This window comes from Callorhinchus milii, unplaced genomic scaffold (genome assembly GCF_018977255.1).
Source record: "Callorhinchus milii isolate IMCB2004 unplaced genomic scaffold, IMCB_Cmil_1.0 Scaffold5, whole genome shotgun sequence".
In the NCBI taxonomy this organism is placed as follows: domain Eukaryota; kingdom Metazoa; phylum Chordata; class Chondrichthyes; order Chimaeriformes; family Callorhinchidae; genus Callorhinchus; species Callorhinchus milii.
In genome coordinates, this window is record NW_024704746.1 from 28952284 (window position 1) to 29096462 (window position 144179).

The 144179-nt window shown below is 38.6% G+C and overlaps 4 protein-coding genes across 4 annotated transcripts; 2 read left to right on the top strand and 2 right to left on the bottom strand.

Annotated features, from left to right (window-relative positions):
- Positions 1-12811: 12811 nt before the first annotated feature.
- On the top strand, positions 12812-54628 carry vwf (von Willebrand factor). Its single transcript, XM_007904158.2, has 52 exons — positions 12812-12843; positions 13098-13155; positions 14022-14195; positions 14368-14470; positions 14911-15119; positions 16764-16888; positions 17320-17533; positions 18303-18425; positions 18507-18618; positions 18970-19016; positions 19521-19657; positions 19752-19890; positions 20710-20810; positions 20939-21134; positions 22894-23109; positions 23399-23639; positions 24289-24380; positions 25449-25609; positions 25698-25801; positions 27816-27954; positions 28611-28745; positions 29071-29217; positions 30031-30171; positions 30278-30376; positions 30948-31104; positions 31678-31836; positions 31975-32107; positions 32476-33821; positions 34354-34473; positions 35027-35170; positions 35688-35837; positions 37040-37204; positions 37326-37372; positions 37746-37923; positions 38485-38705; positions 38875-39067; positions 40893-41240; positions 41931-42136; positions 42454-42556; positions 42861-42935; positions 43540-43644; positions 44006-44208; positions 45023-45172; positions 45818-45937; positions 46592-46772; positions 47659-47699; positions 48132-48251; positions 49285-49383; positions 49851-49979; positions 50102-50141; positions 50451-50554; positions 54087-54628. The coding sequence occupies exons 2-52, from the start codon at positions 13098-13100 to the stop codon at positions 54270-54272; spliced, it is 8436 nt and encodes a 2811-aa protein (XP_007902349.2). The 5' UTR covers positions 12812-12843; the 3' UTR covers positions 54273-54628.
- Positions 54629-58128: 3500 nt separating this feature from the next.
- LOC103185587 (anoctamin-2) lies at positions 58129-94833 on the top strand. The gene is made up of 26 exons (XM_042335031.1): positions 58129-58288; positions 60627-60817; positions 62057-62395; positions 65027-65125; positions 67929-68083; positions 69232-69286; positions 70104-70155; positions 71065-71120; positions 71922-71963; positions 72111-72175; positions 72379-72513; positions 73203-73363; positions 76467-76549; positions 77537-77608; positions 77717-77803; positions 85693-85767; positions 87025-87226; positions 88326-88437; positions 88755-88812; positions 88943-89043; positions 89758-89909; positions 91391-91543; positions 91659-91711; positions 92012-92190; positions 92852-92957; positions 94393-94833. The coding sequence occupies exons 1-26, from the start codon at positions 58129-58131 to the stop codon at positions 94675-94677; spliced, it is 3228 nt and encodes a 1075-aa protein (XP_042190965.1). The 3' UTR covers positions 94678-94833.
- A 4740-nt stretch (positions 94834-99573) lies between these two features.
- On the bottom strand, positions 99574-107955 carry LOC103185565 (trichohyalin). The gene is made up of 6 exons (XM_007904159.1): positions 107870-107955; positions 105556-105617; positions 104437-104565; positions 104275-104343; positions 103108-103203; positions 99574-99714 (listed from the first exon to the last, which is right to left on the bottom strand). The coding sequence occupies exons 2-6, from the start codon at positions 105598-105600 to the stop codon at positions 99658-99660; spliced, it is 396 nt and encodes a 131-aa protein (XP_007902350.1). The 5' UTR covers positions 105601-105617; positions 107870-107955; the 3' UTR covers positions 99574-99657.
- Positions 107956-121480: 13525 nt separating this feature from the next.
- Positions 121481-122347, bottom strand: ntf3 (neurotrophin 3). Its single transcript, XM_007904160.2, has one exon. It carries the CDS (start codon positions 122312-122314, stop codon positions 121538-121540), a length of 777 nt encoding a protein of 258 aa, XP_007902351.1. The 5' UTR covers positions 122315-122347; the 3' UTR covers positions 121481-121537.
- Between the last annotated feature and the right edge of the window lie 21832 nt (positions 122348-144179).

Here is a 144179-nt window from a genome sequence, read left to right on the forward strand (position 1 = left end):
AAGTTGATGGTGCTAAGAGTAGATTTGTGACTATTGCAGAATAAAAATTTTAATTCTTTGCCAATCAGATACCCAAAGCTCCACGGACGACAAGCTGAAGTGAGGGTTAAAGATTGGAATAAACAAAATGAAAAACCCTGCAGATGCTGGAAATCTGAAACAAAAACGAAGTCACTGGGAACACTCGGCGGGTCAGGCAGCATCTATGGAGCGAGAAAAGTGAGTCAACGTTTCGGGTCCACGATCCTTCGTCAGAACTGGGGCACGTTGGGAAGGAGAGGCTTTTAAGGGTTAACAGAGAGTGGGGAAGCAGGACGATGAAGACAAAGGAGATGAAGGGGAAGAAGACAGGAGATGATGGGTTAAAGAGGTGATGCAAAACAAAGTGGGGGTGGGGTTTGCAACAAAACAGGGGAATAGAGGGGTTAATAATGCAAAACAAAGGGGATGGGGAAATTGCAACGCCATTTTCCAATCTTTAACAATTTAAACTTTTGTTGCAATTGCCCTCTCCCACCTTTGTTTTGCATAATTAACACCCCTATCCCCCTGTATTATTGCAATCCCCACCTTTGTTTTGCATCATTAGCACCTGTTTAACCCATCATCCCCTGTCCCCTACCCCATTTTCTCCTTTGCCTTCTATCAGCATTAGTCTCAGTGCTCTCTCATCCTTGTTATCATCTTGGTGAATCTCCTCCACACCCTCTTTATGACCTTGACATCCTTCCTATAGTGGAGTGTCCACAGCTGGACAAAATACTTCAAATGCAGGCTATGCTAATGATTTATACAGGTTCAGCATTATCTCTATCCTTTTATATTCCATGCCCCTTTTTATAAAAATCTAGGATTCCATCAGCTTTGTCAATTCATCCCTCGCGCTTTTAAAGATTTGTTTATTATATTAACCCCTTCAAAAAGGGGGTTGAGATGGATGAGGTTCAGTCCAAAATCTGGTTTGTAATCATCACCAGCAATAATTATCACATCACTAATGGAAATGATCAACAGCTGAAGTTAGTGTTTTTAAAAATTATTTACCCTTCCATTTTTATTTTGCTTTATCCCATTCACAGGTCGTTCTCACCCATGCACCTATGAGACTGAAAGGACAGATCTAGATCTTGCCGCTGAAAAAGCAGTCTGAGATAATTTAGGAAAGGTTTCCCTTCCTGCGAATAACAACTTGATACTTGACTCCTCCATCGATGGCTTGCCTGGATCAGATCAGAACCAATAACAACAACAAGTACTACAACAACAACAACAACAAATCACATTTGTAGAGCGCCTTTCACGTCCCAAGATGCTGGGCAGTCAGGGATTGGGACCCAAGCTAGGGATTGGGATCAGACGGGGTGGAGGGGAGGGGTAGGTTGGGTGAGCTCAGGCAGATTGTACCATGGGTACCTGTTTAAAAGTATTTTTTCGTCAATATTATTCAATCACTGTGATTGTGCCATGTTCCCAAGTGTAAATGAAGCAATGTTTTTATGTCTGCTGTAACAGATGCATCAACCTCTTAGAAGAGACAAATCCCACAAGACTTTTCACCTCTCATTTCTGTGTTTTTAACGATATTATCTACAGCATTTATTTGCAATGTGATAATATTTGACGAATGATGCTACAGAAATGACAAGCTTACGATAACGATTTGAAGTGCGTGCTCATAAAATGATTGTGTGTTCCAGACTCCACGCCAGGAGCTGTGTTGATAAGAGGTTTTTGAGACATGCCTTGGAGGAGGTGAGGGAGGGAGGGAGGCGAAGGGACGGTGGGAAGGAGTTCCAAAAGGCCGGAGCGTGCTGAGTGGAGGGAGCAGACAGGTCGGTAGGGAATTAGCAAGTCGCAGAGATAGGAGGGAGCAAGATCCTTGGAGGGCTTTGAAGGCGAGGAAGAGGATTTTGAGCTCTATACTCTGGGGAGGATGAGCAGTCAGTCAGTGGAGTCAGGCGAGGGTGCAGCGGATAGGGTCACGGAGTCTGGTACGGATGAGGACACCGGCCGCAGAGTTCTGACTGATCTGCATTGTGGAGGACGCTTCAAAGAACACTGTAATCCTGCAAAGAATATCTCTGGAAGCTACAAAAGACTTAACCCCTGCAGCTTTGCCTTACAAAAGCAAGTGGACTTTAAAAAAGCTGTGAAATTTGTACTGATTTATACTGAATTTAATCTCCTTAACAACATTGTCAAAGGATCCTTTACATGCTAGGCGTTGGCTGCAAACTTTATCTGGATATTCTTATCAGCTTCATGCACATTCCACAGAATTCATGTATGGTGTATGCTCACAAACTTTTGCAAACAAAATATTCATTTTGCTTTAGTTGTGGAGTCCTGTAGCTCAGTGGTTAGAGCACTCGTTTTGCTTTCAATTCCTGGCCGGGCGAAACCTTGGGCAAGTTTCCTTACTCCACACAGAGCCTAATAATAATCCCTCCAAAACCAAAAACAATAATACATTAGTCATTTTCAATCTACGACTGTTTGTGGGACATTGCTGTGCGCAATTGGCTATCGCGTTCGCCCACAAATATACAGTCAATTCACTTTACAGTGTATTCTGTAAACTGCTTTGGGACGTCCTCCCGACGTGAAAAGCGCTGTATCAAATTCAAGGATTATTATTATTATTATTTTGTGTTTAATCATTCGCTTCCTGGAATTTCAAGCACTTCTATTCCAGGTTTCAAGAAGGAAATTTCTGCCAGTGTCCAAGCCTTCATGGCTGTTTGTGGACCTTGCTCTGCAAATATTGGCTGGCGTACTCACCTCCAAATAAACAGTATTGTTTCCTAATAAATCTTGTGAAGTGCTTTGAGATGTTCAATGACATGATGAGGCGCTATAACAAATGGAAGAATTATTGTTCTAAGTTGCTATAAGCAATCAGCTCAACTTGAATTTCCTGCATTGACACTTAGGATATCAGTACTTTTGTTAATGTTTCCAGATGAATGCCTTTGCCTCACAAAAAATCTGTGAATGCTCTTTCTTGTAACTGCGCACTGAAGCCTTTTAGGCGTGCAGTTAAGAAAATCTTTAGCTTGCAGCAAAGATTTGGGTTTAATGACTTGAGATGCCCATTTTGAGTGATTTATGAGGTACATTTTGCTGCTTTTCACGAGCTTGAGAACGGAGGAATGAATGAGATTGGTTAATTCAGAATAGAGCAATTGAACTTGAAACCTTCCGAGTGGACATGGACCTTGATCTACAGAGGTACCAGGAGAGAATTTAGTTTAATATTCTCTAAGAAAATTGTCTGTCTTTAAGAGTCTATGGCCAAATCCAACCAGTACGTGGGAATTAAAAGGGGAGAAAATTGATTTGTCGTTCCAAGAACTAAGCTGAAACAAAACAAGGAAGAATTAAATGCTGGAATTTGGCATGTATGTTTACATGCCCAATATATATTTATGTTTCGCCTACAAAATATAAGCCAACTCATTTTACAGTATATTCTGTGAAGCACTTTGAGACATCTCGAAGACATGATAAGGCGCTATATCAAATGCAAGGATTGTTATTATTATGTCCCAAACTGTACCTCAACTGCAAAATTTGGGCAGCATTGCCAAATACGTAAGTTTGACCCTTCTGAATCAATGACGGGAGGTGTTTAACTGATTCTCCATTGTTTAACTGGGACATAAAACAGAGGGCCTAACATAATTTGCACCATTTTGACAACTATGTGTCTGCACTGAAGCAGAAGGATATGTGTATGCTTTCTGTAATACAGCAATTTGTTTGCTTGATAGATAGAAATAGTGATTAGCACAATGTTACTTTTTATAAATCGTGTGATGAAGTGTGAAAAAAATTCCACTCGAGCGAATGAGCAACCATGCAGAAAAGTCCCACTGGTAATTTTAGAAGCTATTTGGAACAGAATCTAGTTTTGAAGGTCTTTACCAGTTGACACGAGAAAACTTTAAGATCATTCATCACAGAATGATCTTACTCACTTATAATTTTGCCCACAAAGTATACAGTGAATTCACTTTACAGTGTATCCTGTGAAACGCTTTGAGACGTCTCGAAGACGTGATAAGGCGCTATATCAAATGCGAGGATTATTATCTTTATTATACATTTTTATTATATTGGTGTGAGGCTTCACCACTGTTAAGCGCTCTGAGACGCTACCCTGTGTGAAGGGGTGCTATATAAAAGCAAGTTGTGGTTGTATTAGCTGATATAGTGGGCTGAAAATAAGTATCGTGCTCTCGGAGACCTCTTGCTTGAGGTTTTGTGCCTTACAGTAAAGCTCTTTAAACTTTTAGGGATGTGAGCTGCGACGGTTTATTTCCAAACTCAAAGCCTCATTTCCGCTGTAGATGTTTCAATGAAACTACCTCATTTACACTGCACAATCGTTTGTAAGTCAGGAATATCAACGTAAAATTGTAGATGTTAGAATTTCTAGGATGTTTGTGAGAGACCTGTTCAGTTTATTATGGTATTGCAAAAAAAAAACCCACAGCTTTGATATTGGCAAGGTATTAATAAACCATTGGTAACTTAACAAAAGCACTTCCTAAGTGGTGTTGGGTAATAAAAGACTAAAAAAAAAATGATTATAATAGAGAATCAGAAGACTGTTGCTGTCTGTGTGCCAGATGTCAAAAGAGAAAAACATCATTTTATTTTTCATGAGCCGGGTGTCTGACACGATGGAAACCCCTCACCATACTCAAGAGCATCCAAACCAGACTGAGCTCCACATATTCATGCCACCTTCACATGGAATTTCCCTGTGCCTGGAATGGAATGCGCATTCTCTCCCTGGAGGGGCGCTTACCAAATTCTGGAGAGTATCAGGCACAGGTTGGTACGAACCAAGGCTTGGGGCACCATAAAGTGTGGAGTTTTTCGAGCTAAAACCACACAGCTTGCTGTTGAGGGCATTGTCCAGGATGCTTCTCGCTAATTATCTAGTTAGGATGACCATTAATAATAATAATAATAATCCTTGCATTTGATATAGCGCTTTTCACGTCGGGAGAACGTCCCAAAGCGCTTCACAGAACACACTGTAAAGTGAATTGACTGTATATCTGTGGGCGAACGTGGCAGCCAATTGCGCACAGCAATGTCCCACAAACAGTTGTAGATTGAAAATGACCAATTTATTGTTTTTTTTTGGAGGGATTATTATTAGGTGTGTGGAGTAAGGAAACTTGCCCAAGGTTTCGCCCTCTGCCTGGAATTGAACTCAGGTCTCTCGCTTGCAAAGTGAGTGCTCTAACCACTGAGCTACAGGACTCCATTAGGGTTTTGTCTGCCTGCCTGCCTGTCTGTCATCAACAGTGCTTAGAGCCACTTGGCTCAGGAACCGGACTATCAAGACTGTCACTGAGGATCGATTTGGTTCCAACATTTTGTTGCCAAGCACGTCACCTTGGGGGCAGCTTAGTCTTACGGAAATCCTGTTTATCAACCGCCCCGCCCGAGGAAATCACTGGTTGGTTAAAGATTATCGTGAAGAAATATTTTTTTGAATCCAGGAATCAATAGGCCAGGTTTCTTTTTTGTCAGGGTATTTACCCCCAGCCGTGTTAGGCGCATTCCTTTGTCATTTACCTCACGGAGGAAAAGAGTTCACAAATCGGAAGACAGTGATCCTTTAAATAGTTTGGCCTACATACTGTAATAAAATGAACAATTTACATCACAGGTTCGCGTAGAGAGCATGACTTTAATTAGCAGCAGTGCCTTTCGTAATGTTTATGGCCCTGCTTGATGTTTACGGGCCTCTTGAATATATTTTTCATTAACTTTAAGTGCTCAATCGACCTGCTGCAATGTTAATGTTAATGAAAAACCCAAGTCCAAACATCAACTAGACTGGGGAAGAAAGATATTGTAAACCAGAGGATACTGAAGTTCATGTGATTTATTAGCTTTCATTTCGGAGTGGTTTAATGGGGTGGGGGAAGTGAGGCCTCTTTCGCACAGTTTCTTTATGATCCCTGACAGTCCAGTGGGAGGAAGAATACTAATGACAATCCTTACATTTGATATAGCGCCTTATTACGTCCTTTTCAGATTTCAAATTCTAAAGCGTTTTGTAATATAATTTTAAAATCTGGATGTATATTAATATGCCTTGCATTTGACATGACGTAGCACCGTATACGTCACTGAAATGTCTCAAGGCTTTTTACAGGATTTACTGCAAGTGAAGAGGGCAGCAAATATGCTGTGTTCCACTAAACAGCCATGATGTTAATGACAAACTGTACCTGGGGGAAGATAGTTCACGGCACAAGGAGAAATTCCCTTCTCTTTTTCAAACTGTATAAGGGAATCCAATAGTGGATCTCAGATTGCTCCTATTTACCAGGAGTTGATCTATAGCACTCCAGGAAATAGACAGGTCAGTCCATCAATGGAATCTGGTTATGCTTGAGATTGGAATGTAATTAGGAAAGTGATTTGACTTCCATAACCAAGAGATTGATTAGCTTTAAAGTGATCAGACAACAATTGTGTGAGTGAAAAAATAGGATGACAGCTTGGATGAACAAAATGAATCTTTTTTTTTAAAAAAAGCGTAGCCTTCCAGTTTTGAGTGCTTTCTGACTGAATTTTACAAGATATTCTTGCCTTGTATCTAGCAGTGTTAGAATTAATAATAATAATCATCTGATATAGCGCCTTATCATGTTTTTGAAACGTCTCAAAGTGCTTCACAGAATATACTGTGAAGTGAATTGACTGTATTTTGTGAGCGGAATTCTATCTTATCTTTGGAAACTACATTTGAATGATACTGAATCCTTGTGTTCTTGCATCCAAGATAACGGGTAACCGTTTGCACTTGCATCATCAATTTATTACAGTAGTCGGCCTTTTTTAAAGGGGTTGTGCTGAATCAAACATTTTTATATTTCTTTGTTTTGAATAAATCCAAATGAAGAAAAATCATCTCACATACAACAACAAACAACAAATTACATTTGTTTAGCGCCTTTCACATCAGGAGGACACACTATGCTTCCACTGAACAATTATGAGAATGATATAATATATTGAATGACTGAATTTTAGTAAATCAAATATTTTCTTCCTTTTCGAAGGTGCCACAATATTAAAGATTTTGCTGTAAAGTTTCTCCATTAGATTTTTTTTCAAAGTGGAATATGCTACTAAGATTAATTTGAGACATTTCCTTCTAGTCACACTGAAGTCACACCTATGTTATTGAAGCATTGAGCCTGATCCATACACCACTGTGGTGTTTTTTGTTTCAACTTAACGGCAGATATTGCAAATTTATGTTAAGCTTCATTAATATTATTAAAGTGCTGCTGTTTGTTCTTTACTCTGATTTGCCTTTCTGTGGATTTTTATTTTGTGCTTTACTCACTGAGAGCTGAAATCTACCAAGCAAGACGATTTGAAAGTGAAAATATTTCAATAGGTTCAAGGGAAAAAGTTTTTATGTAGGTCAGTGCAAGAGTGTTGCAGTCTGAAAAGAATGATTTACAGCTCCGAATGAGAGTTGGAAGGTTCAAAGGAAAGAGGCCTATGATCCAAGCTATCAACAACTAGGCCTTGAATCAAGTCAAGAACTAAGGAAAATGGATAAAAAATATATATTGGAACCTCAAAACAGGTAACAGAAATTGCTGTGCAAATTACATAATGGGACATGTTTGCAAGCTAGCGTTGATTCAAGCTGTTCCTCTGACTTGGGAGTTTCTGGTGATGGTTTGGAGAGAGCAATAAGGTTTGACATAGACTGGACGTAGTGTATTAATCCTTGAAATACATTATGTTACAGTGATGGTGGTCTATTTATCACATTATTCATGTGTAGTTGGTAAAAGGTATTCAATTGCATCTATCTAATGTCTGCCCAAGCTCAATGGTCATATGTACCATCCCAGCCCCATTAATAAACCCTCATTTGCTATAGCATCTTATCAAGTCTTTGAGACATCTCAAAGCGTCTCATTACTATTATAATTATTACTTGATACAGACAAACACCAGTATGAAACCAGATAATGCATCCCTGCTCGCAACTTGACTGAATGAGATCTCTCTCTCAAACACACTCAAGCAAGTGTATCCGTACAGAGAGTATGAAACCGCATATTTTCCTTTCACTAGAATGGTAATCTAATGTAAAGCTGTGTAATTTGTAAATACTTGAACTGGGCCACATTTGGGTAATCTTCAAATTAACTGATACTAATCACTTTTAGTTCAGAATTCTATCCATCACTTAACCTATTACAAGTGCAGTCAGAAACAATCAAACCTGTAGAAAATTAATCTTTTTTTTATTTTTTCATGGGCATATGAGACCCTCTTTTGGAATGGAACCATCTGTCCCAAAGGGATCATGGACTCAGACATCAGGTGAAGCACTGGGAACAACAAAGATACCTGACGGATCAAGTTAAGGATGTCAGAAAGTAAAATGTTCCAACTGGAACAGTGAAGTCTCAACAATGAAAACAGAAAATGCTGGTCCAGGAACATTCAAGGTCCAGTGAATGTTTCTTTATCTGGAGGAATTAAGAATGTAAGGAGGAAGCCTAGCCTCAAAGTCAAATAGGAATTAGGTTAGAGCTGTTAACAACAGCAAATTACATTTGTATAGTGCCTTTCATGTCATGTCGGGAAGACATCCCAAGGTACTGAAGCAATTTGAAACCTGATGTAGAGCCAAAAAAAGCATTAAGGAATATTAATTTAGAAGGAAGTATTGTGGAGGAATGTAATATTTAATAAATGCGGTTTGAAAGCCAATTTCAGAAACCTCTGCTGATAGATTCTCAAACCAATTGTTTACAGTGGGAGGCAGAAAGGACAGTATTGACGGTTGGCTCTGGAGAAACAGCAATTTTCATGAGTTAGGAAGAGATTACATTTTATATGTTGTAGGAACATATTGCATTTTCCTTAATATCTAAACGTAGTTTAAAAGTTAAGAGCGTCTAATAACCAGAGATGTGACCAATGATTTATTCTTAGTCTACATAAGAAGTATAGGTATTAGGAAAAACACTAGTAATGGCAGCTGGACTTATGAGAATAATTGTAGATGACTACTTTAGCTACAGCAAACGGGAAAAGAAGTAAAAAAAAACAAATCATATAATTATATATATATAAAGCAAGATCTTCAATTGGATTTAGAATTCTTCACAGAAATGAAATTATAAATCCTATAACGAAAGTACAAAATACAGAATCTTCTAAATCACAAATAACACCCTTTTTGCTGTACACAGGCCAGAATTTTAACATTCCAGTAGTTAATCATAACTACATTCACATGAGTATTCCATAAAGGGTAAAAGTATTCTGTTGATTTAATTCACGATCCAAATTGTATTAAATAAAGCTATCTGTACACAGTGTTTTTCCATCATGTGTTCTATTGATCTGTGGTCAGAAATATTTTGTGTAGTACTGTCCCTCCAGCTCATTAGTGAACGTCCTCAGTAACATCCTCAGAGTATTGTAGATAGCATTTGTCATCTTGATGTAACGTGAAGGGAAGTGCTGCATGAAATGAGTGCTCCTCACTCTCTTGGACCTACAGTTCTGGAAAACAACAGCTTGCTGTTATTATTATAATAATAATAATCCTTGCATTTGATATAGCACCTTATCATGCCTGCGAGACGTCTCAAAGCTCTTCACAGAATATACTGCAAAATGAATTTCACAAAGAGAGGCTTGGACACGGGAGAGGGGAGATTAAGGGGGGAGCTGAGCGCAAGTAGCTTTTTTGGACGGGATTTAAAGGCAGATAGAGAGGGGACGATGTGGAGGGATAGAGGGAGGGAGTTTCAGAGGTGAGGGGTATAGTTGCTTGCGTGCGAGGTGAGTGCTCTAACCACTAACTTATAGGACTTCACTTGAAGCTAAAGCCCAAACATGCAGCTAGAGTAATTATTGTAATGATGTGCTGTTCAGCACAACAACTCTATGAGAGATGATAATATTTGCATGAGATAAGTCAACCTTTGACCACACTGCTTACATTTCAATTAAAGTACTGCCATCTGTTGGCAACTTACTGCAATTGACCTTTAATAATAATAATAATAATAATCCTTGCATTTGATATAGCGCTTTTCACGTCGGGAGGACGTCCCAAAGCGCTTTAGCACACTAATTCTGTGTTTATAGTGCTGGAAGTGTAAATGCCACATTAAACAATGAGAAAGATGTTCAACTCGTTAGAAACTTACTGCAATCAATGCTTGTTTACATTTATTTCATGACATTTTTATTCCAATGTACGTAATGTAATTGTTGCTCTATAATACAATTACAATTATAACAATCGTTGCATTTGATATATTGCCTGTGATAAATAATAATAAATAATAATCCTTGATAGAGCGCTTTTCACGTCTTCAAGATGTCTCAAAGCGCTTCACAGAGTATGCTGTAAAGTGAATTGACTGTATATTTGTGGGCGAAACGCGGCAGCCAATTGCGCACAGCAATGTCCCACAACAGTCATGGATTGAGAATGACCAATTTATTATTGTTTTGTTTTTTTGGAGGGATTATTATTAGGCGTGTCTCGCTTGCAAGGCGAGTGCTCTAACCACTGAGCTACAGGACTCCTCTTCACAATGTCTCTTCACATTTGTGATGTCTCTTCACAAAGTTTCTATGAAGTGTAGTGACTGTGTATTTGTAGGCAAACATAGCAATCAATTTGCACACAGCAATGCCCCATAAACAGCCATGAAGTGAATGACCTATTTATCTTGAGAAGAAACTGTTCTATTTTTGAATAGTGCCATGGGACCATTAACATCCTCCTGTACAAGCGGACACATCCTCAGTTTAACATCTCATCCAAAGGATGGCACCTCTGACAGTACAAAGCCCCTTCATCACTGCACTGATGTGAAGGCTCAGACTATGACCTCAAAGTCTTGACATGGGGCATGAACCAAGAATTTCGGACTAAGAGGTGAGAGTGATATCGACTGAGCTGGGCTATTGCCTTGTAGCAAATGTATTATTATTAGTAGCACAGAATCCTAAATACATCTCTATGTTAAAGCTCTTCCAACTATGTGCTACTGAAACAGCACGGGATTCTACTTTACAGCTGTAGTACTACAACTGCTACTGCTACTAATAATCCCAGCATTTGATAGAGCGCTTTTTCACATCGTTCAGACGACACACAGCGCTTCACAGAATAGACTGTAAAGTGAATTGACTGGATATTTCTGGGCTAAACCGAGCAGCCAATTGTGCACAGCAGCGTCCCACAAACAGTCATGGATTGAAGTGAACAATTTATTATTTTAGTTTTTTCTTGAGGGATTATTATCAGGCGTGTGAAGTAAGGAAACTTGTCCAAGGTTTCGCCCTGCCAGGAATTGAACCCAGGTCACTCGCTTACCAGGAGAGTGCTGTAACCACTGAGCTACAACACTACCAATCACATTGAAACTGCCAAATTCAACAACCAATTGTTCCAAAACAGAAATAACTGGCACTTATGTAATGCCTCTCACATCCAGGAACATCTCAAAACAGTTGACAAAGTTAATGAGGAGCAAGTAATAGATCAGAGCTGGAACATAGGAACAGGGGTACACCATTCAGCCCCACAAGCCTGTTCCAATATTCTATTAGCTCATGGCTGATTTGTACCTCAACTCCAATTACCTGCCTTTACCCTCTTTCCCTTGACACCCTTACCTAACAAAAATAACAAAAAAACAACACTGGAAGAGTACAGGTTGCAATGTAATTCTGGAGAAGATTGCAATCTCGGGATTTGACGATGAGGATTTAGGAAGATAGAAAACCAGGAACAGGAAGAGACCATTCAGTCCATCGAGGCTGTTCCACCAATTTATTAAATCTTGGTGGGGTCAGTGGTCCAGTAGTTACTGCACACGCCAGGTCTGAGCCAGGCAAGTCTGCAGTAGACCAGAGCTCTGTCCCACAAACAGTCGTGGATTAAGTGACCAAATTATATGCATATTCATACATATTGCTATTTCGAGAAACTTCTTCCCATCACAAACTTTTATATGTAACAAGTGTGCATTTACTTACCTCGAGATGAATCCTGTTCCTTGTCATTCTGAAATGTGGTTCAGAAGTGATTTCGGTGTCTGGAAGCTAGCACAAAATGAAGTCAGAAAGAATAGAAATGGAACAGAAATATCCATAACAAACCTGCCAAACAGGGTGTGATATATCATGTGATATTCCACATAATGGTCACTTTGTCTAAAATTGGGAGTTTCTGAATGTATCCGGCTGTATATCAACCCCATAATATGTGAAGATGGTTTCCTTATATGTTACAAACTCACCAATGTCTGTGAAATGCAAGTGCTGTACTGAGCTCCAATAAACAAGCAATGAAAAAACTCTCACAATCACGTAGGAGGTAATTAATAATAAAAAGCAAACGTTAAGCTCATAGGAATCATTTGAAAGGTGATATGCCTTAAACTATTCCCATTGCGGAGGTTGGAGGCGATATGAGGATCTGTCAGTGGGCACTAACTCGTTTCCTCCCATTGTTTCTGTATGGTCAACAAAACAGTACGGTTTCTACCAGAGCCAAAATAATTGGCACAACTTTTAACAGAACGGATACAACATTCTTTCCTCCTCAGTGTTGATTATTTAAACAGTTCCTGTCCTGTATAAATTGTACCATTTTGCAGCAAAGGCACTTAACACTTCTGCTTTGGGTCACTCCTGTTGATGTTCAAAATATATTGATTTAACGTCGTGTTGAACTTACCATAATTTCTTTCCCAGATCTTGCCTCACTCCACACCACTGTGCCAAGCAGAGGGCAAGGTAACCACTTCTTCTCACTTAGTCCTGCACCAAGTTCAAATAGTCATTCGGTGGAAGCTTTTACCAAGCTTACAAGGTTGCTATTCCGACAATATATAAATTAACACAGTGGATGTTGTTAAAAGGGATTGTGGGCAAACTGAAAAGTGTTTTTGTCTATGCAGAAATATGTGTAGATGTGGAGCAGTTTTAGTTTAAGACTTGTGGACCATGCCATCTTATTGTCTTTTCTTTTGATGTGTGCATGTTTATAGATGGTGAATAATCATCCTCTGCTCCTTCTCATGTGGGTTTTGTTGCCTCTGTCTCAAGGTACGTTTCCCCCTAGGGATGTCTCGGTTTGTATTTAGGATTACGTTACAGTTTGATTTTAAGCACAGTAACCAGCTACCGATTAATGACCTTTAGAAAATGCAAGTTAAATATGATCTACTTAGCTAATATAGTAATTCCAGCCAACTAAATCCTTCAAAGGATGCCTTCTTCTTAAAGATACATTAGTTCATTTCATTTCACTTGCATTGGTGCTTTGTGTAATTATGTTACTTTGATCTTAGAACTGGTTTTATTTAGTAAGTAATCTAGCAACGTAGTTTTAGTATGTTCAAATCCCTTCACTTACCTCCCTATCTCTCCGACTTCCTCACTCCCCAATCCACCACCCGTAGCCTCCGCTTGACTGGTACCGGCCTTCTGCTCGTCCCTCGCACTCTCTGCCCCACCATCGGAGGTTGCGCTTTCAGCCACTGTGCCCCAAAACTCTGGAACACTCTCCCTCAATCCCTTCGCTTTGCCCCCTCTCTCCCTTCTTTTAAGTCCAGCCTGAAAATCTTCCTTTTCAACTGTGCTTACGGCCACCTCCTCCCCCCCAACCCCTGGTTCGGAGTCAGGCTCCGCCACTGTTAAGCTCTCTGAGACCCTGCGTGGAGGGTGCTATATAAGTGCTTGTTGTTGTACAGGTGTTACTGTACTTGTAATGTAAGCAGTAGTTAATGTAACCAAGTCAGTTGTAACTGAAAAATAATAATAATTCTTGCATTTGTTCTAGCGCCTTATGGCATCTTCGAGATGTCTGAAAGCACTTTATAGAATATACTGCGATGTGAATTGACTGTAAATTTTGTGAGCGACCTTCCTGTTATGCCATTAATGCTCTTTCTTTTTTTTTTGCTGAGCAGGACAAAGGAGATCATTGCTTTTGGAGGGGAAAGGAAAACTGACGGAAATGGCTCGGTGCAGCTTTTTTGGGGAACATTGGATCCAGACCTTCGATGGGAAAATTTATGAGTTTCCAGGAGACTGCAGTTATAAGCTGGCCAGCGATTGCAACAAACGCTCATTCTCTCTTTTAGGTACATAGAATACACCGTCACTGCTTCCTTGCAAACATGAGTTTAATATCAGTTAAATTTGCAATAAATTCAACCCGATCCCACAAAATAGGGTATGCCCATTTCAATGAGGAGAGCTAATGCACCTTTTTGCTTCAAAGGATTTGCTAAATCACACTCTTTTGACTTCTAGGTAACTATCAGGGTGGAAAACGAAAAGGCATCTCTTTGTATTTGGGAGAATACTTTGACGCTCATCTGACTTTAAATGGAGAACTATCAGTGGGAAATAAAAGGTAATCTCCACTTTAACTGCATCATATGCAATTTATTGCTACTTTGCAGCTTTAATAGATCCTAAACAACTTGGTCCAAGACTTGTATACCTCTGAGAGACTTCTCTGTATCTCTGGAGCTTCTGATCAGAAGGGAAGAGAAAGCTTGATATCAACTAGTCTTTGACATTCTCCACAGTATTCGGAACTTGCTGTTCTAAATTTCAAATATTCCATTCTCCACGCACTTCATCCTGGAATCTTGTAGTTTAGTGGTTAGAGACTCGCCTCGCAAGCGAGAGGTCTGGGTTTGATTCCCAGCGGGGCAAAACATGGGTGAAACACGGGACCAATTGCACACAGCAGTGTGAAAGTTAGTTGCAGCACAATGAACATTAAAAGTTACTACTTCAACATTTGTGCATCTAAACCTTGTTTTTGCCTTCTTTGACCCCTGCTAGGATTTTGCTGCCTTTTGCATCCCACGGAGTCTTCATAGGAACTGAAGCAGGTCACTACCTCATATCAAGTGATGAATATGGATTCACAGCCAAGATCGACACCACTGGAAACGTGATCATTAACTTGTCCAAAAAGTATTTCGGAAAGACGTGTGGACTCTGTGGCAATTATAACAATTTTCCTCAAGATGACTACATGAGTCAAGAAGGTAAGGCCAGAATTATTAATGTACTTTGTCAGGAATGGAGAAATAATTGAAATAATAGTCAGAAAATAAATTAGATTTTTCATAGGAGAATAACTTCTTTATATCAGCAGTGTGTTTTATTAACTTGTTTATTTGATGGATGTGGGTGCAGGAGATCAAATGATATGTTATCAAAGGTAGGCTACAAAGCTATCAACCAACTGTGGATGGTAGCTGCATTATAAGTTATACAGAAAGAAAACTGGTAATAAACAGATGTTATTGAAAGCTGGGAAAGATTACAAAGTAGTAATCTTATGGATGAACTCAGGCAATCTCACAGACCACAAAACCAATGGCTTAACATCACACCAGGGTATCTGTTGATATTTTGCAATGATTTTTCACTGGATTTTTTAATTAAGGAATCTGGGAATCCATAACCACTTGTTGGATGACTGCTATAACACAATGTGTTCGGGGAGTGGTTTACCTTGGGTCAATGTACATTAACAGCAGCAAGAAAAACAACTTATATTCACATAACAGCCTTCACGTGGGGCAGCATCTCAAAGCATTTGCTACCTATTTGAACCTGAAGGTACCTCACTCCAAAACCAGATCTACATGGCACTTTACGCGTGCAAGTTGGTCACGGACAGTTTAGTTACAGCATCCATTTAGAAATCAATACAGCACAATACAATTTATGTTTGCATAGTGCCTTTGACATCAGAAGGATGCATTAAAGTGCTTTATGTTGCTGATTGGGCATCCGATCGCTGGTGGTGGGAGCTTAAGAGAGTGGGGAGGGGAAAGATGACCGACAGCACGGTCAAAGAAGCTTTGAACGTCTTGAGGCTGGCTTTGAAGTGGGGAGGGAGGGAGGCAGGGAGTCAGTGGGATTTCGGGATGGAACACAAAGTCAACCCTATTGTTTGTCAGATGGTGACTATGACAAAAAAGGACTAAAGCTAAAACGAGAAACCACTCTGGAGGGAATTCAAGACACATTGCACTGGAAAGCACCAAAGATCCCTAAAGCTCTGTTCTCTTAAGTTTCAAGCCTTTTTTTTCGTAAGGCAATGGGCTCAAGGATATGAACTGTCAGCATGCTCCACACTATCAGTATATCAGGGCTAACACTTCTCTTTTATTGCAAAACAGGATGTCTACACCTAAAATAACAATTCTGCCATTGCAACAATTGTTTCAAATATTCAGTTTTCCCTTTTGTGGTCCTGTTTTCCAGACTGACTGGATTCTTAATCGGCTACAGTTTCGGGAACTGCCTCCCTGTATTTTGCCCAAGTCACCATTCCTTTCACGTGTGAGCCCAGACACTGGTTGTCAGTAGATTATTTCACTGTGGAGAACATCGTAGCCAAAGCTATCACTTTCTCTCCCAACATTCAACTTACATTCGCTTTCTAGTTGGGGCCACTTGTTTGTGATGATGCCAAGCCGGGGGGGAGGGAGGGTTATAAAGGGCAGATTGATCCAGTCAGTGCCTGAGGTGAGAAGACTGTGATGAAAAGCAAAGCCGTCGAGCTTCAGTCTTGTCGACAATGAGTTGTAGAAAGCGAGAACTCGACCAGGATGTGAAATATTGTTTTAAGAAATTCTGGCGGTTAAAATGATAACCATTGGCTTTTCTTTTCACAGGTTTCCAGGTTGACAGCAGTTATGACTTTGCCAACTCTTGGGCGATGCACGGAGCAGAGGAACTCTGCACCAGAGTATCTCCTCCCAGTAAGACATGCAATATGTCCTCTGAAGCACTGGAGCAGGTAAGCACACACCAATAGATGGTGGTGCAACCTTTCGGCTGCTGAGGGCCAGATGCCCTATTTGAGAAAGTTCTGCGGGCCGCATAAGCAATATTTTTGTGTTTTCTTTCTAGAAACACAACACAACGTTTATGGGTTATGGAGGGAGCGGGTGAGACAGATGAAATGGAATGGGAGGCTGGGGGAGGTTGGATAAAATTGGCCGGTGCCAAAAGTTGGACCACCCTGAACTAGGAAACAGTATTGAAAAAATACATTTAATTTATGTTACGCTGATCTTATTGAATGCAATGGCTATGCTGTTCTTTTTATGTGAATCAATCACAAGAATTTACATTTGGAGAGAGACAGAGAGAGAGAGAGAGAGAGAGAGAGTAAGAGAGAAGATAAAGCAATGCTGTGTTATGTGATCAAGTTTTATTTGAATGTAGGACTTGCTGGGAAAGTGCAGTATGCTCAGTACAAGCCACGTATTTGGGAAATGTAAGCAGCAAATAAATCCTGAGACCTTCATTGCCACTTGTGAGGATGAAGTGTGCCACTGTGAAGGAGAGAACTGTCACTGCCACGTGTTTCTGGAATATGCGAGATCTTGCGCTCACACTGGTTTAATTCTCCATGACTGGTCTGCAGAAACTGGATGCAGTAAGTAAAACAATACGCAGAAGAATTAAGATAGCTCCCTCCTTTGCCTCCCGCAAAACACTCCTCTTCGACCGAGCCCTCAGCTACTTACCTACCCTCCCTCCCCTCCACCTTCCCCGATCCCGATCACCAGCTTGGGTCCAAATCCCTAACTGTCCAGCGCCTTCGGACGTCCTCCCGATGTGAAAGACGCGATACAGATATAATTTTGTATTGTATGGTTGCGGTAGGTATGGTGGGGTGGGTGTTCTGTGCAGATGAGATTGGATAAGCCAAAAAGCCTTCTTCGTCCAGATTAATTTTGTAATTCTGTGAGCTGTGCTGGAATGCTAAAATAATTTACAAATAAAAACATATGTACTGCCATGTAACATGAAACAGCTTTTCATAATCTCTACAGGTTTGTAAGGAAATCTCGTTGACGTTAGTACATTACGTAACGGTCACTAGTTTGTGCAAGTAGCATCAGAGAACTTAAACGTTTTAACATCTGTTTAAAAAGAACGCATCACTGGTACCTGCAAATGCATCACTGCTCGAAACTGTGGTTGAAGCAAAAAGAATTGTTGTATTTAAGAGAAAACGTGATGCGTACAGGAGGTAGAAAGGAATAAAGGGGCAAGATAAAGGGAACTGGAGGTTACGTGAAGTATAAACACCAACGTAGACTAGTTCGACAGGGTAGCCTGTTTCCATGCCATATCACTCTCTATATCTCTAACTGCGTTACCGAGCTGTCTGAAGCAAATCCATTCTTTATTTTAACAAGGCTACAGATGTCCTGCCGGCATGGAGTATGTTGAGTGCGTGCCAACCTGCGCAAGGACCTGCAGGAGTTTGAATATCAACGAAGTGTGTGAGGCGCCATGCAAGGATGGTTGCATGTGCACAGGTGAGCAGCTTTTATTCGTTTGCAGCTCTGCTTTGAGTGATGGGATACTGCAAGGATTCTGATACAACGTTTGACTTTCAGATGGGAAAGTACTGGACGGGGACGCTTGTGTAGAGTTGTCCGAGTGTTCCTGCATGCACATGGGACGACAATATCCTCCAGGTTCAAGTATCTCCCAGGATTGCCACACGTGGTTAGTATTGTAACCAAAGCAAGGTATCTAGAAATGATCCAGATAGGATATATCCAGTGTTTTGAACTCAGTGCCAGTCTTCACTGAACTTTGACTCTGACCACAATACTCCTCTGACCTGCTCCAAGCAAGAAGGGTGATCAAATGCTCATTTGCCGTTGGGTACTTAGGCTTTAAGAACTTAAACCAATTTTTAAGAGTGTTCAGTGTTAATCTACTGAAGCGTGTAGGTTTAGCGTTTTATGCTCTAAATAAGATATTAAGCAGTAGTTGAACTTTTGATGAATTTTTCAGCAATGTTAATTGATTTGTGGATAAAGACGAGTTGTTTTGTTGCTTTTATTTTAACAGCATTTGCAGCAATGCAAAATGGGAATGTACCAATGAGAACTGCCCAGGTCTGTATTTTATTACATGCTAAAAGCAATACCAATTCCTTAATCAGAGTGATCATCTTACAATACACAGTCATTTTTTTTAAACCATATACATCCAACTCGTGTCAAATGCTTAATGATCAGTAGAACAGAGCAGAGCAATCAAACTTGTAAATAAATTGTATAATTAAATGGGATTGATAAAGTGTACACAGATCAATACTTTGGAATGTATCAAGGCAGTAGAAAAAGAGGACCTTGATTTGGAGCTGTGAAGAGCAATTTCAGTGCAGATGCAAGAAAGTTTTTCTTTACCGAGAGTAATCAATGACTGGAATACGTTGCTAGGAAAGGTGATTGGTGCCAGGACACTAGACTCATTTAAAAAAAAATGCTTGATGCAATTATGGGGGAGACAGTAGGGTATTGGTATTATTCAGTAGAGATGAGATCAGATGAGCTGAAGGGCTTTCTTCATCCAGACCAATCTTGTGATCACGTGATTTCTATTTCTTTCATGTTCAGGTGAATGTTTTGCTATTGGACAATCACATTTTAAGAGTTTCGACGACAAATACTTCACCTTCAGTGGGATGTGTCAGTACTTAATGGCAAAGGACTGTGAGGACAACACTTTCGCTGCATATATAGAAAAAATCCAGGTACAGAAAATAGTATTTTTTAAAATAATTGTTTTTGTATTTTAATCCCATGCCTGTGATTAGAGATAGAATAATGTTTCAAAATCGCTTCCAGTGTGCAGATGATCCCGAAGCAGTTTGCATAAGATCAACCACATTGGTATTCCAAGAGCTGGGCAACTTGACAGTTAAACTTAAACATGGAGGGAGAGTTTCAGTTAATGGCATGGACATACAGACACCTCTAATTCAAGGTATGTAGTTATTATCCCCAGTTCTCATGAATACAACCTCAAATTAAACCTGTTATCATCCCAGTGAATCTCCTCCGCACTCTCTCTCTCTCTCTGGCCTTGACAAAATTGGACATGATACCATAACTATGGTCTAATCTACCCAATCATATGTACAGGTTTAGCTTACACTTTTGCTCTTATATTCTATGTCCCTATTTATTATAACTAGTATTTTCCATTACCTTTTTTATATAGCTTTATCAACTTGCATTTAAAGATTTATTTAAAGATGTTGTTGTTGTTGTTATGTATGTTAACCCCTTGTTGTCTTTGCCATTCCACTCATTTTAAAAGTGTACCATACCCTCTCCTTATTTGTTCTCCTAAAATATATAACCTCACACTTTTCTAAATAATTTTTCATCTGCCAACTATCTGCCCAGTCTGTTTATGTCCCCTAGTGAGGTTCACTTCAGAATTAGCCACAAGTCATATCTTGGTATCATGTGTCAATTTTAATATGGTTCTCCTTATATCCAAATCCAGATTATTTATATAAATGGAGAAAAACAATAATCTTTTCATTGAGTCTTGGTGGGCACCACTGCCTCCGTCCTCATCTAAAAATAAATATATTTACCTCCTACTCCCAGTCCTAACAAGCCTTATTTGCAACACCCTATCCTTGATTTATTGGATGGCAACTGCTGACCATGGAACTGAAGAGTCAGTGCATTTAGGAAAGGAGTGAAGAAAATTAGGGAGAATAAATGCAAACAAAGAAAGTGCCTGATGTTAATCTAAACATTTATTCTAATTGGTAAAACGTTCTTGCAGGTGGCCTTCGTATTCAGCATACTATGCTTTCCACCATCCGGGTGACCTACAACGAAGATTTTCAGTTTGACTGGGATGGACAAGGAAAAGTTTACTTCAAGGTACCCCTCACCCCTGACAGTTATGATTCAATAGATTTACTAGATTTGCTGGTTTGAATTGATCGTACTTTTCTGATGATTGAAGTACTTCACCGGCGCAAAATGTTATCTCTGAATTATTTCTTTAGCTCAGTCCAACATACACTGGCTCAACCTGTGGTTTATGTGGAAATTACAATGGCAATCAAGGAGATGACTTCCTCACACCATCAGGACTTGTTGAATCGGAGGTGGTGAATTTCGGGAACTCGTGGAAGACCAATGGTGACTGTGCTGATCTGAAACATACACAAGGCGACCCCTGCAAATTAAACCCTAAAAGAGGTAATCCGCTTCCAGTAAATCCTTAGAAACCCTGGATTTACTGTATAATAATCCTATAATGGCAAAACCACTCAAAACCTTTGTGGGTAATTGCTGTAAAGTGTATTGCCTGTATATGTGGCAGCCAATTTATGCACAGCCATGAAGTGAACCACCAATTTATTTGGGAGTCACGAGGAGAAGCTCCTGTCTCTTTTTAAATAGTATCATGGTATCTTCATCATCCACATGAATGGGCAGATGGAGCTTGATTTAACATCTCATTTGAAGGACAGCATTTCAGACGTTCAACGTTCCCTCAAGATAGCAATATAGTTTTACCCAAGAGTATGATCTTAAAGTTCTGGCGTGGGGCTTGAACCCACAACCTTCTGACCCAGAGTCGAGAGTGCTACCAACTGAGCCACATGTTTAGATTAAACAAGAAAAAGGATATAATAACAACCAGGTTAAAGCATTTCCACATGGTATAGAAAGTTATTCTTGCTGATCTGCATTACCCCTTATTGCCCCAATAAAATCATTTTAGTTATAACTACAAAAGCAACTCACAATCAGGATAATCTGTTTACTAAACCGTTCACCTTTGCTTCTCACTGGGGAATAAAAACGAAGGTCAATTTGCCTCAGTGTGGGTGAAATTCAAAGAATAAATTCAGTTCCCCTGCTATGTTTTTATATTAAAATCAGTGTTAAAATGGTAAAAATAAACATTTTAGTGAATAACAATCATTCCCCACTGAGGCAAAAACATAATTATGGTAGAATGAAAAAACATGCCTTCTGGGTTTGTGTTCTCCCGAGCAGTAAGATTATACCAATTTCATGTGCGTTCCTTGTACAAGAAACTTATGTATATTGTGATGTTTTATCGCAATGTAGCGCATCTGGGAGATGCTTGTGTGTGAGGCGATGTATAACTTCACTGGATAATGAGAATCAGTAGCAACAGTCAGTCTTAATCTCTGCTACAATATAAAATTATTTAATATTCTAGTTACAAGGCTTGGCATCCTTTCTATCAAATGGAAACTTGACAGAGAAGGAAAATAAAATCAGCAATCAGGAAGCTGGCTTTGGAAATTGACTTTGCTGCCAGTTACGTTTTCAGAAGGAGCCTTCCTCTTTCGTTAAAAAACTTTTAACTCTTCTACTTCCTTGCACCATGTATGATCTCAAATGAGGAGGCAGATTGTATACCTATTTCTCACTCTCAGTTTAAACTATGAATAGCAATCCGAAGGGTCTCTTAGCCTAAGTTTCTCACCTTGAGCGAGTGTTCGATGTCTGCATGTGCACCATCATGGGAACGAATACATTATGTCAACCGACAGAAATACTGGGAATCGGTTTGTTTTAGACTCTATTGTTTCATATAAGATAATAATAATAATAATAATAATAATAATCCTTGCATTTGATATAGCGCTTTTCACGTCGGGAGGACGTCCCAAAGCGCTTCACAGAACACACTGTAAAGTGAATTGACTGTATATTTGTGGGCGAACGCGGCAGCCAATTGCGCACAGCAATGTCCCACAAACATTGAAAATTGAAAATGACCAATTTAATTATTGTTTTTAGTTTTGGAGGGATTATTAGGCGTGTGGAGTAAGGAAACTTGCCCAAGGTTTCGGTATGATCATCAATTCCTTCCCCCTGTCCTTTGTGTGGATATTTAAAGTGTTTGGAATTGTTTTTAGACTATGCTTAAGGGAGTTGAAAAGCATATTTCATCCCACGTTACCTTGTGTTTCAGTGAGATATGCTGAAGACGTGTGCTCAGTTCTGCTGTTAACTGAGTTTGAACCGTGCCATCATGAAGTAAACCCTGCCCCGTTCTTGAAGAACTGCCACTATGATGTTTGTGCTTGCTCCAATGGCAAAGACTGTCTGTGCTCTGCTGTTTCCACATACGCAGCAATATGTGCCAGGAGAGGTGTACTGATTAACTGGAGGACACCAGACTTCTGTGGTTAGTGAATTTGTTTCATTCTACACGTTTATACAGCCGATAACAATAATAAATAATAATAATATTAATCCCTGCATTTGATACAGCGCCTTATCACGTCTTCGACACGTCTCAAAGCGCTTCACAGAAGATACTGTAAAGTGAATTAACTGTATTTTTTGTGGACGAAATAGATATTTGATATCAAATCAGCGCTTTGGGATGTGGTCCCAACGTGAAGAGCGCAATACAACTGTAATTTGTTGTTACCTTAAACAGTCTATTTGATAACTTTATTGTATTCTAACAGAAATGACCTGTCCTGAAGGCCAGATCTATCAGCAATGTGGGAGCCCTTGTAATCAGACCTGTCGGTCACTCTCTTACCCGGAAACCGACTGCACTGAATTTTGCTTGGAAGGTTGTTACTGCCCCCCTAATCAATATCTCAATGAAGACGGGCATTGTGTACAGAAAACAGAATGCTCCTGCTATTTTGACGGTGACATTTACAATCCCCATGAGGAAATTTCTTTGCAGTATAGTATATGGTAAGCTATGAATTGAATGGCTCAGTACAAAGAATGTAAATATACAATTCTGTCGAGCAACTGGCACTTTGTCTAGAATTCTGTAAGTATTAATATGATGGGATGTGATGCTGACATCATTGTTAATTTGTGACCTCGTGTGTAACAATTCAAAAACATTCAGTCAATGGAGTTACCCACAATTACTTGTATTGGAATGCAAATTCAAATGACTTGTGTTGGAAATATCTGCAGAATTTTGTTAATTAAATGAGTGCTTGTGCTGTGCCACACAGTTTAAATAGATAAACGTTACAGAAGATCAGTGATATGGTTAAATATGGTTCAATCACAGCTTTGTCACCTAATGAAAAATCCAAATTACCACATATTTTGTTTAGAGAAAATCTACCACAATGTCACATTAATAATGTGAGAAACATGAGAATTATTATCATAAAAATTATTAAATGCATCAATTCACCAGTCACTAAAATTATTTGGTGAGGTACTGAAGAGTGTGCTTGTGAAACATTGCTGCAAAAGACAGAAAGATAAGTGGCCTTAGGAGAATAGGGAAGAACTAGCTTTACGGAGACAAACAGGATGAGAAAAGAGAGGTAAGAACCTAGCAATAATATGAAATGACTTGGCTTTGAATGTTTTATAGTTACTGTGAGAATGGCAAGATGCATTGCAGTACCAGTGAATTTTCCCATGCCTATCCACCAAGTGTGTTCCTGGATGAGTCGTTCGAGAGAGGTGAGAAGGGGATTTCATAACAGTCAATTTAACAGTGTGCGCTTACACTGGTCGAAGCTTGTATTTTAAAACTGGGTTAAAGACAGTCACATCAGTGGGTGATGACCCCTATCCCCTCTGCGAGACCCTGCCTCATATGGTGAAATATTAATCTATTAATGTTATTGTACAACAACAACAACTTGGATTTATATAGCGCCCTCCACGCCGGACGGCATCTCAGAGCGCTTTACAGTAATGAATCCCGGGACCGAGTTGTTGTTGTTATTGTATAAACATTGGTAATGGTGAATGCATTGCTACTTGATCCAATGTTACAATGTTCCTTCAGCTTAGTCAGTCTTATTTCAAAGCTGGAAATGGGAACAAGAGTGTGTGCAAAGGGACAACTAACATTATGCTAGATGCACAACATCGTAAATTGCCAAATAAAAGTCCCAGTTTCAAGCATGCAGTGAAACTAATCCACTGTTAGCTTTTCACATTATTTAGTATCACAGTAGTAGAAAAGAGGAAAGTAGATATTAGAGACATCATTACATGTTTATAACTGAGTGAATGCATTAATCACACTTGTGATCGAATAGTAATCTGCCAGCGTTCTATCCCTGGTAACTGAGTAGAGTTTTAATTCATTGAAGCTGACAGAGGCTTCAGAACCATTGAAACACAACATAACAGAGACATTTAAAGTAAAACATTGTCAGCATTGTGCTCACGGTCTGATAGACTGGCTAACAATTCTGAATCTACCAAGTGCATACAATTTTAATGCTACGTGGTACCACAGTTTTATCAACTAAATCTTAGACACTTCCGTTGAACTGTATATAGTGGGAGTTTAACTTGAGATCAGGGAAAAGAATAAGCAACAATATATAGGAAAATAAAGCTAGCTGTTGGTAGATAGCAGAAGCAATATACAAAACAAACCACTGTGGGTCTAATGTGTACATTATTAAATAGTCCACTTTGGAACAACCAATATATGTCAAAGCTTTGTGTTTTAAATACGAATATATTAAATTGAAACTTGATTTACTTGAACCCACCATGTGCTTCTTGCAGATAAGCGAGACATACGTTGCACTCCACCACTGAGAACATTCACTTGTCCAAAAGATGACCCTACAGCAAAGGGGAAAGAATGCATAAAAACATGTCAGAATTATGACTTTGAGTGCGTAACCTCAAAATGCATGTCAGGTTGTGTTTGTCCTCCTGGGCAGGTAAAAACACATTGAATATATGTTTCAAGCTGCTGAATACAGAACAGATATGTTTGCACTTGGATCTTATATAGGTTCTGTCTTTTAGGTACTATATGCGGACATTTGTATTGTTCCATATATGTGTCCATGTTTACACAATGGCAAAGAATACCGTCCTGGGGAAACTGTGAAAAAGGATTGTAACACTTGGTGAGTACATTTTATTCATGATTGTTCATCCAGATCCATTTGGAATTTGACTAATATTCAATTGATTGCAATTACATGTGAAAAAAAAGTCACAGGTAAGTATTACACAGTTAAGAGCAATGGTTTACTGGAAAATACTGAATTGGACATCAGACTCAATAACTGATGATAAGCGATAGCTTATAATAATAATAATAATAATAATATGCATGAGGTAGTTTATTTTCTTGTACCACACTCCAGTGCATTTTCACAAGGTATAATTTCTAGCAATAATGAACGAGCAGAGAGAAGCCTGTTGAGGAGAGTTTCCATTCGTTTTCAGTCTGTGATGCACCTTTTACTTATTTGTTTGGTTATCTCTGTATATTACATCTTACTAAATTAATCAATGAAATCAATGCAAATCCTAGGCTACCTGATAACTACTGGACCACAACCTGAGGCTTTTAACCAAGATGTGATAAGATGCTATATTTAATGCAAGGATTATTATTATTATTATAAAATCTTCTCCCTGATTACGAGAGCAATAGGTGGGTAAAAGTCCTGCCCTGGAGATGAGGGTCCAATCATTAGCGCGTGGTCTTTAACACTGCTAAATTAATTTAGCACTAATTCATAGTAACTGCCACCCTCCTGTGCTCCATCACGTAAAATATACATCTCTCAAAACAATGAAGCTCAATGTCATTCAGTGGAAAACCATTGTGCATTTGGTGGCGAATACAGATTATAAATGAGACAGCAAAATCAGTTTATGACTAACAATTTACTTTTTAAATATTTATTTGATCCACAGGATATTTATAATCCACTTTGGTATCACACAGCAGCGATGCTAAACATATATTCTGTGAAGCGCTTTGAGACGTCTCAACGATGTGATACGATGTGATCAAATGCAAGGATTATTAATGTTACTATTTAGGTTACAAATTTTGCATCTATTAGTGTGGGCTTTTAAACGAGAAAACATTTGTGATTCTAATAGCTGTTGAGACAAGAGGATTTCATGCAGTGGGGACGTTTTATTATTTCTATCCTAACCAAGAGAAAGGTGAAATACCGATAACTATAACATTGAATTAAAATGAATAATGGTGATAGGAAAACTATGTCTCTCATCTTGTGCTGCCTTGTTTATCAAGTTTTGGAATCAGTGAGGCGAGGCTTGAAGACATTTAATAAAGTTTGCTTTGCTGCTTCCTGTTAATTGTTCACTATTGTTACAGCAATTCCGTTCCCAGAAAACTGGCTTCATTTCAGTAATTTGAATAAATCCAACTTATGAACTCAGACTTGGCAGTGAATTAAGCCACATACTTTATCTGTATGAATAAAATAAAAATAAACACAGCTGAAGGATGCTGTCCATTAATGTCAGATTGTAGGATAATGTCAGTGCTTTGATATATTACTTAGGAAAAGTTAATTATGTTTATAGAGTTATCTGCTGCATTAGCTGAGAAGAGTTCTTAGCCCAAAGAAATTCTGGTAAATAAAGAGAACAGTCGAATAGTGGCTCATTTCAAATATATGGCAAAATTGTATCTGATTGGAAATTCTCAAATGATTGATTGCTTTGATAAAATTATTCCTTTTTTTCATGAAGGGCGAGACCAGAATTTTAAGTGAAATCGTTTAGGTCCCGAATACTGTACTTGACTGACTGAGCTGTTATAGAACACTTTGCTGCTTCAGTTATCTGCCGGTCTACATATCAAACATTTACAATTCCATGTCTCTTCAAAACATTTACAATTCCATAACATAACAAGTATCTATATAAAGTGATCGTGTTTTGTTCAAATTAAAATTTTGATTAAAGTTTGTGCAGGGTTGGTTTGGGATTAACACAAAGAGAATTTATCCTTCAGTGGTATTTACTGACAAACCTTTTATCCAAGATTATTGCTGGGACCTGATTATTGACTGAACTGGTGACATTGAGCAGTGAAATCGGAGTTTGAACAGTGAAGTTAGGAACGTTTTATCTCCTCTGCTTTTTCAGTGAGTGTCACAATCGTAAGTGGACCTGCACTCACAATGACTGTGATGGCACCTGCACTGCAATTGGTGAGGCGCACTACATAACATTCGATGGAATGAAATATACCTTCCCAGGCAAATGTCAGTATGTCCTCGTTCAGGTAAGGGAGCTTTCACAGATTGGGGGCCTAAACTGTGAATTGGACGAATGCTTCATGGCCTAACCATGTCTAAATGCATGCAGCACCCCCCCACCCCCCACCTAATTATGTAACTAACGGCCAAAAGACATCACAGGCAATGCTGTAGCACTTGTCAGTGGGTAATTTCACACACAAATCTGCATTTGAACACTGGTTAGACTGAAGACTATATGTCAACCCACTTGATCCCTCCTGTGTCCTTCAATATCTCATTTACCTAATACAAGGTCTTTAGCGAGGGTATAATCATCCAGAACCCTGATTAATAAGTCTAGTGCAGTGAAGTGCTTTATTACATCTCTATTATATCTGTGAACCTCACCAATGGTATTTTCTGTTCTACTTCTCGACCGAGACAGGAACAATCTGATGGTACATCCCTTCTTCTCATTAACGTATTCAACCGAGCAAGGAAAGGATAACAAACATCGATCAGGTCCATCACCGAGAAATGGCACATTTCTTAATCTCCTTTTCCAAGGATTATGACCGAGCAAGGATCAAACCAACCTATTAATTTATGAAGTTATTTCTCTTTTGACAGCAGGGTGCGATAACACAAAGCTTAGTTGCCAAATTCATTAGTCTTCTACTTACATTGTTTTTACTTCTAGGACATTTGTGGTGACAATGCAGGAACCTTTCGCATACTTGTTGAGCACACTGGTTGTGGCTTGCCTGGAGAAGAGTGCTCCAAAATCATTACTGTCTTATATGAGGGAGGAGAACTGGAACTGTACGGAAGAGAAGTATGTGCCGTCTCATATATAACTCTATCTCTTTGTTACCTACTATTTTACTTCAGCATTATCCTTCTACATCGATTCTATATCAGCGGTGTGCGATTGACTGCCACGTTTTGCCCAAAGAAAGCACTGTCAATCCACTTTACAATATATTCTGTGAAGCGCTTTGAGACGTCTCAACAATGTGATAAGGTGTTATATCAAATGCAAGGATTATTATTGTTATTATTATTGAAGTGTTTGTTCAAGGTCAATTTATGCTATGACATTTCCAAATATTAAAACTACATCAAAGCTGTCTTATAATTGATGTGTTTCCTTGACTTAGGTGAACGTCAAAAAATCTGTGCCAAATGACAAAGATGTTCAGATATTGAGGTCCGGACTTTACTACCTTGTTGTATTGGATAAGAAGATCTCTATTTTGTGGGATATGGGAACTCGAGTTTCCGTTCAGATTAATGGCCAATACAAAGTGAGAAGACTTTTATGTGATTTGACATGATTCTTCCTTGTTAAATAAATTCCTAAATGGTGCTTTCTGTTTATGCACACTGCAAGAACAATGTTCATCTGATACACTGTACCTCTAATGAGATTTATTATTGTCTAAGTTTATTTCATTTTACATTATTAGTGATGTTATTAGTGCCACATTTCAGAGGTACAACTGCTGTCTATGTAGTACATGAGGCTTACACTATATATCTTAAAATAATCTGTAACAAATGCACATTATTTGCTGCCCAATACCTCAAATGATTTTTTGGAATAAGAGAGTAAAAAGAGCCATCATTGTATTACGTCACTGAAAGATGCACTTTTACTCAATCGTGAAGTTTAGTCCACTGCTATTTATTTAGTTTCTGAAACATTTTTGATAGAATTTAGCATTCTTGCGAGAAAATCACAATTTTCTAAGTCCTGATCCCAGATAATTCGATTTACTTGCTTTGTGTTTAGATCCCTAAACATTAATGAATGAATTGAGTTGACATTTAATGTTGATATGCTTACAGTCACATCCTCCCTCCCTCTGGCCCAGCTTCAGGCTCCGCCACTGTTAAGAGCTTTGGGTCACCGTGCTGTGTGAAGGGTGCTATATAAATGCAAGTTGTTGTTGTTAAGTACCACAATACGTAACTGAGAGAAATGTTTCATGATAGGATAATTACAGAAAAGTATGTTGCGTACAGTAAAGCTATTTATGCTTAAAACAAATTGATGTTGGGTATATTATATATTTCTATCTTTTCAATCCCCACCATGCCAAATAAAACACAAACAGGACAAAGTCTGTGGACTGTGTGGAAATTTTGATGGAAATGAAAACAATGACTTGGTGGGCAGTGGCAATCAGCTTGAGATTGAGTCAATTGACTTTGGGAATTCGTGGACAGTGAACTATATGTGTGCGAATGCTTTGCAGGTAATCTTTCCTTCTATCATTATGCTGTGAGGTAACGATCTTTTACTAAAAGGGCAGCTATTCTATTGAAATGATTGATTTGTTCCAATTTCATTCCATTTCTCAGACTCCATCCTTGTGCAGTGATAACAGTTTGAAACAGGCATTGGTGGAAAGCTCTTGCAACATCATCAAAAGTGCCCTATTCGCTGAATGTGCAACCTTGGTAAGATTCCTTTCCCAGACTTTTATTGACTGATTGAGCCTGTTACGTTCAGGGCCTTGTCACTATCCTTCTCAGAAGGAGACGTAAGCAATTTCACCTCCTGTTATATATTTATATATTCAATGGAGACCAAAGAGATATAAATACAAGTGATTGGTCTCAATCTGATTCCATTGCCACCTCGAACGCTGAGTTCATCAGTGACAAGGGATCCTCTTACTGTTTTTCACCACTGCAGTGGTTTCCTAAATTTTTCAAGGTTCTGTGCTGTCAATATGAATAAAAAGTGAAGTTGGTAATAATAATAATAATAGTGATAATTATTGCATTTGGTATGATGCCTTATCATGTCTTCAAGACATCTCAAAGTGCTTCACAGAATACTCTGAAAAATGATATTGAATATTGATTAATATATTTATTATATTATTATATTATTATTATTATTATTATATTAGTGGGCAAAACAGAATTGTGTGGGTTTGTGATCTACAGTTAAACAGTTAACATTGAACACCTGCTTCTATAATGTGCCAATCCAATCTGCAACTGGATGTTTTTTTTCTTTTAGGTCAACCCTCAGCCCTATTGGGAGATTTGTATGTATGATACCTGCTCATGTGATGCCACTGGAGAATGTCTCTGTCTTTGCAATGCTATTTCAGGTTATGCACACGAATGCGCACAGCATGGTGTAGTTGTCCACTGGAGGACAGCTAACTTGTGCCGTAAGTAACTCAACCAAAGGTTTGTGCTTAGGCCAGGATATCCCAGAAAATTAAAATGTTTCTTAATTTACTATTTCATGTTATATTACCCTGATAAAAAAGATAAAGAATGGATTGAAAAAGCGTTCAAAGAAATAGGTTTGTGGGATTTCATCTGTTATCGTCCTTAGATAACAAAACTTTGTAAAAATAAAATAAAACTTTGTAACAGAAGTGTAAATGGATTAATTGGGGATGCAGATTCTCAGAGCAGTTCAGTTGTGATATAGAATTAAAATGATTTCAATCGCTTGGTTGCATTCAATGCTCATTATCATACCATGTTTTGTATTTACAATGATTGTTCCCAAGTTTTGGCTCTTGCCAACCTGGGACTAATATTTTCTGAAATTAGTTAAGTCAAGTAGGATCCTCTAAGGAGAGAGTGTACATTCCATTCCAGTCACAAGGACATTTCCATTGGTGTCTGGAACTCTCAGTCTGGTTTGAATAATCTTAAGCACAGTGAAGGGTTTCAGACATTGACTGACTGGAAAGAAAAACTGACGTTTTTTTCCTTTTTTGACCCATCAGCAATAAGCTGTGAAGAGTTGAACAGTAAACGGTTGGATTACGTGTGTGAGTGGAGATACAATGCTTGTGCACCTGCCTGCCCTGTGTCCTGCCAGCATCCTGAACAAACTGAATGCCCTTTGACATGTGTGGAGGGATGCCATGCATATTGTCCTTCAGGTTAGACGTTTCACTCGTAAAGATCTCCACGCTTAAAGCATAGCAGTGGAATATCAACTAGTATCATTCTACCATTAATGTCCTCCCGACGTGAAAGGCACTATCGAAATGGAATGTGTTGTTATTTTGTGGTTATAGGAACTATACTGGATGAGGATTCACAGACATGCATCAGCCCTGAACACTGTCCAGTCTGTATCCTGGAAGATAAACGTATTCCAAGTGGACAAACAACTGTTGTGAACAAAGGAACAGGCAGATGCCAGATATGGTATCTATAATTTTCCTTAATATCCCTAATATACTAGACTGCCACATATACATTCATATGGGTTTCATAATTTGAGTTTGTAAAACCTTACATTCCTGTGTTTTTTCTGATTATCTGTCAGTCATTATTGGGATATTTGCTGTAAGTTATTATTTGGACAATTGCCGCAACATGTTGGAGAAGGTTTGCATTATTCTGAAACACATTTTCTTCAGATATTTTGTGTGAAATGTGAAGATAAATTGTTTTTCAAAAGATATGATCCGTCTTTCTAAAGTATGCTTCAAAGCCATACCCATAACCTTCTTGATCTCAATAAGAAATACTGCAAAAATTTGACTCTCGTTTTTTTTTACCCGTTCCTTCAGCTTATGTAATGGGACTTCCTTGCATTGTGAAGATTGCCCTGCAGTGGAAATTCCCGTACCAGAAACAAATGATCTTCCACTGATAGAGCTGCCACCTGATGAAGGCTGCCACAAAGTCATGGAACTGGCCTTCCTCATCGATGGCAGTACGTCATTCTCAAGGCAACAGTTTGAAGTTGTGAAAAGATTTGTGCTGGAAATGATGAAACAGATGCAGATCGGACAATCCAACATACGGGTGGCCGTTTTACAGTTTCACGTGAACATTCAAAAGTACTTTGACTTGTGGGAAAAGAAAAACGTAAGACAACTGAGGAAGATAGTGGAAACGCTGCCGTATATTGGGTTTTCCAGAGCAAACCTGTACGAAGCTTTGAAACATGCATCGATTCTTGTGTTTGGACGTGACGCTAGGAAAGATGTCCCCAGAATAGCTATTCTCCTGACAGGGAGCACCTCATCCAAAGACATTAAAGGTGCCTTGAAATTCATCATTAAGAAAAAGGTCACTGTCATATCGATAGGCATTGGGCCAGGAGTAAATCAAAAGGAAATAAATATGCTAACAAAAAAATCACCGGGAGGCAAATCATTTACTTTGAATGATGTTGAAGAGCTTGAAGAACAAAGAGATGCAATTTTCGACTACATGTGCAGTCGTGGAGCCCCAACCCCAACCATAAGGCCAACTACCTCCTACTCAACCACTACCCAAACAGTGACCTCCTCCCCTTCTACAGCTGTACTTGATGTTGTGTTCCTACTGGAAGGTTCAGACAAGGTGGGAGAAAGCAACTTCAACAGATCCAAAGAATTTATTATGAAAACTGTTGAAAAGTTCCAAGTCAGTAAGCCTGGAACACAAGTATCTGTTATCCAGTATTCAGATGCTGTCAATGAAGAACTAACCTTCACAAGCACACAGGATTACACAGAAGTGTTAGAAAGAATTAAGCAGATGAAATTCCGCGGAGGAGAGCAAACAAACACGGGCAATGCCTTGATGCACGTCATTGAAAGCACTTTCACGATGCAGAACAGTGACAGGGAGGAAACTCCTAACTTAGTGTTTATGATAACTAGCAACCCACCAACAGACAACATCAGGCAATCCGCCACTGCCCTAAAAGAGAAGAATGTGGAATTAATACCAATAATCGTTGGGAATGATGTTACGTTGCAAGACATTGATCCATTCGGTGACTTTGGTCCACCGATACAAACGAACTACACTGATATTGTTAATATGAGTGATGTGGCATTTAAGGTCTGCTGTCAACCAAGTACTCAACTCGTTACTGTTGCTACCACTCCAGCCTCAGTGAGAACACCAGCACCCCCTTCAGGTAAGACACCCCCACGACACTACTTAACATTTTTTTTTAATAAACATTATTTATTTTCCAAAAATTTGGAATTTAAAGGGAGCACACAGTGTGCGGTTAACTTATAATCAATCAATCAATCAATCAATCAATCAATCAATCAATCAATCAATCAATCACTCAATCACTCAATCAATCAATCAATCAATCTTGCATTTGGTACAGTGCCTCATTATGTCATTAAGTGCCTTATTATGTCATTAAGACAGTCATTAAGGGATTTTACTGTAAAGTGCAGTGACTGTTTATTTTATAGATGACATGTGCCATATTTATAACAATAACTAATTAAATTAGAATCTTTAAATGCAGCTCCTTATCACTAAAATTGGGAAAGTATTCTCTCCCAGTTTGAGGAGCAGCAAGCCAGCTCATCGAAGATCATGAACACCCATCATTTGCACAGATTGAGGCTGTCAATATAGCCAGAGTTCTATCTTTGCCACGTGGCACAAATTGTTCAATGAGCAGAATGCTGTTCTTTTTCTTGTAGTTTCATGCCTTGGGCCAATGGATATTGCCATATTGCTGGATGTTAATGGGATTGTCGGACCTGAAGAATTTGAAGAAATGAAATTATTTGTAAAAGCTTTAATCCAGAAACTCAACACAGGTAAATGAAAGTTACGTCAGCGCCATGAATGAAGGTAGATAATGTAATTGTAAAGTTCTTCCATGTAAAGTTACAGACCGTCTTGTCATAATTCTTCTGTTATTGGTTAATCTGTTGTTAGCATAGGATACAGCTAGCCACAGTGCATCCCTCTGTTCTCCTAGAAATAAAATTCACAATTTCCACATTAAACACCCGTTCTTGTTTTTAACGGAAATTATAGGTGAATTCGGTCTCAAAATTGCAATTCTGCATTAACATTTTAAATTCCTTTGCTCCAGTATTACGTTCCATTTGTTTGCCATTATCTGGAGTATTAAGGATAATCATCCTGTCATCAAAAGAAAAATTACATATTTTTGTTCTGAGAAAATCATAGAATATTACAGCATAGAAGGAGGCCATTTGTTCCATCCTGTCTGTGGCGGCTCTTTGAAAGAGCTACCAACTAGTCCCACTCTCGCACTCTTACCCCATACCCCTGCAAGTTTATCCTTTTCAAATACCTGTCCAATTCTGCTTTTAATAAAAATGTTTTTTATTTTTTATTCAGAGAAAGATGCAAACCACTTTTCTGTCATGCAGTACGGAAAGACGAACACAGTCAAAATTGCTTTTGACGAAAACCAAGACGGGGATACGCTCCTATTCCTGGTAGATGAAATGCAGCAGCAGGAACCCGGCTTTAGCCAAATAGGTAAAACATTTGGGTTGTTGTTATAATAATAATAATAATAATAATAATAATAATAATAATAATACTTGCATTTGATATAGTGGCTTATTTCATTGTTGAGAATATACTGTAAAGTGAATTGACTGTATATTTTGTGGGCGAAATGCGGCAGCCAATTGCGCACGGCAGTGTCCACAAATCATTATTCTTTTTTAAGGGATTTTTATCCCTGGAAAAGCGATCCGCCAATCGATTAACAACCGGGTTCCTATTTGCTGCTGGTAAACAGAGGTGTGTAGAGTAAGGAAACTTGCCTAAGGTTTCTCCCTGCCCAGGAATCGAACCCGGGTCCTCTCGCTCGCAAGTTGAATGCTCTAATCAATATGCTACAGGACTCCACATAATGATATTTGAACTTGTTTTTATAATTGAAATATATATCTTTGAAATGTAACATTTGTGGTTAATACCAGACAACTAGCCTTGTAAGAAAATGACAGTAAATAATAATACCTCCATATTTATTTTGTACCCACAGGGAAAGCAGTCTCTTTCATGTTCGAGAACATGATGACTGAGTCTCAAGGAGCCAGACCTGGTGTTCCCAAGATTGCTCTCGTGATAGTTATGAACACTGATGTTTCAGAAGACGATCTTGTTTCTGCAGCAGATGAAGCAAGCGTAAATGGTATGTCTCTGCTATTGATATAAAAGCATTGGTTCTCAATAACACCAAAACCACACCATATTACGTCTTTCTTTGAAAATACTGTTGTCTGTTATTGTATTGAGTTTGCTTTGTCAGCTTGTGGTGACATGGCGGCAATACGATAGTCAATGCTTCACTTCTGATCATTTTCATTATGCACAACTATGGTCCGTCCAGATCAACTGGGAGCTTTCTCGTTTTTTGAAATGTCAATTCAGTCTTGATGACCCTCTTAAAACTATCTTAAGAACATAAGAATTGCTAGACGAAAGAAGTCCAGGGTCCTTCCAGTTCGCCTTCCACCATCCTGGCAATCGTTGGCACACGTCGTGTCCCAAACTATATATTGTATCCCAAGATATTATTTCTTAAAAGAAATCTAACGAATTTGCTTTTGAAATCATCAATACTTTCTGTTTCTACTATCCCTCAAGGGAGCCTGTTCCATACATTGACTCCTCGCTCACTGAAACAGTGGAGACATGGTGGCTCGACGATAGTCCATGCTTCACTTATGATCAAACTGCAGATGTGTTTCCATTCCCTTTAGAATCTTAAAAACTCTCATTCATTCAGCTCTAATGGGAGATTTTTTTCCAAAATAATCTAACAATAACCCAAGTTAGATTATTTAGGACAACTTGTAAATACACCAACATTATTTTTGTTTACATAATGTATAGGACAGTTTCAAAGCTCTGTGTGGTTTGTATTGAAAATGGTACCTTGACTTTACTTTGCATTCCTAAAAGTTCTTGTTAGTTTAGATTCAAACCTTTCAAACTGCAAAATATACCCATATGGTGTGAAATAATGGACTTATTCCCACAAAAAATAACTTGTTGACTGATTTTGTATTAGCTTCTTGGCATTTCTCTGTAATCCACTTTAATAAAACTTGATTTAATAAAATAGGAACTAAAGCAGTTCATCAGTTCTCAAATGCTGAAGCTTGCTCGCTCGAATATTATCAGCAATTTAGTATATTTTTAAAAAAAAATGAAGTACTCTCAATCTTGGTTAACAGTAAAGCCAGCCGTGAAAAATATAGTGTGGCCTGTTTGATTATTTTTACTTTAAGACTTTAATTGGATTATGTTAGCCACTTTGCATTCTCTCTTGGAATCCACAAGATAACGTCACTGACATTATTTCCAATGGATCCTTTTCTCTTATTCTAGGTGTTTCAGTATTTCCAATTGGAATTGGAAGGGAATATGATCAACAACAACTCAGAATTTTAACTGGGCCTCTCAATGAAAATAATATCATTCAGCTGGACAGCACTGAAAATCTTCTCACAATGGTCACAATCAGTAACCAGTTTGTAGAAAAGATCTGCAGAGGTATGTTGAATAGATTATTATTCTTAATGCGTGATCGCAGACAAAATAAAAAGAATTGTAAAGAAAGCCATGGATTTATTTTACCGTGAATTTATTGTAAATCTACACTCTTCGTTCGCAGAGAATCTGTCTAAGGAATGTATAGATGACAAAGGAAATCGGCGACAGGTACATTTATTCCTCTGCATATAACATTATTAGATTTGCTGTTTCTATTAACATGTGAGTGATTTCCAATGGAACTGTCAAATTAAGAGAGAAAATTTGTGAGTTGCATTTCTATGACTCTACTTGAAACTGGGGGCTGAAAGAAACAATAATTTGGTCACTCAATCCACAACTGTTTGGGTGACCATGCCGTGCGCAATTGGCTGCCACGTTTCGCCCTCAAAATATACAGTCACTACACTTTACAGTATATTCTGCAAAGCACTTTGCGATGTCTCAATGATGTGATAAGGCGCTATATCAAATGCAAGGATAGCTAAACAGCTAAGAAAACAATTGTCGGAGAATCATGAAATATTTGCATTGTTTCTAGGCTGGAGAGAAATGGCTTTTACCTGATAAATGCCACAGTCTTACATGCAAACCAAATGGGGAAATTCTTTCCACGAGCCACAGAATAAATTGTGAGAAACTTCGCAAACCGACCTGCAGTAATAATCTTCCCAATATCAAAATTGAAGAAACGTGTGGCTGTAGATGGGCCTGTCCTTGTAAGTAATACTTCAAAGTACCCGAAGAATTATTTTTAAAATTGGTTCTGCTGATGAAGGGAGATGAGAGAGACTGTGGAGAGGCCAAATTGGGGCAATGCCAGTTCACCTTCTGAGGTTAAAGTACTTTGTGCAATCCTACATCTATTGCACAAAGTCCATTATGTTGGAGTGTAATGAAGCTTTTTACAAATAATTACATCGAATTTCACAGAGCAGAAGCAGGCCATTCAGTCTAACTAGTCCATGCTCATGTTTATATTCTTACTCATTGCTAAGTACGATATCTGGTTTGAGTTTGTGGATTTTGCTTTCCCTGTGTAATTTACCTAATCCGCAAAGTAGCAATGTTTTGCACCTACGCAGTCGGAGTAACATTTTTACACAGTGGAATTAATAATAATAATAATAATTGACTTCTTGTAGCAGAAAAGTATACCTAAAAAAAGCTAGTGCAAGTTAAGCGGGTGGATTTTTCTTTCAAGGTGCAGTTTTGTTTTAATTCGAGGGATCTCAATACGAACTCTTCCAGTCTCACCCACCTTTGCTTATTAATAACAGGTACGTGCACAGGGAGCTCGAACAAACAGATGACCACTTTTGACGGGCGTGCCTTCTCTTTAAATGGGAACTGCTCTTACTTGTTGCTGCAAGTCGAAGGTCAAAATACGCAAATAGTCCTTCACAAGGTGCCATGCATCCACAACCTGCAAGAAAACTGCTTTACAGCCATTGAGGTGCAGCGCCACAACACGACAATCCTGCTCCATGATGATATGACGGTATGTAGACAGGGCTTTGCTTTCTGCGCCATTTAATAGGAACAGATAACAGTAGTGGAGTAATGACCAAAATGAAGTTACAAAAACAGCCTGATATTAAGCTTCTTAAACAGCTTCCGTTTAAATTTGTTAGACACATTTTAATCCAGCACTGTTCTTTTTTGGATAGATCTCTGTCAATGGAAAGCTCGCCTCTACTCCTTTCCATTTTGAGGATGTGCTGATTGTTCAATTTGGGTCGACCAACCTTGTAGCAGATATCCGAGATTTGGACACCATTCTGGTCTTCAGCCCGACCAATGATCTGTTTGCTGTTGGGGTCTCTCCAACTCTGTTCTTCACCAAAACATCCGGCATTTGTGGTGAGTGAAACTCTAAGACTGGGAGAAACGTTTCTGGCATTCAGATGGTGCTCAAGTCATACCTTTCAAAGCATTAAAATGTGCGGCATATCTTTCCATGAGGTTTTCAATGGAATAACTTTAAAACCGGGTGAAAAATGTTATGTAAGTTTTAAGGGGCATGTTGTCAGGTTGCAAGATAGAAACTCAAATGCATGGACCAGTTTTCCCCATAAGTCTTTAATGGCATTTTATTGATGGATGGAATTAAGTCTATTACATTGGACTCTAATGAAGCTTTTTACATACAATTACATAGAACAATACAGCATTGAAACAGGCCATTCAGCTTAACTAGTCCATGTTGGTGTTTATATTCTTCATGAGACTCGAATCATCCAAATCCCCTCTCCTCTACCTCACGATTGCCTTCTCAGTTCCAGACAAATGGAAATTTCCATGCATACGTGTGGCTCTTAGTAATTTGGCTTGGTGATATGAGTTTCCTTGTGATTTCCTCATATACAAAAACGACAAAGTTTGCTGCGACTTCTCTTTATTGAGCTGGAGCCAATTAATTGTGGGGGAAGCGAGCAGTAATAATAATAATAATTCTTGCATTTTTTTATCACATCTTTGAGACGTCTCGAAGCGCTTTGGTCTGATAGTAAAAGGAGGTTAGGAAAGTAAGGCGCCAGGAAATCTGGTCAAGAATGGTCTGAAAACCTGATCTGTAAAAGCAGTATGAATAGATAATTCACCCATAAAATACACAGTCAATTCACTTTACAATATATTCTGTGAAGCGGTTTTGAGATGTCTCGATGACGTGATAAGGCGCTATATCAAATGCAAGGATTATTATGATTTTTATTATTTTGATGTCAATCAGTTTGTTGCTTAGGTCAGTAAGCTTACGACAAACTCAGACAGCAGTGAAGATATATAGTAAGGAAGTAGCAGAAGGAGACAAATTGAAGAGGTTTGTATATTTGGCAGTCTTCTCACGGGTATACAAATTGTTCTACTTATATCTTGAATAAATCAGATATCCGGTTTGTATATAAAATGATGAATATGTACGGTGGTAGCCTGCTGTGAACTCCTTCACAGACACATGAACTTTAAACCTCTATTCTTTAAAAGGAAAAGGATTGAACATTAATCTCTCTGCATTCAGTGCATGTATTATTGTGAGGGTAACACTCCGTCTGCCTTCTCCACAGTCGCTCATTTTTTTAATCTCTAAACATTTTCTCAAGAATATCAATTACTGTATATTTTTATTTCTGTTTTTAGGATTTTTATGATGTGTTCTTATTGCACACCATACAATCACTTTGTTATTTTGTAAAGTGGCTAAATTGACCTTGTATTTATCGTAATTTTACAAAATTGACCCTATTTGTCATTGGTTTGTTCTGCCCACAAAATATTTGATAACTCACTTCACAGTATATCCTGTGAAGCGCTTTGAGACGTCTCGTAGATGTTTTAAAGCGCTATATCAAATGCAAGGATTACTTTTTGTATATTATTATTGTCCCAGAGCTCCAGCAGTGTATTCCTGTATCAGTTATTCCTTTCTCTGAGGAAGCACCTCAGTGCTTCCCTCTAGTGACTGGCAGTGATCCGATACTTGTGTGTAAGGTAATTACACTCAATTTCTCACAATATAACACTTTGTCACACCAACACACTGTCCCACCAGCCACTTCACAGAAATTCAACTGTTATAATGTTGTTTAACAGCGATATATTACATTTCAATCCATTGGTAGGTTTATTTTGTTCACGATAAAAGATTAATTCAACTTTCCAACTGCTTATTGATTTTATCTTACAGGAAAATGCGACAATAACCAGCTCAATGATTTTGAGCTGCAGGATGGCTCCCTAACCAATGACACCCTAAAGTTTATACAAGAATGGACACTTAAAGAATCAGCGTTGTACAGTTGCAATGACAAGGCACCAGTGGTGCCCCGACCTTGTGAAACAGAAAGTAATAAGTGCAGTGTTTTGCTGTCATCCACATTTGCCGCATGTCATGATGTAGTTGATGTACAACCATACCTCACCCAATGTCGGCAGGATGCATGTGATACTAATGAGTGTGCGTCCATTTCGGCTTACAGCTTCAGGTGCCAACTTCATCGCATCTGTGTCACGTGGAGGACGGACAATTTCTGTCGTAAGTGATTTATTTCTCTGCACTTTCTATGCTACAGTTTAATTTCACACGCAAGTCTTAATTGGTGGAACTGAAATAGTCATCCTATCCTAATCCCACAAGCAGGCGTTGAATCTTTTTCAAAATACGTCCCTGAATTCTTGAGGTGGAGCGAAATGTGTTCATAGCAATATCTGGGACACTTGAGTAACTTACTGATGAAGCATCAGGTCTATTTTAAAGTCTTAAGAAATTGGTTTCTTAATTGAGAATGTAAGTTGGATCTCTTTCCAGGATCTGGAAGGATATCACACACATCACTTTGACCAGAGAAATCCCTGTTCTGAAAATAGATTGGATTGGAGCGATTTTCCAAGAGTCATTGTCACAAACCTCTGGATTTCCTAATTAAGAAATATGTTAAGATATTGTGCAAAATTGTCAAGTGATTCAGAGAGTTGACAATTGGGATCAGATGCTTGTTCATGGGCTCACTCATCCCTTTTCTTTGTGAAGTTGATGAAATGAGTAGTTAAACCTCATCGACTTGGGGTTAAATGGCTCTAAAGAAACATACCCAATGAAGCCAGGCATGTCTGTTGAGTTTCAAAGCATTGTGAACCTAATTCCTTGCAGAATCTCAACCTTCATTGAGGAGTCTAATGTTTTCTATTGATTGGTAGCTCTTTCCTAAATCTTACTTCTTTTCAGCTATGCAGTGCTCTGCTTCCATGGTGTATGAACCTTGTAGATTAAGTTGCACTCATCATTGTGACAGCATCACCAACAGCACTCAATGCCTGGATTCTCCAACTGAGGGCTGCTTCTGTCCAGAAGGGAAGTTGCTATTAGAAGGAAAATGTGTGACCGATGAGGCTTGCACTGAATGCACAGATGATCAAGGAACACCTCACCAGGTAAGGATGTAATAATATTTTATACAACAAATTAAGGAAGAAAATGAAATGACTCCATCATAATGAAGGAGGAGCAGAATAATGTTTTAACTCAACAAAACGTAAAGTACAGAGAGCAGAATGGCTTCATGCCCAATTAAGGTGTTGGAATGGGGTTGGGTGTAGGATCACATCGAGTAACGTTTGACGTATTAAGAAATTGACTGTATTTTGTAGTAATTAACTTATTACTGCTTGCAATTTTCACCCATTGTCATGTGTGCATTGTTGAATAGCACAGAGGCTAATAATGGTCTTCAACACATTGTGTTATGCAGTACTTGGATACATGGATTTCGCAAAACAACCCATGCCAACTGTGCATGTGCTTAGCCAACAGACAAATCAACTGCACCAGCAAACCTTGCCCAACCCTCTCAGGTAAAACAGCACGACTTGTAATTTGTGAAGAAAATTGCACATTGGTATCCAAAACTGGTGCTTACATCATCTGGAGCTCCACGTTTATGATTTTTATTTCCAAAACTTCTTTGGGAAGAAGAGTCTAATCAACATAGCTTGTTAAAAATTGAGATCTTTCCAGTCAAATCTTCCCCGTTGTATCTTTACAATGGAAACTCCTGTTATAAAGATTCCATGAGAAAATGGCTATTTTTAGTGATCAGGTTTTTCTTGCAATATTTTTTTAAGTATTGATGCTATGTCCTTATATTCTTACCTGCAGTACCGAGGTGTCAGCCTTGTGAAATACCAAAGATAAGCCATGACGTAGATAACTGCTGTTCACAGTATGAATGTGGTACGTACTATTAACTTTGATAAGGTTAATACATTGACCCTTTGTTATACCCTATGCTGTATTCATATTGTTTAATTAGAGGCATTCACTATGGGTTTTGCTCTAGAAGGAGGATGTTTTATGGACAGTGTAATTTGAACCCTCACAGTATGAACAACGCAAGTGCTAATTGACTCTCCTCTGTGGCTCTGTTGCGGGCAGTCAGGTGTATCTTTTAATGGATGATAGTGTAATATTATTAAAGAATCTATTGTGCAAACAGCTCTCTATTAACATTCTCCTTATTTTGCTGGTATTAGAGTCAGTAGTTCATAATGGGTAGGAAGAAATCACACCTCGGTTTAGATTTATTCGATTAATATAGTTCTATGGAGCATCCAGCAGATTTGCTTAAATGGACCAAAGGACCTACTTCTGAACCTATCTTGTCAAGTAAATCCCTGATAGAAACAAAGAATGAAACATAACATGTTTGTCAGACTTCTCTGCCTCTGAAACAGATGTGCTATTCGTTGAATATTTTATGCACTTATTTGGGATTGTTGGGTGTTTGGGAATAAATTTGACTAACAGCAACTCAATCCTATTTTTCCTGCTTCTATAGTCTGTGATTTGCCGTCGTGTAATCAACCAGCTATTCCAAAATGTGAAGATGGACTTAGTTTGTCGTTGAAAAATCCAGGCGCCTGTTTGGCAGCTTATGAATGTGGTGAGTTTTTGAAAACATGTATTTTTTACTATTTAATGTTTGTTTCGTTCTACATTTCTTATCGCGGCCACTTTCAACTTTCGTTTTCATATGAAATTCAATGTATGGATGTCTAGGATGTTTCACGTGAGTAAGACACCATATTAACGTATTGGGTCACCCTCCTACCCCTACCCTCCCTGCTCTCCACCCCTCCTGATCCCAAATTCCTGCTTGCGTCCAAATCCCAGACTGTCCAGCGTCTTGGGACGTCCTCCCGACGTGAAAGACTCTATACACACGGAATCTGTTGTTGGTGGTGTATTGTTTAGTGATGGAAATGGCCACTTCACAAAACCAATCTCTGTTTGTGTGTTTGCAGTCTGCAGTAAGGACCAGTGTGAAACCCAGTCTGTGGCATGCCCACCTCACCGGGCACCGTACATAAGAAAGACACAGTGCTGTGACAAATATGAATGTGTTTGCAGTTGTGAAAATGTAGAAGCAAACTGCCCTGTTGGATATTCAGTCAAATCAATGACCAATGACTGCAATTGTACCACGTCTGCCTGTGAACCCAATGAGGTAACTGCCTGACCGACCTATTACTGTAACCATATGATTATGCTTTGATCATATAGTACTCAGAGTACATTACTACCTGAATTGAGTGTATTTTAGCACTAATGTATAATTGCATTCAGCCTCAGTTATTATCAATACAAATTACTTGCCCTAAGTGGCAGATTAGCGTCCTAACCACATGTTACTCTGGGTGTATATCCTTGAAACAGGAACAGGAGGAGGCTATTCAGCCCATTGAACCGTTTTACCACAAGTTTGTTAGATCTTAGTATATCTTTTAATCCCAATGTTCTACCCTTTCACCATACCCCTAAATATCCCTGTTAGCCATGTATCTGTCTATTTCTCTTTAAAACATCCTGGAGTATATATTACTGCTCTGAACATATATCACTCAGAGAGTACATTACTATCCTGAGTAAGTAGTATATGAAATACAGTGTAACCCTGTCATAACAAACTTTAGTTATAACACGGGTTCTCTTACAGTGTGATTGTGGTTTAATACTGACGTTTACTTATCAAAAAAGCCAAATGGGTACAGAAGTCATTTGGCTAACTTGAAAATGCTGGCTGGTTTTCTGTTAAAAAGCTAAAAAGTGGTTAGTTTCCAGGTCATCCGGAATAATATAAGCAGTAACATGACAGCTACTGTTTACCATGGCAAACCTGCTGATCTGCACTCCATGCAATGCGCTGACTGCTGATCATGTCCTATTTGAACATTGGTTGGAATTTTATTGACCCAACTATTGTGGTGTAACGGGGCTCCACTGTACGTTTTGACTAACGCTTCTGATTTTCGACTGGACAGGTTTGTGTCCACAATGGTGCTCTCTACCAAGTTGGAAGCACCTGGGAGGAGTCTTGCAAAGAGTGCTCTTGCACAGAGAGGAAGGACAGTGTCACAGGGCTTCATATTGTGCAGTGTGCTAGAAAAACCTGCATCAGGGATTGCCCAGTTGTAAGTAAAACTGTATTGTGTTTCAATAACGTGATACTGATTAAATACAATTTATTTTATCAAAATCCTGTAAAGCACTTTGAGACGTTTTGTCAATGTGATAAAGCATTATATCAAATGCAAGGGCATTATTGTTATTATTATTGTTAATAAAACTACTATTCATTCTCCATACCAATTAGAAGCTATTTATGGTTTCTAATCTGATCATTTAACAATGACTAGATTCAATTATTTAAGAATATTAAGAATTTATGCAAGTAATATGTTCATATTAGTTCAAGCACCCTCCTACCCCAAAGGAACTGATGGACATAATGTATATTTTTGGTGAACCACAAATTGTAATGAGATCTTTAGACAATAGCAGAGACTAGATTTAGGATTTAATCTCCAATACTCTTTGAACATACTCCAATTTCAGGATTTTTTTCCTGGTAACTCCAGCGCTCAAGCATGTGACTTGAACAAAAGTTGAAATTGTACTTGTACAATTTCAACTTTTGTTCAGGGTTTTAAAAAGTGTTGACATTAACCCGCAGATGCATAGTTAGGATAGCTCACGCAGGTGATATTACCTGTCTCTTGCGATAATATGAATTCCTGTTTTATACTGAAATCATTGAGAATAATCTTCTCCTGAAGGGATATACCTACACTGAAGAGAACGGTGCTTGTTGTGGAAAATGCAGGCAGTCAATGTGTGAATATACAGAAATTGCTGTCCAAAGGGGTGATGTTGTCCCACAGAAACATCTCTATGCAGTGAGTATTGAGCATGACTTTTTCAATGTGTTCGATTGTGATTATTTGCTGACATCAACTTCAAAGGAATGAATTAACCTGGGCTTCCCAATAAATGAAAAGTTTAGCAAGCATTCCCCATGAGGATAACTCCTGTTTTGACTACCAAAATGACTGGAACATTACCTGTAATCCAGTCTACTTTGTACAAAATACTGTGCTAAATTGGCCTTGGGACTGACTTTGAATTGATCAGATAGGATAGGATATTATTTCTTCTCTACTATCTTCATAAGTTTAGACCCAACAACAAGAGCATACCTCTGTAGGTCTTATATCCAAAGAAGTTTGGACCAGCTTGATTGTAGATAACGAAACAATGCAGATATCAGATCCTTATGTGTTTGCGTGTTTCTAATCTTATAATGATTGCAACCTTATGCCGCTCAGGAAAAATCATGTGGCTCTTAATCTTTGCCAATGGCAGATATTTGGCTGACATTGTATGTTGATTGCACGTCAGCATCCCGGCTTTGATGGATGGTATCTTTGCTGGTAGTCTTCAGGCAGTTATTGCAACATTTTGGTGTAGTTGTGTTTGGAGAGAAAGTTAAAGAACAGTTTGTAGAAGTTGCTATCAACCAATTGCTGAATGTGACTTCTCTTATTGTGCAGGCTGGTGAGCAATGGGAATCCCCCAATAATCCATGTATGTTAATGGAATGTCTAATGGTCAATGGAGAGGTGGTGCTGCATGAAAAGAATGCGCCCTGTAACCATGCAAACATCCCTGAATGCCCTTTGGGACATGAACTTAGCTGTAGAGACAGTGGATGCTGTCCTGTCTGCCACTGCGGTAAGTTTGAGTTCCGGTTCATTTTTACATCTCTAATTTTTAGTCCAAAATTTGCCAGGTTTGATAACTCATTCAAGTATAGTACGGCTTTTTTTTTAGATGAAATTTGTGGAGTGTCAAAAAGTGTTGAATGACTCCACAAGGAACGCAATATGAAACATCACAAATTTTTACCGTTGCTTAACTATCATCAGGATACACTAACCTGCCATTCAGCACAACCCATTGATGTGGTGAATGGCAGGTCATTTTAAGACAGTGATTTAATTAACGAATAGTAAGAAAGTATCCTGAGGAATATGCTATCAAACATCATAAATTTTACCTCCCTGAAGAAAATGTGTTATTATAAAGAACAATTAGTTTTCCGTTTTNAAAAAACAATTGTGAAGAATAATTATAATTAAGTTTCAATTATTTGTTCCCTCAGTGCGCTAAGAGTTCTTGAAAGTTTTACAATTAAAAAAAAATAACCCTTGCATTTGGCATAGCACCTTCACGTTAGGAGGACATCTCAAAGTTCTTCACAGGATTTACGATAAAGTGTAGTGAGTTTGTTTGAATGGTGAGTGCTGATGTTATCACTGAGGGAGACTAGCTCCAGTGAATTAATCAGCCTAAGAGTGAGTTTGATGGTGCTAAGATAGTTAAAATCCAAGCTCTCCATCTTATTGGCTGTGTTGCTATTCATCTGGAGGGCATTTGCAATCTGTGCGTTTTTAGTCATATCGTCAGTGCTGTTTAAACAAAGACAGAAGTAGGACAGATCAGATTTAGTTAATTATAACTTTGCCCAAGATTTGCTTTGGTAAGTTTAGAAATCGTAGAATTCTGATGTAAATTCAGGAAGATAAAATTGTGATTCCTTTTTGTGGGTTTTTTTCAGTTCCAGGAAATGTTTGTGTAATAAACGGCACCATCATTGGGGTAAGATAATGATTTAAATACTTTATTCTATTCTATACTAGCACCTGGTGTAGGCTTGATGAGACAAGGGAACTAACCACTTCCTGAACTGTTAATTTCTATGATTCTATTCCCTATTTCCAACAAAGCCCTCACCATCAACGATCTCATTGTTGATGGAAACATTGATACCTTCGCCCTCATAGAAATCCGGATCACCCCAGGCGACATATTCCCCCTGACTGAAGCCACACCACTCGGCTATACCTTCCACCCTCATCTCCAAGTCTCACTTGGCCTATCCCTTTACTCCTCTGGTTCATTCCCCTCCTTCGAGCATCAAAAAAACAGTGATCTGACATACACTACCAGTTGGATATTGTCCTGAAATTTGGTGCTTCACTTTGTTCTCGCTGCATATTTTACGATCATGTGTTTCTTTCTATTATCTAGGTGGGAGGGCCTATAAAGATAAATGACTGCACCGAGTGTCAATGCTTTCAAGAGAGAGGCCTGTTGAAGAATAGAAATGTTCTCCGATGTAAGAAATCAGAGTGCCATCCTTGTCCTGATGTAAGATATTTTTCAGTTTTATTAATTGATATCTCCTATAGAGCTACAGCACCCTTCAATTGTCCAATGTTTTTACAATTTATATCAGAAGGCCATTCTCTAGAAACTGGTGGTCTTTAAACTAACAACAACTACAACAACAACAGCTTGTATTTAATGCAGGATAGTGTGCTAGAGCGCTTGACAGAAGTGGAGCATGATACCGAGCCAGGGGGAGGTGTAGGTACGGTCGAAGAAGAAGGTCTTCAGGCATGATCTGAAGATGGGGAAGGAAGGGACAAAGCAGTGGGATAGAGAAAGAGTGTTCCAGAGTTTTTTGGGACGTAATGGCTGAAAGTGCAGTCACCGATGGTTAAGCTGCATTAAAATAGGCCTAATATAGCATAGTTCTTTGTGGATTTCGATATGGGGTGGTTCTAGTGTGAACCCCATTCACTACACACGTGCACAATCCCACTTCTCACATGACATTCGGAACTCATGTTAAAATGGGTGACGTCCAGGTTTCTAGCGACATGCACCACACAGGAAATGACATTGCTGCAACCTGATGATCCGGAAGTTAACCATTTATTCTTCAGAGCACCAGATCCGGTCGGCAAACACAAAGCAGGCTGAGTGTCGCTCTCATACACTGCGAAACAAGTCAATATGGATTCTATGGATTTTAACCACCATGTTATAACAGAGCTCCACTGTAGATAGGACAAGACTGAAATATTATTCATAGAAAAGTATGGATTCTTTGCACATCTATACAAAGAAAACAAGGAGACTTCAGCAAATTATAGTAGTTTAACATAACATTGCTGTTTCACTTTTGATTGGTAGTAAGGTTTGATCTTTGTTTCTCTATTGAGTTACTGTGTATCTCTGCTAAACACATTCATTGCTCCCATTTATATTGTGACATTTCGATACCAGATGAATAATCTGCCTATAACATTTTCAGATTCTTCTCAAAAGTCTAGAGCAAATGTATTCTCATCACAAAGTTTGACCCTAACTCTTTCCTATTAATTTTATATTTCAGGGATATGTTCCACAGAAAGAAATCGGTTCTTGTTGTGGAAAATGTGTTGCCACAGGATGCCTTATTCAACTGAAGAATGAGACCCGGGTTAAATTAAACGTTAGTATTCGTCAAAAGTAATTTGCTAGTGTTTCGTTACTGCAACATGCTTTTCCACAGAGTAATGTAACGCTGGTCCATATCTGCGATTTCTCACTTGTTTGCACATGTTCTTGTTTAATCCTCAAACTCCATCAAGAGAAATTGGGAGCAAGAAATGTAAGTCTAGTTAGATCACTCTACTCCATTGCCTTCCAGCAGTATAAACTAGGCAAACTACATTGATTACAGTTTTTTTTTGCTTGGCTATTCGAGTGAAAATCGTTGCAGCTGTTCTTAAGTCCTTTTTTTCACCCAACATCCACAAGTGCACTTTCCAGCAAGGATCAATGGATAACAATCAAGATCACAAACAGCTGAATGCTAACTGAGCAAAGCCTGTGTGGTACATTTATTTCTCGATCACCCAGGGAGTTTTTACTTACTCTAGTATATATATTTATAACCAGAACACTCTGTTTTAACAGGCAGGTGAAAACCTCCAAGATGGTTGTGACAGGCACAAATGCAAAGTAAATGACAAAGGAGAGTTTTCCTGGGAGAAGCAAACAACAGTATGCCCTTCGTTCGATCATGAAGAATGTAAATCTGATGGGGTAAGAGGCTCAGTCTACTCAATGTCTTCAAATGACGGAGTTTTCTAGTTGGTATGAAATAATCCCTGCAGAACATTAAAGTAATATCTGACATACATGTTAATTCTTGTTTTGGTCATTAGGGTGAAGTGGTGCCTGTGGAAAATACTTGCTGTTTCACATGTGAGTAATTACGAAACAACGTACATTTATATAAGTGCCTTTCATGTCAGGAGGATGTCTTAAAGGGCTTGTTCAGTAATTGTTCAATGCATGTGTATCATTAACATCTCTGCTTATTTAGGCTGCAAACATTTGAGCATTGAGCTAAATTTGCTTTACACAGATTGATCTTTCCACAGTAAATACTCTATTCCAATCAGGGCATTTATACAATGAATGTAAATTGATGAAGTAACATACTGAACTGTTGTACAGTGTGAGATGGAATATAACAAATTGCATAATAGTTTAATGTTTTCTTCCATTTAGGTGACTTCAGACCACAGCTCTGCAGAAAAATAACAGGAGTGGTTCAGTACATAAGAATTGATGACTGCATGACGGAAAATGAAGTTAACATTCATTACTGTGAGGTACAGCTCTCAAAATAACATTATATATAATAACATTATATTTAAAGCTTAATCTCTGCTCATCCCCTCTTGGGGCTTGAGTCGACACTATTTCCAGGGGGCCTTGTCAGTCTTGTTATGTTGGGAACTGAAACAGAGTTGTTGATTAGTTGAAACGAGATTACTTCCTGTTACTTATTTTTAACGGGAATTATGAAAAAAACAATCCTCGCGTTTGAAACAGTGCCTTATGCTGTCAATGTCACAAAAGCGCTTGTATTTCTACGCAATAATTCCATTATAAACCCAATGAGACATGATGGTTCCAAAGCAGTTGTGTTAGGGTGGCCCCCATCCCTCCCTGATCTGTACGTGCTTTTCCTCAAGTGATGTGCATTTCAGATTGATTTGCAACATATGAAACATCTGCTTGTTTTTTTTAAAAAAAGCACAAGTTAAATTTGGTCAATCCTATCATTGCTGTTTGGGGCATGTTTCTGATATAGATTAACTATTGTTTGCCTGCATAGTATCAATCAATGCACCCCAGTCAATGAAAGTCAGTGAAAACTGCAGCCAGAGCTGTAAGCTTAAGTGAGCCATAAAAGTGTTTTGTGTTGAGTTCCCGAGTTGCCATTCAATAGTTAGTGCAAAACATCCAAAATACTTTTGATAGTTTAAAGTGTACCTTTCATGAAAGTTAGGAAATCTAAGTGCTTGGTATAATCTCCTACTAAACTTTTTATTGGCACTCACATTCTCTATTACGCCAGCTAAGGCGAGCTGCAGTGGGCTATTCAGCAATGTGATTAAACTGAGCAATTTAGTTCCAAGTTAAAGGCTTTTTTACCCTCTCCCACCCCCACTTAGGAACTAACCGTAAATGTCAAATTATTCTGCTTACTCTCCACTTGTGATGATTCAATTGGAAGAGATCATGAACTAATTAAATCTAATTGTTTGTGGTTTTCATGTGTATATTTCCAGTTAGGCATCTCTCTGTGTTCTCCTTGGTTTCCATTGATCTGCAGTCTTTTAACTGTGGTGGATTGCTTTTCCAGGGGGTAATAATCCCTTCAAAAAAATAAATTAATTTTATATATTAAAAAAATGGCCACTCAATCCACAACTGTTTGTGGGACCCTGCTGGGCCCAATTGGCTGCCCACAAAATATACAGTCAATGCACTCTACCATATATTCTGTGAAGTGCTTTGAGAGGATGCAAGGATTATTATTATAACTGAAGCGAGGTGAGTGGAGTTTTTATTCCTGCACCTTACTGTTCTAAAGCATAGCAACTTATCTATTAAGTGTCGCATTTATTCTGAATCAAAATTGTAACCGTGAATGTGGAATAGATTACAAGTGAGTTGTCTTTTATCATCCTACAATCATCTCATGGAGCTATTTGAAAACAGAAAGAACTTTCTCCTTGTGTCTTGGCCAAGAATCCCCCAGATAAAATTGATCTTTCACTTCATGGCTGTTTGTGGGATATTTCTGTATACAAATTGGCTGCTAAATTTGCCCACAAAATACACAGTCTACACTTTATAGTAAATTCCATGAGAAATTGTGAGATGTCTCAGTGACTTGATAAAGCGCTACATCAAATGCAAGCATTACTATTATTAATATAGCACAACCCTGATTGTAACATTAACCCAGTCAACAAAACAACTCCTTTCAACCAATCTCGTAAGAATATATGGCAGCCTTTACAAGCTATATCTGAAAAATCTCAATCTCAGAACAACATGTGGAATCCATATATCAATTTTTCATGGGGCATATAAGTCAGAGTTACACATGAAATGTACACATCATAACCATATGTTGTTTTTATTCATTAAATTTATAAACTAAAATCTCTCCTGTATACATTTCAGCCTCAGACCTTGCAAACAGTACTGGTTTCTGACTATATTCAAACTCTGAATTTGCCAGATCTCAGCAGGATAAAGAGCTGTAAAACAGATTGCAGTCATTTGAGACTCATTAAAATAATTCAGAACAGTCGCTGTGCGTGCCACAGCCTTGCACCCGATTGTACACCATCAGAGGCACCTCCTTAAAATGTTTCAGAGTCACATTTATAAGCCCAATTTAACCTCTTTATTGTTCAATGAAAAGCCTCAAAGTGTGCTGTTCTCCAAAAACTTGTGGCTGCGCTGCATATTTCACCTGGTCAATATTCAGTTAAATAAAAGGGACATGGTGCTGGAATATGACGTGTGAGATTTACAACACTACCGTTGTTTGCCACCGTGGTGCACACTATCAGCGAAATGATAATATTATATCTATTAAACTGTTAAAGCGATTTAAAGGTTGGATTTCTTCACTTCCCATTCTTTCCCCCTCTTCTCCTCCTACACACTATTTCCACGCTTCTGCTATCTGCAAGTACAAGTGGCATTCATTCATTCATTCATTCACCTGTGCCTGAGCTTTTGGTAATGAAAGCAGAATTGAAATTAGAGGTTTATTGAATCTCTTAGTTTCATGACCAACACTAACTCAAGATGTTAGGGTTTTCTCATACAGTTGTATGTCATATAACCACACGAGTGTTTTATGTAACATTATGGCATTGAGTAGGAATATAATGAGGCCAGGTAATCAAGTAGTAAAGTCCGTAAATAGCTAACTGTTTACAACTTGTATGTATATTAGAATATTATCAGTTATCTAATATTCCTCTAATAGCTAGGCTACACGACAAATAACTTTCTGTCAATAAAAGAGATTTTACTGCATATTTATTGCTTCGATCTGGGCTCAAATCCTGCCCGAAGTATTGGAAAGAATATTCTTCTCTTTGCTACTTGTTAGAGTTCTCAGGTGAGTGAATTTGGACAGTGTTAATGTACAACACCAAACTGTACATAACTTGGCATTTTCACTAAACTGGACTTGAATGATTGATGGTGTTCCTGTAAACCCCAAACTGAAACCGTTTCCATTCTCTAACCTTAAAACGTAACATGTTATACCCAAAAGAAAAACAAAAGCATATTTGAAGAGTGTGCGGTTTAATCGGAAACTATTTTGAACATAACAGAAATTAACAATTATATAGCACCTTTGATGTTGGGAGGACATCTCAAAGGGCTTCATGACTGGAGACGGGCATTCTTCCCACTCAGCTCAGTAAACCCTGCAAGGCAAAGCACTAAATGGTAGTGTGGGAAGCTTGCCTTGTTAGCAATTGCAAATTGCATGGTTTTATCTGGTTAATTTCCAGCAATACCCTCAATGGTCACTCGGGGCTCCCCAAGCCTTGGCAATTGCAAACCTGTGGTTAAACTTTAGACGATTAAGACCCTCGGTGGAAAGAGTACTCGTTCCATTCCAGAACTATGTCATTTCCATTTGTTTGTGGAAACTCTCAGCAGTTTTGTATGGCTAAGATGATCTCTGTATTTATCATACACCTGACTCATCAAACAAAATTCCTAAATAATAAAAGCGGAAATTGCTTTTAAACTATCGACAAGCTTATTGTATCAATTATCCAGTTATGGACTCATAATTGTGTTCTTTTTCAGGGGCGCTGTTCAAGTAAATCCGCCTACTCTGTGCAGAATGATGGAGTGCAAAATCAATGTGTTTGCTGTTCAGCGACCGCTTCAACAAAGTTGCTGGTGCCACTGAAATGTCAAAATGGGACCGTCTTACACCATGAAGTAACAGATATGCAAGAATGTGCCTGTGTCAGCCGCCACTGCGAATGAACAAAAGAAAAGCCCAAAGATAGTAAAAGTGGCAATTCCTATCAGAACTGGAGCCTCGCATTTCACATAAGGCTAAATTCAGTATTGGGTGATCATTTTTGGTGCCGTTAATCAACCACTGATATGATGTATAAGCGTTCTTGCTTGCTAATAACACACACTTGTAAATGTGGTTAATACCATAGCCTCATCTTGCTTTGATGTATGAACCATTCTGAATGTATACCTGTCTTACTGCCATCACAGGGTTGAATGTAATAGTTTGGCATTTACACAAAGGAACATTGTAAAGCTTATTTGTATCGAACCATTCATTAGTTCTGTATTATAAAAGAAGTTTCTGCTGGACATTCAAAGAATGGCGATTTTTTTTCTCGAAATGATTCTATTAGTTGTCAATATAAGTTACTTCGATTCGGTTTTCCTACAATTTGACACATCAAGTGGTGTATCTATCTTTTCTATTTTGCATTTATCCTAGAATCTGAGCTGCTTTAGTGAAAGCAGCTGAAGGTTGTTGTGATAGAAGTTAGTATCTTATTTCCAGGTCTTGTTAGTTTCCTAAATCTGTGGTAACATTGCTCCTCAGTATTGGAATTCTGTCACTCAATCCACGACTGTTTGTGGGACACTGTTGCGCGCAATTGGTTGCCGGTTTCGCCCATAAAATACACAGTCAATCCACTTTACAATATATTCTGTGTAGCTCTTTGAGACATGATAAGGCGCTATATCAAAGGCCAGGATTATTATTGGGATTATACTGGAGCATTCGTACACTGACAAGCCATTGAACTGAGGTGTCTTAAATGTATATCTTCACGATTAATATCGACTTAGTTTCCTGTGGCTGCAAAATCATTATTTTAAATTTGAAATGAACAGCTGTTAGTGTACGTGGGATGAAGCCCTGTGTGCAGATAATAAGATGTGGACTTGTCTAGCAGCCTCCTAATCTGATAGGGTGACACGCATGGAATGATTTATAATGCTTATGATAATCAGTAGCAATAGCAAGCATACGGGTTGCAATTTTTAGATGACAAAGCCTATTAGGCTTTTGTATTTACTCAAACCAAATATCTCTGTGATGGATACGTCATACAACAAGCAGACAACGATCCCATCTTAACAGAAATGAGTGGCATTTCAGTGAGATGCTGCAATTGCCTCATTCTATGGTGTTGCCCCATGCTGGTAGCAAGATTTTAGATAAATATCTATTTGGTTTTTTTTTGTGTCTGTATTGCTGAGGTCTGATATAAAGCTTCTTAACATTCTATCCCAAAGAATTCCTCTTAGACACAGAGTGATTATTTTCGAAGCGTGAAGTTTCGAATGGGATTACAACAACATTTCTAAACCTGATTTCTTTCATTTTTGATGATCTATTTAGGGAACATGTATTTGCATTGGTTCGATATGTTTGAAGAAATGCCAACCTTTCACCTATTAATGAAATTCAAAGTACAGTATATAATTCTACGCTTAGAATTAAACATGGGAAGATACTGCTTTGAAATCCCACAGGCCTGATTTTATATTGATCCCTTTTCCTGCCAGTAGAGGTCTACTATGCAATGATTTGTTGAGTCCCCAATAGTGACTTCTGCTGATAATAGGAAAGGTGTCATGCCAACATGCAAGAGCTTGATGCAATCTACCTCCAGTGCCTGGAGTTTCTGCAGGTCAACGAGATGCATTCCCGGTTAATTCACGAGTTGGTATGACTTTGGTGATACATAAGTTCTGGTACAACTTGATCTTCAGTTTATTGCTGCATCAACGAAAGAGAATTAGTTCCACAGGTGACTGGGCCTTGGATTTTTTTTAACAGAACCTGTCAACCGTAGCATACTGTTGGATTCATGCTACTCTGTACTCAGCTTGTGGGAAGAACATGAGAACAGCTCTGAAAGATTACCCTGTTGATATTCTCTGTATTGCTGTGTAAATCACCAGGAATCTGTTCTCTACCTACTTCAAACATCAGGTGCAGAATTATGATTATTACCCCAATTTTAAATAAGCCTAATGACTTGACTTTGCCAACCTGCAACTGGGTACTCTGAGCATAAACAGAGTGTGCAACTAACTCATGTCTTCCCAACTGGGGAAAAAGTCGTACACTCCACAACTAGTGAAGTGAAACTGCTTCTATGGAAGTGGTGAGGCGTTTCTGTGTGGGTCAGAATCCCAATGCCCTCTTCTCATACACAGTCACACCTTTCGAGCAAAACGCCAATAATAATAATAATTATTTGATCACTCAATTCCTGACTGTTTGTGGGACCCTGCTGCGTACAATTGCCAGTCTCGTTTTGCCCTCAAAATATACAGTCAATTCACTTTACAGTATATTCTGTGAAGCGCTTTGAGACGTCTCAACGACTTGATAAGGGGCTATATCAAATGCAAGGATTATTATTATTGTTGTGATCTCAAGCATAAGATTTATTCATGTTTGTGCTACTTTGTACCTTATGTTCGGTGGCTCAGCTGGTGTTTTTCTGATTTACATCTGATACAAATCAGCCAAATACTCTTGCACTTTCGCTGCTAGGTTGACTGCATAATTAAACAGCAACAGTTTAAACAACAGTCAAATGAAGAGACATAACAGCTGGGTTCTTGGGACAAGGTAAGGTACAAGAATCCTTCTCTTGTCAGCCTATTTCATCTGCTAATGTATGTGTTACACAACAGAGTGTTTTGAAATTATAAATGGGCAACCTATGGTGCTTTAACAGCAACAAGCTCTACTTTGCTCTACTCTCCAGCCTTAAGATACGGTTGAATGCTCAGCTAAACTGATCATCTGACAAATGTAGTGGAGGATTACATTCTTTGCCCTTCTGTCCCCTGTACCTGCTGTCAAAGAACGTTGTGAATAATCGCACCTAGCCTCTTCAATTTAAACACTGCGTACATTATACAGAGAATATAATGATAATAATAATCCTTGCATTTGATATAGCACCTTATCACATTGCTGAGATGTCTCAAAGCGCTTCACGGAGTGTAAAGTGAAGCGGATTGACTGTATATTTTATGGGAGAAACACGTCAAACAGGTGCGGATTGAGCGACCCAATTATTTATTTATTTGTTTAATTATTTATCTGTTTGTTTTTGAAGGGATTATTAAATAAAACAAAATGCAAGTTGCCCGCATGACTTTTTCCTTAATGTAAAACAAGACAATTGTCGTAGACTTTCTTTTACCTGTTGAGATATGAATCCTTTGTGCAAAACAAACCACACGAGTAGCATGATGTGATGTACTGTATGTGAGATCACCGGTGCACCTGGCTGAAAACTTGCACGTTCTAACCGTGCACTCATTTACAAGATGAATAATTAACATTTAAAAATCTGGAATTCATACCGTTACATTGATTGCAATGTGAGATTGCAGGGACAGTATAAACACAGGCAAGAGGATTCGAAGAGATTCGCTGAACCTTGGATTTTATCGCAAGCATTTTCTCTAAAGGTGCTTTGCTGGGACATTATTTTTTCCACGCCTGCCAGCATGTGGTAGAGTAACCATAAGATATACCTTTACAAGAGAGGACTTATCCTATCGTGTTTCTTTGTGAACTGGCGGTGAGAGTGCGGTTTGAGCAGGCTGTGTGGATAACTTATTTCCCTTCCTTTAAGAAGCGTCATTTGGAAGAATTGCACCAAATGATTCAACGCATCGATGATTTGAACACGGGTGAAAGTGAAGGGAAGTTGAAACGAGAGGGCGATGGAGGCTTTGCAGATGATTTTACTTGTTGAGTGGTGATTAAAGGGGAAGATGCACTGTCTGTTTGCCTGTTTATGGCTCGCCTAACACATTTCGTTCAGTCATGGAATTAGCTACAAGAGCTGCCCGCAGATTAGCCCAGTGCACAGCTAGAAACAGATTGTACAATGTGACAGTACAACAAAGACAGGCGATTAGCCCCGTGTCAGATCAGATCGACACCTCCCCTCGCAACATGGCAGACCACGGCCGGCAAGTGCCCGGTAAGTGTCCACTTTTCTGTCAGTGAAGGAATCGGGGGGGGGGGGGGGTGGGGAGAGAAAGAAACAAGCTTGTGGAGCTCTTGTGTTTGAAGCGGGGCCGTTCCATTGAGGAGATGGGATTCAATCCATTCGATGGGATAAATCCATTCGATGGGATTCAATCCATTCGATGTTTTGGTCGGGTTTCCATTAATGACCGAGACGTGTGAGCAGTCATTCTAAGTGTTGGAGGCTTCAAACAAGTCGATGAAGAGTAGCAGGAGGTTCTTTTTAGGCTTTTTATAAATGTGGTATTTATGAAATGTATCTAGTAAATGCGGTGCAGGTTGATCTGGTTGGTTCCAGACAAGGAATTATATATGAACCTTCTGTCTCGGATTATTTTCTACTGTAATAATACTTTGCAGTGTTTACTTGTATTAGGAGGACACTTTCAAAACAGATTGAATGCTTTAACGTAGCTGCAATAGCTGATGTAGTTGAGCTCTGAGGAAATACTGTACTTCAGTGTAGGCCCATGGTGAAGTGATGTTATTTTGCTCTAGCAATCCGTCATATCAGAGATACAGTACTATTCACTAAAGTGTCATTATCTGGTTCATGAAACAGTTTAGTTGATTTCAGATTGCATGATACTGGTGGGGCAGGATAGCTCTAATGCTAATCCACATATGTATTCGGTCTGCAAAGTATTTTCTGACGATTATATTTCAATCTAAAATTTCATAGTGAAATGCAAATGTTAACATTATACCCAACGCTTGATTTATGACCGTAACTCAGTAACGGTTTCAATCAGGAACAGAACATGTGGTTTGCCCTCAAAATAAACAAAATACACTTTTCAGTAGATAAGTATATATGCAGATCTTAAAAATGGGACTCCATACATTCAGAAGGATATGTTGCTGGTTTAATTGACAGTTTACAGTGCAAATCTGCTGATGCTAAGTGGCTTAGTTCTACTTCCATATAGAATTGGTGCCTCTAGTATAGACCAATGGACTTACGAGCTCTGCCAATCATTATCAGAATGTGGATCACTTCATTGTATTGGCAGAGAGAGCGGGCAGGACTTCCAGCAACTTACTAAAATCAATCATCTCAGGATGGTCAGGCAAGGCAGACTGCCTGAGAACTCCCCACACTTCAAATTTCAAACCCTGCTCTGTCTCTCTGGGATGCTACCCTACGTGAGAGGCGCTATGTAAATGCAAGTTGTTACTGTTGTTGTCTGTCTGTCTGTATGTCTGTCTGTCTGTGCTGTGGAATTCACACTATTTACTTTGTTGGGCCTATTCCAAAGCATTGATGGCGGTTGGCAATAAGTGCATGCAACTTGTCTTGAAAGTTACAATGGCAATAATCAGTTCTGGCTGTTTGATCGTCCTTGTAAGTCTGGGGAAATTCTATACAGGAAAGCCATGTCAAAACAGTACCATGACTTAACAAGCCTGAACATGCAGCCTGACAGCTCAACCTGCCTGTACGTAGAAACAAATCATTTGAATACACATCAACGACCATAAATACAGCACTGACTATATAGTAAAACTCACATAAGTCTGATGTGTATACATCGTATAATTGCCTAAGTCGTACATCTGCCCAAGTCTGTTCAAGAGTTTATGTTCTATGAAAGTTTGACATAACTTGTGCTTTGCAAAAGTCATATTGAATGTATGATACCACTTATGTGAGGTATTTCTATTTATTTATTTATTTATTTATCTGTATTTCTATTTGCCTCAGTTGGCACTGATGTCTTAGGACAAACCCTGATAACTTTCTCTCACTGTACAGCTCAGCTCTCTGGGGACAGTGTGAAAAGGATTCAATGCTTGTTCAGAAATTTAGGAATAATTTTGATTAAAATAAAAAATGAATCCAAACAACTGCGCTGGCAAAAACAACTGGTTGCAAACACGCCAACCCCCTCCTCATACCACCCACCCCCCCACCCACCATCGACCCCTCCCCCATGATAAAAATAGCCTTATAAAATGGATTATGCAATTTTTCTGAAGAGTTTTAAAGAACTTTAAATAATTTGATCTTTGAACAAACTTCATCTGCGCAAAAATTCATTTTATACATCATATATCATTTTGCAGTGCTATCTTCGATAATGTATCATAAAGTTAACTGCTATTTGACAAAATTTAGAAGCTATTTATCCAGGTTAGAATATTTCACATGTTGGAATATGTTGTGTAAAATACATCATTTGAAAAATGACTTAGAAAGATTGCATTTTGCTGCAGTCTTTGCTCAAGCTTGCTGCAACAACTAACTACAGTGGTTATACAAAGAGACCTTTGTAATCTCTTATGAACAGATTGCCCAATAATCCTTACACATCGTGCATACAAAGCACCTACAGAAGCAGCAAGTGATGGACGGACACATTCTGAAAGACATCTTACGGTTCCTGAGCGATTGACGGAGCTGCACTTGAACAGTATCAATGGGGTTTTGGAGCAGGAAACTTCAGTCAGAGTCAGTGGGGAGGAGCCGAACAGCCCATCGGTAAGTACGTGGGAAAGCGACTGGAGGGTTTATTTTGGTCAGCCGAGTGCCTGACACATGCGGAAACCCATCACCGTGCTTAAGAGTGTTGAAACCAAACTGAGCACCTCGCCTACACATGGAAATTCCAGAGATAGATTGTTTGAATGAAAGACTCACTCTCTCTCTGGAGGGACACATCCTGCTTACTTAACTCCGGAAAATATTAGGCACAAGCAAGGCTTTGGGGACCCCCGAGTGTGACTTGGGGACCCCGGAGGCTTGTAATGCAGGTTATCAAGGCAATTCCTGCTCGAAGGCTGCACCTCCCTGCTCTCGCCAGCCCCTGGCACTGAACACCACAGAGCTGTGAGACAAAACTATTTCCTTTATTTTGTGTGAATGAATGTCAGTCACCAGGGCTGATCCCTCCAAACTGACCGTATTGATTTTGAATGGTGTGTGTATGTTAACTTCTAGTTTGAACGCAAACCTGATGGATCGAACAATTTCACACAGACTCTCAGTAAGTTTCTTATTCTTGATTGTGTTTTGGTGGAATGGATGTTTTAATTATAATAGGGAGACATAGGATTATTTGAATTGTTGGCAAATTCCACAATTGTGCTGATTTTTTCTAAGCTATTAACACATCGCATTTCCATTAAAAGCCAATATAGAACCTACATTTCACTATTCGGTTTTATATTTTGAAGGATTGTTAAGGAAAGTAATTTTACCTGTTTTCAAAAGTGATTTTCTTGTAGTGTAAGCCATACTATAGAGTAAAGATATACTGTAGTGTAAAGACATACGGAACTGTAAAGACATACTATAGAGCAGTGTAGTTTTGGTTAATTTCATGTTCTGAATGGGGAATTTCAATAGGATACATAGTTGAGATCATTCCAAAAACATTTTTTAAGACATTTTGCAAGCATGAAGTTCATAACAACACATTGAAGTCCCATTTGATTTCATCATTAACTTGCTTTATGCTTTATTAAACTGTATAACTTGCAATGTACGTTAATATGGTGAGAAATAATAATAATAATCCTTGCATTTGATACAGTGCCTTCTCACATCATTGAGCCATCTCACAGTGCTTCACAGAAAATTCTGTAAAGTGAATTAACTGTACATTTTGTGGGAGAAACGTGGCAGTATGACTGCACACAGCAGTCCCACAAACAGTCTAAATTTAAAAAAAACTGCTCATTAACACTTTACTCATTGTGCTTTTTTGTTTGTTTTTAGGTTTCTAACAACTACCTTGATGACAGTAACCGGCCAAATACAGTTGGCTTGTACTTCAATGATGGAAAGAGAAGGGTGGACTATGTCTTGGTTTATCACTACAGAAAGCATACACACCTGACTAACATTCATTTGCCTGGAGCTCTTATCCCTAATGGGAATACACGGAGTCCCAAGAAAAGTGAAATCCCAGATCATCTCCCTGGTTCTAAAAAAGATGTGATTATAGATATCGTTAGGCTTGAAGATCATCTGGAGGAAGAAGAAGGAAGGATTTGCAGAGAAGAGTTTGAGAAGACCCTGTTAGAAAGTGGACTTGAGTTAGAGAAAGACAAAGAGGTAGGAAATCAGTCTACAAAGAGTGTGGTAGTTTGTCACTGCAGCCGGTCAGTCGCATGATGTGACGGGTCAAGACTATGTTTTCCAGGTTTCAATTGCGTCTTGACCCATCGCCGCATGCGCACTTACTGGCAAGCGTTGGAATTGCACTGAATCGGGGAAATGATATACTCGTGCGCATGTATTGACGGATCAAGACTACATTTGCATATGGTCATAGGTGCCCATGTGTCGATGGGACAGGATGTCACTTCGAACAATTCAATGCAAACAGTTACACGCGGGAGGAATGGAGGAGAGGAACGATGTTACGAGTCAGGAGATGATTAATATGATTAGCGCAAAGAAATCTAAGTGGATTTGATAGGAAATTGAATGAGACTCAGGTGCATGTATGACTTAGGCAATTATTCAATTTATAAAGATAAGACTTCTGCGAGTTTTACCCTATATGCTTAAAGGTACAAGTGCTTTGGATATTTCTTCTGAGAGTGTGATGGATAATTTTATTATAATTTTCTTTATAATATTTATAATTTATAATGTTTTATTCAAAATTTTATTTGTAAAAAATTATTTTAACATTTTATTTGAATTCTTGTGAAAATTAAAACTGATGACTTGAGGATAATATAACACATAATGCTTGATATTATTCTGTGATTTCAGAAGTTAATTTAATTTACAATTATATACTGATAACATTTAAAATATTTTCACATCCGTTTAAAGTGAGAAAGTAATGCAATAACCTGTGACTACATTGAACCATTGTGAAGAACAAAAGCTTAATTAATAGACTCCAACAGGAAATGGAAAGCATATCAACTGTGATTACTTCCTTGTCTGTCCCAGGACACCTTATTCATGAACAACAACAACAAATTATATTTGTATAGCACCTTTTTAGTCTTAAAAGTTGTGATGTGGAGTGAATTATAAAACTGACACACTTGAAAGGCTCTGGTGATAACATAAAATCAGGTGATTTATTATTTTTTCACAGTGCCATAAATAAATACCTGTCTATGTGTTTTGGAGAATTGGTAGAATACACGTAATACATTGTAGTCAGCAAGTTTCCAAAAGGGAGTTTGTAGGAGGATATTTTTACATATTTTTACACAGAGTGCTGTTAGGTTATGGAATGCTCTGTTGGGTACAGTGGTCAAGGCAAGTATTTATATTTAATAATAATCCTTGCATTTGATATAGTGCCTTATCACGTCTCCGAGACATCTCAAAGCACTTCACAAAATATAGAGTGAATTGACTTCTAGAGGCAGCTGGGTAGAGCGGTGACGAGGAAATCATTTACAGGGGTTTGGCAGGGTATGGTATGGGGAAAAGGTAAGAATGGATTGTTCTTTCAAAGAGCCAGCGCAGACACTATGGGCTGAATGTCTTTCTTCTGTGCTATAAACATTGATGCTTTTATGATTCTGCCATGCACCAGAACTACTCCTTAGCAAAAAAAAGGGTAATCAAACCAAGTCAATTGGTATTGTTAATTGAAAAAACCCATTGTATAAGAATGAGATACAATGGGCCAAAGGGCCTCTTCATGTGAACCTCCCTTGTGTTCTTGTGGTTACCATAGAATATTGTGTGTGATTAAAAGGAAAGTCTATCTAGTACATTCTGAGTAAGAGAATAATACTAATAATCCCTTGAAAAATATTAGCCACTCAATCAATCCACGACTGTGTGTGGGACGCTGCTGTGCATAATTGGCTGCTGCGTTTTGCCCACAAAGTATACAGTCAATTCACTTTACAGTATATTCCGTGAAGCGCTTTGAGGCAAAAACTGCACAGTAATGGACAGTATTTGCCTGATATCTAAAGTAATTCATTACATTAAACAGTTCTGGATGTTAGACGTGATAAAGTGCTGTTCAAATGTAGGCATCATTGTGGTATTTATTATTAATATACTCATGATTTTTTAATCCGAGAGTTAGTGATACAAAACAGATACCACAGAGAAAGTGCATGGAGAGGTTTGCTTTCCTTTGAGTCCTGATGATGCTGTTCATTCTCCAGAAATCATACATGTATCTCACCAAGTAAAGACTCTAGGAAGAAGAGTTTCTCACATTTTAATACTGGATATTTGGACAAAAAGTGTGGACAAAATGTGGAGTCCTGTAGCTCACTGGTTAGAGCACTCGCTTTGCAAGCGAGAGACCTGAGTTCAATTCCAGGCAGAGGGCGAAACCTTGGGCAAGTTTCCTTACTCCACACAGAGCCTAATAATAATCCCTCCAAAAAAACAAAAACAATAATTAAAAATTGGTCATTTTCAATCTACGACTGTTTGTGGGACATTGCTGTGCGCAATTGGCTGCCACGTTCGCCCACAAATATACAGTCAATTCACTTTACAGTGTGTTCTGTGAAGCGCTTTGGGACGTCCTCCCGACATGAAAAGCGCTATATCAAATGCAAGGATTATTATTATTATAGGTTTGAAGAACATCTCGTTTCATGATCTGGACTGTAATAAGGTTACAGTGCATCAACAATAATAATAATAATTCAGTGAACAGCTATTTCGACTAATTGACTCTCAAAGCTACAATATCGATATCTCTGATAACTAAAAATGATTTTCCTTTTATTTTTACAGATTAAAAACCAAGGGACAGTTTTTGTAAGACTACATGCTCCTTGGCACGTCCTCAGTCGAGAGGCTGAATTTTTAAAAGTAAAAGTACAGACCAAAAAGGTAGGTGTTACGATTTGTTTACTGATGTTTTATATGGATTTTCTGCCTGAAGTCATTAATTTGTGCAGGAAGACTGTTCGATAGCACCAGCTGCTCTCCAAGCCTCTGTCGCAATGGTTGTTTCCTATCTGTGCCCAAAGATCTGAGGGCAATTATAACTGAGCCTAATTCAACTGACGTCTATACGTTTAGACAGTGATTACTGGTTAGCAACCAGGAATGAAAACCCTGATTAATTGTTCCCCCGCCCAGCCCACCCTGCCCCGCCATTGGCGGTCAGGCCTTCAGTCTCTCTGCCCCCACCCTTTGGAACTCCATCCTACAGTCCCTCAGCCTCGCTCCCACCTCGCCTCCTTCAAGGCCTGTCTGAAGACCCTCCTCTTCGCCCGCTCCTTCAGTCACCCTCCTACCCCTACCCTTCCAGTCCTCCACACCTCCCGATCCCAAACCCCAGCTCGGGTCCAAATCCCTGACTTTTCCAGCACCCTGGGATGTCCTCCTGATGTGAAAGGCGCTGTGTAAATGTAATTTATTATTGTTGTTGTTTTTGTTGAGATGTCTCAACGACATGATAAGGCGCTATATCAAATATAAGAATTATTATTATACCTTGGAAGGATTACTGAGTTCGGCAATGTGATAATTAAGATACACAAGTGAGGATAAATCTTCCATGGCTTTCTGACTCCGTCTACATTAGTGATAATTCTGGGGTTACATATTGTTGTTTATATTATTGTTCTCACATTTGATATAGAGACTGATGTTGTATGAAACGCAAAACTTATTATTATCATATTATCGAAATGTCTCAAAGCACTTCGCAGGATATTTACTGTGAAGTGAAGTGACTGTATTCTAGGTACTGTGACAGAGAGTGTAGTTGTCTTTATTATTAGCACTGAAATGCAAGCAGGGTTATTGAAAGTGAAGGAACAGTACACCTGTTTAGAGCTAGACTGCATCATTTAACCAACTGCAATAAAACGATTATTGTGATTGCTGAAAGATAATGATAATAATAATAATAATAATTCTTGCATTCGATACAGAGTCATTGAGACATTTCAAAGCTCTTCGCAAAATATATTGTAAAGTGGATTGACTATTTTTTGGGCTAAAAAGAGAAAAAAAATATCATAGAATTGTACTTACTGAATTTGCTAAAATATTGCAATAATTTACAGAACAGGCACTTAAATCGAACAGTTGTTTTCTATTTAATACTTAACGTATAGAAATTGAAAACACTTTCTCTTCTAAACCCTTTAATCATTTCTCAACTAAATCCTTTCTCGATCAAAGGTTTTCTTTATTAAAGGCACAGTACAAATTTATATAAAAACATGCCCTAAATTTTGAACGGTTTCCAGTGGCTCATGTATAATTTGAGTGATGCAAAATGTATTGAAGTATTGGCATAATAAGCAAGCAGCAAACAAACATTGAAATGTGTTTCGAATTAAATATTTCCCTCAGGTTATTCTGAGTCCTTTAAAGCACTGCGGTGTGTTGCTTCTGAAATGTCCAAGCGAGTATTACTTCTCAAATACACAACTGGCTGATGTACTTGTTATTGGATTGAGAAGGTAGAATATTTAAGCAGCTTGAAGCAATTAGTGTTGGGACAATGTAGGTCACAGCTCCTGAGCGATTAGTCATTGTTGGAATCTGTGTGAGTGGAAAACTCATCTCCAGAATCTGTTGAAAAATTGCTTTGTTAGTTCCTTGTTTGTTAGTGTTTTGAAGCAGATCAGTGAAGTAGCAGAAGGTTACCATAATCCAATGGTATCTACTCATTTAAACCACGGGCTATCTAATGTATAAACTGGCAGCGACAACACTTTGCATTTATTTAGCGTCCCCTCACACAGGATAGCGTCCCAGAGCGCTTTACAGTGGTGGAGCAAGACACCGAGGAGAGAGGAGGTGGCCGTCGAGGAGGACGGTCTTCAGGTGGATGTTACAGATCGTATGGTTCTAGTCAAAAAGAGAAAGGAACTTTCTGTGTTGTCCTGAGGGTGAATGATTCAGTCAGTTTAATAGAACCACAAGAGTCTGATTAAAAACCTGAGATTGAAAGGGTAAGGGAATTAACACGGCTGTTTTCTTGTCCAAATAAAATAAACAGCCAGCTTACTGGTACATAGCTGTTAGCAAGTGGGCGAGACCAATGATTATTGTTTTCGTGGCTTTATACAGGCAGTAAAGTGTGAATAAATTATTATTACAATTGTGAATTTGTGTCTGTTTGATGTCATCCAAGTGTAAGAAACTTTGGCCAAAAAGTCATAAAATCAGTCCGTAAAAATTGAAACAAAATCAATTACAAATAATTGTCAATATTATTCAGCAAAATCAGAAAAATATATAACTCAATTTCCACCAGTTCGAAATTTAGGTAAAGAACTGATTGAATAAATATGGTAAGTCATGGAAATAGTAAGAAGTACTGTTTCATGCCTCAAAATAAAATAATTGAGTTTGTTTTTCCTCTCTCAGTACCTCTTTCGAATATCAAATAATTTATGGTTGTTGTTTATTTTATTCCATTATTATACTTTAGTTTTTTTTATCCACAACTGTTTGTGGGACACTTCTGTGTGCAATTGCCTGCCACGATTCACCACAAAAAATACAGTTAATTCACTTTACAGGACTATAAATTCTGTGAAGTGCTTTGAGGCATCTCAATGACGTGATAAGGCAATTATTAAATACTCAATGATGTGATAAGGCAAGGATTATTATTATTTGTACCATAGTTTTGCTTTAGTGTTAAGCCAGTTTCCTTCTCTTTCAGGGCTACGAACTAAAAGAGGAAAGTAGAATCAAGAACAAATTGAACTCAATCTGGGAAAAGCTCACGAAGCCTTTACAGCCCAATGTCTCAGAGTCGCAAACGATTAATAAGAATAAACACGTGTCATCTCCATTCTGCAGAGAAAGAATGCATTTGTAAGTAATTCCTTCGAGAACAAATTAGGTAGATTTCTGTTAGGAAAAGACATCTTGGGATACAATACATAATTTAGGACATGACATGTCATCTGTCGGCCAGCATAGTAAATTCTTATGTTCTTATATAATGTTTAAGTGGAGTCCTGTAGCTCAGTGGTTAGAGCACTCGCTTTGCAAGCAAGAGACCTGAGTTCAATTCCAGGCAGAGGGCGAAACCTTGCGCAAGTTTCCTTACTCCACACAGAGCCTAATAATAATCCCTCCAAAAAAACCAAAAACAAAAACAATAATAAATTGGTCATTTTCAATCTACGACTGTTTGTGGGACATTGCTGTGCGCAATTGGCTGCCGCGTTCGCCCACAAATATACAGTCAATTCACTTTACAGTGTGTTCTGTGAAGCGCTTTGGGACGTCCTCCCGACGTGAAAAGCGCTATATCAAATGCAAGGATTATTATTATTAAGAGTCCATTTTGGAATCCACATAATCTATTGTTTAATAAAAGTTCTCAAGTCTCAATCACATGTTTGCACATTGCAAGAAAACAATGGCTTTTTGTGGGCCATTGCATTTGATATAGCGCCTTATCAAGTCATTGAGACGTCTCAAAGAGCTTCACAGAATATACTGTAAAGTGAATTGACTGTATATTTTGTGGCTGAAATTATTATTACTTTACGCTGCTCCCTGATGAAGGAGCTTAATATCTGCACTTTTTATGACCTGATTACACATTTTCCTATTCCAACCGTGGGAATTTCACCTTTTACTTAAGGAACCCATCAATGTAATGAGGTGTGGATATTCTAAACCAAATTTTCCCTTTACGTCACCTTAACTTCCAGAAGCAATGTTGCTTTTCTATCAGCAGTAGAAATGGAGTCAGTGGAATAGATCGTAAGTGTGAATTATATTTGTAATGGCTAAAATACCGAGAACTGATTGTGGGAAAGTAATATTTCTGTGGAAATTGCTTTGGTAATGTTGGTGGAGTAAAGTGAGAAATCTATTTTAATAACAGGCTTAATGATCCAGATGCCATTTTTTTTAATTCTATGTCTTATTTAAAAAATAAAGTTGAAATAGCATTCACATTGTCTGTTGAATATTTCCACAAAACTTCTTTTCCTTTTTTTCTGCAGGTACAACATAACAAATAAGGAAACCTTTTTTGATACTGCAACACGGAGTCGAATAGTAAGTCACTGAGCAGCTTCGTAAAGACAAAAGTTACTTCTCCTTTCTTTAATTACATTTGAGAAAGATCAAAACATATTTGTGTTTTTCCCATAGTAACAACTGGATGCATAGAAATATACTGTGTAACATTAGAAAATGTGAGCCCACAATCACAATATTGGCTTGGAAAATTCCATTGCTTTCATATTTAAGGATTTGAATAGAGTGCAAAGTAAATACAATGTTTCTCAGATGTATTGTGGTGGAGTTGATTTATAAATTTGTTTAATAATTCGACAGAGGAAATGTACATACCGCAAGATAAATACAGTATATGGTTTGTGAACTCAGGTTTGGTTGCCTCTCCTTAAGTGAACACTCAATAAGTGCACATTTTTGTTAAGTATCTTGAAATTCTCTAAATCAACTGAATTAGTTTCAGGTAAATCAATACTCAAAGCTGAACTTGAATAAATTATTATTTTCTTGCCTAGATTACCCGTTTTCTCAAATACTGTGACTACATTAAACAATCACAAGATATTTTTTATCAATTCACTAAACTATCAAATTACCTTACATTAATCAAGATTATAATAGTAGCGAGCTTCCATTGCAATGAAAAGTTTGGAATAAATTGAAGAATAGATGCTGTTCTCAATGGTGAAACCCAAGAGATCTTTCTCACAGTATTGGACTTCTGACTCATGGATATTCTCTCAATTAGTTAGCAGATAAAATGATGAGACAATTCAGAATGTCCAAAACCATGAGCGCTGGCATGCACAATTCTGCAGCTTGAGCCTTTGACAATTTGCTTTCTTGTTCCTTGCAGGTATGTGAAATATTGAAACGAACGACCTGTATCAAAGGCAGTTATAATATGGGTAAGAACCCTCTGCCCCCAATCATTGTGAAGTGCTTTGAGAGATGTTGCGTTGACGTGAAAGGCGCCATATAAATTATTGTTGTTGCAAGTAATTGTTTTGCTTCATTATTATATCATGGGTTTATTCCTGATACTGTGAGTAATACATAACATCACCAATCACGTCTGACTCCCCTGACTAGATAATGGTCATTAATCAAATGGAAAATTGAACATTACTTCCAATTACTACTTCATTATAAGTGGTGTACTGTGTGTGGGAGGCAAAATAACAGGAAGCTGGAAATGATCCCTAGGGCTAATTCATTTACAAAAAAGACAATGGAATCAACCGATTTTATACTCCACTCTCACCACCAACATGATCTGCTCCTTCCCTCTTCTATGTTTCTGTTTCTATTCTCAATCCAAAATAGTTGAGGGTAGAAGATTTTAACAAAATATCCTTTACCATTTGCAAGCATAGGAACATAGGAACTGAAGTAGGCCATTCAGCCCCTCAAGCCTGTTCTGCCATTCTATTAGATCATAGCTGATCTGTACCTCAATTCCCAATTACCCGCCTTTGCCCCATATCCCTTGATTGCCTTTCCTAGCAAAAATCTATCCACCTCTGTCTTGAAAAATTGAATGGATCCACAGCCTTTTGGGGGAGAAAATTCCAGATTTCCACTACCCTTTGTGTGAAAAGGACATGGAACACAGCAACAGCCAGTGTCCAGTGTTATTCACACTGTCTTAGGCCAATATCCTCTGAATAGGGTCAACAGTGGGCTCTGAAATGATCCAGTAAGTTGTGAAAAGGCGTTATTGTCTCGTATTGTGATCCAAGGTTCAGATGATGAATTGTTTTTTCATGGGTATAGATGTGCGCTCGACGCTCATTGAATGTTTCTTTCTTTTTCAGGTATAACTGCATTGATAGCGAATGGAGTGTATGATTCAGCTTATCCTCTCCATGATGTAAGTGTGACATGTATAACATGTAGCTTGTATTCCAAAGGGCGTGTTGCATAGCACAAAGTTGTTCTAAGGAGCTGTAGCTTAGAGTGGGAGCACATGAATATTGTGATTATCAAGTATCCTCGCAATGAGAAAGGCAGTGATGGTGAGAGCCGTACATGGCTATTCTTGTGAATAATCTCTGAGCATCTGTGGAGTCTTGTAGCTTGGTGGTTAGAGCACTCGCCCCGCAAGTGAGAGACCTGGCAGGGAGAAATGTTGGGCAAGTTTTTGGGGCTAATAATTCCTTTTTTAAAAAAAATGGTCACTCAATCCATGACTGTTTGTGGGACACTGCTGTGCACAATTAGCTGCCACGTTTCGCCCACAAACTATACAGGAAATTCACTTTACAGTATATTCTATGAAGCGCTTTGCGACGTCTAGAAGACGTGAAAAGCGCTATATCAAATGCAAGGATTATTATTATTATTATTATACAGGAAATTCACTTTACAGTATATTCTGTGAAGCGCTTTGAGACGTCTCAAAGACGTGATAAGGTGCTAAGTCAAATACAAGGATTATTATTATTATTAAGTACAACACAGTGGCAGGAACACCTTAGAGCAATTCGGTATCTTAGTTGAGGATGGTGATTAGTGCTGAGAAACCTAGAGTGAGAATATAAGGTACATTAACAAAGGGAAAGACAACATATACAGTGGTCAGCATAACTTAGGCAGTAAATGATGCACACTATGACCAATTTAACCATGTTACATTTATTCACGTTAGGTAATATATTTGTATTTCTTTAAGGGTGATTTTGAAGGCAATGACACAGAAGAGAATGAACGCAAGGTTGAGTATTTATCTAATTTATTTATACATGATAGAATCACTTGTATAAGACTGTCCAAAGGTATAAATGCAAACATATTTCAACATTGAATGATTCTTACAAGTCATTTATTGTATTAAGAATTAATGACTTTTTTGACCTTTCAGCTGCTGTATCAAGCATGGGCACGATATTCAGTCTTATATAAATACCAACCAATAGACCTGATAAGGTAATCTTTACCAAGTTCTCTTTCTTTCGTGAATCCTCGTGTTCACAATCCATCATTTAGTTTGTTTCTGTTCTTCATATGTTTCAAAGAGCCTAGAAAAAGATATTTTTACTGTTAATATTCAATTTCATGCCCAATGCTGCTGCGGATATCATTTAGATATTGAATTATCATTAAATTGCTAATATATTCATCTTTCGCAGGAAATATTTTGGAGAGGAGATAGGACTATACTTTGCCTGGCTGGGTCTGTATACAGAGCTCCTTATCCCAGCATCGCTGGTTGGGATCATAGTGTTTCTTTATGGATGTGCTACAATAGACAATGATATACCAAGGTAAGATTTCTCTATTAATCAATAAAATACTCCCCAACCCCACACTCAATCTAATCGGACAGTGTATCGCCTCTGAAAATAAAGAATTGGACTGAAATCCAATCTTCAGTACCGATGTTTTTCTGGTAGTTTGAGAACAGTACATATGCGCATGTCATAAAAGGGTCATATTGTCAGTAAAAAATAATATTAATGATAATAAAAGTGATTTAGAAGTGAGGACGAGGATCTTGAACGTAATTCTCTGGGAGTTGAGGAGCTGGGCGAGGATGGGGTGATAGGCTCGTGGAGCCGAGTGCTGGAGACGAGATGAGCTGCAGTGTTCTGCGTGGTCTGTAGCTTGTGGAGGGAAGAGTAGGGAAATTTGGTGAGCAGAATCTAGGTTCTAAATCTAGCCATTGGAAATGCCATGTAAGTTGAGTTTAATAGCAAGATGTTTCTGAGTAAAGATGATTGGAAGACTTCTTTGAAAATAATATTCTTGAAAATGGTAAAGATGTTAAAATTTGAAACCAATTGAACTGATGTCAGCTGGAACAGCTGGTAAGAGTTGTCCTTGGACTTGGGATGAACTTCATCCCAACATTGTCTCTGTAAATGCAAACATGGTGCAGCAAACTGTCATTGAAAAGAGCTGATGTATTATATCCTCGTGTCCAATATCGCATGTGTTTTTGTATTGTATTTAGTGTAGAGATGTGTGATGAGAAGAACAACTTCACCATGTGCCCACTCTGTGACAAGTCCTGTGACTACTGGAACCTCAGTAACGCTTGCTCCACAGCACGTGCCAGCCACCTGTTCGACAACCCTGGCACGGTGTTTTTCTCCATCTTTATGGCAGTCTGGGGTAAGAGAAAAAAATATGTTCCTCTGGTTGGATTGGTAGTCAATATCAATTGTTAATCAATGAGTAACTAATTAAGTGGAGGTATATTAAGGGTTGTGTGCCCTTTTTTGCCAATAGGCATCTGGTTAAGGAATGTCAGTCACTTCACGTGCGCTCACTCTCACATCAAGCATAAAGCCACCAGTTGAAGAGCGATGATCCCCCCATCTATCGCGTCGAGCAATGTGCTTTAACTCCAAACGTCAAAAGACAAACCAAGCTACATTTGTAGTTTATGTTCATCTTCCCACGCAAGAGATGTGTGTGGAATATATGGAGTGTAATTGGCACTTTGTGGTCAGATTTATGTTGTGTGCCCACAGCTACTATACGAATCGAGCTGAAATGTCATTTGATATAGGATCCTAACAACCACAGAAAAAGAGGACTTTCATTGCATCACGCTGGACTGAATCTGAACCCAAGTACTAGTGAACTAAGGCATCCATTCTCACACCCAATGTTATTTTATTCTTTTATAATACTGTATTGTCCTTTAATTGAGCCCGTTATACATTTGAGAATATGTATCCAATGCATGTGCATTAGAGTGGAATAGAATAAATTCTGAACAGACTGTTTGGCCAATAAATCAAAGTCTACATCTTTAGAATATGCGCTGCAACAAAGCTAACTAACCTTACCCTTGAAAACGTCTGGATCCCAGGGGTTGTAGGATGATGTATTGATATAAGAAAACATGCCTCTTGCATTAAAACAAATTCTTGTTGGAATATAGAGTGTTGTATTACACTTCAGTTATTGCTGCACTGCTGAGAGCAGAACGTACTGCCTTACATCCAGCTTTCGTTGAACAGAGTGACAGGGCCTTTGTCAGGCATATAGCTGCCCCAGGTAGTCTTACAGTATCGTTCATCACCGTGCATAGATTAGCTTTTGTGAATTGCAGTGAAGGGGAAACTGGCACGAGTTATTATTTACCAACTCATTTTAAGAAGGGAATAATACTGTTAGATTTAATTCTTTTTACATGGGAGTCTCTCTGAGAGAACGCAGACTGGTTCTAAACTGTAGGTGACTCAAGGGTCTATTGGCTGGGGTTAGTGATATCTCGCTTATGAATGGACTAGTCATATCTCCTGCTACTTGTACGATACATCTTCATGTTCTAAAGTTTTTAAAACTTCTGATTTCAAATACTTTCATCTGCCTTTTTAAAAAAAAGCAATACAGTGCAACTGTCTTATTAGACTTTTAGAAGCTCTTGGACATAGGTCAGTGATTGTCAATTGAGTGCACATCTGTTTGTAATGCATTTTTAAATCATAATAACCTCCCACATGGATAATCTAAATTGCGTTGCTTGAATATTGAAACTTTGGGAATATTGTTTTAATCACACTGTTTTTTTTAAGGGTTTAATGTGCCTTGAATTCAGAGGACATGCTTAATGCTAAGGAAATATTTTTGTAGTGTTGCCCATTCTTTCAAATAAAAGTCCGATAATGAGATTCACTGCTGACATTTTAGAACTCAACGTATTACAACTATCGTTCAACAACATGCTTTGGAATTCTGTTTACCCAGCATGAAGTAGGCACTCGGTTGTTAATCGATTGGCAGAACGCTTTCCAGGAGTCCCTTCAAATATATATATTGCGTCTTCAAGAAGTCTCGAAGCGCTTCACAGAACATACTGTAAAGTGAATTGACTATATTATGTGGGGGAAACGCGGCAGCCAACTACGCACAGCAGTGTCCCACAAACAGTCGTGGATTGGGTGACCAAATTATTATTATTATTTTTATTTTTGAAAGGATTATTACCTCTGGAAAAGCAATCCGCCAATCGACTAACAACCGGGTTCCTACTTACTACGAGGTAAACAGAGGCGTGTGGAGTAGGGAAACTTGTGCAATGTTTTGTCCTGCCTGGGAATCAAACCCAGATCCTCTCATTTGAGAGGTGAGTGCTCTAACCACTGAACTACACGACTCCACTTATGTTCTGTCTTGTGATCACGGCTGCAATTTTCAGTAGCTTCACTGAAAAGAATCCTGATGGCTCCTAATAGTTCATTTCTTCTTTTTGGTGCCCACTGCAAGTTCCTGCACCCCTGAGAAGCTTCTTTACACATCTATGAGGAAGAGTTTGGAGTTAGCAGTCAATGAGGAAACAATTTGCAGTCAAACCGAGGCATTTACTACTGGCTTCCCCCTCTGCTCAGCGGATTTATCTGGAATTCCATGCTGCCAATAATTATTGCCAGAGTTCTGTGTCCATCAGTTGCTAACAAGAGTATTTACTCTGGCACCCAGTGATCATCTGTGGAGCACGCATGCTACATTGCCTCATGAGGACAGGCAGTTTGCGGAGAGAATAGTGCACATACCTGCTGGAACAACCCGATGTACAATAGCATGTGGTCTTCATGATGAAGCTAGACTAGAACTCCCTCCTCTTGGATTGATTCCACAAAACAAGAATTCTGCTAAAATATGATTCAAATTGACAGCCTCCATCAGAGGATTGTGGGTGTGGCAAATGGAACATTAACACTCAAAACTATTGGACACTTCAGAAGCTAGAGATAGAATAATACAGGGCAGAAGGAGGCCATTCGGCCCATCGTGTCTGTGCCAGCTCTTTGAAAAGAGCTATCTAAGTCAATCCCACCCCCCCGCTCTCTCCCCATAGATAGAATCGTAGAAGTTACGACACATTTGGGTAAAAGGTCCATTCAGCGCTACACATTGTGTCTTTGGTGAATCGTGATAACATGGGAAATCCCATTGGTGTCTGACATCGCTAAAGGCAATGTGGTGTATTCTTAGATGAAATCTTTACCTCATTGGAAGACAAAGTAACGGGAGATTTACTCTACATTACATTTCTGACCTTGAAGCTGATACCATGTACCAAAATTAAAAAAAATATTTAATTCATCATCTTGTTGAGCCGCAGGTTCATGCACAATAATAGCCAAGGAACAGGATGTTAGATATCCTTTATCAAACCACTTTTGAAACTATTAAATATAGCTATTTTGAATTTATTTTGTGAATATCCTTCATTAAAAAAAAATCAACATTATCTTCACAGCTACAGTATTTCTTGCCTGCTGGAAACGTCGGCAGATGAGGTTAACTTACAAGTGGGACTTAACTGTTTTGGAAGAGGAAGAAGTGAGTAGATATTATCAGATTTATTACTTCATTAATGTTTACCGACTATTGGACTATCGTTCAATATGTCATACCATACGGTTTACATACTGAAAGCTGACAAGCTAATATTTTGTAGGAAAATGGATAAAATTTGTAACATTTCAAAACAGAGTTGATCTGTGAGATGGAGGATATTTCAGAAACGTAAAGTGATAGAATTTCAGTCGTACATTGAAACGGCTTTCTCGTCTAAACACCTTTGACAGATTAGCTTGATTTGTAGTGTCATGGACTCTGGACGTAGAATCAGACCCCTGTACAATGTTACAATAGTGCTTCTTATTGTGCAGAGGTTAGTTGTTTTGGTCTTGAGAACCACGTACATTTTAAAGCTTTCATTTGAGAAGTTCTATGCAAAAAATATTGGAACCCATCCACATAACGATTCCTTTTGGAGAGTGGTAAGTGAAAGTCAGCCACCTATTATGTAAAAGAAATTAAAAGGATTTGTTTATGCTCTTTATCTTCTGCTTTGTAAATTCTGTTGTGGAGACTCTGCCTTAGGCTATTGCAAGTAACACAGTGACTAATTAGCTACTGTTAAAAAGTTATCATTAATACATTTTAACATATCACCCACGTGTAAAGATGTTTATTTTACTCATAAATTTGCAAATTGGTTCTGTAGAAAACTAAGAATTACTGAAATTCTTGTGATTATCCCAATTCCAATTGAGATGAATGCCTTTTTACTGTCTGAACATTTGGTTTAATGTGTCTTTTGCTTCCTTCTTCTGTCGCCAAATATGCATCAAGGAACGCATGCAGGTTGGGACCTTTTAATTATAGAAAGAAATTGGCATTTTTGTCAATTTTTCTAAGCACTGTATAAATATATTTTCAGTGGTGGTAGATTTGACATTCTTTTATGTGGTCTCTTCGGAATTCAAGTGTATGTTGTTCAAGAGCATCAACATTTTCCTCACCTATTTTTGTACTTTTTAGGAGCATCCAAGACCAGAATACGAAACCAAACTTTTACAGAAGAAACTTTTGAACGAAAAACAGAATGAAGATGTAAGTTATTTAATCATGTTCATTGGTCGGTGGAAATGACGTCAATCCTTTTGTAACTTAAGTTTGAAATTCATGTCTGTTGAAAAAATAAACTGCATTACTTGACAGCTGAACAAGAGAGAGTTGGATGACTATACAAAAGGCAAAAACAAATGGAGTAACAAGGTCTTGTCATCTATGGGAGGAAATAATTTGGTAACTATCATCATTTCAATTACTTTGTATTGTATTGACCTGTGAATATCCAGCCTAAAGTTTTTTTTAACCACACCATTTACTGTAACAAATGCAACTCTGTTATGTATATACTGAGGAAGATGTGTTACATTTGTGTTTATGACCGGCACTACAAATGTATTAATGGTAAGACAAAAGCTAAAAAAAATCTTTTTAAAAAAATAGTTCATTTTGCAGCAGATACAATTAGTTCTTAGAATCATGTAGAACTGGAGGAACTTTGCTCTAGAAGTAAAGGGTGTACAAGTACAATACTCACAGGGCTCATGTGATCAAATCTGCATTTGCACATCAGTGATAAGGAATCTTATTAAGAAATACTGCAAATTTGTGAGTCCAAATGTCTGCTGCAGCATTTATAATCGTGCACATTAAGGAAATAATATGGTTTTAGAAACCTGAAAACTGACATGATAATATTGGCCATTAAATTATTCTATTATTCTGCCCTGTGTTGATTAGCAATCAGTTCTGACTGTTCAATTTAAGGTTTGGGTTTGATTTAGTTAGCATTTTACTACAACAAATCAAAAGTATTATTAAGGAAACATGAAATATACTTTATTTTCTGCTTGTAACATTGCAGTATAATGATCCTATCTAAACTAATTCTGAAATCATAAATACAGTTCCTGTCACATTAATTCTTGTAGCTTGAGGGGAGTATTTCCTTTGTTTCACAGCATTATTACGGCATGAAACACCTGTGGTCAGTTAAGTGTCTTTAATCCTAAACAAGAAAAAAAAAGAATTCTATGATCTGTGGGCAAATACAGATGTGTCGCTTTTTCCCCATTGTGCTTTGGGAATATACACATGAGATTTCATAGGACTCTTGGGGAAGCCAGGATTCATTGCCCCAAGGAGCTGTGTGATTTCTGCTGTACAGCAAAGCCTTTCCTGGCTTAAATCATATCAGTTGTACCACAGACTAACACATGATGTGTTCTGGTTTCTTTCATTGCAAGTCACTGGAATTTTTTTGCTTGATGCCTTCATAGAATCTAGTTGTTTTGAAGCTTTATTTCTCAGTGGATTTTGACTTGAAAGAGAATAGGGTTATGCAACCTATTTGCTTAACCTCACCTGGACAGACATGTCCTCAGCCCTTAGTTAGACTTTGAACAGGTGGTACATGCAAGGTTTTAGAAAGAGCCCAAATAAACAATTTGTAATAATAATAATCCTTGCATTTGATATAGCGTCTAATCACATCGTTGAGACATCCCAAAGCTCTTCACAGAATATACTGCAAAGTGAACTGACTGTATATTTTGTGGGTGAAACACGGCAGCCAGTTGTCACACAGCAATGCCACGCAAACAGCCATGGAGTGAGTGAACAATTTTATTTGGGAGATTGTTGGCCAGGACACCGGGAGAGAGAAACTCCCTTCTCTTTTCAAACAGCGCCACGGGATCTTTAACGTGCACCCAAACATGCAGACGGGACGTCGGTTTAACGTCTCATCGGAAGGACGGCACCTCCGACAATACAACACCCTCAGCTCCGCACTGGAGTGTCAGTTTAGACAATGCGATTCCAAGTCTGAGGTGGGACTTGAACCCACAACTTCTGACGTAGAGGCGAGAGCGTTATCATTGCGCCAGGCTGCACAGAGGCACAGTCCTCAGTATTTGTAGTTCCAAGCAGAGCTTTACCTCTGATCATCACATCCATTACGTTCACATTTCTATTTACAGGTCAGTTTTTAGTCCTGAAGTTAATTTGACATTAATTCTATGAGCCTCAATCTTTATTAAAACCCTAACCGGGGCATTTCCCAAGCAAATACCGTAAATCTGGACATTTTGTCAGGAACTAACATAGAAATATTAACAGTATTGTTACAAAGTTACTAAAAACCTGTACTGCAAATCTGCTAATCTTATACTTATAATAGTTAATTTTAGAGAATTAGTGCAACGTTAGTGCAATAATTTCAGTGCAACAACAACAGCAACTTGCATTTATATAGCGCCCCTCACCCAGGATAGCGTCTCAGAGCGCACAGTGCATATGTACACGAGAGAGTGGAGGGTGGGGAGAGTTCTGTGACATTAATTTCAAAAGCCAAGATAGCGTATTTAAGGTCAAGAAAGTGCCAATCTGTCGACATAAGGAAAATCCTATGGTAGTCTCCAAACTCTCTTCAACAATGATTGATGCAATCCTCTTTAACTGTATATCCCATATGATGCAGTTAAATGAAGTGATCTCATTGAAACCACATGTGTCTCTTGGAGATTCCTGCTTTATAACCAATGGATTTCGACGTCTTCAGAAGAAACCTGATATACGCCGATGACATGCCTCATTTTGTAATCAACTGACGATGTAAATCAATGTGAATATTTCAAAGAGTCTATAAAGCCTGGGCTTCTCTCAGTTGGTTTGGGTGAAAGGCGGCAGTTTGGCTGCTGGAAAACAGAATTGACCTTTTATTACAATAGGACTCTTGGAGTGAATTGATGGTGAAAGTAAAATGACTAAATTGGTGTGAATATGACCAGAACATGTCATATTACAGAACAGTAAACTGCACTCTAACTGAGCTATTCCCAGGTAAAGTGCATAAGTATTGGTTTCTTTGTAACAGCACCAGAGGACACTCTACATCATTCTGCTTTAATACCAGGAGTCTCGCTTCAGTAAATAAACTGAAGTATGAGTTGGCGGGCTTAATATGCTCCTGTTTCCTCCAATACAAAATGCTGCACTATGTAAATGTGTACCAAAGCTCTTTATAGAAGTTATTTTTGTAATGTGCAGCTGTAAACGCTTGTATTTCTTGTAAGAGTCGTGATCAGTGCAGCTCTTCCTTCATTTCCTTCTGTGCTTTCCTTGCTTCTGTGATGCACAATCCTGGCCTGAAATTCCACTGAGACTTAGCCTGTACGACATTTTTTTTCCAAGTAACAAAGTCATTGAGCATTACACACTCCATTTGGCATAACACTCAAAGGAATTGTTGCCTCTTTGCCTTTTAATTGGTATGGACATAAAGCAGTTACCCCACTGCACACTCAGAGATCCGCAAGCCTTGGCTCTTGCAACCTGTGCCCAATACTCATTGGAATTAGGTAACATGGCGCGTGACTCTCTAGGGAAAGAGTGTGCATTCCAATCCAGGCACAGATAATTCCATACGCAGGTGGCATACATGAAATTCTCGGTATGGTTTAGACACTCTTAAACATGGTGATGGGTTTCCGCAGATGTCAGACATTCAGCTGACCAAAGATATGTCTTTGTATTTAGGAGCTTGCAGACTTGCAACTTAAGGAGCAGTGTTGGCCTTATATGGGGGTGGGGTAGTGTGATTAAGTTCATGCTTCAAACTGCACTGAACTCCAGACTCGACTAAACTCCGAACTGCACCAAACTCCAGACTGCTCTTAAAAGCTTATTTTGAATGCCTCCTGCTTGCCCTCAAGTGACACATCTGCACAGCAGCAGACGGAATTTGATGAAGTTTAAACATATTTTGGCAAGCTTTTTGCACAATGAGCTGGATTTTTGGGGGAGGAGAACCCAAATACATTTTGCTGCAAATGACATCACTGCAATTTTGTTGGAATGATTTTGCTTACAGTATACTTTGTGTACAGATATACGGAAGTCTCGTACAGCCCTCTAACCATGGCAATAAAGCCTCTTTAAAGTGTTTATCTTTGTCGAAGCCACACGTTTGAATCACACGTTAATCCTAGACGTCCAGGCAGGTCCTTCACTTTGTAGATCTTTTGTTCTGTACATTCTCGGCTCATGCACTATAAGGCTAAAAAAAAGATGCATTTGTCAGTTATCGTGCTGTTTAAATATTAGTTGAACTGTATTACTTGCAATATTAACCCGAGGAGCTCTCATTATCATTGTCCCAAGTTGTGATTGACAGACAATTAAGCTCATTAAGAGCTTATTTGCGCAGAACAAACAAATCACATTGAATTCTCTGTTGTCTCGCTGGTGCTAATCTCTAGCTTTATAAAACATTGGTTTGTCAGTTGTCATATAGCTGCAAACAGTGGGTTCTTCAAAATTGTTGCTCAGTACTTTGATAATTTATTTCCTTCTTAAAATACGAACTTCCATTAACTTGTATCTTATCCTACAGCAGCAAACTAGGGAAATGGCTGTAGAAGGTAGTGCCAAGGTTAGACATCAGTCACATGCAAAACGTAGCATTTTGGCTTAATCTTCAGTTGGCTTTACAGGGTAACACCTTTGGCAATTTCAGCTGCTAATGGGTTTTCCCCATTATGTCACCCATTGTCAAAGGTGTAACATCAAATGAAATTTCAGTCCAATTGTACCTGGACATGAGCCAACAACTGTGCTTTAGAAATTGTCCCTTGAAGCTCCGAACCAACTCTTCTGTTTTGTGGCTGTCAGATTCACTGCAGACTGCCTTTCTGGATCATTCCAAGCACCATCTGGAGGTTTAATACTACTACTACAATAATCCCTGGATTTGATATAGCGTCTTTCACATGGAGAAGACGTCTCAAAGTACTTCACAGAACTTACTGTAAAGAGCAGTGACTTTGTATTGGTTAGGCCAATGCAGCAGCCAATTTGTGCACAGGAATATCTCACAGATGAGGGACTCCTCCACTCCTCCTAAGGCTGACACAGACTTACACAGCCAGTAGAGGGAACTAAAGAACGACCAGGAAAAGCAATCCTGGATGATTTTCCCCTCCCTTTACCCCGAGAATGCTGTGGCAGATTTATCCTCTCCAACATAGCCTCACCATCTGCACAATTTTGTGTGGATTTGAGTGCTTTTGAAGTCTCATTTGGTCCTTAATGCAGCTTCTTGACAAAGACTGCTTATAATACTCCATTTTTTAATAAACTATGTCCTACCAATGTATTTTAATTTCTTTGTGTTTAGATTGCATTGCAATATACAGCTGCAAATGACATGATTTGTTACTCATTCCAACACAATAGTGAAACAAAGGGATGCTGAAAACAAGTGTAGGGTGACTAAAACGTTGTGATACTATTCCAATGTTTAATAAGTCTTAAAGAAATGGTGATTATTTTTTAGATAATAGGGTAGTTATCACGGCTTTTTGTTCACCCTGTATCTAATACAGGTTGTGAATTCATTGCATAACATTGGTTTTCATTGTATATAATTTTTCACCATTGCTCAAAGAAAATGTGTCTCCAGCTCCTGGCTGCTATAATGTGGCACCAAGCAGATGTAGCACAAGTGGTTAGAATTAAAAATATATACGTCATCTAGTGGCAGAAACAAATTGTCACAGCTTTAGCAAAAAAAATGGCTCTGCTCCCTCTGAATTTGGTGAAAGACTCTTGGAATATCAATGTATTTCATAAAACGTGGCGATCTTTCTTCGATAGGATTATATACACAAATGTATTATTGTTAATTACAGAATAGGAAAGCTCTGTATGTTTTATACTGTTATGGTTGTGCTTTTTGAAGTCAACTTGTATCAGAACTCTTTATGTTCCCCTAAAATGTAGCTGTCGTGTTTGTCTGCAAGTGACAGCAACTGTTGTTGCTCGGAAAAGAGTTCAATATGTATTATGTGTTCAATATAGGTTAATAGCCCGCTAAATAATGTAACAAGCTGGCTATAGAAATACTCTAATTTGTGTTTAGGAACAGAATGGAGAGTGTACATCAATAAATCATTGAAATTAGAAGCATCTTAGGTTTCACACAAATTGCTCTGAGCTCTCAGTTGTGGGCTACTATTTCATCAGAGTAACTCAAGTGCCACCTTATTATTCTATGGGCGATTTGCATCATTACTCGTGTGGTGTAAATGAAGCGATTTGCAAGAAACTATAACAAGATAAACAAACAAAGGAGGGAGAGAATCCATCTGGATCTAGATTTGCTTTATTTTCTTAGTGTTTTAGAATAACTGTTGAATTCAGCTTTAACTTTAAAGTTGGTTCTCTGTAGTTCTTGAAAAGAGTTTCAGAAAATGAGCTTCAAAGTCCGAATTATAATAATAATATAAATATAATAATAATCCTTGCATTTGATATAGCACTTTAACACGTTTTCGAGACTGTAAATAAATTGCCGACGCCTCTCTATGCAATATGTAGAACATTAATCTCGCGAATTACCAGCTGAGAGGAAATACAAAGAGTTCCACTAAGAATTTATGGTTATACAATATGTTGCACTCCTGTGAAACGGAAGAAGAGTAACTTGTGTGTGTAAACAGTAGTGACTAAGGATAAGAACAGTGTCAGAAAATGATGGTACAAATCATACAGCTGTAAATCACATCAACCATATCGCGAGTGGTTTATTCGCCATGAACTGCTGTAGATCACATTGACTGGTGCTTTTATTTTACTTGTAAAAACAGATGTCGAAGAATTTTTTGTGAGGGCTTTGAAGTGTCCTGTGTAGTGTTATTTTGGATGGATGGTATCCTGATAGGTTATGAGTAGAGGTTTTCCCATAGGTCAATGTCATTTACATCCCCAAGCCTGTCTCAAAATGAAACTGGAATCAAAAAAGGTGATAGCTGGTAAATGTAAAGAGATGATAAGAGAGTGGAAAGATTTGATAAAATTGCTGTCCATCAGTTTCAATAGAAAGAGGCTGGAAATTTGAAACAGCGAGACACACGACATGTGATTAACATAAATCAAAGTAATATAATAACAATAATCCTTGCATTTGATATAGTGCCTTACCATGTCTTCGAGACATCTCGAAGCACTTCACAGAATACAATATAAAGCGAATTGGCTGTATATTGTGTGGGCGAAACCGTACATTTGTAGCACGACCTTTCAATATTTAATTTGAGAGGGATACAAAATCAGTTTGCGTGCATGTGCCTGCACCTTAAACTGATTAATGAAGTATTGATATCTGAATCTAAGGAATTGCTTGCTTCTGGTGCTATGTATGCTGCTCTGTGTACAGAACATCTTGACAATGTCTAAAATGGTAAAATAATATGGTTTGTATACGGTTGAGTGATAGCAAGGAAACATAGGCACTTTCCAAACAAAAAAAAATAACTAAAGGCAAAGAAGGTAAATCACACTGTTTAACCAAAGGATGTTATTTCAGTTGATTATTCAATCTTGCCTGGAGTTGCTGCTTTCCTTTAGGCAAGTGATTTATAAAACGAAATAAATATTATGACAGTCAAAGCAGTTGGTTGGCGTTGAATCGTTTATGATTTGCTGCTAACTGCGTTGCACACAGGTAGTAAACTAATCAAAGCAATGTAATGATTTGTTTGTATATGTATCTATGCACCATGTATTAGTTCAGATTTTATGTTATGTCCCCAAAAAGGATACATGCAATCCCTTATAAATACCCTGTAATTATCAACGTTATTTTGAAAGGAAAAATAAAGCAAACCTTTAGACTAATGGATCGTTCAGACCAATACTAGACATCAAAGGGTTTTGACTCCTTGAATTATAGCAGTTGCTTTCTCTCAGTGGCCTCATAACCTTCTAAGCAGACTTTGGGATAGAGTTTAAAATTGAATCAGAATGGATTCCGTGCCAAATGGTGATGAGGCCTGCCATTGCTGTCCAATCTCAACTCAAAAGGGAGGTCGGAATTTTAATTGTAATTCATAATTCACGGGTATTTAATAGAGTTTTGAATGTAGGTTGAGAAGTCACGTAGTGCAAGGATTTTGTAAGAGAAACCACTTGCAAATAGCGGTCGATGCATTAGTGCCAGGAAACATATATCGCAAGACCTTTGGAGCTTTGCTGAAAACTAGTTGTCAGAAAAAAAAAGGCATTTTAATTGGCATGTGTACTGATAAGTCAATTATTGCTTTATTATTGTTTTCCTGGAGCAGGCTGACAATGACAAATTGACTTGGAAGGATCGAGTTCCTGGATACCTGGGGAATTTTGTGTCAATCCTATTCATGGTAAGTTCAGCTATTACTGTTATAAAGCACCATTACCCTGGCCCAATTAATGATCAAACAACTCCATGCAGGGCTGTATTAATGATAACATCAAATCAGCACAAACAAATACGTGATTTCAACAAGGATTGCAAGTCAAATCTTTATATTCATGTAAGGTTTAGTAATTCTATTCTGTGCTGTGACATTTTTATTGTAGAGAGTTGGCATGCAAATATGTTGTGAAACAAGTTGAGGTCACACTGAGGATTAGAACACTATCCTTTTACCTCTGGGATCTGCATTTGATCACGTCTCGACTGATTAGATTAAACTCTGTCTTAGCTGTAAAGGTCTGGATGGCCCAGATACAGAGCATCAACAGTCCAGTATCAGATGACAAATTTCAATGGAAATGATAAGTCAAAAATATTACAATATACCCTAGTTCTATGTAGCACAATGTACAGTGTAAGTCAGCAACCACATAGAATTACAAGACAATATAAAATTACATTTGCACAGTGCCTTTTACATCGGGAGGACATCCCAAGGTGCTGGGCAGTCAGGGATTTGGACTTTGCAGCTATTAAAAATGAAGGAAATGCACTATGTCCTTTTCTTTGGGGAAAAAAAACACAACATGAATGTTTCCCCAATATCTAGTAACTAATGTCCTTGGTTATGAATCAAGTCATACAGAGCAGGTCTCAGGTTTGAAGCCTGGGCTATGCCGTGTTATCGTACCTCAGTCGGGGCAGTAGTTTGGGTGCTACAATTGACTTGATTATATATTGAATCTCCATAGCAGCAGCGATGGCCGTGATTACAAATGAGAACGCAAAGGAGAGGGGAAAGGAACAGGGTTCCTCATCTTATTGTTACCCGTATTGTAATCTTAGAATGACCTCGTGTATGGACGTCAAGGTGAGGATAAGGTTGGGCTTGGCTTTGATGTTGCCATGATTGAATAGACCAACCACAATCATTTCCAGACTCACACATGAACAGTAGCCACTTATGTGACACATTGGATTGACAACGTGTACCTGTGAATCTAGAATCCAAGTAGAAGGCAAAAAAGAGTTAGACCCGTTCACGAGAGAAGAAGGGGAAAAAATTGAAAGAGAAAAACATCTTCACAAAAACTCAGGAATGATCAGTAACTAATGGAAACGTGACTTTCTGCTGCTTACATTCATTGTCATTTGAGATATCAGACTTTGCTTCTTGTGCAAATGTAGGTAAATAAATAATAAAATGCTTTCTCTTCCGCAGATTGGCTTGACGTTTTCTGCTGTCTTTGGAGTGATCATTTATCGGATCTCCGTAGAAGCAGCTATGGCCCTGAGTACAAACGAGAATACAAAGTCAAACATCCGGGTCACAGTAACTACAACAGCCGTCATCATCAATCTTTTGGTGATTCTCATCCTGGATGAGATCTATGGAGCTGTAGCTACGTGGCTGACAGAAATGGGTAAATCTCATCTGCTATTGTGGGTTTGTGATTTACTGTGAGGAGCAAGGCCGATTTTAAATTACGAGAAGAATCGTTGGCATAAATGGCAAGATATTCTTTCTGCTGAAACAGGAGAACAGATCTAGGAGACGTGATTAGAAGCTGGGGGAAATTTTGAGATAAACATAACTAAATGAGTCACCACTCTACTTTTAGACCTTTGTTGAGTTATAGAACAAACGGTCACCTAATATATACAGGAAGTAAAGATTTAGTCTGACAATTCAAAACCATATGGCTATATTCCAGATTCAACAAGGTATGAGAGGGATAGAGTTTGCCTCATCTTCAAGATGGTGGTTGAAAATGATCTCAGTGACTGCTCTACTTGCATCTCATGGCTGGTGAACTGAATGGCCCAATAATTTAGCTCTAAATGGAATCATTTCAATTTGGGACTAGGTTTTCTTTCAATGAGTGTGGTTGTGACTCCTTGTCGTAGAACTTCAAAGTATGTCAGCCCTTTTAATGAAGTGTTTTGAGACTTCTCGAAGATGTGCTGAGGCGCAATATCAAATGCAAGGATTATTACTAAATACAAGGGATATGTTCACCAGCTGGAGTAGGCTCTGTAAGTACACATTTTTCAATTATGAACCATTCAAATGCACCCGGGATCTTAATATCAGCAGGATTGGGAGATGTGGAGATGAGTATAATTGCTGATACATTCAAAACCGCATTAATAGGGTCTTTGCCTGTTTCACAAAGACCTGCTTAGAAAATCTGCACACTGGGAAGCTTCCTCCCGATGTGAAGGGCACTTTAGAAATGTTATTTTGTATTGTACTAACTGTATGAGTGTTATGCCAGTATCAATTCCACTCTTTAACAGTGAAATGGCAAGAACATTTTGTTCAGAGCTATTATATAAAATGATCAAGAACTCTTATCTGGAACTCTTTGTTTGCTTGTCATCTAAATATGCAAACAACTGGCAAAATAATAAAGAAAAAGACATTTTTTTTTTTTAAATTTTTTAAACCACAGTAATATTTGGGGTTTCGAGTTGATCCGAACATACTTAGAATTGTTTATTTTATTTTATTTCTTGCAGAAGTACCCAAAACAGAAAAAATCTTTGAAGAGAGATTAATTCTGAAAGCATTTCTATTGAAATTTGTCAATTCTTACGCCTCCATTTTCTACGTGGCCTTTTTTAAAGGACGGTAAGTTTCAGAAAGTTGTCAACTTCATAAAACATTAAAAAAGTTTATTTTTTCCTGCTTCGAAGCAGATGTATTCAGAATTATTTTGATCATTCACTTCATGCCTGTTTGTAGCACATTGTAATGTGCAAATTGGCTGCCACGTTTGCCTATAATTACACAGTCACTACACTAGATCCTGTGACACACTCTGAGACATCTGGACGCTATATCAAATGCAAGGATTATTATTATTATTGTGAATGAACACGGCGCAGTTTTATGAGGAGATTCAGGTTCATATTGAAGTTGCTGACAGATATCACATTCTCTGGTAGGTTTGCTGGCCGGCCTGGACAATATGTTTACGTCTTTAATAACTTCCGCATGGAGGAGGTAGGAAAGTTACAACTCCACAGTGGCGATTAATTCCACCAAATCTTACATTTTTTGTCTTTAATTGTTCAGCGTTGTATTCAATCTTAAAGGCACTTATCTTTAGTTCTTCATCATATTTTTACCACAGTGCGCTCCTGGAGGATGTCTGATGGAACTCTGCATCCAGCTGAGTATTATTATGTTGGGAAAGCAACTCATTCAAAACAACCTCTTTGAAATTGGAGTTCCGTAAGTACTCCAGTGCGTTTGGTCTTTCAAATCCTTTCCGACTGTAAAAGGCTCCAATAGAGCTCAGAACCTTGAAATCCTGTGAAAAATATATTGCAGGACTTCAAAATGAACAGTCTTATTTATCGATACTTATACATCTGTAACATCTGCTGTGCGCAATTGGCTGCCGTGTTTCGCCCACAAAATATGCAGTCAGTTCACTTTACAGTATATCTTGTGAAGCGCTTTGAGACGTCTCGAAGACGTGATAAGGCACTACATGAATTGCAAGGATTATTATTACTTCTTAAGTCTCGTTTTTCAGTCCCCTTGTGATTAATGCCAACAATGCATTAGCCTTTTTCATTACCTTCTGCAGCTGTGTGCAAATGGATTTCAATATAGAGAAGAAATAAGTTAACACAAAAGACCAGAAAGCAAACTCTCTGATATTTTGGATTTTGCCAAATTTAGGGATTTGTGCTATTTTAAAAACAAAAACTTAAAGTATTGAATTGAAACCAGAAGTTGAAGGTTTCAGCTACTTTAAGTAGTTTAAATATTTTAAAGGAAAGCTTATTACTCCCTATTTTTCCACATCACAGCTTGAAGTAGACTGATGTGTGATGTATGATGTATGTCCAGGTTATCAAAGAGATAACAGCTGAGACTGTTGTTTCTTAATTCCTTGGTTAAAATGTATGATAAATAACATATGGCTTTGCTCTGAAGGAGAATGAAAAAATTGTACAGAAAGCTAAAGGATAAGAGGGCTGAACCTGAAGAACTGACCAATTCTACTCCCACAAGACAAGCTCAGCAGTGGGATCAGGACTACAAGTTGGAACCCTATACTGGCCTGACCCCTGAATACATGGAGATGAGTAAGTTACACCAAATATTTAATATGCATCTAGCATTTCCTTTAAGACAAGTTGATAACTTCCCCAAAAAATGTTTTCTAAATGCAATTACTCGATCAACGTGTTTTTCCCGCACGATATATTTGCTGAAGATCTGAGGGTTTTAGAAAATTTAAGCCTGCGATTATATAAAACCACTTCAATTTTATAAATTGGTTCCAGAGAAAGGTTGAAAGGATCTAAAATTTTGGGCTGTTTGACAAGCAACGTTTTTCAGTCTAAAGTCAAATGTACTCACAGTAACTGGTCTAATGTACACACTTTGTACCGCAATCTTGGCAGTAGGTGTAATGAACATCAGCTGGAATGGGTATCATCTTGTTTGTATTAAATAAGTTACTTGTGTAGGCTTGCAAAGCATGTGTGATAAAGAAGGCACACTGCCCATTCTCTCCAAATATTTTGTGAAAAGAACATTTGTTTAACATTGTTTTTTTTACAGAGTGTGTCAGATGGCATACTTTTATTTATGTTGCCGCAGTAAAAAGATTGCTTCAGATATACATTTCACACTGCAGTCTGGTACTGTTCATGTCTCGCTGCAATGTGATGCCGTGAATTTATCCTATTCAGAGTATTTCACACAAGTTGTGCAAAGCAGATTACTTCATTTACACGCACGTGTGTTTTCAAATGCCGTTGATCTCAGCTGCGCAATCAACTGTTCCAGTATTTCAGATCTTTGTTTGCTGAAACTGGAAATAAAATTACATTAGAAATGTGCCTAAGCTGTATCCTTGTTAAGGAGGAAAGCAATAAGCGTGGTTGGGAGAGTTTGTTCGGTTTATATGACATCATATAAACTTTGATATAAACATCATATAAACGGATCGCTTTCCCGGGGGTAATAATGCCTCCAAAAAAATATGTGGTCACTCAATCCACGACTATTTGTGGGATACTTCTGTGTGCAATTGGCTTCCTGTTTTTCCCACAAAATACACAGTCACTTCACTTTACCATGTGTTCTGTGAAGCCCTTTGAGACGTCTCAACAACATTGTTTATGGACTTAGTACATTTGCAGCAATAATCACATCCTCATTATGCCTTCAAAGTGGATGCTATCATGTGTACTGGTTTAGTGTCTGCACTCGGAGCCATAGTCATCAGGAAAGAAACCGATCTAAAGATCGACAAAACCTTGCTGCTTCATTCACAACATATTTCATTCGTAGCATTAAAAGAACATATAGATAGTCTGATTTCATGATGTAATCTCATCTCTGGTTGAATGGTAGTTATGGACATATATCATACATCTTATGAGTTTGATGTGTCTGTTTTGTTTGACAAGATTAATCATTTCCAAGTACCATAGTCTCCATAGAATTACTCCCAGATTAGTCTTTAGTCTCTTTATATTTGTTATCAAGTGGAGTGTAACCATTCCTTTGCATGGCTCTAATAGATCTTTATACATCATTCTCATTTCCCCCCCAGTTATCCAGTTTGGCTTTGTGACACTCTTTGTTGCGTCCTTTCCACTGGCTCCTTTATTTGCTCTTCTAAACAACATCATCGAGATACGACTGGACGCAAAAAAATTTGTTGCTGAGTTAAGGAGAGCGGATGCAGTACGTGCAAAAGACATAGGTAAATTCGGAGTCTCATACTATGCACAGTAGTTTTGTCGGAATCCTACCATTGCAGTTGGTTCAATTGAATTGCTTGTGTCTTTATTTAAGTGTGTCTTTTTCTCCTCTGTTAGGAATTTGGTATAACATCCTTAGTGGTATGGGAAAATTCTCTGTCATCATCAATGTAAGTCACCAACTTTTCCTAACTCCTTCTAATGATGTTTCACTCAGGATCTTAAATTATAATGTCCAGATGAAAGTCACAACATCTAAAAATACACTTTCTTAAATACGCTAAAAAAAAGATAAATTAAAACATATTTATGTACAGTGGAGGTACTTAAGGCATCTCAGCTTCTCCCTTGGCAAGCTCTATCAAATCCACATATGCCTCCCAGTTTTTACTTTCAATATGCAGCGTTTAAAGTACATATTACATATTCATTTCAAATTGTAATGCAAAATGTTATTGATGTGTTATCAGGCATTTGTAATCGCTGTCACGTCAGACTTCATCCCACGCCTGGTTTACCAGTACATGTATAGTGATGATGGGAGCATGCATGGCTTTGTCAATCATACTTTGTCCTACTTCAATGTCAGCGAATTTCAACAGGGAACAAATCCACAATCAGTACAGTTCATCAACGTCAAAGTCTGCAGGTAAGTGTATATTTCTAGAAGGGTTGCTGGAGGTTAATTGATGTACGTGTCACCGTTCTGTAAAAGCAAACAGCTTGGCTCATAACTCATAGCAATTGTGGCTCTTTTCCCTCACTCAAAGCAAACAAAACTGTCCAAAATTCTGTAGTAATTGATGTTAATTACAGGATTCCTCAGATGATGTACTGATGTGGGAAATCATCATGTTATTTATGCAGTGGGATGTGTTCTGCTGTGGCTGATTAAGACCCATTATTGTGGCAGTGCAGAAGGAGATAGATCCGTGAGCCTAATCTACAAGATACCTTTTATGTAGTGTAATTTTTTGCCGATCAACAGGGAAATTATTGGATCATTAGCAAATTAAGCCATGTGATTCCGCACTGTAAATAATAGTGTTGTGAAGCAATAGTGATATTTCATTTCCATATGTGCATTGGTTACACATACAGATAGAAACATAAATTATATCAGGTATCTTCAAACTTTAGAATAATAATATCAAGTCCAAGGATTATTATTATTATTATTATTATTATTCATGATTATAATTTCAAAGAAGAATTTCTCAAACCTTAAATGATTTCACAAAGGATTGGATTTGATTTGTAAATCATATCGTGCTACTCAATGTCCTTCGTGTCTTCTCCACTATCATTAGGTACAAAGATTACAGAGAGCCACCATGGTCAGAGGATGCCTATGACTACTCCAAGGAGTACTGGGCAATATTGGCTGCTCGCTTGGCATTTGTTATCATCTTCCAGGTTTGTTGCGGAGATTGAGACCTTGTTACAGTTTGCATTAATGTTTAATTTCTCTGAGACGCTACCCTGTGTGGAGGGCGTTAGATGAGTGCAAGTTGTTGTTGTTGTATTTGGAACTAAAATTATAAATAATTCAACAGTATTCAGCTGAAGTTAAAGTTTGCCCTGTGAAGAAAGTTCCCGCAAACACCCAACGTTTTACACAATGGCTAGTTGTGGGTTACCAAAGGGACAATCATGCCCTGTGGAAAACCATTTAGTCCTCACAGTTTGAGTTGCTTTTTTTCTTACAAAAACAGTTCCATCAGTAATTGAATGATATGGCATCACATTGTTATCGGGAGATGGTCAAGAGACTAATTGTGCTGGTAATGCACATTGTTGTGGCCATGTAGGGGATAGATGCTGAGCCTAATTATTCTACTTTGTCTCTTGTCAATCAATCAATCAATCAATCAATCAATCAGCTAAAACCTCCAGATTAGAATGCATCTGATCCATTTGACTGATACATTTAGGTGCTCTTATTGTACAGATGCATTTCAGCTACATTTTTGCATTTTGTGTTTTGTTTTGCCCACAAATTTATACAGTCAATTCACTTTGCAGTATATTCTGTGAAGCGTTTTGAGACGTCTCGACGACTTGATAAGGTGCTATATCAAATGCAAGGATTATTATTATCATGTTTGAGAATAATAAACCTATGTTTGTGAACCACAGATATAGCATGAAAACGTATTAACACAAGCCAAATCTTTAAAGACATTCAAAGGTTTCTGAGCTGCTAGGGGAACTTCAGGAATTGCCTCAGGAGGGAATAACATTGCTTGAAACAGAGAAGAGGGGGTTAATACGATAAATGTTAAAAGTAGCTGCCCTCTTTCAACGTCTTTATTATAGGAAAGGGTTGTTATTTTTAGCAATCAGCATAGGTTAATCCCGAGTGTGCCTCTTTGCTTCAAGCACTCTCCATCTGGATGGAAATGGAGTGTTTATGTTACCAAGAGGTCTGCACATGTTTGCTTCTAACTGAATCAGGCTACCCTAGTAGTCCGATCCTTGAAGAGGAAAATCTAAGGCGAATGTATTCGGCACCTATTCTGTTAATAAATACAGTCGGTTCAGTTTACAGTATATTCTGTGAAGCCCCTTTGAGACGTCTCGACGATGTGGTAAGGCGTTATATCAAATACAAGGATTATTATTATTATTATTACCGGGGCAATAGAACAAGAGGAGCTTGGTTTAGAGTTGTAAAGGGTCATTTCAGGAGCAAATACAGTCAAGATTTTCTTTACTCCAATAATTAACAAGTGGAACAGGTTGCCAGAAAGGGTGGTTGAGACCAAGACAGTGGACCAACCTTGTGATCTTGCAATTGGTGCCTGATGCACAATGGTACAATCACCTTGTTGTGTTGCTTGATTTTCAGAATTTGGTAATGTTCTTGAGCGAGGTGGTGGACTGGTTAATTCCCGGCACCCCGAAAGACATCAGTGTACGGATCAAAAAGGAGAAGACTTTGCTAGATGATGTATTCCTGAAGAAAGAAGATGAGAAGCTCCAGTTGATTAAAAGCTTTCTGAAGCCAAACCAAAGGCAGAAACCGAAGGTGGCAAATGGAGCCTGGCCGACACGAGCAGCCAGTTTCACTCATTATAACAGAAACCAGCACAAAAGCTTAAAGTCGTTTAGCTTGCAGCACACGGATGTGTGAGGTCCAGAATCTCAGAGGACAAACCACATGTGCCCTTGACACAGGGAATAAATTGCTGCTTTACACACCAATTGTAATTGCTAATGGTTTTGTCCAGAAAAAGAAATATCGATTTGAGAAACTTCAAAAGAGCGACACAAAACAATTGCACGAAATGCAACTGCGATTCATCTGCACTTTTAATTCAAGAGCAGATCATTTTCTGGATTGACAAGATAAACCTGGTTGAAAGATTCTGTGAAAGAAAGTACCGAAGTAAGCAGGACCAACCCCGCCAAATAGTGTGAAGCACTTTGAGACGTCTCAACGACGTGATAAGGCGCTGTATCAAATGTAAGGATTATTATTAAACACGACTCAGAGATCAGAAAGGGCCCTAATGAGAGCTTAATATGACCCACAGTCTTAGATTTAGAAGAACTCAGTATAAGATGATCAATGTAAAAGATGGCTACTTCTTCGTGGCATTGTTTTCATATAAATTGCACATTGTTAAGAAAATAAAAGATGTCTGTTTGGGCTTTCAATTTACTGTAATATTTTAATATGCAGTTGAATAAGGTACTTTACAATTACTTGTAGCTAAAATGATAACACAAGTGTGTATGTAGATAACTGTCTGTTGACAACAAGGAAAGTCTTTCTCCGTCATAGATAAAATAAATGGACCTTTATTTGAAATAATTTTAGCATTTTGTGAACTTTTTTTTACAACACAATATAACACAGTTGTCCACAGTCTATCCACAGCAGTTTAACATGGATCCAAAAACGTTCCACTGGAGGTATTATTGATTAATGATGTGGTGTCCTGTAACTTAGTGGTTAGAGCACTCGCCTCGCAAGCGTAAGGGCGCGGGTTCGATTCCCGTGATTGGTGAAATGTTAGGCAAGTTTCCTTACTCTCTACATTACACATCAAGCTCCACCACTTATGGTTACACTTATGTTTTGACAGGCCCTTATCACGTGTGAGTGAGCGAGTGAGTGATTTAGTGAGTGTGGCACTGTGGCCAGCATGAGGCAACTAATCCGAACCCAGGAGACTGCCCAAAATCCCAAACAGGGCTTTCCCAAACCACAGCATCACTGCCACCGAGCGGGAAGAACGTTATCATTCACTTTGAGCTCCTTCAGGGATTCACAGAGCATGCAGGAGCTGAATCCTCTAAACAGTGAGCCAGTTTATTTTGAAAATCTGCTTATGACGACAAAATGCCAAAGGTCCCATCGATGTCGATATAAGCTTTATTTCAGTAAGTTGAATAAACCCAATTTATGAATTGGCAGTGAATTAAGGTGCCTTTATCTGTGGCTTTGTCCGCTAACTTAAAAATAATAACAAATACAACTGGAGGAAGTTGCCCATGAATTTGGAGTCCCATAGCATAGTGGATAGTGCACTCGCCTCGCAAGCGAGAGACCTGGGTTTGATTCCCTTGGGCAAGTTTTCTTACTCCACACGCCTCTGTTTACCTACCAGTAAACAGTTGACCTCTTGCTTTCCAGTAGTAATAGATTCCCCACCCCCCAAAGTAATACTAATAAGGTCAGATGATCCACGACTGTTTGTGGGACATTTCTGTGCCAACTAGCAGCCACATTTGTTGTGACTGGAGCAAACGTCATTGGATTTCATTGAAAAAGTCAGGCAATCGGTTACCTTCAGCTTGTAATTGAAGGAAATCACTGTGTCAGGGAATTGGTTTTGAAAGGGTCACGAGGGCTCCTAATGAACGTCACAGCTGTTTTTAATGGGATACCATGAATACTACTGGAAACTTTTCTTTGCTGTGTTGTCTCAGCAGTGGTTTCATCAATCACATCTTGATATTTTTAAAAAAAACCTTCAGCACCGACCACCTACACTATCACCTTAAACGGTAAATTATTTTTCTTTCTCAGAAACTCAAATGGGAAATCACATACGTGTTCCGTGTAGAAAAACATGGTCGAAAAACTTTCATCTTGCGGTTACCTACCCCACAACCCCCTTACTGGCTCGGAGTCAGGCTCTGTCACTGTTAAGCGCTCTGAGACGCTACCCTTCGTGGAGGGCACTATATAAACGCAAGTTATTGTTGTTGTTGTGTAAGCTAAGTGTTTGTTTCAGTAGCACTTTTTTGGCTGGAAACCTGGAGGAGAGGGTAGTAGAGAGAGCACAGCAGAGGACTTTGTTCAACACTTTGTGGAGCAGACAACATTCCGTTAAGTCACCTTGTCTCTTCGAGATTGCAATAAATTAAGGTTATTCAAGATTTTATGAAATTTAAGGAATAAAATCATTTAACTATAAATCTGAACACTTAGATGTTATGACATCGGTAAATGCAACACTATTTATAAATGTATTAATGGAAACATATTTGTTCATGTGTTTACTTAATATTGAAGATATCAATGATGGCCTCACATTGATGGTATTCTGTGTGAGCAGCGTCGCAATGCTGGATACGATGATAGCTGCTGATGGATGGGAGCATTACTGAGAATTTCATGAATTGATTAAAGGTTTCCAGTCAATGAGAAGCTCATGTCAAGAGAACCAGTGCAAAATCATCTTAACCTCAATGTGTTTGACTGCAAATCAAAATAAGTTATTCTAGCTGTGCGTAGACCTTAGTATTATTGAATCTGATGTTGAATCACAAAAATTCTCGAATACCAGTCAGAATTCAAGGCACTAATTCAGTCTCACATCTGCTTATGTTCATGTGCAATGTGTGGTTTGCTCTATTGCGCCATTGCTTCATTGAATTACTGTTTGCGCAGTTTGCCAGACATTTATTATCTCAAGATTATTTTTAGCTGAAAATTCCAATAACAGAATGTGACACTGCTGTAGAATGTATTGCTAAAATAAACACAACACAAGGAAATCACCATTGAGCGTCCAGTCCCGTTAGGTAAACTTACAGAGCTATCTTCTGTCGAATATTTAAAATTCAAACATGTAAAAAAGAATTATGATTAACATTTATCTATTTATTATTTTCTTTCTTAACATTGCCTTTTCGAATATGCTTATTTTATCACTGGACCCAAATGCGGCACATAGAGAACTGCCTGGAAGGAGTTATTGAGGCTAACGTTATGAAGAAACCAAACCAAAAGCTGTTGCTGGGATTCTGCATTCCTCCCAATCCAATTGTGTGCATTTTAATCGACGACATTCACCTTGTCAGGCTCAGGAAGTCTTTCCAGTGAACTCCTCCAAATTATTAAGTTTATCGAGACCTTATAACATAACTAATAAAATATCTCATTCCTAGGGAGGAACGTTTCCTGAAAACAACAAATTGCATGTCGGGAGGGCGTCCCAAGGCGCTGGAATAATAATCCTTGCATTTGATATAGCGCCTTATCACATCTTAGAAACGTCTCAAAGCGCTTCACAGAATATTCTGCAAAGTGAATTGATTGTATATTTCGTGGGCTACACGCGGCAGCCAATTGCGCACAGCAGCTTCCCAGAAGTTGTGGATTGAGTGACTAATAAGTATTATTTGTTTTACAAGGTCTGTATGGCAGTGAGCATATGTATACTTTCTATATGAGTCTCTAATTTATCTTTGTGTGCATCTGCGGTTTTGTCTCCTTCACTTCCTATCTGCATTCCCTCTCTATCCCTATCCAGTTTCGCTGTGGGTTGGTTCTTTGTGCGTGTGTGACTAACTCAGTCTGTCTCTCTTGTCGGTGTTCATCGGTGAGTCTTTTTCTCTCTGTGTCTTTTCAACACTATGTGTCATACTCATTTATTGTTTCCCATCTGAGCAACAGCATCTTTGATTCACAGTATTTAATATCTTTCACATACAGTAAAATGTCAGAATGCATTATCATGAAATTAGGGTAATGGANTTTTTTCTCTATTGGGTCTATTTTCTTACAAAATAGGCCGCACTTGTCATTTCTAAGGTTTGACCCAACTTTTATTGAAGGAAGAGGGAGACTTTGAAAAGTGAGGATGTGGTTTCTAATACAATTATTAGATTATATTATTACAAGGATTCAGTCCACACATACTCTAACCGTAACGAAGCGATGTAAAGATTAAGGGAAATAAACTTTACACCAAGTTAAAGTTCTATGATATGTGAGTTTCAGAAAGGAAATGCAAGGAGCTTAACATGACATTTGAAATCAATGGCTTCAATAGCTTTTAGAAATGAGTTTCAGCATTCCTATTGTGCTTGCAAACTAATGGCTGAGGTTACTCTTTGCACCAGAAATAACATCCATTTCACCGAACTTCTCTCACCGCAAAACGAAACAGAGCGTTGCAGGAAGCGTATCATTTTGTGGAGATTTCTGTAATATGGTCACCTATTCTCTCTTCCTAGCTCGGTATCGGTATCAAGCACCAGTGTTAAGCACCCGAGATGCTATCCGCATGAAAGGTGCTATATAACTGCAAGTTGTTTTTATTGTATATTTATTGTTATATTGGCCTGGAGTCATTTAAATCCCATTGCATGACACAACAGTCTGGGAATGTTCAGCAAGCAAAGCTCTGTACTTTTCTTCAGGGAGAACTTAATTTCAACAAAGAGTGTGTGGCACTCAGATCGAACCTTTTTGGCTCCAATAAATTGTGTTCCAACATGGTTGCTGTGTATCAGTGTCTAACCACTGTTTCATTTATCATTTAATTTCATTTATCGAATGAGTGCACGAGGCAATATCTACGTTGAGTGAATGAAGACACAAGGCAATATCTACGTTTCATTTCCAGTGATTTATCTCACCACGCGCCATTTCAATTTAACATTCATTCTAATAAGATGCATATGTTAGAGGCCAAAAAGATGAGATGTCATTATTGAAGTTAATGATGTATTGTAAGATGTCTAAACGTCCAAACATTTATCTAAATTTGGATTATGCTACAAAATCATTCACAATGTTGCAGTTGTTGAAATATTCTTATTCAGCCTTTGAATAAATGTTCGACTTTGTTGATCTTTATTTCTCATAACTTTAGAAACCGGTCCCGGGAATATCAGTCTCTTCTTTCAGCACTTTTCTTTGAAATTCCTAACAAAGAGAAAGAACACACAGAGCACACACAGTAAATGCAAGGAAAGCAAATCCAATAAATACAAAGGAATGTTTTATTTCAGTCAGCCATAATGGTGTTCGAAAAAGGAACTCCTCGCCACGGTTAAAGGCCTTCTCCTGTAACTGTTACAGAAAACTCGCAGGAGGAGAATTTGCCAATTTCAGACTGTTTAATCTCGCAACGGAAACACCTCACTTGTCTATTTTCAGACAACACATGTGTGGGTTAATAAAAATTAAGGCTTGAAGGCACAAGGCAAAACCTGGATACTGATGCAATTCAACCAGCTAAAACCATGTAATTTAGCAGAAGTTGTGCAGTTATCAACAGGATTCCCTATCAGTGACTTTCAGTCACTATTACTGAATCCCAATGCGAAAAGTTGTTTTTTTCAACTGTGTTAATGAAACTAACTTGAGGATGGTAACAAAGTGCTTTGCTTTTTTAAGATGCTTTCAGACTTGCATTCCAATTACTGTGTGGTCTGCAGCACTTACTCTTGCACTACAATTACACATCAAATATCTCCGATTTTTTGAAAAGGACAATTAAGAAATGTAAAAGAATCAGAAGTCAAAATATGTTGCTTTTCAAAGCAAGAGCAGCCGAGCTTTTTCTTCACAAATAAGCAAACTCTGGCACAAAATGGCACGCGCCAACTGATACAGACATTGTAGGATCAATCATAGGATAGCGTTGCTTCAATCATACCACCACTTAGTATTTGATACTCTGAGAAAGTCTTGACAAAGATGAACACCAAATTGCTGATAATATATCACTAGCCATATGTACTGATTTTAATAACATAATGTCCAATGAATATGGACAGTTCATATTTCAACATATTACACCAGCCGTGTTGGTGAAGTATCTTTTGTCTTCATGATCATGTTTAGCAGGTAAAATCAAACTAATCCTTGCATTTAATATAACACCTTTCACATCCAAAGGACACTGCAAAGTGATACACAAGACTTTTTAGATTGGCGTCATGTAAGATCCTAGAATTTCTGGGGTCCTCAGACCTTTGCCTTTTGACGGGTCTTAGTTGATTGAATCAAAATTGGCGCCTGCTTGCCTAATTCTCACTCTTACATTAGTTTATGTAGTTATGTTTTTACATAATTTAATCTTACTGATAGTCAACGAAGATGGCTCACTGCAGTAAAATGGAGAAAGCTCCTGCTTATCTCTCTTTAATGTGCACTCCCACAGGAGTTTTCTATCCTCCTTTGCTGATACAACACAAAATTTTGGCTTTCAGTAAATCATAGTCAGGATCTGTAGTGAAAAAAGATTGACACAATAATTACGGCTTTGTATGTCAATGGATGTCAGAATGGAAGGAGGAACAGCTGGAGGAGGAGATGTGCCAAGAGGTCTTTTGCTGATTTGGAGATTGTGGGTAGCAGCTCTACATCGAATCACACTGTGGTTCAATTAAACAAAAGTTGGATGATTCCTGAGACTTCGAAGGAAACATAAAGTCAGCATCAGAAACTAAGACTGAGGCACCAGCGGAGATCACAAATAGGTTTCAAGGGAGCATCATTTTGATCTGTATCCTCTGGGTGATGGGGAGCCAGTGGAGCCGGGCGAGGATGGGGTGATAGGGTCACGGAGCATGGTGTGGGAGAGGACATGAACTGCAGAGGTCTGAACGATTTGCATTCAGATCTCTGCAGCCCATGTCAATAGGTGAGAAAATGCCCTAATAGGCACTGGGCAACATGATTTGATTTCAAAATATTGCTCAATGAAGCATTTATTAATAAGACTTAGTGTTTTATTATGTATTTATCATCTTTACTCATTATGTATTCCACTCTTGTTCACCTGCATCCAGGTGCAATGGGAAAAGAAAATTCAAACCTTTGCGGACAATGCATTTGACTGGAAGAATGAAGTGTGTTTCAGGAATTATCCCTCAGGCAGAATTGGAAAATTCCACTCACCGATAAGCCTGAGGCCAGTCACTTAACAGCTTTGTTAAGATCAAACCTAAAAGAAGTCACCAGCTAAACCTCAATGTACTTATCCCTCCAACACCAAGCCTCAAATCCTTTGCCTGTAGTCTTGCTCCATTGATGTCTCACAAACCTTACCATCTCTTTCTTGTCCCACTGACTCATAGCTTGTCAATGCCAAAGATGCATAGAATTTCTTTCCTCTGGTTACAGTCAGAATAAACAACTTACGGGAAGAAATTCCACCCGGAGTCAAGATTTACTCTACTTGTGTAGCAATTTTAGAGCTTCCAGAATTTTGGCGAATTGTTGAATTCTGTCTTAAATTTCTGAATTAAAAGACCTTACTGAAAACTGGCTTCAAAATTAAGGCTGTATTTAAGAATTTATAATAAAAATAATCCTTGCATTTGATATAGCGCCTTATCATGGCTTCAAAATGTCTCAAAATGCTTCACAGAATATACAGTAAAGTGAATTGACTGTATATTTTGCGGGCAAAACATTTGACAAATTCTATAATGCCACGGGAATTTCTTCCCATCTCATTTTAATGAAGTTCATATAAGCTGTCTTAAATAGATCATATAATAATAATAATAATTATAATAATAATCCTTGCATTTGATATAGCGCTTTTCACGTCTGGAGGGCGTCCCAAAGCGCTTCACAGAACAGTGTAAAGTGAATTGACTGTATATTTGTGGGCGAACGCGGCAGCCAATTGCGCACAGCAATGTCCCACAAACAGTCGTAGATTGAAAATGACCAATTTATTATTGTTTTTGGTTTTGGAGGGATTATTATTAGGCTCTGTGTGGAGTAAGGAAACTTGCCCAAGGTTTCGCCCTCTGCCTGGAATATAAGCTCCAATTCATTGTGTACCCCAATTAGCAACTAACTTAATTTTGTTTCCTTTTTAAAAGCCTAACAATTTTATTCCCTTTCTCTCTTAAGAGAATTAATCTGCTCTGCATTATGACTCCAAAGATACCAATCACCCTTCAGTACTTTGCCCTAAAGGCCATTCTTTACGTGTGGTAGGACATTGAACGACCGGAGGCATCACAGCCGAGTCTGATCTGTCCTCACCAAAAATTCACATGTTTGCACTTTCGTTGGAGGGGGGAACAAGGTCACCGGGTAGTAATCAGCATTAGCAAACTTGTCTATTCCTACTCCTAACAGAACAAAGCCAACATCAATATCCAACGCACAGGGGCTGTGATTAATGGTCACATCAAAGTCAAACTTTGTCAGTTTTATGTCAGTTGTCTGAAATGAATGTAATTAAGAAAGAAACTGGGTACTGGGATATCATTCATTAGATGCTACTCAAAGGAGAATAACTGAAACAAGCAGAAGGAAACTGGAATACATTTGAAACAGATAACTTACACGAAATTGCTTCAGTCTTTCCTTTCTTTCTTGCAGAATTTTCTCTTGTCCTGCTGTTTTCTTCGCTCTTTCACTTCTCCATTCTACCTGTTTGGTCTGCATAAATTTATAGATTATGTCAGAAACGTGCAAAACGGAAGCTTGGGCTGTTAAGGACTAATTGCAATGAAACAACCAAGTGCTGAAAGTTGAGAAGGATAGAAAAAATGCATTTCAAGATGCAAATTTGGGACAATAGTGTGTGCAAATTGGCTGCTGTGTTTGTCCACAACATTACACAGTCAACTAACTTGACAGTATATCTTATAATATAAAAAATAATTTGGTCACTCAATCCATGACTGTTTATGGGACACTCCTGTGCGCAATTGGCTGCCGCTTTTCATCCGCAAAATATACAGTCACTTCACTTTACAATATATTCTGTGAAGCATTTTGAGACGTCTCAATGATGTGATAAGACATTATTTCAAATGCCATGGGTAATATTATTATTAAATCACTTTGAGACGTCCTTCCAATGTGAAAGACGGAATATCAAATGTAAGGATTATCACTATTACTATTAAATCTTGTGAGTTGTATCAAATAACATGGGAAGCCTCTGTTGATTGGCAAAAGTTAATTTCGGCCCTGAAAGAGCTTGGATTTCAGCACTCAGAGGTAAGCAATTACTGGAAAAACAAACCTAAAAGCCTGATTTAAGGTAAAACATTTATAAAAATAAAGTAGTTACCTCAGGATAAAAAACAAAATGGCAGGACTAGGGCCTCAAGTGGAAAACACCACTTACCTCTGTTCCCAAAAGTGTTCTTTAAATAAAGAATTTATTAATGAATACTGCAAATTGTGCCTAATATTTTCCTCTAACGCGCTGGTTCAACCTTATTTCTGGTTGCAACACAGGGGAGTTTTAATAGCATTGCTAACAGTAATATCGACTTTTAATCATCAATTTAAAATCATTCACGTTTAAAAAAAAAGGTCAAACAGTTTACCTCATCCTCATAATAGTTCTGTATTAATAAGCAATTGTGTATTAATAAGATTCAGACACTGGTGAGAAAAGTTCTGGATAGTATCACTGAACTGAGAGTGTGAAATGCCTTAAGCTTGTGAACACAGAGTGCTACCTTCCAAAAATAATTCCAAATGTTAGTCTTGTACCTTGGACATTTCTTCAAGTTCCCGTACTTTATCCTTCTCCTTCTGTTCTCTTTGTTGTCTGCGTTTCATCTAAAGAAAATTATAGTTTTGTCAAACACTAAAATAGAATGGTCAGTTCCTATCTCTCATCGGGAGTTGTCCTAAATAAAAGATCATCATTACCCATTCCAGCTGTTCGTGACTGTCTGTTTCTTTCTTTTCCCTCATGTCGGTTATTAATTGAATCTTCTCTTCATCCAGTTTCTTCAGAACTGTATCGTCATCCTGTTTGCGCTCAACTTCCACTGCTCGCTTCAAGCAACAACAACAATAAATTACATTTATGCAGCGCCTTTCACGTCGGGAGGATGACCCAAGGCGCTGGACAGTCAGGGGTTTGGGGGGGGTTGGGATCAGAGGGGTGGAGAGCAGTGAGGATAGGGGTAGGAGGGTGACCGAAGGCACGTAAACAAAGTAAAAACAAAACATGGGGATAAACAGAGCAGTAATCACACCAATATGATAAAAACACAATTGAATCAATTCAGGGTTTGAAAGAAAACAACAGTAATGATCTGGGAGAAAACTCTGAAGTCCTGAATTGTTTTAAAAATCAATGAGAGGTTTATTCCCTGGTCTATGGTGAATTAATCGATCTCAGCCAAGCAGTTGAGGCCTAGCAAATAGTCTCAATGTTCTGTGCTAAGGAGGGGAATGTTAGTCAGGGACCCCTCTTTTTATTGCTATCCAATGGCATTACTCGTGTGGACTTCTGCTGAAGTGACGAATGTATATGGCATAAAACTTTACAATGTAGAACAGTTTTGAAACAGACACTGTCTAAAAGTCAGACATGAAGAATGTACATTTAGGCAAAGTACTATTCTTGATTTTGTGGTGCAGGATAGACACTGAAAAATACAGACTACACTGGTTCAACTCAGATTTCCTCGTAGGGCAGGTCTACGATGGACTTATCAGAAACATAATGTATAATTCAGATGTATTTTACACAAGAAATTACCCAGAAATGGGATGAGCTGCTATTTTGATCCACAGACCAGTTATAACACAGAGTCTATCTTTTTGACTCCAATAAACTGTGTTCCAACATGGTTGCTGTGTGTCAGTGTCTAACCACTATTTAATTTACTGAATGAGTCACCGACCTAGTACTTGAATAATTTGCAGGATTCAGAAATCTTTGTCTGGGTTGAAAGATGAGAAAAGAATCAGGCTAATAACTGGTCCACAGAGAATCTGAAAAGGGTGGGCTTGTTCCAAATATTTTACACTACTTACCTGTTCTGGGAGGGTTCCTTCATCTTGTTCAGGATTGTCCATCATGATGATTGGGCCTTAAACTGTAGCAGAAGTGTACAACACAATATTTGTTATTAAAACTTAATAATACCATCTAATGCAAACAGAAGAACCTAAATTTTTCTAACGTCAAAACATCTCAAAAAGCTTCACAGTCATTATTGCCTGCTTTTTTTAACCAGTCCAACAACCAGTCCTGAGGAGAAGACCAGTGACTCCCTTCAGTTTATCATAATAATAACAATAATAATAACACATGCATTTACAGTGTGTTCTGTGAAGCACTTTGGGATGTCCTCCCGACGTGAAAAGCGCTATATCAAATGCAAGGATTATTATTATTATTATTTATTATTAATATGACAATGATTTGACTCGGTACTTCACAGGATTTACCGTAGAGTGTTCTAGCTGTGTCTTAACGTCTTATTAGTACTGGAGTGCCAATCTAGACAGCACGTACTTCAAACTATAATTAATTTATTTTCATTGGGGTTAATATATATTTGGAAGGTATATGATCTTGACAAAAAGTATCTTTTCCAGGAATGCATTGCCTTGGTATAGGCTTCTTGTCTTCTGATTGTTCCATTTATTTTGTTACAGCACAATAAACATTTAACGATTAACAGGTAGTTCAGGGGATTATAGTGACAGGTTGATTATTCCGATGTTGAGATTTTCCTTTTGACTCCTGCTTCGTAGCATGATAAAAGGAGACAGTTAAAGAGCCATTGCCTGTGGTTTGAGGATTAGGTTAAAATGACAGCTTGCAGTTTCCTCTGGAGAGATGAGATAATGGCCTGTCTGACAAATATTTAACACCTTAACTTCACCGCTGATGCTTTGGATTTCAATCTCAGCAAAAATATGTGGACGGGTTTTGCTGTGACTGCTGAAGGCAAGTCATTGATTGACCTGTGCCTCTGTTTTGCTTTTTCGTTGAAAGAAATGTTCTTATATTGAGTCATGGTGCACAAAATCACACACCCACACAGCAAATGTTATATGCATGTTGCTTCAGTGTAAAATCTTTGCGATTGTGAAGGATTGAGCAGTGATCAGACAGTGATGCCAATGGTTCAATCCTAAAATGTGAGAATCGGGATAAATATCTTAGTGTTATATCTTAGTCTATGAGACATGATGGTTTCTGTCTTCTTTTGTGGATGGTGGAGAGGAAATGACTGAGGAGGGAGGAGGAGATGGCTGAATGTTCTGCAGTTTGGATTTTTTCTTACGCAGTGACAATTTACCCAGTGGATGGAATCAATGAAGCTTTCAGGAGCTGCTTTTCGCATCACTTTAAGAAGCAGTTAAAGGATAATCACTTATGTCAAATCAAATACATTCAAGCAGAATTTTTTTGAATTCAAACAGAATTTAATCACAGCAACATTTTAATACTATTTCTGAATCTTTTCCATACTTCTAATACTTTCTAAGTATATCTGTATTTCCCCTTTAAACATGGCAAACCATTTCTGCATTTATTAACCTGCTGGGATCTCAATGCATTCCACATTTTAACAGCTCTTTGTGTAAAGAAATGTTCTCTCACTCAATTCCAACCAGTTTATCTCTGATTTTAGTAATCATGTCCCCTTGTTCTTAGAGGATTTCATCTATAAGTTACTCCCGTAACAATGAAAACATTGTGCACTACAGAAAAGAAATAAGCACAGCCCTAGTCTCTAATCAACAAAAACAGGTCAACAACAACAATAACATCAAAGCTTCTCACCAACTACAACAGAGAAAAGTCTACAGTCAGTTGACAAGATATTAATAATGAAAATCCTTGCATTTTATATAGCGCCTTATCACGTCATTGAGATATACTGTAAAGTGAATTGACTGTAAATTTAGTGGGCAAAACGCGGCAGCCAATTGCGCACAGCAATGTCCCACAAACAGTTATTATCTCCATACAGTTGCCTTATAAATATGTGCATTAAAACACTAATAGCAGTAACCGATCCTTAGCAGTAATCAAAGCATTTTAACAGAACTAAACCAAAAATCAGATACATATGTCAAACACAATAACGATTTGATACTTTGTCAAATAATCCGCTGAGTAAAACTGAACCAATACAAAGTTTACCAAATCTCGAGGGGATTCTTGATTTGATTGTACAGTTTCAAAATGGCAGTTTTTTCTGAAAGTTGAGAGCTGCTATATATTTGTCTTGTCAAAACTCAGGGTTTTATCTTCCATTTTTTTACATAGCAAATAAGGTCCAATCTTTTTTAGTAGCTTTCCAGATTCACACGAAAAAATATAACTTACATATCGCCAAGGAGTTGCGAAGAAGAAGCATAGGGATTCATCCAGAGAGAAGAAGCTTCTACCCTTGTGTAAGGTAGAGTGACAGAAATAAAAGTACAGAAGATGATATTTCTACAGCATGACTTCACTTGAGGGATCGGACTGTACACTTAATGGTATTTTAACAGCTCTACGCTGAAAGTGTCAGCTCCTTGTTAATAAAGTGACATGCACTTGCTGACTTGGTCAATTTAACGCAACAAATACATTTTGAAATGCAACAGTTGCTTGATCAGCCAGTGTGCCGGGAAATAATTCTCTTTGTATTATCCTCAAACTACCAAGATCAGAATGAAAGCACGAGCTATTGACGTGAACACGACAGGGAAGATTATCATTATTACCTTTTTCAGGGAGAGGCACTGGAGTGCTATGTATTGGGTCCAAGAACAAGAGAGACCTGCAGATCTTCACTTAAAAAGGGTACAAAGTTCATATTATATTATTTTCTACCGTGAAGGAATATCATAATATATCTTTGGTTTTCGCTTACCATATTTGGATTGAAATATGAAAAAAATCTATGGTGCAAAGGATAAAAATGGAGATATGCGTTACAAACATAAATTGCACTGAAGGACGTCTTTAAATGCTCATGTCTTTCAACTTCTGGAAATGCTTGCTCCTCTCCCTGGATAGTACTTCGTGAATTTTCTTTGCTTTGGACTGAAAAGCAATAATAATACTAATTATCCTTGCATTTGGTATAGCGCCTTTCACATTTGAAGAACATCTCAAAGCGCTTCACGGGATTTACTGTACAGTTGAGTGGCTGCGTATTTGTTGGCGAAGGCGGTGGCCAATTTGTGCACAGCAATGTCACATAAACAGCTGTGACTTGAATGACCAATTTATTTGGGGGACTGTTGGCCAAGACACCAGGAGAAACTCCCTTCTCATTTTGAATAGTCCCATGGGATCTTTAACATCCACCTGAACAAGCAGACGGGACCTCCGTTTAACGTCTCTTCCTAAGGACAGCACCTCCAACAATGCAATACTCCCCAGCACTGCATTGGAGTGTCAGCTTAGACTGTGCAAGTTCAAGTCTTGACGTGGGGTTTGAACCCACAACCTTCTGACTGAGAGGCGAGACTGAGCCAGGCTGAAACAAAAAGCTAACTGGTGAGCAGCTAAAGATAACTGGGAAGCTTCTGCTGGATGTTGCACTAATGGTTATGAAATATCATCTAACAGACTCAACATTGTTTGGATAAAGTGGCATTTCAGGAGACTGATTGATTTGTGTGCGGGGATTTTCATTGCAGGACAATGCTGCAGATCAGTGATTTCCAAAATAGAAACACACACCAAGGGAATATTGATTGTCACATTGATTTCACTTACAAAAGCCGTCCAAGCAATTCAATTCCAGAAGTGAAACAAAATGAAAATGCGGAAGTGTGGTGCCTATCAGTTCCAATCGCATTTACTATTGTTGAGCCAAGGTTAAGCTGCAAGTGATGTTTGGGCCAAGTCAACACATCTCCTTAATGATTCCAGGCATTATTTTGCTCCTTTCACTATTCTGTTATGCTTGTTAATTTCATCTAGTTTGTTGCTCTGTGATTTATAACCGTAGTGCAACTTTATAAGCAATGCATTATTAACATAAAATTGAATCGCACATATAAAATGACATTAGTCATAAGAGCACATCAAAAAATTTGCACAATTGATTCAACATTTTCAAACCAAATTCCACTCAAGTATTTCCTGCTCCACTTCCTGCTTCATCCCTTAGGGAATGCACGTATTTACATTATATAAGACTACTTTACCAATGATTAAGTTAATGCCAAATAAAGAAATATAAGAATCAGAGAGGCGAAACCTTTAATTAATTTTTTTTTAAAAAAACAAAATGCTTGGCCTTAAGGCAGAAAAAAATGAGAGATGTGACTCCAGGGAGCAGTTTCTTACAATTCCTGTTGTAAATATTTCTAGTTTAGAGATTTCCCACGCAAGGAAAGCAACAGGAAAACCCTGGCAATCCCCTGTACTGGGTGCCAATAAAACATGGCACTTAACGACTGTGGCAAGAACGACCCTCTTCCTGAAATGAACTGAATTAAGAACAAGGGCTCATGATAGTAAGGTAAGGATCCTGCAATCTGGACACAAACAATAAGAATAATTATCCTTGCATTTGATACCCAGCCTTATCACGTCTTCAAGATGTCCCAAAGCGCTTCACAGAATATACTGTAAAGTGAATTGACTGGGGTTTTTGGTGGGCAAAACGTAAGAGTAACTGCTTCAAGTTCATTGCTGTTACTTGTTATAATGAATGCAAGCTTCATAGAACCCTACAGGAAATAAATGCGAATTTAACCGCGGCATGTGGCAATCCAGGAAATTGATGGAAAAGAGTCTGAGTGGATTCCATATCAATGGCAGGGTGAGTTGGATTGATTCATTACCTCTTTTCTTATTTCTATTTTAAGCTCTTCAGCATCATTACCTGACACATAGACTCTTCCTTTCCGAATTCTAAAAGGATTTTCATGACATGTTCCATTCCAGTGGTGATAATTAGCTACTCAGCAGGCTGTATCTTGCCATAACTATAAACATAAGTTAATACAGAGAGGGTTAATGCTGTATTCAGGATCCAGTACTGAATAATAGAACCAGAGGTCATGGCTTGTGATTGAAAGGTGGGGGGAAATTCAAAAGAAGTTTACGGAAACACTATTTCAGTGAGTGAGTGAGTGAGTAGTAAAACGTGTGGAACAAACTCCCTAGGGAATCAGTGGAAGTAGAAAGTGTCGATCTGTCGATTCTTTCAAGAACGAGTGAGATAGATTTCTGTTCGGAAATAATATTTTGGGATACAATATATAGTTTGGGACATGCGACTGCCAGGAAAGCAAACTGGATGGACCTTGGTCTTCTTTCGCCTAGCAAATTCTTATATTCTTATCCAGCTTCTTCTGAAGCCCTAGTCATCCTGAATCAGGAGAAGGTAGGACATTGAAAAGTCATCAAGATTAAATTACTACTTTTATAATATTACAGATAGACAAAAGCAGAAGTGCAAGACAGTAGCCTTACTTATATAGGCAGGAAACTGGCTGGTAAGCAAAACACACTAAGATTAGTCGCAAAAGGATGAGACCTCTCCTATCTTAGACAGAAAGACAAGTCACTAGGTCAGTCTAGCATTGTTCCTTGACTTGATGATACACATTTTGGTGAAACATCAAGTTTCAAGATATGGAAGTGAAAATGGGAAACAGCTGTTTCATGGTTAAATGCAACTGCTCTGAATTCTGTCTGCTCAACATCTGCATCTCATTAACTTCGAAGCACCAGTTGTATTGTCATTTAATAAAAATATCGAGTTCTATCTTGATTTTGGATAACATTCTTTCCCCCCAAAATTCATTGTAAATAGACTTTATTGAGAAATGTAAGTTTACTTGAATTTCTATCATCACCTCAGTCATTTGAAAGTTCTATGACAATTCTAAAGTTTGTTTGGTATGTCTGGATCCACACACAATGTGGCTGATGCTTCACGTTGGTCTATTAAGTTGGTAATGTTTTATATGTTTTGTTGTCAGCTGGTATTGCCTTAGTTGACCAAATCAGATAAATTGCTATTCCAGTCCATTTCTGTATAGCTGAGGTTTTGTTTACTTGTGTGTCTGGAAATAATGACTTGTGATGGAATTTCCTGACATCTGGCAAAACATCTGGACACATAAAAGCAGAAGAGCTAACAGTATCTGCCCCAATCGCAAGTTGACGTTTTGGTTAGTGACTGGTTCCCATGATTTCAATGATTTCTCAAAACAATGAGGCCATAAAAAGTTATTTTCTGCTGACAAACCTATTTCTTTGACTTAGTGTTAACAAATCCCGACCGATTCTCTGATCTTGGTGAGGATTGAATGATAAAATATTCCACTTGGTGTAATTGAATCTCATAATTCATTGTACTGCTGTAAAAAAAATTAAATTCTGAATTACTTGCAAAACTAGTTAACAGCAAGTTTACCAGCAGACAGTGACTCAATATTATTTCAATTTGCCCACAAAATATACAGTCAATTTAATTTATAGTATCCTCTGTGAAGTGCTTTGAGATGACGTGATAAGGCGCTGTGTCAAATACAATTTGATATTATTATATTTTATTATTTTCTACATTTGAATTTGACATATTCATAAGGGAGATGCTTATATTGTAACATGGCAGTAAGACTGACTGAGCCAGACAGACAGATGCACACATGGCAACAGTCTTGGTTCATGAGTCAGTTGTGTATATATGTATATATGTATACATTCAGAGGAAAAACTTCAATGGCTCTCCAACATCCCTCAGCCACGTCAGACAACACAAACAAGCCTGGAGAAGTGCAGGAGTTTGGGTTCTCAACTCAGCCACTTACTCGCTTACCTGTACCTTCTACGCCTTGTTGTCATTTGTGCTGTTGCTCATCCCTTCGTCTCTAAGACGCCATTGCTTCGGCCTCTTCTGTAGTGTCTTAGCCTGAAAGGAAGCTAGGTTGCAGGGTTGCAGGCTTGCACTACAGGGCGAGATGTTTCCTTCATCCAGTCCCAGGGTAAAGAAGGTCAGCTCTGTTTGCTGCTTTTATGTGCCAAGGCTCCATGCCCTCCCCTCCCCTCCCACGATCATCTCATGAACGGTGAACGTCGCAGCATATTTTCTTCTCTCTGACGGTGTCCCAAGCTGCAAGAGGAGGCTTTCTTAAAAGTGGATCGTGCTCTAAAGCCCCTCGTTGTCATCTCTCAAGCTTAAAAACTGTTGAGTTCGGAACAGTTTGGGAATCGAGGGGTTGGGCAGAGAAGCCAATGTGTGACTTCAGTGGAATCGCGTATGTGGAATTCTGCCCAAAGTTGCCTTTCTTCAAAAGCATCAAAGGAATATTACACAACAACGATTTACCTTTACATAGTATCTTTCACATCAGGATGCTGTCTCAAAGTGCTTAAAATGCATGGATGGTACACAAAACACATTTCGACAGAGCAAAACAAATTAAAATACCGATATTCCTCTTTCACTCCCATTGCTCGCGGGTTCCAGCTGCACCTCCCCAGCAAAGCTGAAGACGTTGGCACAGTTTTGTACCTAACAAACACTCAAGCTGAGCCTATGAAGACCAGCAGTGATGTGCAGGTGTCCGCAAACACATTATGCTCCCGGTCGCTGCATAATTGTCATGTCTGTGGAATCCAAGGGCTTTTCGTTCAACTGTTTCAAGACTCAGACCATTAACAATGAAAAAAATCACTAAAAAAATCTAAAAACAGCTACGGTCTACGTACTTTATATGATTCGCATTTGATGGCAGTGGTGATTTGTCACAAGTTCATTTGAAACATTTGCCAAAGCACGAAGGTGTCAATTTAACGGCTGTCATCCTTGTGTTGGAGGGTTAGGTACTCATAAAAAATGACCTTACACACTCGGTGTAGAACGCTCTGTGTTCATCAGGCGCTGGCGATTTGGGTGGTTTAAAAGACGGCCAATTTCTTTTACAAAAAAAAACATTTTATTCGAAACAAATGTCGCAACCAATTTTTGAGTTACCACTTTGAAAATGTTATCAATTTTCGTATAAAATATTATCCTTTGAAAAAAGTATGACTATTTGTGGAACCCTGCTGTGTGCAGTTGGCTGCCACGTTTCACCCACAAAATACAGTCAATTCACTTCACATTATATCCTGTGAAGCGCTTTGAGACGTCTCAATGATGTGATGAGGCGCTATATCAAATGAAATATATTATAATAAATTATTATTATTATTTGTAATGCTTGAGTGGAAGAAAAACTAAGGTTACAAGGAAGAGTAACGCAAGCCAACTCTCTCTCTCTATGAGCTGAGCAGTATTTTACGCTGATATGAGAAACTTTCGATCAAATACTCCAATTCACTTGCAATTCAAACATAATACACTTTGGAATACTAGTCGCAGAATTTTTTTAAAGAATTGACCAGAAACAACACATTAAAATCACAGTATATTCTTTTCTTATCACATATGTTTCTGTCTCAAGATGGTTTTAAAATAATTTGGACTCACACCATAACAATTTTCCACAAGGTCTTCTATTCCGAACTAAACATCATTTGCAATGAATATTAACAACGAACGTTAATATTATCCTGTTGCATACTTTGGCTGTCAAACTAACTTGTCAACAAAAGCACCATATTGGGTGAAAATACATTCAAGTAAAATGGAGTCAACAGTGCCAGGGGAAACAAGAGCACGTTCTGCAATTTACAGAGAATCCTTTGACACTATCACATATGGAGACTTAGAACTTTTTATTGATAAATAGTGCAGCCACTTGCAAAAGATAGCTGATCAACACTAATTTATTAATATTAAACCTTTATGAGGCCCTCACGTTTGATCTTATGTACAGCAAAGGAGCCAAAGGTGCATTATTTTCCCAAACACATCACAACCAGTCTTAGTTTCTTAAATAGAAGAATGTTGAATATAGAAAATAGATGTCATTATTTCACTTGTCTTTTCAGCAATAGAGGCCTTTGTTTCTAAATTTTATGCTCCAAAGTGCTTCAGTGTGAATGCAAAGCTTCTTTCAGGCTCACAAGTGATATTTTATTACATGTTGTAAATCAGGGAAACAACTTCAAGCAGGCAATACATAAAAAATAGAGAACAAACAAAATCTGTACTAAAATAAAGATTTTCAGTTTCTTAAGACACTGAAAAAATAAATTACAATTTGAATACGAGCTGCATACACACCTCTTCACTTTGCACACAAACATTTCCCTTTTCAAAAGAGTTACCATACATCTTTGTGCACGGTAGGTTGACCCCTGGATGTGGGTTTCCTTATACGAAGAATGCTTTATTAAGAAATAATTCAATAATAGTCTTCTGAGGAGTTGTGAAGGTTAGCTGTTAAAGTTTGTAGATGCTGTGCCTCTTTATACAGGAACGAGTATGGAGACTGACAACATAATACTGTGCATACAATGTCCCAAATGCAAGTGCACCAGGTTTCACAATGAGTCATTTCAAAACAAATTCAAAAAAAATCTTTGAATATATTAAATAAAAGTGATCTGCAATTTATTTTAGTTCAGACATCAATTGAAACTGGAGGTTGTGAAAAAGCAGGCCACATATATTTAAGTTGAACATATGTGACTGATGCAATTAGGAGCTATTGGATGATATTTCCTGAAGGTTCTGGGGCCGATAATGTTAGAGAAATCAGTAAGAGTTTAGATAATAAAATGTTAATTTCAATTGTGAATGAATTACACTCACGTTCAGTTTACTGAGGTAAGAATCAGTTCATATTGTTGTCCTTATTTTATTCTTTCAATTGAGAATCTACTGTAAGTGCATTTACAAGTATGTGTGTGAGCATAATACATCTTTGGAAGAATTTTCCCCATTTACTATGAATGAGAGATAATTCTCTCATTGTGGCTAAAGAAGCCAACAGTTTTATCTTGATGTTTTCATTATAAGAGTGTTGTTAGTATGTGACCAATTTCTTCAACATGAAACGTTTGAATCTATATTACGTTATACGGTCACTCATGGCTTTTTGCTTTGAGGTAAAATGTAATAAATGAAATTTGGTTTGGATATTCTTAAGCATGTGTCAGACACCCGGCTGACCAAAAAAAAAACAAATCTGTACACACAGCTTTCTACTATAGGATACATACACCTGTTAGTATGTTAGTTGCACACTACATGCAAAACAAAGTTATAACCCAGTAAGAAAGTGTATTATTTTTTAGTCAAGGAGTTCTCTAACAGTTTGGTTATGATCTTCAAGTATCAGAATCTATTAAAATGCTGAACATCATAATCTGGTCAAGAGGTAAAACCTGGGAATCATAGTGAAGATGGAGGAAGGGTAATAGAGAATAAATGGAAGAAGTTCTGTGCAATTTCAATTGCAAAACTCAAATTGGAAGATCAGAAACAGATGGAAAATGGAGTGTTTAATTGCATTATAGAGGAGCTCTATATAAATAAGGGTACCTTGGCAGAGTAAAAATAAACAACGTTATACAAAAAACAGTGATCCACTAAACGATTGTTGGAGCTCAATAAAACATGCATCAGGACCAGAAGACTTCCAGACTCTATTTGAAACAATTTATGAGAATTTAACAGAGTAATACTTTAACATTGTAATTTAACTGTGAAAGTCTTTAAACAAAGACTTACACAGTAACTTTATCGGATGATTCTGGGTGAATAAATAAAGCCAATTGACAGTCGATAGAAGTCAAGTGCATCAGGAGGTTTTTAATGGGCCAGGTGGCAAACACATGAAATGAGAAATCTTTCAATGTTATATGAGGATTTTTAACATTGCAAGGAATGGTGCTCAATGAAGCATTTTGAGATGCTTGTTGTTGATGGCATTACATGGGATTTGTTGTAAATGGATAAGTACTGAGCAGGGACTACCGAATAATGAACAAACAGTGACATGTTCAAAAATATGATGCACTCAGTTCAGCCCATAAACTGTGCGACCTCACTCTTACAATATTTGATGCTACTTAAATCCCTTGGAGCTCAATCTCAGTGTGATTTCTCCCACACTTTGTGACGCTTTGTTATCTAAAAAATAAAGAAACACAAAACAACACAAGGGACTGGTACATGCTCATATTAGGTAGTCACTCAGATTATCATAGAAACATGCACATTCAGATTCTTTGTGCTATTGTGTAATAGTTATCCTGAGTACGAGGCATTTAATAGTATTTCTCCTGATCTCATGATTATTTTTTTTTCACGATCTTGTGATCCCACATATTTTATTCAAGGCAATTTGACCTTTGAAAAAAAAACGTTTGATGTCTGTTCAGTATAAAACGAGGATATTTTAAAAGATTCATTTTTTAGATGAGTAACTTACCATTGGTACCCAAGGCATCTAATTGTTCATCAAATTGGCTATCATTCAAATCTAAGGTAACACTGCTCTCTGGTGGTCTAATTTACGCATCGATTGCAATTGTATCAGAGCCATGACTGATAGCTGTCAATAATATCCAAACCACTGCTACACCACAGATCTATATTTTCCTGAACATACAAAGTCTTTTCTTTCTCAGTTATTTTAACACGGGATTTCCAAGAGTAAGTGTTAACATCACCTGCTCAAAGGTTTAGAATTTCTGCTCTGAAGAGGCCACCAGGGGGAGTGGTAGATTGCCTTGAAGATCAACCCAACCTCCCCTATGGTGATATGTTTGAGATCAGAAGCTTGGCTACATGGATAACATAAATCCATGTTACACTATGTTGCAGCCCTGCATGTTGGTGCTCAACCACCCACCCACACTGCCAGCTAATCTTGTTACTTATGCCTGTATATAAGTCATGCTCTTACCCATTCCTATTGTATGTAAGCATATGCCAATCTCCTTGATATATGAAATCCATTATAAAGCTTGTTTATACATCTAGAATTTGACTCTATTAAACCAGACCAGAAGCCCATTAATTGATAACAGTCTCATAACATTCAAGAGAAACGTTCTGTAAGAAAGACCAGATGTTCTTATTATGCTTTTTACATGAGTGGTTTATTTCTATCAACATAGAACCTATTGAGTCATTTGCCACTTGGTTTAGTTAATGTGGACTCGACTGAAGGATTCAAAGGAAAGGAATGGTTGGTTCCTGATTCAATTGGAATCAGAAAGGCAGAGATTTGGTTCCCAGGTGAGAGGGAGTTGAAAATGGTTTGAGCTAGTTTTCCACTTTGCCCCCAAAATAGCATGAATGAAACAGTTGAATACAGTAAACCTCACATGAGTGGTAGCAGTTGAGACCATACATTGAATAAGACTTATGCAAAATATGAATTATGTGGCACTTATAAATAATAGGAAATTCAATGGGACTTGGACAGATGTATGACTTAAGCAATTGGACAGTTTAATCAGATCAGACTTATGCGAGTTTTACTATAGATTTATCTTTTTCCTGTGATCTTATGTTATAAAATAGAACATGATTCAATTCAATTTCTATGTGTTTGAATGCACAAAATAGATTTGCTTATAGTTACTGTCTGATGGAAGTAGTTTAATTAACAGCATTAAAAATAACTGTCACCTTAAAAATATAGCAGTTTTGTCGGGTGTCCATTGTGTAGTCATATAACAAAAAGTACCTTTTAATGTTCATGCAAAACATTAAACACAACATAGTCAAACACAAAATAGTCCTTACTCAGCCAGATCAATGCCATAGATTGGAAGAATAAAATGAAATCTATATTAATCACAATACTCTCACTGGCATACTAGGATATTTACCCAAATATTCTCCGAGTGACCTATAGTTAGTAACTAGATCTTAATTTTCTTTCCAAGTGTTCATTTAGTTAATAAAATAATTTACAATTAATTTCCCCAGCATCAGTCAATATTTACATTTTTAAAAAATATTCTAGGTCATTAATTGGAACATCCACACTTCAGTGATGAACCTAAAGAGATACATTAATACCAACTCAACAAGTAGCAGCAGAGGTTAATAGACCAAAGGATAGTGTTCTTTTGGTACCACTGACGCCAATGTATAACCTGCTGATATGCACAAAATAATAGAAACTGGGAACTTCAGATAGGATGGAGAGGACAGTAAATGTAGATGATAAAAATCCTTGCATTTGATATAGCGGCTTATCACGTCGTTGAGACGTCTCAAAGCGCTTCACAGAATAACCTGTAAAGTGAATTGATGGTATATTTTGTGGGCGAAATAGATTTATAGATTGATTACAGTGGTGCTCAACTGTTTTTTCAGAGTTCAAAGCTGAGTTCAAATATAAGGATTATTATGATTATTATTATGCTTAATGTATATAATCCCTATCTGCACAGATTATAACATTGGCTATTGACTTCAATATTGACTTTAATATTATACACAACATTATACTTCACTTTATCCAATCTGATTCAGTTTAATCCTTATTTTGATTAGGGATAAGAACCCAGACACCTTGTGGTAGGTACTGTGTTGCAAATGAATCCAGTATAGCAGGAGTCAAAGAAATCAATACTGTCTGAGAAGAATTAATACAAACTCCACCTGCAGAGGACGCAACTCTTAAATGCACCAACATGACTATCTAGAGAAATAAAAAGAAACACCCTATACTGGAGATCTGAAATGAAAACAGAAATGCTGTAAACGTGCAGTAGGTCAACCGGCATCTGAATGAGAAGAAACGTCTCTGACAGCTCAGAGCGTTGAACAATAGTTTTGGTACCAGAGGTTTTCAATCCCATTATAATAAACCTTGCCTTTGATAAAGCGCCTTATCACGTTGTTGATATGTAAAGCAGCAGCCAATTGCGCACAGCACCGTCCCACTAACAGTCGTGGATTGAGTGACCATTTTTTTAAGGGAATATTACCCCTGGAAAGCAATCCACCGATCGACTAACAACCGAGTTCCTACTTACTGCTTGATAAACAGGCGTGTGAAGTAAGGAAACTTGCCTAAGGTTTCGTCCCCATCTGGGAATCCATTATATAGGGAGTGGTCAATCAGAAAAAAAAACAAGATGAGGGGTTCTGACATGGCATTTTTAAATACAAAGTCCACAAAGTACTAAGTATTTCTGAAATAATAACATCTTTCTCTTTGAGATGCCGATTGATCTGATCTGCTATGCATTTTCAGCCTCTCACATTTTTGTTTCCCGCAATGACTATTCGTACTGTCCACATTCTCACTGTTATATTGGCAGAGCAGGAACTGTTCAGACAAGCATTGAGGTGTAGTCAATTTGAACTCCTTTATATGTAAAGTCAGGAAAAGAGGAACCTGAGCCGTAGTTTGATTCTGATTTAGTTGTCCTTTGATCAAAGTGCTCCTATTACTTCACCCAGCCACACCAATTCACTTCCAGCTGTACATTAAGCTGGAGCAAAGACTTAAGAGGAAAATTATGCTGCATCATTACTTTTTCTGTGGATGGAAAATTTAAAAAATAGATTTGTGATATCAATAACATATGAGCTATACACTAATGGAAGTTTTTCTTTGAGGATAATCAACAACTGGAACAAGTTGCCAGGAAAGGTGGTTAGTTGATGCCAGGACATTAGACACAATTAAAAGCAGCTTGATGCAATGGGGGTGGGGAGGAGAAGGGTAGGGTGGGTGTTATGGAGAGATGAGATCGGATGGGCCAAAGGACCTTCTTCATCCAGATCAATGCTTGTGATTTGTTTAAGAGGAGGCTGGATTTGTAAGGGACGAGTGACATGTTTTACTGTAGATACAGCAGAAAGTCAAGTTGCCGGCTATAATTGAGCCTGTGAATTCTGTGCTGATAAGAATAAAAAGAAATTTTCAACCCTTTCCTTGTCAATGTACATTGTGGTAACCAGTACTTTTCCGCTCATGATTCTCACAAAGAGATCGCTCCAATTTATAATAATATTAATGATAGTCCTTGCATTTGATAGAGAGCCTTGTCTTGCCTTCGAGGCGTTTCAAATTTACAAATCGTTTGCTTTGCTGACACACTGACATCTGAGTACAGGACATAGGAGCAGGAATAGACCACCGTTTCCCTCTGCAAGATTTTGCCTGAATAACACCAAATGTATCGACACTTGAATCGAATATTTTCGAGCGAATTTGCAATGTGTCCCCACATAGAAAGTCGCAGTCACAAAGCTGATAGTCATTTCACTTTACAGTATATTCTGGAAACGCTTTGAGACGTCTCAACGACGTGATAAGGCGCTACATCAAATGCAAGGATTTTTATTGTTATTATTATCAATCAATCAGTTCTCTTGCTGCGTGAACCCAATTAAAAGGCGATCTGTTTCGAACAGCAACCGACTGTGGGGTTCAGGATTAAAAGAACATTAATCTTGTAATGTAAATGTACATTATGTTCAGGGTGTGGGGCAATTTGTGAAAACAAGCCACATAATAGAAATTATTTTTAAGGTGGGGCATACAGACAGCAACGCTAATAGGGGAGGGTAGAATCACATTCCATTGGTGCAGTTTTCTAAAAATTTGCATTAATTCTCTCTGGAACACTTTTATCTGATCTCCGAATGGCTCTCACCCGCAGCTCAATGCTTCTAATAGATTGGAGGAACAGGCTCAAGGGCTGAATTGCCTACGTCTGTTCCTATGTTCTCCAATCGTGTCATTTTAATGGAAAATGTGCATTTTTATTATAGGCGCCACAATTCACCCTCAGGCTAGCTAATGTCATTGATCTTTCAAATTATGGACAATTTCATTTACTGACAACAATACTGGCTTAAGTGGTCAGGAAAACAGTATACAGTACAGCACAGAAAAAAAGTATTTTTTTTACACCAATTACGAATATTCACAACAGAGTCCCGATCGCTTGAATAACGCTGAAAGCAAGGCACAACTTCTTACTTAAGATATCTGTTCTGGCGAGTTGTAATAAGCTTTAACTCGGATTTATTGATTGACCTTTTTAATAAATAAAAATGTGGAACTATACTATAATATAAACATTCATATGCTACATGCAAAATCATATAATTTAAGGTAATAATTTATATCCACACAGAGAGAAGACCAAAAAAAAAAATCACGACCGCCCTAGTTTCCTGGATAACGCACACAAACACGAGGTGTCTATCCTTATCCATCTCCATCCCAGATATTTCTTATTTTCTGTCGACAATGCCCTGACATAGGTCTGGCTGGTTTTACACTGGGAATTCCAATGTTTATCATCGATGCCTCTGCAGCCATTCTTAACCGGCTTGGCCTCCCTGCATCGAGTTTCATAGAAATATTGTTTGATGGCGGTGGTGCCAGTTTTGATTTCTCCCAGCACAGTTACCTGCCGCCCTCTGATATCAGTGGCTGCGGTTTTGTCCGTGACCCATCGGCTTTCACTGTCGCACACAGAATATTCCCCGCGGTGTCCCTTGTGATCCGCATACCTTTTCCTCCTCGCTGTTCTATTCCCCATTCTGGAATCCCCGATGAAATCGTCGATTAAGTACAAAGGGGGTGGTTCTAAAGGCGGCCGTTCACTCAGCAACACTCGAGGCGAATGATAGCGCTTTTTCTGCCTCAACAATTCGGCGTTAACTGAGATGATCGGCTGGAAATCGGACATTGTATTTCCCATCGACTCTGTGTTCTTCAAAGCGTCGCTTTTGTATCTGGTGTCCTGGTATTTTTCCTTGACCCCTTCGGTTTGTTTGGAGAGCTTGGCTTTCAGAATGTCGGCCTGGATTATTTTAATGATGAGAGAATTCACCGAGTTTTCCGACAAACTTTTTCTGTCCGTGGGTGGAGTAGCTTGAATGCCACCGAGGTAAGTGAGAAGCATGCCGTAAAACAAGATAGACATTACTTCGTTCACCTGTAAAAGCTGAGGAAAAGTACACAATCAGTCCACAGTCCTTTTAAGACACATTTGCACAACAACAGCAACACAGTACACACTTCATATTGATCATTCTTGCGTTTGATGGAGCGCCTGATTACATTGTCAAGACAACTCAAAACGCTTCACAAGTTTTTATTGCGGAGTGTAGTGACTGTGCGTTAGTAGGCGAATACAGCAGCCAGTTTGCACACAGCAATGCCCTATAAACAATAACAACAACAACTTGGATCTGTGTAGCTCGCCTCACACTGGGTAGCGTCTCAGAGCACTTGACAGTGGCGAAACACGATACCGAGCCCAGGGGTGGGCGGGAGGTGAGCGGTCGAGTAGTAATCTGATTTCAATTAATTTCTGGGATTTTGCAGCACTATCATAAAGGCTTCTTCTCCAAAAATTATGCCGGCTAGGGAACTACAGATACTTCTGAAAACAAGAACAGTTGGAGTGAACTTATAATAATCCTTGCATTTGATATATCGCCTCATCATGTCTTCGAGACGTCTCAAAGCGCTTCACAGAATATATTGTAAAGTGAATTGACTATAGATTTTCTGGGCGAAATGGGACATTGTTTGATTGATTGATTGATATTTGCACACAGAAGAACTTACAACAGGCTGTTTGTAATGATTGTGTGATCTGCTTTTTAATAATGATAATAAAAGAGTGAATGTTGCACATGCACAGACCACTGAAATCAAGTGCTTTGTTTCACAGCCCTCCTTCAGTGGGATAGGGAGCAGGATGTTTAAAACAGGCCTCTCACTCCACATCATTAGACGGCTGGGAGGGAAGTGGGTTGCTTGCAGCAGTACAAACACATGATTAAATACATTCCATGGGGGACACAGTGCCAAGGATACAGGGAGTTTACATAAAATTCCAGAAGACAATGTTTTATTTTCTTGCACTGGTTATTTTCTGAATAGTAAGGCAACACAAATCACGTGCCTGCACAGATTTATTTTAAGAAAAGTATCAAATTCACAAACCTTTAGATTTACAGTGGAAAAAAATTAAGCGAGGCGATTAGATGGTGATATCAAAATACTCCAAGATGGGATTGATAGTGACTGTTTCTCTGAATATTCATCCAAAGAACAGCAGCAGCATCAGGCTTGCATTGATATAGCAATGCCCCTCATGCAAGGTAGCGTCCCAGAGAACTTACCCATATTTGTACACATTGCAACGGAAACGTGACAAAGTTAAAGCATAAATTGTAAAATTCATCTCACACTGTCAGCTGTCTGATCAACACCGCTATCTTGGAGTCCTGCAGCTCAGTGGTTAGAGCACTCGCTTTGCAAACGAGAGACCTGAGTTCAATTCCAGGCAGAGGGCGAAACTTCGGGCAAGTTTCCTTACTCCACACAGAGCCTAATAATAATCCCTCCAAAACCAAAAACAATAATAAATTGGTCATTTTCAATCCACGACTGTTTGTGGGACATTGCTGTGCGCAATTAGCTGCCCCGTTCGTCCACAACTATACAGTCAATTCACTTTACAGTGTGTTCTGTGAAGCGCTTTGGGATGTCCTCCCGACGTGAAAAGCGCTATATCAAATGCAAGGTTTATTAGGATTATTATTATTATCTTACACAAGAACATAGGAAAGCACAGGCTGCAAAATACCACTGCGTCCATCTGGCTGTTTGCAAATTAAATAAAATCATCAGCACTTTCATGAGGCTGTGATGGAAGACAATGTGAGAAATCATCTTGCTTTGTTGACTGCATGGTCTCGGAAATGTGGTAAAATTGGGCAGATGTGATCAGGAGGCCAGCCAGCACGCGGTGAGTTTTTAAGCATGTTTTTACGTTGTTACATTCATATTTGAGATTCATATTCAACGAGGACTAGTTGGCGCCATTTCTTACTGAGATTCTTTCATAAGGGAATCCTTGATAAGGAATCCTGTTGGAACTCACATTCGCAAGTGAGACGACGGTGACAAAGTAGATCACATCAGAGAGGAATTCCCACAGTTTGGAATTAAAGCGCCCCGGGACCCTACCCTGGATGAGGAGCACTATATAAATGCAAGTTGTGGTTGTTGTTGTGGACATACTGTACTTCTGTTTGCTGGAAGGATTCCCCGTTTGTTCAACTCAGGTTCTTTGTTAAAGAATTCCCTTAAGGAACATCGTAAATGAAACCAATTTGTTAAACCCAACTTGTATTGTCTTGATTGTTTCTTTTCCCTCTCCGCACCTTACACCTCGCCAGCCACTTTGCAACAAGTTACTTTTATTTACACAGGCACTCTTCAGGCAGATTAACATCTCAGACATTTGCTAGGAGGCGTATGATTGATATTCCTCTGATTATTCCTCTTTCACCACACCACGTTACACACCAGCGAGATTGCAATCAGCCACTCAACACATGCGGGCGCCTAGGTACAGTAAATAGGAAGTCTAAAATGGCACACTATCAGAGTGCCTTCGAAAAAAAAATGATATTAAGAGCTGCCTATTTACGAGATAAATAAATAAGTGATCGGATAATACTTGAGGGTAGTACATCTTCTCAAATAATCATAATAATAAGAATAATCCTTGCATTTGATATTGAGCTTTATCATGTCTTCGAGACGTCTCAAAGCACTTCAAACAACAACACAAAATTACATTTGTAAAGCGTCTTTCACTTCGGGAGATGTCCCAAGACTCTGGACTGACAGAGATACGGACCTTATATACTGTAAAGTATTATACTGCAAAGAATATACTGTAAAGTGAATTGAGTGTATATTTCGTGGCCGAAATATTCCATTCAATAGCATCAAAAGTTTAACAATGTCAACTTCCGACAGAAAATGTTAAGGTAAGGGAATAAACTTTTTTCCACCTCCCTCCTCCTCCCACCAAAAAAAAACTGCTCAGTGAATTTATCAAGTGAACCATATACTGAGCCGTGGAAAGGGTTAAAACATGAAAAGTAATAAAAATATAATGGTTTATAGGACCTGGCATACTCCTGATTGTAAAATGCCCATTTACCAAATGTTTGTGAGTTAACGATAGTCGAATGGGATCAATATGCAGCATTCTAAAATGTTGAACGTCCGAAATATGGTATTGTCAACTTTAACGACATTCTCACAGCCAAGATTATTTTACAGTGCAGGGTACTTTAATGATCCAATCTAGACATATAAAAGCCAAAAGTCTTTGACAGAAACTGTGGAATTGTTAGAGAAATAGCACAGTGTCAAAGTCACAAAAATCGTTTCTCTCAGGAGACTCTGCGTATCCTTTGATGCAGATAGTTCTGCAGTGGCAATGGAATATATTTGTTGGCAAAGGGTCATTTTACTTCTAAGCACGAATAGCTGGTAAAAGACATACCAGGAGCCAGTTAATGGAGCAACTCATGTTTTTCATACCTATGAAACTAAACAAGAAGCATGCAACAAACTGCATGGCTTGAAGAGAAGTGCCAACAAATCTGCACATTGGGAAAAATTTTAATTGTGAATGAATACATTATTTTCTGAGAGTTACAAGGAATTTCATACACTGTACAAGCACGGAGACAGGTGATTTGATCCAATGAGTCTGTGAAGATGTTTATATTCTACATGATAATCCACCCCATCTAATGCCCTCTCCTCTACCCCTCCATTTCATTCTCCCTCATGTACACAAATTATATCAATGATGATACACATATAGCTATACCCAGAAAGAACTTTGCAGTTCATATAATGCCAATGTTGCAACAATAACAACAACAAATTACATTTGTGAGTGCCTTACACGTTGAGAGGATGAACCAAGGCCCAAGTCCAATGCAATAGCTACATGAATATGTATAGACTTGTACTGGAAATATATTGTCTGCTGTTTTCACAGTACAGGAGCTCCACACATCTGAGCATTAACCATTGCAACCCTAACCGAAGCAAGCACTAGCTAAGATATATTTCTTGTGACACCTGACATTAAACAGATATACGTCTAGGGCTGCTAAGAGGCAATCAGTTTGGTTTTAGTTTAATATATTTTGCAATGTGTCGTTCTTGAATAAGGGCTCGTTCTACAAAAGGCAAGCAAACAAAAGATTTTTGTAGTAAACAAAACCTAAGCAATATTGTCAAATAGCAATTCTATGATGGTAAATATTTTCTGAGGTGAACATCTTATGTTAATTCTTTCCTTACATTCGGATGAGATGTTAGACCAAATAGTCCGCTTGTTCAGATGCATATTAAAGATCCCACGGCACTATTTAAAAAGAGAAGGGAGCTTTCCCAGTGTCCAGATAAAGCTGGTCATTCACTTCATGGCTGTTTGTGGGACATTGTTGTGAGCAAATTGGCTGCTGCTTTTGTTGCTGCTTTGGTCTACAGTGAAAGTCACTACATTTCATAATAAAATCCTGTGAAACACTTTGAGACATCTTGACAACATAAGACACTGTATCAGCCATCAGACAGTACACATGTTTACTACTGCTGTTGATGTGTTATGACTTTCCCTCATGATCTCACTGAACCCCTTGCTGACAAGTCTACTTGGGTGTGCTTAGCCATACAAGTCTGTTATTTAATAAACTTCCAGGTTTTTAAAGTTCTTTATGCCAGTTTTAGAGGGATAAAAATGTTGAAAAGAGCAACCAATAATCTAATAACACAATTTCACACAAATCCTCCTAATTTATCATTTCAGTAAATGCGGCTGAAAATCATATTGGCAACCAAAAGATGTAACTCATACAATACATCTGGTTTGTGAATACAGTATTTTAGACCCAAACATCACTAACATTTAGGGACCTCAAAGTTTCTCAATACAGTATGTCTGAATAATAATTTTGATTTCAAGGATTGTGATTCTAATCGGTGCCAGACTCGTCTCTGAGTCAGAAAGTTGAGGGTTCAAACCCTGCATCAGGACTTTGAACTCACAAAGTTTGTGCACAGTTTGCGCACAGCAGTTTCCCACAAACAGTGACCAGTTTTCTTTGGGGGAATTGTTGACCTGGACACTGGGAGAAACTCCTTTCTCTTTTCCAATAGTGCCATGGGATCTTTAATGTCCACCTAAACAGGCAGACGGGGCCTTGGTTGAAGGTCTCAATCCGAAGGATGAATATTGCATATCAAATGCAAGAATTATTATTGCGTGATGGGTTTATTTTGAAATTTAAAATGAAAATCGAATTTTGGGGACATTTTACTGAGGGTTAGTAAATGGACAGAATGCTGTGTAATCAGCAATGCACACACTGGCTTACATTACAACAGAAAGTTATCGCTAAATTTGTAACAAGGTACAGAGATGCTACTAACCTAGATCTCGACCTCTGTGTTCATGTGTATATAATACAATAAGCAAAATTAGTGGTTCAACTCCCCCCCCCAAAAAAGCCCCAATACTTGTCAATATTATTTTGAAAGAGCAAATATTAACAATAACCTTTGTGTGATAAGGTGCTATATCAATTATTATTATTACTAATATTTGATCTATTACGTCTTATTATGTCTTCAAGATGTCTCAAAGCGCTTCACAGAACATGCTGTAAAGGATTGAGAAGGTGATGTGAGTTAACTGTGTATTTTTGTGCAAATATTATTTGCATTTCTTGTTTGAAATCGTGGAGGAAACGATATGTTGTGTTGGTCCTTTAGCACAGGTTAGTTAGAGAGTCAATGATCGAAAGGTGTCGCTGTTTTTAAAAAAAATCGTTTACTCCCCCCCCCAAAAAAAAATCCAATTATTATAATCGTTCGAACCCCTCTCCTCCAGCACAAGAACCCCAAACACTCCCTGACATGTTCAAACATTCAAATAGCTTTCATATAAACCAGAGAGACTGAATGCTAACGATTTATCCACTAAATGCCAGTTCTAATCTGAAAAGAGGTGGAGAAACCCATTTGGACTTGAGGTTCTGTTGCAGTCTGAAACTGTCTGGATTTGTTTGCCTTCAAACGCAGGCTAAGTGCTGAATGATTTCAGAAAGGGAGAGAGATGTGGAGCTCACTCATTCAGAAAATTGAAGCTTTGATGTTAACTCCAACTCAAATGAGTCTACAATTAATTCCACAATTGGTATAACAGAACCTCAAGGCCAAATGTCATCCTCTTGATGAATTGCCCTTGGAATTTCACCTGTATAAGGGCAAAATGCAACTTGTCTAAAGATTTTCTTTTGCAAACTTTCAGCAATTGATAATGTATCCACAGATGAAGGGGTGGGGAGAGAGAGCTTAGGGTTTCACTCTTAACCCAGCGAACTTTTTCATGAAACGAAGAGATAGAGAGAGAGAGAGAGTGGGGGGGGGGAGGGAAGAGTTGCAAATGGTTATCAAACTTTAACGATTTTTCTCAGTTAAAATCACCCCCAAAAAAGCTCTATATAAATCGCCAAAAGTTAACGAAAACTTTGTATAAAGCCGAGTGCCTGGAATGATCACTTTTTAAAAAAATTTGTATCTCCATTTCATTGGAAAAGGATGTTATATTAAGACGGGTGAGTGTCTGCATTTCATTTCATATTCAGGTGTTTACTTTGAAACAAGATGCCCAAACAAGCGTGTCCTTGTGTCTAAAATATACTTGGGGGGAAATCCTGATAATCCAGATGTTGATCATTATTATCAGTGATTAAACTGATTGCAACAGGGATTATATGAGCCCTAAATCGTGGTTCCCTGTGTGTGCTGCCCTCCTGACCCAATGAAACTCCTATGGGATTTCCTCAATTCTCCTTGGATCTCATTATGATTGGTAAATACAGATCACACACACACACACACAACCCGGGTTTCTAACGTAACCCTTTCTAACAGCATTCATCCTATTTATGAGTCTTGTTAAAAAAAATGTAGCTGTGAAGGTAACCATTTAAAGAAGTTGGAGATGGGTAGGAAAAGGTGGATGAACTTTGTTTTACAACTTGTACGGTTGTTGGGTGTTATTGTCTGTAGGGAGGGGTTTCGTCTCTACCTGTGTTTATTCTGCACAACCCTTTGCTCCAGTAGCTCTAGCCGGGGGATTAAACCACTTCAGATGTTTCGAATGCAACCTGGTTGGCAGATTCCTACACCAACCACAAAGCATTTCCCCTGAAATCTTCCCCAGGCATTAATGTTTCTGTTCTGTAACTTTATATACATATATATATACACACACACAACAAACTAATCATTCTCAGGACTTTAGTATTCTTCTAGATCAATTATTGATTATATGAAGGCTTTGCAATATTAATAAATAGGAATAATTTTTATGGATAATATTATGGTTAATATTTATATTTTCGTACCTGGGAAAGCAGGTTTCCTTACTCCACATGCCACTGTTTACAAATGTAAATGTAAGGTGCTTTACAAATGTAATTTTGTTGTTGTTTACCTAGCAGTAAATAGGAACCTGGTTGTTAATCGATTGGTAGATTGCTTTCTGGGATAATAATCGCTCAAAAAACAAGTTAGTCACTAAATCCACGACTCTTTGTGGGACACTGATGTATGCAATTGGCTGCCGCATTTCGCCCACAATTCACTTTACAATATATTCTGTGAAGCACTTTGAGACATCTCAATGCAATGATAAGGCATTATATCTAATGCAACAATTGTTATTACATAGTGTGCCATTGCTTTCAAAGGAACATAGGAACAGGAGTAGGTGATGAACTTCAAATTATTCAAAACTACACAGAATGTGAGCAACTGATCCAAAGTGACTGGTTGAAAAGATGTGAATCCATATATAATTCTGTTAAATCCCTGGTTTAAAATTGATTTGAAAATTTGTTTAAACAAAAATGGGAGAGAAGATTATAGAAACAGGAGTAGGCCATTCAGCCCCTCGAGCCTGTTCCGCCATTCTATTAGATCATGGTAGTTCTATACCTCAACTCCAATTACCCGCCTTTGCCCCATATCCCTTGATAGCCTTACCTAACAAAAATCTATCCATCTCAGTCTTGAAAATGTGAATGGATCCAGCGTTCAGGAGAGAGCACCAGATTTCAGGAAAAAAAAGTACTTCACCAGATTTCAGCCCTCCCTACAAATCGGTATCACCACAGCTTGTAGACGTACAAACCACCCTCAAAGATACGTTATGTTTGGGTTTGACTAAGCGTGTCTAACTCAGGATTAATTGCCAGCAATACGATATGCAATTATTCACAAAAAGAAGAGAGGGTGAGAGCCCACCACCATGTTTGTTAGCTTTAAGTAGTCTCAAATGACCTCGCCTGCAACCCTGTCTCTTTTCATAGAGTGCTACATAATGAATTAGCATTAAAAGTGCGTGGCATTGGAATGAGTAGACCACGTTTCAAGATGTTTCTGTGCAAATAATCGAGATTTGGAAAGGTTTAAAAAAAAATGAGTTTTGCTTCAATGCACAATATACACAGTGTATTGACTGTGTTTTTTTTCTCCTATATTACTTACTCATACTTATGAAACTTCATTGTGAAAAGACAGTGAAAACACCCCTATAAACCAGCTCCTGCACATGTCTAACTGCCAGAAGTGCTTAAGGTCCCTTGTATTGATATGTAAATGTGCCCTAAGTCCTGCATGAGATTACTGCTCAATGGTAAACCCATCTGGAGCTGTGCTTTGCTGTGAGCAGTGAGGAATGTGGGCTGTAGGACTGTAACTGGTTTACTGTGTTAACAACCTTCAGCCCTATTCATTATGACCACCGCCTAAACATTGTACTCGGCTTTACCGCAATCCCTTCCTTTCACACAAAGCGAGAAAACCGACCACATCGGGCCCAGGGGGACCCCCAGTGGCATCATTACCTCCACTGACTTCCCACCGTCCATTATTTGTGTTGGGGATTACATATAAACCCCACGTTAAACCCTGTCCCAGACCGTCCCCGGGTTTCTGCCCTATCCACACGCACAGCGTTCGCACGTCTACTTTGCTTTGACATATTACTAAAGTTACCATTGATAATCAGAGGCACTGCACATACACAGCAACTGAGTATTTGCGGGGTTGGTGGCTATATATATTGTGGATATGTTGGTATGACGGTTCTCTCGACCTTTGGGCTCCCAAATATATTCCTAACCTCCTCTCCTCCTCGTGTTACTGAAGAATTGTTGCCTTGAATGGGGGAGAGTCCCTGACGTTCTCCCCTGACACACCTCACACCAGGTGAATGAAGTGAAGGGCGAGGGTTGGGCTGAGCTGGGCCATGCTGGGCTAGGGTGGGCTGAGCTGGGCTAGGGTGGGCTGAGCTGGGCTAGGGTGGGCTGAGCTGGGCTAGGGTGGGCTGAGCTGGGCTAGGGTGGGCTGAGCTGGGCTAGGGTGTGGTGGGCTGAGCTATGCTGGGCTGAGCTGGGCTAGGGTGGGCTGAGCTATGCTGGGCTGAGCTGAGCTGGGCTAGGGTGGGCTGAGCTGGGCTAGGGTGGGCTGAGCTGGGCTAGGGTGGGCTGAGCTGGGCTAGGGTGGGCTGAGCTGGGCTAGGGTGGGCTGAGCTGGGCTAGAGTGGGCTGAGCTGGGCTAGAGTGGGCTGAGCTGGGCTAGAGTGGGCTGAGCTGGGCTAGGGTGGGCTGAGCTGGGCTAGGGTGGGCTGAGCTGGGCTAGGGTGGGCTGAGCTGGGCTAGGGTGGGCTGAGCTGGGCTAGGGTGGGCTGAGCTGGGCTAGGGTGGGCTGAGCTGGGCTAGGGTGGGGTGGGCTGAGCTATGCTGGGCTGAGCTGGGCTAGGGTGGGCTGAGCTGGGCTAGGGTGGGGTGGGCTGAGCTATGCTGGGCTGAGCTGGGCTAGGGTGGGCTGAGCTATGCTGGGCTGGGCTAGGGTGGGCTGAGCTGGGCTAGGGTGGGCTGAGCTGGGCTAGGGTGGACTGAGCTATGCTGAGCTATGCTGGGCTTGGATGAGGTGGGCTGAGCTATGCTGGGCTGGGCTGGCCAGACTGGTGCAGGGAAGCCATCCACCCCCCCCCCCCCCCCCCAGCCTGTGTAGGTCACCCCTTTCCCTGGTGGGACTCACTCTCTCTGCCTTTGCCGCATCTCCTGCACCACTCCAGCCCCCCCAGCCCAGCAGCCCCCCCCCAGCCCAGCCCAGCAGCCCCCCCCAGCCCCCCAGCCCAGCAGCCCCCCCCAGCCCCCCAGCCCAGCAGCCCCCCCAGCCCCGCAGCCCAGCAGCCCCCCCCAGCCCAGCAGCAGCCCCCAGCCCAGCAGACCCCCAGCCCAGCAGCCCCCCCCCAGCCCAGCAGCCCCCAGCCCAGCCCCAGCTCTCCCTTCCAACTTCACACTGACCAGAGAGATCTTTCCCCTCCGACAGAAACAACTGCCCCCTTCTTCCTTTCCCTTTGTGCAGTTAATCGAGACCCCCTTCTCCCCCCCACACACACACACCTTGTAGCCACTCACCTTAATTGCAGAACACAAAACCCCAAACCGAGTCCTTGAAAATACAAAGCAAAAAAAAAAAAAAAAAAAAACCCCCTCCAGATTTCTGCGTTTCTCTAATAGAAACCGTATGTTTTTTTTTGCCAATAAGCATTGCTTTCTCTCCTATTCTCTGGGCTTCACGTAACACAGTGTGTGTGTGTGTGTGTGTGTGTGTATCTGTATGTGCACTGCAGACATCTTAAAAGTATTTGGATTGCATTTAATAAACGCCACTGCAACGTGCAAAATAAAAGTTCTCTTTCCTCCTCCCCAGTAGTTTGGTAACTTTGCATCATTTGGGATCTCTCTCTCTCTCGAGAGAGAGAGAGAGAGAGAGAGAGTAAATGTTTCTTTGCAAAGGAAAACCAACCCACAAGACACACAGTGAAACTTCAGCAAAAGCTCTCACAAGGACGAAGAAAGCATTAAACCCACAGACACACACACACACACACACCACATATTATATATATATATGTATATATATATATATATACACACACAATCTAATATAGTATATATAATAAAAAGATCTGCTTACCGTAACAGAAGTGACCATGGCATCCGTATGTGGTGGTGAACAGACATAAGGTGAGAATTGTGTGGGATATAAAAAGATTTGCCTTTCAGAGATTTGTGAATGAGTGAGTGAGTGAGTGAGTGTGTGAGTGAGTGTGTGGAGCACTGGAGGGTGAGAGCAAACTAGTGAGGGCTCATCTTGGATCTGAACCTCAGTCTGTGGATGAGTGGATGTATGTATGTGTGAGTGAGTGAGTGAGTGAGTGAGAGAGAGAGCAAGTGATCTGGGGGAATGCACTGGCTGTAAGCCCCAGCCAGATGGCTTTGTGCTCTGAATATTAACACACAAGCTCCCGTGACCTTTAGTGTTTGACACAGGCACAGGGGCTCACAGGATCCGGACTCCAATCGCTGTCCTGGGTACTGATCTGGTCCTCTGTCCACCTCTGTGTGTGTGTGTGTCTCTCTTTCGAATTGTTACACACACACACACACACACACAAAAGCATCAATCATCAGATCCAGGGCAAAAGGAGATCAGACACATAGCTCGACTCTGGTTTTGCTGGTGTGTCTGTGTGTGTGTGTGTGTGTGTGTGTATCCACTCAGGGAAGATGAACTTCTCAGTCGAGGTGGAAGGAAATCTGGATCTAATGCTGTAAGTTCCAGGAAGAAATACTGCCATTGATTAGAGTAGAAATTCTCTTGCTCTCTCCCTCTCTATCTCTGCAACCACATGTCCCCCCAAATGAGACAAGAATGTAGTTCTTTGGTGGATTCCTGTCAGTGTGAGAACAGATGAAGGTTTGCATCATTAACTTTATACCTTGAGCCCTGCAGGCTATAGGGTTTGGGCCAAGTATTTGGCAACTATTATCTACTTGTCTTTTCAGTCTCTCTCGCATCTGCGCAGATGCGTTTATTCATTCTTGTAGGAAGGACCTCCCAATCCAAAAAAACACATGGGTGTTTAGAGTTAGAGTTAATTAATTAGAGTTAATTGTGAACTCTGAAACCCAGCGCTGAAACCAGGAGTCAATGCGTCTATTGTAAAAAATATCTATGGTGAAAAAATATTGGTGTCCTGGAGCGTATTGGTTAGAGCGCTCGTCTCACAAGCGAGAAGACCTTGGTTTGATTCTCGGGCAGAGCGAAACTTTAGGCAGGTTTCCTTACTACACATGCCTCTGTTTACCAAGCAGTAAGTAGGAACCCAATCGTTAGTCGATTGGCTGATCGCTTTTCCGGGGGTAATGATCAATTTGCAAAAATAATAGTAGGAATTTGGTCACTCAGTCCATGACTGTTGTGGGATGCTGCTGTGTGTAATTGGCTACCACATTTCGCCCACAAAACATACACTCAAGTCACTTTACAGTATATTCTGTGAAGCACCTTTAGGCATCTCAAAGACGTGATAAGGCGCTATATCAATTGCAAGGATTATTATTATTCAGGAATTCATACTTAACAAAAAGGCAGCTGGTTCATGCGGGTGGTTTATGAACTATTGTTTCAAAATAATGCCTTAATAGAAGTATGTTATTCCTACCTTTCAGCGCACTGTTTAGTTACAGAATGGAACACTGACAGTGTTTAGTTCTGTGGAACGTTTTGGGATGGGAAAAGGTAATCAATCTATCAAGCTCGACCAGGGTACATTTTCAAATCTATTTTCAGTTGTGCTAAGAAAATGGGATAATTGCAGAGGACTTGTGTTTCAGGCAATACAGTTATCTGAACACACACTACCATTTATTTGTACAAAGCAGCACAATGATAATATAGCCCTGGTTAAATTGACGGACTGCATTGTTACACTGAAATGCGAGTTAATTTATAGAAATTATATAGAATATTTCACAATCTTCTGTTGATTATTATTTACTGTAAAGCAAAATGCACCAATGTAGTAATAATATTAGTCGTTGCTTTTGATATAGCACCCTATCACATCCATTAAAATTTATGTACAGTAATAGATCATGTTATTGAGATATCTCGAAGTGCTTCACAGAATATATTGTAACGTAAATTGACTCTATAATTTGTAGGCGAAATGTACTTACTGCTAGATAAATAGAGGTGTGTTGAGTAAGGTAACTTGTCCAATTTTCTCTCCCTCAAACAAAGGTGTTACATCAATGTTGTCCTTACAGGTCATTGTGAAAGTTGTAGATCAAAGACATGAGAGTAACTGGGATAAAGTGTGACACATAACAGAGGCACTTCTCTAAACTCCTTCCAGCTTCTCTTCTTCGTTTGGGTGATGTCAGTGCACTTGTTGGCTGATTTCATAATTTCCTGAACATGTTTTGGCTTTAATCTCAACATACAAAGTATTAATAAGTATCAGCTGTAATATACTGTATAAAAATACTCGTGACCAAGATTATGTCAAAGAGTTTATTGAGCACTGTTGGCAACAATATTGTAAAGGTTTCAAAACGCAAAGAGGATGTTTACGTATTCTGAAATGTTGTGGCTGAGGTCTTTTGCAAAGTCTTAAAAATGATTGATGTCATACAACAACTTGCGGTTGTTTGCTATTATTTTAGTACTTGCACAAGGTGTTCAATACAATTGCAGGTCAATATCAATTAAACAAGCAGTTTATTTAGAAGTGATTGCCTTTTATTTTGTGATTATTTTCTTGAACTTTTGGTGATGGATTATTATAATGCTTTAAGTAAATTATGAACCATGTGAAGACAAGTTCCAGTCCCAAACTCCACTGCCCAATGGCTGATAATTAAAACTGAATGACTAACCGATTAGATGGCTTCCTTTGTTATTTATTGCCTATTTTCTTTCCTATATAAATGTCAAACTTTATATCACATTCTCAGAAGCAGTGTGTTCAGAATTTTTTTTAATAGGGCGTTCAGGTCATTTTTGTACCATTAATTCACAACTGTCAGTCCCTACGATTAGACTGTAATTAAACATTTTTTATTATCCAGAGATCGTCTCTTTGAACAGGGAAGTCCAAGCTTAAAGTTTGCACCTAAGCAGAAACCTCTGATTCTCCTGTCATTCCTGAAATACACAGCTTGCCAAAGGGGCAAAATGTTTAAGCTATCACCCATCCTTCCCCTTCAACCCAAGAAAAAGATATCAGGAAAATAGTCAGTACATCTCAAATTTGGATTTTATTGGTCTGTGCTTAATCATCGCTTGTTTCTTGTATTTATCGCAGTGCCCCCAGCAATCAAGGAAACACGGACATTTTACTCATAAATATCTCCAGCAATTATTGCAACATAAAAGTCACAGTATATCATGTACATACTGAAAAAGATATTTCAGTAAAACTAGATGCTTCTGGAATAGCATGTAGCTTGTTCAGTGGTTCTCACAGAGTAATGCAGGTGTAATGTCTTTAACGAGGCCCCAAACTGAATTTAGACCCCGCTATATCCCTTTTGTATTGTATTGCATATCTGATCTCGTCTGTTTGACAAGTGGACAGAAATTGTAGAACGTGTTCCATTCTCCAGAGCTGATATCTCTGATCTTGTAAACTCAAGAATCAACCAACATTTCAAAAAAGGAAACAATTGCTTAATATTTGGTTTCAATACAAGAAAATCCACAGCTGATTTTGCTCAGACATTCAAGATTCCTCTCCAAAATTCTGCTACTGGCCACGGATAGCATAGTTTCAGATCATCTCGAGGCATAATAAAAAAAAGTTATGCAGAACGTATGCATCGCCTCGATCAGCAAGCAGTAAAGGTTCTATCCTTCACTGACAGCGAATGTGTAAGTGACAATAATTCCTGTTGAAAAGTCTTTTTGTTTCAATTTACCCACTTGACATTGACCTCTGATACAAGGTGCATGTGTGGATGTCAGGTAAGAACAGGATTAGGTGGGATCAGTTGCGATGCATCCTGAGGTCAAATAGTTTCCTGATACAGGACTTGATATCAAAGTTCACCTGTGAGGAATGTATGAGAGTTGTCTGATACAAGTCCTCAGTATTTCTTTCCCATTATTAATTCACCGGCCATTCATTTTTCACTTGATGAGAAATTGCCCTCTGGCTCAAACCGACCCAGTACTGCACAATACAGAGGTGACACACTGCAAATTATTCAAGCCTACGCAGTATGTGAGCAACACATCCGACATGAATAGTTGCAAAGATATGAATTTATACATAATTCTATTAAATCCCGCTTTTGAAATTTGCTTCAAAATTTGTTTAAAAAAAAGGAGGAAAGATTATCCGACAGTTGTAACACTGGTTTGGATAAAATATACTAATCATTTGATACCCAGATGGCTTACGTTTCGGGTGACCTGGGTGTAAATATAAAAGGGAGTAAAATAATGTGCAAAAGTCCTATTGATTTAGGCTTAACAATGTCCTGAAGAAAATTTGCTAGAATTATGTAACTGTAGTGTGCACATATGCATGCATCTATAATGGGCATGATTCAATACTGACGAGAGGAGAATGAGACACATGCTGAATATGAAAGGAGGTTATCACTCTCCTCGTAGAAGTCCCTTAAAAGTGATTTCCTGGCCAGTAATAAGTGGAAACATTTTATTTTGCCCCTTTTTTGTGTTAAATGAAACCGCACGCAACTATGACTCAAGATGATCTGAAACTATGTTATCCGTGGCCAGCCACAGAATTTTGGATAGGGATCTTGGATGTCTGAGCAAAATCAGCTGCGGATTTTCTTATATCCAAACCAAATGTTAGCCATTTGTTTCCTTTTCTAAAATGTTGGTTGACTTTTGAGTTTACAAGGTCAGAGATATCAGCTCTGGAGAATGGATCACATTCTACAGTTTGTATCCACTTGTCAAATAGACTAGTTCAGGTATACTGGGGTCTAAATTTAACTGGATGTAATAATAGTCCTTGCATTCAATATAGCACCTTATCACGTCTTCGAGACGTCTCAAAGAGCTTCACAGAATATACTGTAAAATGAATCGACTGTAGATTTTGTGGGCAAAATGTGGCAACCAATTGCGCACAAACAGTCGAGGATTGAGTGATCAAATTATTATTTTTATTTATTTATTTTGAACAGATAATTACCCCCAGAAAAGTGATCTGCCAATCAACCATCAACTGGGTTCCTACTTACTGCTAGGTAAACAGAGGCATGTGAAGTAAGAAAACTTGCATAACATTTCGCCCTACCCAGGAATCAAACCCAGACAAACCCATTATAATGATTCTCCAGAACAACTCATAACAGGTCAGCCACCGCAACAAGGAAATTGTCAGCCTCAAGATCAGGCTTGGTGTATATTAATGCTGTTTTGCATGAAAACACATGGCGAAAACAAGAAAACCAATGAAGACAAAGGAAGGTGCAAAGGCACGACCAAAACAGCCACTTCAGCGAGATGGATCAAATGGTGTCATGGAGTTCCAGGTCATTCTTTAAAACGAGTAACTCAGCTGGTAAAAGCAGAAAACATGGAAGGAAAAAACAAGATAGATCCAATGTAGTCGGACATACTAAAAGCAAATGACTCGAGATACAGGAAAAAGGACAACAATTTGAAAAGGCATGCAAATGTACAATAGCCTTTTATTGAATAGCTACATCAACTGATGTGATTTTGCTAGCATGAGGCACGTGCCATCATATTAGTGACAAGTACAAACTGGTTTCTTTAGTAGAGTGGATGTTCAGCCCAAGGATGGGAGGAAGTCCTTGCTTTATGAATGCCACAAAAGTGTACATTGATTCTATTCATTCATTCATTCATACAGAGGAAGATCAGTGAAAAGCCTATGCAAATAAAGGCAGTCAGTGGTTGAACCCTGACAAAGAGAGGGAGCTCACTAAGGCTGAGTAAATAGTTCTTCCCCTCATCCACGAGGAGCAGATTCCAGGAATTTCAGGGGAAAAGGTGGACATGTATGAGCCTAGCGCAGGTAACAATAGTATACTTGTCAATGAACATAGCAACAAGTTGCATTTATATAGAGCCTTTCATATCGCAATGAGGTCCCAAATCACTGGACAGTCAATGGTTTTGAATCAAGAGAGCTGGGAGCCAAGTGGGACAGTGGTCGGAGGATGACTGAAAGTATGGTCATAGAGGAAGGTCTTGAAGTGGGCCTTGAAGAAGACAAGGGAGGGGGGACAAGATGAAAGGATCTCGAGATGCAGTTCCAGAGGGTGGGGGCAGAAAGTCTGAAGGCACGACTGCCAAGTGTGGGGTAAGAAGGGCAGGGACTTGGAGCAAGCCGTTGCCTGCTGATTGGAGGGAGTGGTAAAGTTGGTAAGGTGTTAGTTCGTCCCCGAGGTAGGGAGGAGATTGTGAAGAGCTTTGAAAGTGAGGACAAGGATTTTAAACTCAACTCGCAGAGTGGATGTGCATTGAGGTTTTGTCTCAGGCTTTGTTGTAGTGAGCATGACTAATGGCATATGCATAAAGAATTCCACAAAAGTCTTGTTTCATCTTTATGAACCTGTTCTCAGCCATCAGCAAGCTCCACCCAGGCAGCAAAATCCAGCAGCATTCCCACCAGCACCAGCCGTGAAGGGAGATGAGAGGGAGGGACAAGGAGGAAGAAAATATCTGAAAATATTTTTCAAATATTTTAAAAAAATATTTTCCCACAAAACTCTGGAACCCTCTTCCTCTATCCCTCCGCTTTGCCCCCTCCTGCCCCTAAGGACCTTCCTCTTCAATTATGCCAATGGTCACCCCTCCAGCTTGGTCGTGCTCCGACACTGTCAAGCTCTCTGGGACCTTATCCTTGGGAGGGGCATTATACAAAGGCAAGATGTTGTTGTTGAAAATGAGGGTGAGGAGGCAATCGCGACATACAGAAACATAATTACATTTTTTTCATACAATGCAACATATACCAACAGTAGTCAGGTGGCATTGGTCAATGATGTTTAAAAAAGAAAGCAAAACGTCACATAGGATCTAATACATTATTATTTAGCTGCAAGACATCTTGATTTCTTAAAACAATTCCAAATCAATTGAGGTTGCTTCAATACAAGTCTATCCATTTGTACAAGAAAGAACCTCCTCGCAAGCAATCTGGTGAGCAGGACAGCTCAGTATGAACTGTATGAACCCAACAGGCAATGGTTCCACCAGTTAGAGGTGCGGAGTTTGAGCACAAGCCGCTTGTCGCTCTGCATAATGATCAAGGTGGAGACCGAGCCCTGAGGCGTCTTCTTCCTTCTAATACGGCAACATCGAACTGGATGCCTCCCTCCTATCCCTCCCATACACATGATCCCGGAGGCATTTACAACTGTGTGACATAGTTTGATACTTAGTTTTCAGGATATATTAGATAGATGCCAGGATTCGCAAAATGGATAACGTGTTGATCAGTATATATTTGGGAGGTGAAAGTGTGGCGTGTTAAGTTGTGATTCCAGGTATCTGTGAATACTAGTCTAGAGAACTGTTGCAAAATATCCTCCAAGGCTAATATATCCTTTCTCAGATTGGGTGCCCAAAACTGAACACAGTATTCCAAGTGAGGTCTTACTGGCATCCGATGTAACTGGAACAGCTTCTGCTTACTATTCCAGACCTTTTGTAACAAATCTATTAATCAATTTACGTTGTTGACAGGATTAAGTGGCTACCAGCAAACTTCATTTTCACAGAATCCAAACAAACAAAGCCTGACTAAGTGGTGGTTTCCATCAATTGAATCATTTTGATCAGGGCTTCAATAGTCCTCTCTGCGAAATATGTGGTTGAGTTGAAAATGTTTTGTTTCATTTCTTAACTGTTTGTGGGAAATGCTGTGTGAAAATTGTTCTGCCGTGCTTGCTAATAAAATAAGCACTACACTTGACAGCAATTATCTGTGAAGTGCTGATAGGTACCATATTAAATGCAAGGATTATTATTAGAAGTGAAAGAGACGTCACTGTATCACCTAATCTACAACAACAACAAGTTGTATTTATATAGCGTTCTTCCGGGTAGCATTGCAAATCTATTGATACAATTTTTTATAGCATTTCTTAATTTCCCAATAAACACTGATGGTACTAATATTAGGAATAAAAAATGGCTCAGATTCATCAGATTATAAGACTTTATTTGCAAGGTGGTTCAATGGTCTTACTGTTGTTTGAATGGTGACTACGTTATCAGTAACAGGCACTCTGAGACGCTACCCCACGCGAAAGGTGCAAGATCAATGCAAGTTGTTGTTGTTACTATAACTTGTAAATAGAAGCAATGTATCAGGCTGCCAAAGCTGAGGCTAAACTGTGTTTTTAATACACTTTTGACCTGCAGATTCTCTGATTGATTGGGTTAAATGCAGTCCTCTTCTCAATTTATTCTCCCACGTAAGAGCTATTGAGCCTGTTATCTCGGTTGAATAACAGGTGCATCACTAGAGGTTATTTTGTCGTGTATGGTTCATTAATCAGCTGGGACAAACTGCAGAGTAAGGGAAAAATCATTAAGTTCATTATTTCTATAAAATACAAAGGTCTCTCTTATACTGCACTGAATAGCGCTCTATCAATCTGTTTCTGGAAAACTCGTTGTCCTCATTGACTTCAACTGAAATAATAAAGAAAATAACTGCATTTCGCATCTAGTCACACGCTGGATCTTTTGTTAAAATGAAATAATCCGAGTCATTTTGCCTTTCCGAAGATGTTCAGATAGATTTTAAAGCATATTTCTAAGAGGCTTATTGTATAACATTATTATCATTTTCTTATGAATGGTATCTTCATTCTGCGCTAGACACAGGTATGTATGTTTTTCTGCTAAAATAACTACCGTTGAGTTTTAATCATTGAACAATATTTTTCAAGGAAGTTACCTTTTTGAGGAATGTAAAATTAAGGTCTCCTGGAAGGATTTGCTCTGCGGATCCTAGGAAATTAATGGTGTTATTTAAGTTACAAAGCCAGCTGTTCCACTTACTGGGTGGCCTGTATTATGAATAACTGTTATTGTGCAGTTCCAATAATATTAAAAGCAGATCAGAAGACATTGTGTAAACCATGTCAATGTGGTTATATCATGTACTGTATTTTCTTAGTTTGATTTGATCCAGTTTTCCATATTTTGCTTCGGACTCTAATCAAACAAAATCCATATAGACCCTTTCAAATGCTCCATTAACAATAATAATAATCCTTGCATTTGATATAGCGCCTTATCATGTCATTGAGTTGTCTCAAAGCGCTCCACCGAATATACTGCAAAGTGAATTGACTGTATATTTTGTGGGCGAAACAAATCTCCAACCTTTGTAGCAGCATTATATTATACAGAGACTCGGATTCCACGTCTTCAATCTTTTATCATTCGGCGAAAATGTATGTTACAATTCCATTCCATCCGGTTAAGACAGTGGGGTTTGCTGATAGGTTTCTGCACATATATTTGCCAAAGAGTATTCGAAGGATACGATGTAGACATGAAGCAGAGAAAAATATATAGGTTGCCATCAATTAGAATGCAAAAGATGTAGCTGTAGTTACTCCTTCACTTTCCCTAGTTTCTATTTTAGATTCCCCACTGCTGTCCTTCACCGCCGCGCTATCTCCGTCAGCTGGAAGGGCAAGACCTGCTGAGCCACCAAGCTTGTCTCATCAGCTGTTGATGTCTCACCCTGATTGGTTAACAGGTGGTGCAGCTTTGTGGGCAGAAATTGATCATGCCAGCTTCCATTCCTCATTGCCATCTAGTGGTCTATCCCAGGACTAGATGACAAGATCAACCGAGGCCAGGTGAGTTCCCGTGAGGGTCTATAATAATCCTTGCCTTTGTCCACAAAATATACAGTCACTCCACTTTACAGTATATCCTGTGAAGCGCTCTCAACGATGTGATAAGGTGCTATATCAAATGCAAGGATTATTATTATTGTAATTCTAGATTAAATCTTTTGTTTCAGGGCGGTGGTGTCTTTGAATGTGCTTTATTATTCTTGCTAAATAATAATTCTGGCTATTTTATTAATCATCTTCTCTAAACAACCTATCAATGTTCTGTACACTGAACTAAAATTTGTCATTCATGGGATAATTCATTGAGGCCTTTGTACAACATCTGGATGCTTAATGATCAACAGGCTCAGACCACTTTACCTTTTCCACAAAATCGCAAACAAAACGAGAACAACAAAACGGCTTTGAAAATGGGTGGAACAACATGGAGCATTGCGTGCTTTGTTTGAGATTTGGTTTGGCAAGTTTAGTTATGCATTTTAAAGTATAAAGTGATTCATCTGTGTGATGTTGTGACATCAGTGAATTAACATCGCATCACCAGCTCCATGTACTGAAATGCGCTGTAGCCCAGGTTAAAGTAGGATTACAGCCGATCATTAAAGTCTTTTAAAGATGGGTGTAGATGATTGGAATAGTTGCATGATGTACATTTATTTTAATGTCTAATTGAATATTTTTGAATGTGGTAAACCTCTAATAACATTATGATTTTGTTCGTAATTCAATAGAACTTTTTTCTCTAAGGGTAGAGGATATTTATTATTATTAAAGTATACAGAGTCAGTGAACACAGAAGTAAAAAAGTGATGATGAATCTGCATACGACATTGGTTAGGCCACCGCTGGAATATTGTGTGCAGTTTTTTGGCACCAGATTGTGGAAAGCATAATAGAGCTGTGGAGAGGCTGCAGTGCAGGTGGACGGGATGATACTGAGGAAAGGATATAACCTAGAGCAGAGAAGGTTGGAGGCTGACAATATAGAGGTGTTTAAACTGATAAAAACGTTTGAAAGAATTAATCACGAAAAACACAGATAGGGAATTCGAGGTCAAGAGGGCATGAATTCAAGCTTGTGAGGAAAGGAATAAAACGGGAGGTTCGAAAGAACATCTTCTCCCAGAGGATTGTCAGAGTCTGGAATGATTGGCCACAGACGGCTGTTAGAGCACAATCGATCAG

Coding starts and splice junctions, on each gene's coding strand:
- ntf3 (XM_007904160.2), bottom strand. CDS start 122,314: ATGTCTATCTTGTTTTACGGCATGCTTCTCACTTACCTCGGTGGCATT.
- vwf (XM_007904158.2), top strand. CDS start 13,098: ATGGTGAATAATCATCCTCTGCTCCTTCTCATGTGGGTTTTGTTGCCT. Junction 47,700..48,131: donor TAAACGGCACCATCATTGGG/GTAAGATAATGA, acceptor TCTATTATCTAG/GTGGGAGGGCCTATAAAGAT. Junction 49,980..50,101: donor AAGAATGTAAATCTGATGGG/GTAAGAGGCTCA, acceptor TTTGGTCATTAG/GGTGAAGTGGTGCCTGTGGA.
- LOC103185587 (XM_042335031.1), top strand. CDS start 58,129: ATGGAATTAGCTACAAGAGCTGCCCGCAGATTAGCCCAGTGCACAGCT. Junction 71,121..71,921: donor CAGCTTATCCTCTCCATGAT/GTAAGTGTGACA, acceptor TATTTCTTTAAG/GGTGATTTTGAAGGCAATGA. Junction 76,550..77,536: donor CTGTTTTGGAAGAGGAAGAA/GTGAGTAGATAT, acceptor TGTACTTTTTAG/GAGCATCCAAGACCAGAATA.
- LOC103185565 (XM_007904159.1), bottom strand. CDS start 105,600: ATGATGGACAATCCTGAACAAGATGAAGGAACCCTCCCAGAACAG. Junction 104,566..105,555: donor AAGGAACCCTCCCAGAACAG/GTAAGTAGTGTA, acceptor TGTTGCTTGAAG/CGAGCAGTGGAAGTTGAGCG. Junction 99,715..103,107: donor AAAGACTGAAGCAATTTCGT/GTAAGTTATCTG, acceptor TCTCTTTGTTAG/GAATTTCAAAGAAAAGTGCT.